The following is a 128,025-nucleotide window of genomic DNA, read 5'->3' as shown; positions in this document are numbered from 1 at the left end:
TCTGAGCATACAGTAATTGCCATGCCAGGGCAGTTTTAAAGTTCTGGCACCAGCTCACTGTTTTTATTGTCAGCCAGCTGCAAAGGAGCATATGGGGCTGTGTATCTCCAGTGCGTCTGTGCACAATTATGAAAATATGAAATTGGCAAATTTCTCAGCCTGTATTTTAGGGGTATTAATCAAATTTTGTATTATTTTGATCACACGAGTCCACAAATACACATAGACTACATGTTTAAAATTGTGCAGTTTTTCTTTGCTTGAGATGGGAGCAAGCAATCACACAAGAGCCATCACATGCTGGTGAATTTCCCTGAGGAGACACATGAGCCTTGCAAAAGGGGAATCTGTTCACGTTATGCAAAGGTCAAACAATTCTCAGTTTAAAGGTGGGTGCCATAATGTACGCTCGGCTAACATGAAGAGATGGAGGTGTCATTGAAAAAAAACAATTATGAGATATTAAAGGAAACATGTAGACCGAGAACAGATGGTTTGGGTTGTAGTTGCAGCAGGTTTAATTCAAAATGACCAAAGTTTGACGGAGGACAGAATCTATATTTAAGTGCAACATGCACGCAAGCTGGAAGTGCAAACTGTGACTTACTACTGTCTCTCTACTGGTCAAAATAAACTCTGCTTCAATGTCTGCTTCTCTCGTATCTTTTTGTCTCCATCTCCTTGTCTACCACCAGTAAACAGAAAAGGTACAGCAATTAAGTGATTCTGTGTGGTTTAACAAGACAAATCCAGAATACTGAAACAAAAGTTACAAGAAATGTTTTGTAAATGCATCCGTTGTGCTTGTATTTACCATTTGCAGCCTCTGTTTCGTTAAGAGGCATCGCATGTTTACATGCAGATGATTTGATGGTCCAGAAAGCTGCGAAAACGTCCTTTAGTTATAGGAAACTTAACAATAAGTGCTTGTAAGTCATAGTCTTCACTGTAGAAATTGATCAAAACTAAATTACGTTACTCACGAATCTAGATTGAAAATAAAATTCCAGGGGATTATGACAAAAGTTGTTGATAAAGAACAAGCTAAATCCCTCAAAATGAAAAGTTATGTACATCTTACATTCATTTTCAAATTTCAGTCTTGGAACAAAAGCTGAAACCTAAATGGCACAAAACAGGCCTTCAATAATAAAAGTAAAGAAAACATCAACTATGTAAACAGATGACACCCACACCACTCAAGTTGATAGTTGTGTAATGCAGTGAAAAATTTAAATGAAATAATATGAACGTGTACTCTGAAATCTAAAATGCTGAAAATTGTGAAGTCCGATTTATACTCAAATCTGTGACTGTCATGATCAGTATGACTTGTGTGGCAAAACACTGGGGCAAAACATCCGCTTGGTGTTATGCAAGGAGAAAGATCTGTGTATGAAAAATTGTTTCGTCTTCAATCTATTGCAATGTGACATAGTTAATATTTTTTGGCGTTAGTTTTATTAAACTGAGAAAAATAAGACGGGGTCGGTCATGAAAAGATTTAATTCATAAATCTTTTGAAGCCCTAACATTTAGAATAAGAGGGTTCCACTTTGGCAGATATTAAAATCCTGAAAGAGAGTGAAAGGTTAAATCTGTTTAATTTAAACCTTTGACGTACTGACCTATTAAATGTGTGATGGCTTCATTCCAAGGTTTTCAAGCATTAGGACTTTTTACACTGCAGGATCTCTAAATTACACATAATGAATAATCTAACTGTAATTAAAATTATGGATTGTTTTCATTGATTTCAAATGACTGCCCATTTGTCCAGAACTGACAAAGTGTATATGTAGAAAGTTTGTGCAGGCAAGTGTTTTTGGTGTGCATGTCTGTATATTGCTGAATCTCGTCGGATGTCATCAATCATTTCCTCGGCCTGTGCCGGCTGCGTGACTGAGGAAAAGCTGTCAGCTCAGTGTTGGAGGTCGTTAGCTGCTGTGAATAATAAGACAAAGTGTCATTTATGTGTTTTGAAGTGTTGTTAAACACGACTTAACAAGAAGGGACGCTTTCTACGTCGACAGTCATTTCAGTTAATACTTTTTACTTCATCATTTCTGCTGATGCGGAATATTATTCTGCTTATTTTCCGCTCTCTTCCACGAGTGACAATTACATGTTTCAAACTTTCCATTTAAAAGAAAACAAAGTGCTGCATAAAAAGCTCAAGTCGGCACCGATTTGCAGTTATATTGCAGTTTTGATAGATTTTAGATGCTATCTCTGTAATATATGCAGACACACACCTTTGTCCAGAGTTCCCAGACATTTGTTCAATTAATATTCATGCCACAGTTTGGCTCATGGCTCAAGGTCAGGGGACTGACCTTGGGATTGTACTGAGTGCCAGGATGCATTTCTGTAGTTTCCCCATTCCTCTGTTGCTTTCTCAGAGGTTTTATCTGTTACTTGCAGACACCAAATACATGACCTGTTCAAGCTTTTAAGAGTGTGTGAATAATGTGGTCACAAGGTACCTGAGATTTATGGTAGGCTTGGATTAAATGACTCTGTCAGGCTTTAAAGTTTCTCTTGAGAAATATGCAACCGTCTCTAAATACAAGCAGCCTTAGAAATACCAAATTAAATCTTAAAAATACACTATATTGCCAAAAGTGTTTGCTCATCTGCCTTCACATACATGTAATCTTAATTGACATCTCATTCCTTGATGACCTTGTTTTGTGCAATGGTGCTAATTCAAGCTGGAACAGGAAAGGTCAAACTGTCCCCACAACATTGGGAACTCCAGGAAATCTAATCTGATCTGTAATAAACAGCTGTCACTAGTGATGGGCAAATGAAGCCTCATGATGCAATGAAGCTTTCCAACCCTCTGCTTTGCAAAAAGGTTCATTACTTGATGCTTCATTCATCACTCACTAGTGACATCTGCTGGTGACACTGTAACAGCCTTGTCACTCCGTTGGATCATACTTCAAAAACTAGAAAATTCCTGAAGAAATTTAACCGGGGCCTGCCAAAGTGTGCCCGTTGGTTTGGACCCAGCGTTCTGATGCTAAAAATGAGCATCAATGCCAAGTTTAGCTAACGTAAAGTTAGCTAAACTGTGAATAATCAAAATCATGTTGGCTAACATGGACTTGCACCATTCAGAATGTTAAAATTACTGAACGGTGATGCATGTTAAAATTAGTGCATAAGCTAAAATTAGCCAAAATGCTAATGTTAGCGTGCTGCGCAAGGCAGTGCACTGACCTGAGACAAAACGACAAAGACAATAAAAAGACAAAGACAATAAAGGCTAATATTAATATTAATATTAACCCTTCTAAACCGGGACGTGTCGCTGACGACACGGCCAAATTTGCAGTACCGTACTTCAGGACACGAGCAGGTCAAATAACCGTTTAATTGACTCAAGCTTTCTACATGCAGCTGCAAGGTCTCTTTGTGCATGGGTTATTTCCAGCAAAACCAGCTTCTTCTCGCTATCCACAAGTATAAGTAACTGGTTAATTGGAGAGCTTAAATTGCCCTTGGGTATATATGTGAATGGTCATTTATCCCTTCTGTCTCTGTATTTTCTTTTAGATCATCATTCCAAAAAGAGGATGTAGTTTTGACAGTCATGCAGGATGTGAGATGCATTCAGTATTTGTAATATGAGTGATGTTGTTGTGGGCCATCTTTCGCTTTGTGCTGAATGCATCAGATTCTGATTATTGTATTTCTTAGTTTTAACAAACACTGGAAGATCACCATGATCTCTGTACACATGAACCTGTGCTGCTACTGCCTTACAATCTTCTTATCATATAAATACAACACATTCACTCCTCGGCCCAGCCTTACCCTTACAGCTCATTGATGTTGCAGGATTGTAATGTTAGAAATGCCTCTGTGATATTTCAGTTCGTTGTGAAAGCATAAAGAGAATTTGTGGATCACAGATTAAAAGGATGATATGAAAATGTGTGTTTTCTCTGAGGGAACCTTTCCAGGAATCACAAAGTTTTCTGGGGCATTTTTCTCCCCCCCATGTGTTGCCACAGCAGGAACCAATGCCAAATCAGACAAAAGCAGGTAGCAAACCTACCTTAAAAATGGCCTCAGTAGGGGGTAAGGCCTTCTGGTTGGACCCTTGCAGAATAGGACTCAATAGAGAACAGAAATTATTTATTTTGCCTTAGTACGGATATTCAGGTGTACCAGCAACAAAGTGACAAGTAAATGGAGGCATGCAGATTAACACAAAGGTAAAACAAAAATAGTAAATACGAAAAAGACACTGTATAGTAAGGGTACATTTGCAGCATGAGAACAAAACACTGTAAATGTATTAAGGATGGTGTACTCGGATGCAACATCTCAATGACTTTTAAGTTCCGCAGACATCCTGCTGCAGAAGCTACTGTGGGTATGTAAATATTCTTCCCAAGAGAGCCATCTCACAGGCTTTATCATTAATGATGTGGGATATTTACTAACTTTGTTTGAGATAGAATTTATTTAATCTCAGAGTTTATCCGCTATGGATTATCATAAATGAGGCATATGTCTTTGGGTAATTGACTGTAATCCCGATCAGAGCTCTTTTTCCTTTCCGCTGCTGTGAGGAATCAGGAGCGGTGCAGCTCATTGAGAATCTATTATAGCTACAAGAGTATTCTGATCTGTTCCTATCGGGCTATGTTCAGCGCTACCGTTTCCCACTAAATATGCAAGATGGATTATTGACAGCTCAAGTGTGGCGCACACCTGAGGCAGTCATGGATGTGCTCATGGGCCAATGCAACAACTGGTTACCGTGGAGACTGGAAGGGACTGATGTATACATATTGCTGATCAAGGAGTTGTACTTACTACTTAAATAACTTTGCTGGAGTATCAGAAGATGTGACAATGTTTGCTCCCATCCTTAACCATGTTTGATCTTCTAGCATCCAAAGGAAGACATCAGCAAATTAATCTGGAAAGGAGAAATTAAATAATTTAATTATTTAGATTTTAATGGATAACGGCAATTGCATCTACATCTTGATAACAGAATATCTGTGCAGATAGGATGTTGAAGCAGTGAAGGATGAGATAACTTAAGGACCATTCTAACAAAGAATATGAATGATGTTTGAGGAGCTGTTGGCTCCCTTAGTTTTCTGTCACCAAGACCCGGTTCGTTCAGTGCATTGAACTATTTAAATCTGCATTGCTATCTTAAAAAGCCATTTGAAATGGTTTTAAATGATCCAGTACTGTCTGAAGTCTCTGAAGAGTGAAAAACTAAAGCCTTGTACAAACTGAGATGAGCTCAGTATAGTTTCATAAATGAATAAAATAAAAAGTGCGTTCACAAGATGGGAGGAAGCACCATGTATAAAGTGGTAGGTGTTCGGTGGCAGAGAATGACTCAAAAAAACACCAAACACGCCATGTTTGTCATTTGTGAGAGTGAGGCACATGCAAGATAGAAAGAGGTGGAGCTTCAACATTACCGTTTAAAAAATGACACCACTCGCATGGCCAATATGAAGCCAGCCTTCTGAATGTCACCCATTCTGGAACCCGGTTTCAAAAATGATCGTTTCTGTTCTCCTGAGATGGTGAATCCGTGTGGATGCACAGCGTAAAAGACAGCAAACGTTTGCTGTTGCACCTAGAATTGTGTCAGTGTGGACAGGGCTAAAGAAAACAAAATATGTGGCTGTAGAACTGGTTGTGTTATGCTGAACTGCTGAGATTAAAACTTAACATTATTTTGCTGCGAAGTAAATAAAGTCCAGATTGTCTGGTTGCCTGTCAGTTGAGACTGTGGAGTCTACAGGCAGTAGGATGATCATTAATACTTAAAAAATCAATCCAGACAGTTTGTTTAGTCTTGTTCACAGCTGAAATTCGAGCAACAGAGTAGAATGACTGCAAAGACTTTTAGCAGTTTTCAGACCTCAGAGTTTGGATAACCTTGTGGTGTCCCTTTTGTTCTGCAATGTTAAATTATGAAACAAAAGTCTCATTAACAGAAAAGCAGCAGACTTCACAGGTACTATGCATCTAGATTCGTCCACCTCAAACTGCCCAGTCGCAGACTCCTCGTCAGAGACCATCTCATTCTTTTTATTTTGCTTGAGAATCACTAAATCCCCTTCAACGCGCCATAAATCGATCTCCCCGCTTCTTCTATCTTCCAGTCTGGCACGCTCCTCCTCTCCTTCATTAAGAAGCGACCTGTCCTTGTCTCCTTTCATTTAACACGCACAGCAATCCAATCGCCATCCAATTGTCTGCATTTGTGAAATATTTTGCTGGCATTAGATGAGAGAAAAAGCTGATTTCGTGGTTATTGTTTGCCGCTATGTGTTCGTATAAGGCCTGGAGCTTTGACATGAAGCTGGATAGAGGGACGTCCAACTCCTTGTGAAAATAAAGTCAAACGCTTCCTTTTTTAAAAAAAATAAAATAAAATAAAAATGGGGTTGTGCATAGAAATTTTTGTAGCAGGTAGTTTATTTTCAGCCTGGAGCTGTTAAAATAATTCCAGCTTAGAAAATCATTGAGTATTTTTTTTGCTTTTTAATATAAACTGTTGTTTATTTTTATTTAATTTGAATAATTATTTTATCTGCTCATTGTTCTTATAAGTTTATACATCAGTTTAGTGTTTTTATGCTGTGCATAACTTAAATCAAATGCTTTGTTTTAAATACACTACAAAAAAAAAGTATGAATTTCACTTCACTTTTTAGCCAACTCACCTCCTCTCTACCCGTTTAGCATTATGGAAAATACAAGTGACTCAAATGTAGATTTATTGTAATTCTTAGCAGTACATTTTGTTCATATCGGTTGATTTTCTTTTTTTTTTTTTCCCCTAATTGTTTTTCACCAAAACCAAGTGCTGTGTAACACTTTGTTCTGGTCAAGACATGTTTAGCCTGTCTGAGCAAGTATATGATCTAAATCTGATGGGCTTGAAAAGCTGTAATTTTTTGATGCTGAAGGTGTTTTAGCCATCAGACATTTTTCCTAAGTGGGTTATTTTAAGTTTGGCTGTTAGTTTGACTTCCCCTTAGAAATATGTATCATTCTCCAAATCAATATTTCTCTGACTTATGTCTGCTGCAGGTAAAGTACTCATGATTTGCAGCCACATCATCTAACAGCAGTTTTAAAAAATCCAATGAATTATTCATTATTGTTGTTTCCCCTGACATGAACCAACATATTTTACTGAATGCAAATAAACAAAATGTTTGAATGATGATTTAAATGATTTAAAGTTAAAATGGTAACCTGGAAGTCACATTTCACCAGACAAGAGAAAGAAAAATCAAATTTCTGATGTTCGAGCTGGGTTTTTGCATTCAACATATTACCAGTTTTTAAGTAATAGGATGTTCTTTCCTATGCCAGCATCGGATGCTTAAACACAAATTGACATCTTGCTAATATAATCAGTCAATAATGATATCATGTATTAGTATTCTGTTTAGTCCATTGTTAAAAACTACAGCCCTGAAAACATTTAGTTCAATTAATTATGGACAAGCCGCTTTTGTTATTCCACCTTTACTTGCTCTCTTTTTTTCTAGCTTACTGTGAAGATAAATAGCTCCCTTAGTTTAGCTGCAAATTAATACAGTGGACCGATTGCAGCGTGAAGTCATGAGAATCTCTTTTGTCTCCTTCTGGTCGAGAAGAGAGCCCCATGGTTATGATGAACTGAAGCATGAGACTCAGAAAATGTGAGCAGCAAACATAAACTGCAAAAATTTAGACAAGGTCTTTTAGAGTTCTTCAAAGATCCTGCTTCCCTGCAAGCCCAGTTGTCTGCTTCTCCCTCCAGCAGCCTTGCTATTCTTTCGGTGCTCACATTTAATTTGTCTTGCACAAATATTATCTGTAACTTATTCTGCTTCTTGCACCGTCTGCCACATTCAAGGAGCCTTTTATTGCATAATTAGCTGGAAACTTACATGAGACCAATTCAAATTGGAATGATCATTGCAAATTAGGTTTACTGGCAAAATACACAAACTAGCAGCTGTTTGGACTGAGCACATTAAATACAAACAACTTAAATACCCTAATGCTATTAACATCACAAGTGGTTTCTCCACCTTAAGCACAAATGCCATTTTTAATTACTACTGCAGTCTCAAGATTATTTAACCCCCACATGACAAGTGTTTCGGCACCTAGTAGTGCACCTTTTGCTGTTATGACCTGCTGCAAATGTGATTCACAGTCAGGCACCAGATGCTGGCAGCATTTCTGAGCAATCTGAGCCACCTCCTGTTGGGCAAAGGCATCCAGTTCATAAATATTCTTGGGTTTGTGTGCTACAACTGCCTTTTCAAAGTCCCACTAGAGATTTATCAGTGATGGTCTTCTTGGTGGGGTTCTGAAACTAGTTTTGGGGAAATTTAATGTATGGTTGGGATCAGTGTCCTGTTTGTAGCTTCACAGATACAAAAGCTTCGGCTTCCTGACATTCACTGACAGCAGTGATATGTTCGCAGGATTTCTTGACACTAAACTGAATTGATTTTGCTCTCCACAAGCTACAGATTTTCAGTGCCAAAGTTTGTAAAGCAGCCCGTTATTTTGCAGAAGTATTTCAACAAATTCCTAATTTTTTCCTCCCACTCATTCATAGATATTTTTATTTAGGTCTTGATTCATTGCTCAACTAACTGGAATCCCCAAAACTCGTTGACTTATTTATGTAATTGTGAACAAATTGGAGTTAACTTTTCTTGTGAGTTTTGGTCAGTGTACGTCTACAACTTCAGGCATGTAGCCTTTCAATGATGCATCAACTTAAACCTTGGGGAAATTGAAACCTCAATGGCCACTGCCACCAAATCTTGATGGTTTGTGGATAACTGTGGATGTTGATGATGCTTCATTATGATGTAAAAAAAAACAACAACTATGTTTTAAAAGTAAGGTTATTGGTGATAGACCTAGCAAAGTAAGAGAGGTAAAGACAGAAAAGAAGAGTTGAGAGGAAGAAGGATAGAGACAAGGCTTCTCAGAGCATGTGAGTATTTATAGATCAGAAATAGACAGAACCTCTGCCTGGCAGCAGCAGTGTGCTGCTTGTTGCTATTGCTGATGTCTCTGTAAACATACAGCATATCTCTCGACTCAATGAGAAACATACGAGTAAAGGGGATTTAGATATTGAGGTAAAGAGGTAGGGAAAACCAATATAATGAGCAAGACAGATCTGCATGGCCGAAACCAAATGTATATCTGTATATCAAAGAGAAAATGAGATTCAAAACATCGCCATTCATAATTAGGCCATTGAGATGTTCCAAGATCTAAAGTCGGATCAGCTCTATCTGCGTTCACAGCTCGCCTACTCTCTCTCTCTCTCTCTCTCTCTCTCTCTCTCTGCTTCCGTCTCTTGCCCATACGCGTGTGCGCGTGCCGATCCATGTGAGAGTGCAGACCAAAAAGCGCGCGCTTGCTTCACTCAGCTCGTGGAAGCAGAGAGCGCACGGAGCAACAGCCACAAGGAATAATAATAAAACACACAGCTTCCTGCTTTCCGCGTATGGCACTTCAAATATGACTTATTAACGGTAGTGTACTTGCAGCCGTCTTCTGACAAAAACGAGAAATTTCAAAAGTCTTTTTTTTTTTTTTCCTCCCAATAAGAAACACTAATCTGTCAACTGCTTACCACAGTTCCACATACCGGTGCAGACTGGGAATATGAAGCAGAAGAACCGTGACCAAAGCTTGTCGGAGTCCAGAGAGCTGGATGGATCCTATGACCAGCTGACGGGTGAGTGAACTTTGAAATTTTACCGTGTGGGAAAAGATTCAATGTAACCCGACAGCCTTAGTTGTTTTAACAAGAACTTTAGTCATATGTCAATTAAATGAAAAAAAGGAAAAATATATCGTGGACAATTAAAATGATGATTTTTAATATTAAGCTAATTACTACTTTTTATTAGAGTATGTGCGGCTTCCACATTGTCTTAGTCCCAAAATGTTTTTATTGTTTTACCTTTTTAGATATTTTCGAAACGAACAACAACAACAAAAAAAACAACAACCGACATCTATTTATAAGTTACTATATTGAATCTTTTTTCTCAGTGTTGCATGAGATGTGCGTATTGTTAAGTGATGCATTTCTTTTCTTTTGAGTATTTTGTGATAAAAGTGCGGATCTTGTTGGCTTGGCTCAGTTATGGGAGACCACCTTTTATTTTTGTCGGTGTGTAAAGCGCTGTGTTGAAAACACTTGTCCAACCCTGAAAAATTACGGAATTCCGACCACATCCCTCTACGTTTTTTAGGGAATTCACTTCAAAGAGAAATCTCAAATCCCAGTGAATTTTCCCCACCCTTTCTCACTGCAATGATTAAAGACAAAGATGTTTCGTGAATGAACGCTCTAGCTGCAAACATCTGGTCGATTTTGTTAATTTCAGTGGTTAACTTTGTGCGTGTGTGCTGTCTTTCTGTGGTTGAAAACCTCTTCCCAACATGTCAGATTCCTGATGTGAAACTATGTTTGTGGCGTGTGTACACCTGTGGTATAGTAGATGAGACTTAAAATAATTTAAAAGTCATGACCAGGTAATGGGCAACTTCATATTTTGCCTGCAAGGAAGCCTGTTGACTGTGTGACCTGAGCTCTCCATTCAGGAGTTGTGGAGGCAAGCAGTTTTGTCAGTGCATTATTGTGCACAAACTCTGCTAAAAGGGGTTTTCTGATCAGAGATCTACAAAGGCAAGAATTTTCTATTATTTCTGCCTTATTTTGCCACAGTGAAATGGTTATAGCATACAAAATACAAGATTTTAGGAGCATGCGTACAGGTTTGAATTTAAAATGTCTTTTCACTCTAACCGGCAGACGATCAAAATTGCAGGTGGAATTAATAACATTGATTAAATCTTCCTTAAGCTCTCCTTTTAGTGACTAGGATAAAAGAAGCATCAACTTAAGCAAGTATTTACTCAAAAGTGATACTTTGGAAACAAGAAAGACGGGCGAGTGTAGATTCAAGAGTTTGACAAGAGAGAAATTGTGATCACTGGGCAGCTGGATCAGACCATCTCCAAAACAGGACCCCTTTTTGGTGTTTATATCAATCAAATATTGACCAAGAGAGTAATCTCCCTCTATATACGCACCCCAAGGTTGCTTTAAAATTCATCCATGGATGGTGGCATCAATCTTAACTTCCACAAACATTGTGCTGTTGTGACGTCAACATTCTTCTTCTGTGCATACTGGTCACTTTGGAGTCATAATCGCTCGCACAGCACTCCGATTGCGATCGCATTTAATTGGCAGTATGAACGATCATGCAAGGAAGTCAGATTTCAGTAAAATATCTTAATTGACCTGCTGTGTGAGCACAGCCCAAGACAGACTGACTGACTGACATGAAGACAGAGAGACAGAAATTTTAGATGTCATGCAACTTCACGTTGTCCTTGAAATAATATGCAGATCCTGTTTCATACACACTAGGTTATTCCACCTTGCTTTAACAGCCGGTCTCCCGTGTGCGAGTGTCCACATGAAGTCATAATGCTTTTTTAAAAGTTGAATAATGAGTGCGAAAGAGCAGCACTAAGTCGCTCGTGGTGCTGGAGCAATTTACTACTTGCAGAGTTAATGACTTTTTCAAAGATGTGAATAGCTTGGTCAATTCATCTTTGTAAGACACTGTCAACTCTCCAGCATGCTTATCCCTGGTGGTTTGTGTGGTTATTAAGGCTTGCTCTCAACAAAAGTCGATATAGAGAAGATGAGTTGTAGATGAAGATGTGGAAAAACATGTCTTGTTTTTTTTTGTGCGTATGCCATTCTTAGGTTATAGGTACAGGTAGCGGCAAAGTCCCTCAATATTCACTGAATCTGCAATTCTGATATAACGACATGATAATTTGAGTTAATATTCTTCATTTAGCCCGGTGTTTCTCAACCCTGGTCCTCACTGCCCCCCGCCTCTGCATGTTTTAGATATGCCTCTATTCCAGAACAGCTGATTCAAATGATTGCATGACCATCAAGTACTGCAGAAGCCTGTTAATCACCCATAGATACAATTCAGGTGTGTGGCAGAAGGGAAATCCCTAAAACGCAGTACAGGGGGGCGGTGAGGACCAGGGTTGAGAAACACTGATTTAACATAATATTGAGAGTGACTACAGCCATTAAACTAAATCAAATGTTCAAAAAAACCAGGAGCTCCAATGTTTCAGAACAAGCTTGAATGAGTTACACACATGATGTGATTTGTGCTAATTTATACATTTTATTTTTTTTGTACATGAAAACAGAGTTTGTGGTCAGAGTTCAATAAGATACTTTTCCTTCTATCTTCAAACATTTTGAATATGCTCTCTGCAGATCTCAGAAATACTGACACCATTAATTTAATAAATGCCTAAAAAGGGGGAAATATTTGAGTGCTACACATGTTTTTTTTAATGCTTTATTGTTTTACACATTGCTTAATTGCATCAACTGTAAATTAACCTCTTTGAGTGGTACAACAGATTTAAAACTCACCTGCTCTCTCGATGCATACTGCACTTGATCTTGCCAACACAAATCACATAAATCATCACCTGATCTCAATATAAGATTAAAAAGATAATGATTTCTGCAGGGTTGTCTTCAGATAATTAAAAGACTAGATGGTGATGATATTGGGGAGGCATACAAAAATCAAAAGCTATAGCTGAATTTCAGGAGTTTTACTGTGTAGTTGTTACATATTGGGGCGGATGCTGCTGCTTCTTCTGCTTGTTTTTATTGTTGGTTGGCAAACAGCTGTTTTAGTTTCAGAATGTCACTTTTTCGAATAATGCTTAAAAATAATGAAAAAAATTATACATTATCAGTTTCCACAAGGAGAATTTTTTACACTTAGCTACACTTCAATTCAAATACATTACTGTCATATTATAACTTTTGTTCTCAATAAAACAAAAGCATGTGTTGTTTTGCAACTGTTTTATTTTCAGATATTTTACAGCTCAAAAATGTTAATGTGTACACTTTTAATTAATTAAATGATTAAATGATAATTAAATGAATTATTCATATATTACTTATAAAACAAATATTAAAAGTATCTTAAAGCTTTATTGAATTGAATCAGTATTGTTTCAAATTGTGGCTCAAAGTATCAAAACTGAAGTGTGAGGTTCCTAACAACACTCAACCCTGTTCAAAACCACTACTACGATCCAAGAAGACGCAACACAGTTTTTTTTTATGGTTTACTGGGAAAAAAAACTTCCAGAAATTGTTCAGACATTAATTGAGAGCAAAATCAGTATCAGCCATGAAAAGCCAGAGTGTTGCTTCTCTAAAAAATATTGATTAAAAAAAGAAAAAAAAAAACCCATACATGGCTTATAAAGGAAAACATATTCATACCCTGAAAAGGAAACTCAGACTTTGTAATGAAATTGTATAACACAGCACCTACATGTGGATTTGTGCAGAGGGAACGTTTTATAAATAATTTGTGTTACTCTGGTTTGCCACTTACTTCTGTGACTCGCTGAAATCTCAAGTCTATTCTTTGTGCACTGCTGGAAATCAGCGACACACAAAACCCTCTAACATCATTAAGGTAATTCTGGTATGGCTTAGTAAAAACAGAAAAAGACGACTAAACAACATTTCATAAGAAGATCTCAAATTGGTGCATTTGCATATGACAGTTGATTTCATGTAAGTCCCAAGTAAGATAAAAAGTGTTGCAGCATGATGTTAGCGCATTGTTTGTGAACATGGAGGTGGCTTTGTCTCTCTGCGTGTGTGTGTGTGCGTGTGTTTGTGTGTGTGTGGGAAGAACCGCTACAGGTGAGTCATCCCTCTTACTTACCAACGACTTGCGAGTATAGTGAGAGCGAGAGTGTGTGTATGCGTGCTCAAAGTAAAGCTGACCTGTGTTGCCTAAAGCCAGTGTGGGTGGTCTCCAATTCCAATTTGAGTGAAAATGTAGCCCCTCTAGAAATAACTCCCTCACAGGTTGCCGAGCTGTAATGAAATGAGCTCCGCAGTGCCTTCGCATGTGTCAGGATGTGTGTTAGCTTGGCATTCCCCGTTGTCTGTAAGAGCGCTGGTTGAGAGATGAGAAGTAATTATAGACGTGCGGTGCAGTAACCTCCTCCTTCACCCCACAAGCCACAATTAGGGCTAATATCATCTGCACACACACGTAATATCTTATGCCGTCTGCATAACCCGTATTCTGAGTCCAGAATATAATCTCAAATCTATCAGAATTGGTTGATAGCCGTTCGGTCGTAATATTTTCTTTTGTTCTAAAACTATGCATTGGATATCAAGTTAAGCATTTAAATATTGCAATCATGTGCTTATCATGACAGAAACTGTTCATGCATGTTTAAGACTTTATATTTTCTGTTATCACATCTTCTACAAGTGTCTGAGCAGCATGATTGCAGAATATCTACATAGGTTTTCAACAAAGATGCATCAGTAGCTCGAGAAGAGAGAACTGAGAATTAGCAGAAAACTGAAATCTGATAATTTAAATATAATTTTAGTCCAGTCCTTGAACGCACCATGATTATTGCTCTTAAAGTATTTTTTTTCTTTTTGAGTAGGTGAGCAGCCCTTAGCTGAATTGTAGTAGTACATCTTTTGTGTAGACAATTCTCCTCAGATAAAGTTCTGCACGATATCAAGAAAACGTGTAGTTAGATTGCTATTGCTGAATATCATTTTCTGACTGTCTTCTCTGAGCTTCATCATCTCATCTAAAAATATGGTTTGTATTAAGCCATTTGGAGTGTGAATGGATTTCACTGAAAATATGTTTCATGCTATGACTAAATATTGCATCCAAGCAGTCCGTGCTTGGATGCAATATTTTGTGGTATATTTGTGGTATATTAGTACATTTCTTTATACACACAAATCCAAATAAATGAATCAAATACAATAATAGCCTTACCTTTAGTGCAAATATAAGTAAGTTGTAGGAATGTGATAAATGTTTTATACATTTTACTGTCATATAAAGAATAAATGCAACAAAAAATCATCTTGAGATTGGAACTGGTTACATTTTATTGGCTCTGATCAATGACTTTTAGATGAAATATTGAGATCTCAAATTTTTGTTTTACAATGCATTAACTGCATCAAAACTATCACCTACTGTTTTGAATGTATAAATACATAGCATGTACTTTAAAGTACCTTTTTGAGCTTATCTGCAATTAGATAAAAGTAAGGTTCTAATTCAGAACTACTAACTCTATCAGTGAACCTGTGAGACATGTTCTGTTTTATGTGTAATAGTCTTTTTAAAAAAGAAAAACTGGAATTGGTCAAAATTGAAATTGCCATCTCTAACCCAAAAGGAATCTATTAATCGGCGTCTACCTTTGAACATCTGATCGGAGCATCTCTAATCTACAGACCAGACTGTAAAATGAAATTTTCTATAAACTATAGATAGTTAAATGAGTTGCAAACACTGAGTTTTTGAGTTCATTTATTAGTGTATTCCTTATTGCAATATGTGGAGCATGTGACAGAAATCTCATTGACAAACAGTCTTTATGTTGAGGGCAGCAAGTGTGATTGCGAACTATGAGCACATCCAGTAGGTATGCCTGAGGACCGGCCCTTCGCTGTCACTGTTTCTTTTCTTCTTAGTTTCATTTTGGCCAACAGTGTTGCACTCCCTTTTGGACTGAGTATTTCCCTTCCCACTGTCTGGCTTAGATACAAGTCTCAACAACCTGAAACGTCAGACAGAGTTCCAGCGTTGGAGAACTGAGTATGTGCAGGGTCTCGTCATTCAGAAATTTAACATATCCAAGGTTTGTAAGAACACGAAGTGGCAATATTTTTACCCTTGGTGACTGAACTGGTTTTTGCCATTTTTTTACTCCACTTGAAATGTTTGTTCTGTCTTCATAATAACTAAATGTAGGTGGAAATTTTTTAAATGTGACCTAATTTAGTTAAAGATGTCCCCAAAGGTAAAACTTGTAGTTTATTTGTAAATGTCTGAATGTTTGAATGTTAATATTTGAAGGATAATTGCACATTTAATTGTTTACACCTATGACTGTGAGACACTATGGAGCGGTCAGGGTGTAGACAGGCTAGACAATAATCTCTAGCGCACCATCATAAATCTGTCAAGGCACTCTTAATTTAGATGAAGAAAGATAATCATGAGCAAAGCTAAAATTGTCCAGGTGAATGTTTTCACTGGCCTGGAAGCTGCATGACAACCTCTGCTCTGTGACAGAGGAAGCACTGCTCCTACATTACATTTAATTTGGTTGAGTGAGCTGAATCAAGAACACACATGGCTTTAAGAGATCTTGTTTCGACACTTTTTGCCGCAACAAGAACCTTAATGACCACTGGTGCTCCTTAAAATGCTTGAAATAATGTGGCATCGCATGTGCCAGGACATCCGTGGTGCATTTGTCTCATTGAGGATCTTCTCTCTGCTGGGGTTGGAATCACTGATTTGACGTGAAACAATCTCTACATGGAGTGGTACTTAGAATAGGTCACTTGGGTTTTCCTGTCGCACTGGTTACATTACTGAGGGGGCAAAGAGAATTTGGGTGATAAAGAATGTGAAGAAGTGAACATGGCACTCTCTCAAAACCACAACCAAGAAACATGTCTTATGGACTCGCACAGAAACATCCTTGCATAATGAAATACATACATTTTCTTAGTTTTGCTAAATAATAAATTTTTTATTGGCTGTTTATAAATCTATTAAATTTGTAACCCTTGTGATTGTTACTTTTGGAAAATGAGACTGTGACATCATTCCTGGTGCTATTGCTTTCTACATTTGACATATGTGATCTGAATACAAACTAAAAAGGCAGTAATTATGCAAACACATAATTCAAAGGTAAATCAGGACTTGATGTTTCACAAAATGCACTTAAATTCTATGCGTTTGAATTTTTTTATTAGCTGGCCTAAGGGAAATCCAAAAATCATTTGGATAAAAGTCAGAATTATGACTGAAGTCATTTTTAGAGATATTTTAAAAGATTTCCTCAAAGTTTGCAGGCCCCCTTGTGCACAAGCACATTTTCTGGACACGAGTATTCAACAGGACTGAGTTTAGTGCTTTAATTTGTTCTACTTGACCAATTGAAACTAATTTACCTTTTTGCTTGCAGTCATTCAGGTCCAAACATTAACTTCCTGGCTGAGGTCTTAAAATTTAGCTTCAATATTTCCATAGATTCTTCTCTTATCTATTTTGTGAAGTCCACCACTCCTCCTGCAGCAAAACATTCCCACAGCATGATGCTGCCTTCCACGTGCTTCAAACCCAATGTTGTGTTCGTAAACATTCAACAAATTAAGATCACTGTCTCTGAACATACTTGCTGACTGTAAATTGGCTCGTCAATTTTGTGTTTGCATTTCTGTTTATTCTTCCTGAGTTACCTAATAGTCCATGTTACTGCAGGCCTTGTTTCGCTGTGAATGGCGGCACTATGGCATCAGCCTCAGTGATCATCTTCATTTGTTTTTTTTTTTCTAAGTTAATTTAGCAAAACTGACTCTGACTCAGAATTAATAAAAAAAATCTGAAACAATGGAGACTAACTACATTACTTCTCAAACCAAAAAAAAAAAGAAAAAAAAAATCAGACTCCAACTCCAGAAAATTATGATGACCTCTCGTAGATTAAGTTCCATCAATTTAATTGCTTCATCATAAAGGAAAGCTATTTAATTACGTAGAAAAGTTTTTTTGTTTTTTTTTCCGCTTGTTTAAAGTCTGTTCAACTCATTATTTAGCAGAGCCAAAGGGCAACATGGAAGAGCTGAGATGCAGACACTGGTACATTTGCATTTGTCTGCTAAGTCTTAATTACACTCCCTGACCCGGTCTTTTGTGTCTTGCTTTAAGAGCTCTTCTGACCCATCAAATTCTGGTAATGAGCAACTATTATGTTTATTGTTAAGTAGCAGTCAGATTCCTCAGAGCTAAGATTCCTCCGACTCTTGAAAAATTTGTCTTGCTTAGATAATTCTGTCTCCCTATGATCCTTATTGTTTCAGTCTCATACACCTTTTACTTCATATTTGATATTATTTGATATATATATATATAACAAACTCTCTTGCAGTTTACTTTGCCCTACGTATCTGTGTCAGTTCCTTGCTGTCTCATTGTCAGTTCTCCAACTTGCATCCTGACCCTCATCCTGCCTTTCCTCTCCAGCTGTGTGAAACCACAGTGCAACTGGAGCTTAATAGGGTGGGAAGCCAGAATCAATCCTAACGAGATTTAATCTTTGATAGAATCTACGGAAGGCCAGACGATCGTTAATTAAAATCAGACCCGCTTCCCTCTCTCGTAGTGGCACAACCTCTTGTTATTCTGGGCTCCTTCTCTGCACACACATCCATTCAGAAATGTGTGCTGGCAGCAAGGACAGGAATGTAGACAGGAGTTTTAAGATGAGGTTGAGAAACTGAATTAGTTAAGAAAGCTCTCAGAATAACATGGATAAAAGAAAACGTTTGTTTTGAGTTCTTGTTTGTTTTGTTCGATGCTGGGGCCGTGTTAGCGACATTTATCAACTTGAATGATTGACAGGAAGCGTGTCAAACTGTGACAGAGCCCCGTGCCGTTCACTGTGGGCCCTTCTCTTGCTTCGCTGCTCCGTCAGTCACAACATCTGATATGCATTAGAGGATGATTTTCTGTCCATTGGCTCAGCCACTTTCCATTAGATGGAGAGTAACTCATCAGTATGAGGAACAGTAGATGTTCAAACAGTACAATGCTGCATGTACAAGTTACACGACTGTCCTTCAATATACCCTTTCAATCCTTTTATATAAATGTCTAAAGAACAGAAAATCCCCTAAAACTCTCCTTTATGTATTTTTTTGCAAGAAAAGTGATTGCTGTATGTGTAGTCTATGTGAGGTGTCATCTACATTAGTGTGGAGGATGTCTGAAGGGTATGTATAACAAGTGTAATGTTTTTCCAAAATTATGTCTGGAGAGTGTGTATGTGTGTGTGTGGTTGAATGTGTTAAAGGATGGAGCTGTAACCAAAAACAAAAGTCTGGTTTTATAGAAAATCATCTTTTGATTTTCTGTGATGATGAACACTGATACAAAAAAAAGACAAATTAATGATTACTTCACCTAATAAAAAGCCACCTGAATGCTCTAATCAGCAGATGACCAGGAATTACTTAAAACATTTATGTTTATACAGTGAACAGTAAAAATGATGCAAAAATGTCAAGATACATTAATATATAGCTCGACTATGCACTGTCTAATTGGTCGGGGCTCCTTTTGCATTAATTACAACATCATGCAGGTGATCATCTTGTGGTTCTGCTAAGATTTTGAGAAAGTGTCTTTAACCACATCCTTCAGTTTATCTTTGTTGGTGCATCTCCCATCTTCCTCTTTTCAATACTGCATTGATTCTCAGCCTTGGGTTTTCCACCAAATCAATTTCACTTCTTAACTGGCTCTGTAAAAAACATAAAGTTTTGCTTTTCCACAGCATGAGAGCCAAGCCAGACCCCCATTATTGCATCATTATAAACATCTTATTTATGGCTGTGGTTGATCGTTCTTGTTTTATTTTACGCTTTGTACTGTATGGAGATAGTTTAACTGCACAAATTAGTAACCATGCTGACACAGGCCCTATTATCACCACCTTTATTTATTAACTCTTTTTTTTTTTAATCTACAGGTAATGCTTGTGAATGCGTCACAATCCTTAGCATCTGATTTCTGATCCCCAACAGCAGCATTGGAAACCTTTAGAGCAACGTTTATTAAAAAAAACAAACAAAAAAAAAAAACAGCTGATATTAAAAAAAACCTAAAGTGTTAAAAAGCAGAGTAGGAAATGATTTATATGGAATAATGGAAAAAAAAAAATCAAATAAGAGCAGTGCTGCTAAAACTGTTATTCTGATTGTCAAACATATTTTTTCTGACAATACAAGGCTGCAAAAACAGAAGCGCAGGTACATATATGTTTGCACCATCAAGAAAGGAAGCACAGTGGGAATAGTTGGATCAATATCTGCCAATTAGTCCATTGGTCAAGATAAACTTGTCTGCCTATGCAAACAGTGTATAACTGATAGACCAATTAAGAGAACTTTAATTGAGATTGTCTTCTGCTGGACAGTAGTGGTGAGAGGTGATGTTGTTTAAACTGCGTGAAAAAGTTTAACTTGGATTGAATTCATTAATCAATATTTACTATTTGTACTACCTGTATTAAAATGGTGTTTTATTTTATTCCATGTCATATGGCACTGAAATATCTTACCATATCCCATGTAAATGATTAATTTTGATAAGCCATCAAAATTGTCAAAATTAATCATTTACATGGGAGAAGTAAATTTCATGTGCATTTACATCTCTAATTTATGTAAACAGTTTTTATCAGGAAAAAACAAATATTTTCACACACATTTAGAAAACTCCAGTTTTAATATATTGGTAAAGATTATTTTACAATAAAATGATGTTGTGTGGAGACCAAGCTAGAAACTGCAATAACCATGTTTTCAATTTTACAGATTTTCTGTCAAGATACTTCATGACCTGAATTAGAGAAAATTATAAAAAGATGTGAAAAATGATTGACAAAACAATAGTGGGACAATTATTAACTGTACTTCCACTCATATACATGTTCATGAAATAGTTAATATATTTTAACTATTTACTTCAGGTTTCAGTTACTGAGTGTTTTTTTTAATATAAAATTTATACATTTAACTTTTAAATAAATGTGTTGTATATAACTTTTCAGGAATAATCAAGTTTTATATGTTAATTGAAAATAAAAAAAAAAACTCTTTAGGGCACTGCTTCCAGTCCAAATAATCCTCAGATTTAAATACAAATGAGGTATATTTGTGTTTTCTCAGTGTATTCACAATAAACTTTACGATATAAAACTGTTTCTTATCTTTTAATACCCAAAGAATATTAAAGTCAGAGGACAGATCTGGAAATGTTTCAATTATTGTATTATGTACTGGAATGTAAGTCTCATATGCGTTCCTCCAGCACTTGGCCTTGGTAATTTCTGCTTGACTATATGTTGACAAGTCAGATGAGTTGGAAATAAATTGTAATAGTGAGATAAAATCGATAATAAAAATCCAATTTGAATTTGCTCCCCATGTTGCGCGTTGCATGGTGAGCAGAAATTGTTAAGCCAGCATCATTAGCTCCCTGGCAGGGCTTCGCTGCCCTCGCCTTGGCCTTAAAACGACTTCCTTCATCATCGCTGTATTGTCAGCCTGAGGCCAGGTTGTCAGAGGAGACAATTCCTGACAGCCCGGTCTTTATCTTTCCCTGGAGACGCTGAAGTCAGCCAAACTCTCCAGCAGCTAAGTATGCACACCCTGACAAGGTAGAAGAAAATGAAACCAATTTCATTTCGGAGGCTATCTGGTTCAAGGTATTATTACAACTGTGTGCAAGGAGGATTTTGAGAAATGGTAAACTGCTGATGTAGGAATAATGTGCTCGGCTTCACTGAACTTTTTGAGTGTGTGTGCAGACTTAAACCGTGCTGTATTTTCAGGCTGACACACCAAACTAGTTTCTGGCATTATCTAATGATGCATACCTTTAAATTAGTTGGCCTTAAAAAATCTCCTTTGCACTCGCTTGTTCTGGTTGTTTGCTTGTTGACTTTGGGGCTTGAAAATCCTATTTCCCCGCTTGCTTTCTCCCTCCGGCGCCGGTAAACCGATTACTCACAAAGCAACTTGGCATTCCAGAAGTGCCTCTCCGTGGGCACCACGGTCTGGCACGGCGATTTCAGAAGAGTGAATGGAGTCCGCTAATCAGCACATACACTGACAGAGGCTCACAAAGTCCAACAAAGGCAACTTTGATTGATTGGTGGAGTGACAGCCTTGACAGCGATGGGATCATTATTAGCCCGGAGCAGTAACACAGTTTCGGACTGTAAATCTGGTCCTGAACCTGAGGCTGTGTATAAAAAAGAAATAAAGAGAGACACTTAAGTTTTAAAAAAGAACAGAAAGTGACATTCATGTTTTCCTGCTTTATTTATTTTTTTAGTAGTAAGATTGACAAAATAACTTGATGGATAACAGACGAGTGGAAAATTAAAAAAATATATATATTTAGGGGTTGTTAAACCTCCAAATCTAATTTAAATATTTTTTTATGGGTAAAACATAAATTACACTTGACACCATTTTTAAAGCAGATGATTTTGAAACAAACTTTTCAGAAAGAAAATCAGAAAAGCACTCTTTGGCTGCGTTCACACAGCAGGTTACGTCAGCTAGGTATTCTTCAAACTATTAGCAAAAGGTTTCTGTATTGTACTCTGTTTTACCTTGCATGTCAATACAAGACCTCTGCTGATGTCTGTGTATTGCTTTCATGAGTCCTTTACCTATGAAGACAAACTGGAGCAGTTTTTTTTATGGTGTCTGAGCCAAATAAATGACATATTCTCAATATTCCTACTACCCTGTGCGTAACATTAGGATTAGGGGAAGTTTTAGAGCCAAACTTTCATGCGAGAAAGCTGCTGTGAGTGTTGAAGGATTTAACATAGCAATGTAGGTAATAATCCGTTAAATATTATCAAGCAGTATCTTGCTCAATTGTATATTTGTTTATGACATCTTTCATCTCAAGTGGCTGTTCACTTCTTTGTTGAAATATAGGCAGACTCTGCTTGACACAATGCACTTCTTTGATAGCGTGCCAATTTGTTATGTCTCCAAGTTACTGCTCTGAGACACCATTTCTCTTCACACCTTTCTCCTCTTAAATGGCTAAGTCGCCATGTTAATCTTAATTGTCAACTATAGTAGCTGAAGAGATTGCTATTATCACTTTGGTCTTGGGTGGTCGTAACCCTCTGCACTGACGTCTGAGTTTAATATTCTCTGTGCAACATAATTTTTTAATATACTATCTGAAAGCTTTCTCTACATGTTTCAGTGCTTTGACTAATCACTATACAAAAAAGTGACACAAATTTCATGCTTTAATAAATGGGTGTATTTGCAGTATATAAAAAGAAAAACTGTTTCAAAAATAAAAATCTTTCTGTTTACCATCTAGAAACCAAATGTAATTAAAAAAAATATTAAAAACTTTTAATGAATGTCATAATTAAAACTTGAAGAGAGTCCCGAACTAACACCTGTCTGAGGGTTGCTTTCATAAGCTCAAGATGTTTGCATTTAATGAGTGTAAATTAGGCAGACGAGCACGTTCTACTGCGTTCGCAAAAAGTCATTAAGAGGGGTAACGATTATTAATGAGGGCCACACAAATTCCACGTAATGAAATATGGGCCTGTTGTTTTGTTTCCCCGCTTGTTCACAACAGAGACGGAGGCTTCCCTGGATTTCTGGCATCAAAGTACAAGCGTGGCAGCATTTTTGAGTTGGCTCATCATCTTGGAAGAAAAACGAGATGAGTTTTGGGCATAAATCCTTATTATGTAAGTTAATATGAGTGGCTGATTCTTACAACGGTTCAACCTGCCAATAAATGTGTTAAATGCAGTGTGTAGCAGTGTGTTTGGACTTGACATGAGGGAAGCGTCCCATTTTTCTCTCTTTGTCTAATTACTGCTTACCTGGCCTATTTATCTTTTTTTAATATTTTTGGCCTGGTTTTGAACGTTTCTGGTTTCCTACCAGAATATTCACACCTCAAACCATCTGTGGCTGTTAGACTTTTAGAAACACTAAATTAAACATCCAAGATTGTATCATGTATCACGAGTAAAAGCAGAATCCAATAACCATATTTGTTTTTAAATCATTCCTCTGGTGTTGATTTTCACAAAACAAGTTTTAGGTTATTTGTAAGGGAAATCATAGGATGTTTCTGCCAGGCATTTTTTTTTACAATATAAAATACATACACTGTGGGTAAAGTCTAAATTCTGATTAATCTTTTTCTATAGTTTTAAATGCAGCAGCAGCATTTATTTTTTAAATTACTTTATGATGTTGATTTTCTGAAATTCAGTACAGGTGGTAATAGGAAACGCACCTTACAAAAACTCCACTTTCATCTAATCAGTTCAGAATATTTTTCCAAAAGTCACAAGTGTCACTTTGTTCTCTTTTATTCTCCGCGATGTGTTGTTTTTACACATTTCAACTTCATGTTGTCATGTAGGTTTGAATAACTTGAATAATAACTTTGAATAACTCTTATCTGCGAAATGCGTTTGATTGATCATTTCAGTAGGACAAAAAAGCAAAAAAAAAGAAAAAAAAAAAAAGAAGAAACTTGCAGGTGTCTCATGGTGCTTTTTGACCAGAATTTGAATTGTTGCTTGTTTACTTTTCATCTTCCTGTTTGTGTCAAGCACTGCTTTAAGTGCTCGCCTTATTAAATTGCTTGTAAGACCTGTCTGCAATATTAAGACAAACACCAATGTTTGGGCTCTGTTAACAGAAAATCTGGACCAGTGTGTTATTGTGTCCTTGTAGCTGTCAGACAGTAACTTGTTCTAATTTTATTATGACATAGAAACAGCAGAACACAAGCCTGAGCTGCATCATTAGCATATATTCTGACTTTACTCGTTTTCTATTATGCTTCTGTTTGGTGTCGACCAAGAGTAAAGCAGAAAAGTACAACCTCCCTCAGCTGCATGAGTGAAGAGAAAGAAAATTTTACTTTATATTAGCGAGTCATTCACAATATGTTGTAGGATAATACATTTCTAGTTGACAAGTTCAATATGTTGTGAGAATAAATTATGTTTGTTGTAAACCTCTGAAACTTAATAATTCATTATTATGCAAGTTCCCACTGTTATACTTGTGTGTCTTGCTCGTCGTTCTGCTGGAGGACTGATTAGTTTAGAAACTCCGTGGTTTATTTTGTTATGTGTAAGGAGTGTTTCTTTAAATAAGTCGCAGTTTGTAGTATCTCAATTTTTACTGTTACTATTACAACTACTATGACAATCACACACTTTTTTAATGAACTAAATGCAACTTGTGTCTTCAGCTAGTGAGTGTCGAAGAACAGTGGACTGATTTTTTATTTACACCTCTTTGCTTTTCGATGTTTGCTGAATGTTTGTGCCTCTCGGCCGCCGTACTTGTATCAAACTCCAAAGCTGTAAGCACAAATGCTGATTATTCCTATTAATCCTGTCACATTTCTTATACTTGATTGAGTTTGTTGTTTAAAAGTACCAACAAATACAAGTTTTCTATCATCATTCAGAACTAAAAGTGTGATTCAGAGTAATTCCGTTGATCTGTAAGTATTTCATTTATGATTTAGGATGACACGCATACAAATGTACTCTTTGTGAAGTCGATCCAACAGCCTTTATCCGCTGTATTTGTGTGTGAGTGACTGAGACGGAGAACAAAAGAGGACGATTGAAGTGATCTCCGGAGGCCCTCTCAATCACTGCTGATTGTGCTCATGATATGAATGAAACTGATAAGAATTGTTTGGCCTCAAATCAGCCTTTCTCTTTCTGTCTCAATTAAATTCTTCTGCACAAAAAGAGGAGGAAAGATCTCAGGTGAAATTAAAGGTGATGCAGGCAGTGGCCCAGACAAAACCACAGACATAGAATGCCACAGGCTGCAAAGCAACACACATTCAATAAAACCAGATGTCAGCATGCAGGTCAGACAGTCAAATAACGTCAAACTAGACACAGAATCAAATCAAAATTTTATAAACTAATGCAGCGTCCATTTAGTGAAGAGTACAACTTGAGTCTAATACTGAGTCAACTGAGGCCAGGCGATTCATGTACACACACACACACACACACACATGCAGAGAAGAGGTGAGACTGATGCCTGCTGATTTGTTGATCCAGGACTATATTGCCACAGCTGCTCACTGTCATCTCTTCCAAGCAGCCAGAAAAGGACGGCTGTCATCATTCACCCATGTTGGTATAATGCTTATAGGGAATATTTTTAGTTAGTCTCACATTCTGGGCTTGAATGAAGTGTGCTACAACCAAGGTGGGCAAAGTGAGGTGAAGAGTGTACGCGCTTTTATGCCGTTATGCAAGGTGGAGTCTATTTTTATAGTTCTGTCCCTGAGGCTGTTTTGAATGATCAGCCGTCACAGGTCCCTTCAAATTGTTGCATACAAATTATTACTATTAAAATTAAAACTATTCAATTCCCTTGAAATGTTTTAAATTGCGAACACGGCCTTTAATTTATCTTAATTGGATTTTTATTTGTGAAAGTTCAAAACGTAGTATTAAATGATTATGAAACTGAAGGGGAAAAAAAAAATATACCTCCAGTTTTCAAAACTTTTTCCAAATCTAAAAGCTTTTTACTTTCCTTTGTATTCAGCCCCTCAGAGTCGATGCTAAACAGAACCAGCTACAACCACCCATACGACCAGGCGATCTTCTACACGGTTGCTTTGTGCTCTGCACGGCTTGTGACACATTTTCAGTGGAGTGCGCAGCTAAGGCCGATTTCAACAGAGCGGATTGGTCTGTTTTTATGGAAGTGTTCAAATGCCAGAGCTAGGAAATAAATCCAGGACCAATGTCTCCTTATAACAAGAAACTTTCTTTTTTTTTTTTTTTAAAGCAAGACAAAAAACTTCTTAAAAAAGGAACACTTTCTAATTTTAACTAGATGTGAAACTTGTTGTAACATACAACATATCTTCTAGTTTAAATAAGAAAGGTCATAATAGTAAAACAACATATTTTGGGAGATTCAAGTGTCGTCTTGAAGGAACACAGTGAGAGTCAGATCGAGATGCTTTTATGCCTTTTTTAAAATTCGTAATCTGTCATAGGAAGGCATATTTATATCTCGTTATAACAAGAAAGCTTCTCATTATAAGAAGATGTAAAACTTGTCTCGTTAAAATGACAAACTAACGAGAAACGTTTTGTTTTTACGAGTTTCATATCTAGTTAGAAAGGGAAAGTTTCTTGTTATAACGACATACTGCTCCTGAATTTATTTCCTACCTCTGGCAGCTAAACACTTCTGTGTGTTTTAAAGGCACTAGAGTGTTTTTCTTTCTTTCTTTTTTTTTTTTTTTCTCAGGCAGTCTACTTTGTTTTGAAAATGTGAAAGCAAAGCTGTGACTCCTGGTGTGGACCAGAGAAACAAACTTTGGTCCTCCTGGAAAAGTGTTTTTTGTTGTTGTTGTTTTATAAACAAAGAAAGTGAACCAAAGGAAGGAAGTGACATATAATTTACAGATGTGGATGTGAGCTGAAAACATCCACAAGTGCTCAGTGTTTGTGAAACCACAGCAGAAAGTCCTTGTCTTTTCCCCTCATGCATACAGAGCAACATGTCCAATAACTCGCTGCCTTGCCTGCTGCAAACAGCTTTGCCTCTCAAATGCCCTGGTGGTGTAAGTGTGTGTGACATTTTCACATTATTTCAAATTATAGTCCTCACTCATGCCGAGCACTTTCTTTAAACTAAATCTTTAGAAGCCAAGAAATATCACTGAAGTCCTGTTTACTTTCAAATACAGCAGGTCTATGTGTCACATCCATCCGTTTATTTACTCGTATGATCTTTATGCTGCGTTCTGATTCATACTTTCTGACTGCTGCCTAGTTGTTGGAATGAGATGTGATGAGCATCTCACAATCTTAACTTTAATGCTGTTCATTTGAGGTAATGGTGTCATCCTTTTATCCCAGTAGGAGTGACTTTTTTTTTATTTAATTGGTTTTAAACTTTTAAAATGAGTACTAAAACCGTTGGGGAGTAAAAAAAAGCGGCATATTGTAATCACCTCACTGGCAACTGTTAAGTCACATAAGTGTTTTGGGAAAATCTAACTTCGCTGCCGTACGTTTGTTTTCATCTTACCGTCTTAATAGTTTGCATGAAAGAAACAACGGTCTTGACTGTGTGGGAGACGGCATGGAAATAGATAAGCTGCTCTAACATTGAAGTTGTTTGTAAAAATGCAATCCATCATGGCTCAGTAGGAAATTATTCTTGCCTCTCCTTCTCCTCTAACATCCCTATTCTCTCTCTGTGTGTGTTTGCAACCTGCATTGTGGCAGTCATGACAGGAATGCTCTGACAATAATCCCCCTGCCTCGCTCCTCGTCCTCACCTCCATTATCAGCCCCCTCATCCTAAGCCAGCGCAACAACAACAACAAAAAAAAAGAACAGTTTTCTGTCACGAAAAGACAGCTGCTGTGTACAAGTATGGGTTTCCTTTCAACTCACTCAAGTTGAATTGTTTTTCACTCTCTATTATGGATGGATGTGTTGGGCTGCACACATTTCTTGAATGTGCACATGAATCAATTCACAAAGGTTTTAGCTGCACAGATTATTTTTACAAACACTAAAGAAACCTAAAGAAAACTCTCAAAGCCAGGAAGAGCCACATTCTTATCAAATAAAAAAGGGCTGTTTTAACAAATGCAGGCGTATGGGAAAAGTGTACCCAGACGGCTAATGTCTAAATATATTACAATCAATCTCTATTCTTTTTATTCAATGTGGTAACCTAATCAGCGCCATATTATTCTGCACCTTCTGTTTTGTTCAATGGTGTGGGATTTTAAAACTCTGATTAGCAAGTACAGGTTCAAGCACTCCAGGTCACAATTATTTCAGTTTCTATGATTCATCACTAGATAAACACCATTCATTCGTTTAACTAACCACACAGAGAGCTAAGCTGTCCCTACACCTGCTCTTAGTATTTTCATCTGGCTGATTCATGAGAGGCAAGACACAATCAGGACAATGCTTTGTGTTAAAGCTCCAAAGCTATAATTTGCATGAGTAGAATAACCCCAGTATTTTCCCATCTAAAGTTATGGTTTCCTAAGGCATTGCCACTGAAACCTCTATTAATTGTCACTCTTTGATAAAGCATTATGTTGTACTGAGGAGCTACAGGTTCTTCCAAAAGTATTCACACCTCTCCAAATGCAATAAACCATTAAAAAGTAGAGCAAAACTGAGAGGTGAAAGAAAAGCAAGATTTTATTTTATTTTATTTTTTACTCCAGACAACAAAGATTATTGTGTGAATCATGCTCAATGGTGTACCGGTATTGTATGCATCCACTTCCACATTTCAGGAAAAAATAGTTGACACGAATGGTCGTGGTACAATTCACACTCTGGTTGTCTCAAATGAAAATACGAGAGTTAAAATACATTTTACATCCTTTACATTTTGAACGTTCTGCATGTCCTGTCTCTCGTTATATTTTACTATAATGGTGGGGGGAGAGGGAGTCTGACTTGAGTTTTAAATTAAAGCAGGATCTTTCCTGCCTAACTTCATTTCTATGTTCACCAGTGAGCCCTTTTCTCTCTGACCCCAGAGAAGTTTTACATTTTGAACACTGTTCTTTGAATATGTTTGAGACAGATGGGACTTGCGTCTAGGTAGCGCCAGTGTCTAATGTGCTGATTTAAAACACACTCCCACACGCTCAGATATATACAGATATTCCCACATAGACATCCCTGCTTCTGTATTATGAAACTGTCATATTTCTGTGGCATACACCCCTCTCTTCCAATTCGCTCGTCTGTGCTCATCTTTTCCTCTGCGTCCTGACGGAGGACCCTGTCTGTCTTATCATCCTGTTCCAGCTTCAGCTTGGCTTGGGGTCTCCTCTTCTCTCTGCTCCCCCAGCACTAAAACACAGGGGGGCGATGATTTGGCACGCTTCACACACTCTCATGAACATTTACATCATAAAGGCTCACATGTGAGAATTAGTGGAGCTCATACTGTATAGTTTTACAACTTTAAGGTTGGCATCTGTAGCAAAAATACTCTTATCAGTTCAGTTTTTCTTGTCCTTAACCTGCCTGACGCTCCTATCCCACCTATCCTCTGGCTGTTAATGAGTATGGCTAGTCTCTCTGCTTTGCTCACTTAAGTGCAGTAATGAATCCCCTGTCTGCAAATCTTTGCCTATGCGCATTGATTATAGATGTTTCTTACATCACTACTGGACAATTACCTGCATATTGTAAACTAATTCACGTTTTCCATCTTCAACTGTAATTGAGGATGTGGACTTAGTGTTGCACGGCATTGTTAAAATGAGCATATTCATGAGCATATTCATGAGTACACTTCCTCTGAACTTACAACATGAATAGGTTGTTTTTCTTAAACAAAGGAACTTGAATTGAAAACCTTAAAATGTAAACTGAGAGGCTTTTAGGACATGATTTAACTATTATGGAGAACAAGGATTGTATATTTATCTGCTTCACACACAACTTTTGACTACATTGGACATAGATTGTAATTTCTTTGAGAAATGTTCTGATGTCTATGATGGATGTAGAGAAAAAAGGTGGAAGTTTGGAAGGTTTTGCTCAATGTTTTAAATTTTCTCAAATTCAGTGTTTTCTTTAATACTTTTCGTTTGAAACATACTTTAAGATTTTCTGGAAACTGATTATTTCTTATTATTTGACCAGTTTTGACAATTTGACAAGAGCCATATTTTTTTGTTTAATGTCATAAACGACAAATTTATTGGTGATCGTGATTAAATGAATTTAATTGGCCATTCTCCATTCACAAATTCAGACCTATGTTGCTTTTTGACAAGAGCAGCAGAAAAAAATATGCATGAATGAGAACAGCATCAAATTTGGGAATTTGACTTAATTAGGGAAACAAAATATTTTAGCACAGAGAATATGGTAGAAGCAAACGGATGTTTGATTGATGATATTATTGGTAAATGTCCTGTACTAGTATAGCGCCTTATCAAGTCCAGAGGACTCCAAAGTCCTTCACTCTATACTCATTCATCTATTCATACACGCATTTTTACACTATTGTGCTTATTTTTCATATTTCTAAAATTAACTTATCTTCAAATGGTGAAAAGTTGATGAATGAGTACAAAAGTTTTTGGAGGTAAAGTATGAAGACCAATTCAATAAGCTTTTTCTTGTTGGGATGAACTTTCACAACATTAGGTGCCGTAGGGAAGTCTGGCAATCACAAGAAACACATTTGCAGGTGTGTTTGTACAGGAGGACAGACTGTCAAGCCAATCATCGAGATAATGCTGCAAAGAAATGAAGCTGGAACCCTGGTAGTTTAATTATTTGGACTGCAGCTGCTGCTGTAGAGGAACCAATTTGGTTCTGTTATTTCAAACATGATTGCTAATTTTCTTTGCATGCCCACATTTACTCATGACTTCATGGAAAACACAGGACATTCTGATGAACCTCAGTTGTTTCTTTTTGTTTGTACACCATAATCTTTCTTACATTTAAACCATGTGTCAGGCAGTTTTTTTTACGATTGCTGGTTGCATTATTTTAACGAGAAGGAAACCAATATACTCATTCATTCTTCTTTGAATCTCAGAATCAGTACATTTCTCACTTGCATGTTTAAATCCTAAAGACTTCACAGCAAGTGGATTTCCTCTCTGAAATCAAGACAGTGCTTGGCCCTTCATCTGAAAGGCAACTTTGGAGATAAAGATGCATTATCAAAGGGAAGATGAAATGTCTTCAAAAATCAGGAAAGGACAACCATTTGTCTTTTTTTCGAGTACATAATCAATGACTCGACAAACCACTCTATTGTGGCTGAGTGGTTTTATACATGAGTTATGAAAGAGTTGTTGGTTTAGAGAAAATCGTTTAATTTGAATTTGATGGGTGACATTGTTAAATATTTGTAGTTAAAGTATATCAAGGGACGTTTTGAAAGTGTTACTGAATGTCATTAACTGCTGCTAAATCAGTCAATATTAGTTTATAAATCTTGAATACAAGTATAGAGTTTCAGTTCTGTATTGAAATTTCTTTAAAGCTCTCAGTACAGTTCTATAAATCCATCATGCATTACTGGTCCAGAAATTAATGACATATTAGAACTTGCTATTCCTTAGGGATAAGGAAGCCAAAAATCTTGCAATATGGTAACTTAAATACTTAATTCTAGGTTAAATAGATAAAATGTTCTCTTTTTGAATTCATATGGCCTGCAAGCTCTTTTTATAGCCATGCTGCCCCCCTCTGACCATACATGGTTTAACGCACCTCTGATTGTCAGGCTCAGGGTTATTCAGATGGGACTCATTGCCTTAAGATGAGCAACTTTTTACTAACTTAAATTAATATCCGGGCTGTCTTTCAGGATCCCGCTCAGATACGCTTGCCCAAGCTCATCTAATTACATGCACATAAAGCGGCGACAGTTTCTCATCACGTCCGTTGTGTTCTTGACTTTTTTTATTTTTTTATTAATAAAACCCGGTCTCAACAGGTAGTGGAGGAAGAGCCGCTGACAGTAATTCATCTGTTTATGTCACTCTCTGCTTACAGAGCAGAGGGACTGGATCAATGCTGTGGGGACTTTGCTTTAAAAACATACCCATTCCATTTTTCCCCTCAGTATTCTCAATTGCTTGTGTTAAGCTGCATTGGAATATGCATGACCAAACTCTTTGTCTCTGACTTTGTTTTGAATTCAAAAAGAAAATCAACTGTACTTGAGTGTGCATTTGCTTTGCAATGTTTTGTTATCTGCCATCTGTCAGCATTTCTGAGGAAATGCACCATTGTCGTTGCGATTCATCCAACACTCTCATGTATTTACAGACTGTAGAAGCACAGCAGCAAGCAGAAATTGATTTGATTTTAATGCTTTGACAGACTGACATCTCACAACAAGCTGCTTTAATCTCTTCGACTATTTCCTGACTTGATAACAAACTCTGAGATTAGGTTGTTGTCTACTTCCTGGATAAATATACACATAGTGTGTATTTTTCTCCTCCCCAAGCTGAGCGTGTTAGCAGACCTGCAATGTCTTTGAATTACTTGCTAAAATAAAGGTCTTCTTATCAATTAACCTTGTGTGATGAACGAGGGAGCAATATAAATGGCAGAACGCCTGCTTGTCTTGAGTGGGGACACATTTCGTTCCTAAACAAAGCGTATAAACTTAGCATGAAGTCCCCTGGGGTTTAGTTTTGTCAGGGGAATTGCTTTTAGGCGTGATCAAGTTCATCGTATCCCTAATATGTGTTCTAACAGTAAATCCAATTAAAAGAAAATCAGTAGAACAGAACTGAATAGCTGTGTAAGCGTCAAGCAAGGAACAAACAATTCAGCTGCACCTGCAGCTCAGATGTAAGTTAGTTTTGGTATTAAACACCTGCTAAGTTGTTACAGAGATCTAACTCTGACATCTCAAGGTGTCCGAAGGCCCGTACTGTGTTGTAGAAAATCTAGATTTATAAGACTTTCAAACATTTCCTCAGTGGGAAAAAAAAGTGTGCTACTGGTCTATCAAGTATTCTCTATAGGATAGAATAAATCAAAAGCAGAAGAAAATATTTTAGTATTTTATATTTTTAGCCGTTCATGTTTTCTCTGGAACTGCTTATTTCCTGGATTCGAGCATTGATTGTATCGTTTATGTAAACAATATGGGTAAGCTCAGATGTTGCCTTAGATTTAACTAACCTGTAGCTTTGCATGCTCTGTGCAGGAACCTTCCCTCCTTTTACCTTAACCTTTTTATGTATTACATTGTTGCTTTATATGTCGTGTGGTGGAAGCTGCTCCACAGCACCAAAACTGTGTCCCACACAAAGCTACAGTAGGTGGTAGGATGGCCTTTGCACCCAAATGTCACACAAGCACTCCTTCCTTTCTGCTTTTTAAGAATTATCTTTGTCACGCCTGTATAGAAAACCATACACCTACACCCTACTTATAAAGAGCTTTTATATCATCTCTGTTCAACACCACTGGCACTTTTATTAGACTGTAACATTTGTCACCCACACTCTAGTTGAACTTTACTGAAACTTACACTTCTACAACAGATGAATGTATACCTGGTTCAGAAAAGGACTCAGTTTCTTCAGAAGGACACGGTTTTCTATTTTTTCTTAATCTATGCTTTATGTGTTGTTCTGCATTTGCCAACTCAGGGAAGCTGTTGGTGTGTATGTTCAGATGCAGTGATGCAAATAGCCATTAAATTTACTAGTTCAAATCCAGGTTAGCAAGACTCTGAAGATCAATGTGAAATTTACGAACTGCGAGGCTTATCTCTGTTTTAATGGAGGGTTGTCCAGTGAGGAGAACATCTAATGCTCATTTTTAGCATTTCAAAGAGTTTGAACATCTTAACTTTAATTCTGTTTGGCTCATTGTATAAAATCACAATTTTCTCATACTGTCTTTTTTATTTGCCTGTTTGCCATGCTTGCCAATCCATCCATAGTATTTGCTTCGCCTGCATTTTATTCTTGATTTTGGTTTAGCTTTTGTGTTTCTTAGCTCTTTCTTTCTGCCATGGGCTGGTTGTGATTTTAATTTCCTATGTTTTATGAAAGTCTTTGGTTGTTTAACAGAAGAATTTATTCTTATTCAGTTATCTAATGTCACAGTTTAGGTCTACTTAGAGACAAATTGTGTAGTTAGGGACAGTTGTATTGAAAATGGAGACATTTTTTTAATGTTCAAAACAGTGAAAACTTTCCAGATATATTTAAATTGACACTTCTTTGACATGCATGGAGAAACACAGCTATAGATTGATTAGAGAGATTGTTTTTTGTTACAATGTTTCTACTGTGATTGTGAATTACTTTAGGAATTACTTTTTTAACGGCACACATAGCCTGCCTCAAAGCAATTATTATAGAAAGACTGTAAGCAAACAGACTATGGATTTGAGGATAGCTCTTAATTTCTCCTCTGATCTTTTGACAGCTCTGCAGTGCACAGTTGTTATGTTCATTCGGAAGCAATCTGTAAACCCATCAGCTTTAGACTAATTACCATAGTCCCGGGAGCAGTAGCCAACATGTCTGGGCATCTGGCACAGTTTATCCCAGTAGCAAACAATAGATATTCTTTGCATTTTCTCATTAGACCAGCCACTATTTTACATAAAATATGGTTTAAAATGTTATAAAACTGAGTTGCTTGTAGTTGTGTGTTGTCTTTTGCTGAACATCATGGCAAACACGCAACCAAAGCCAATTCTAGTTTAATTTCTCAGTATACTTCTTAGCATGATAGAAAAACTCCAGCTTTAAAATGACCAATTAATGGATAAATTGTCCTTTCCTTCCTGCAACCTCAACATTTTCAGCGTACTTTCAGAATCATTAAATGCTTAGCCACTTACTCTAAGACGTTTAGTTGTGGATTGCAACTCTGCCTCGCTAGGGTCAAGAGGCTGTAACATAATCAGCATCAAAATTTGAAGCCAGAGTTAAGCTATTAATTTAGAGGGCAAAGATTGCAAAAAATAAATAAATAAATAAAGGGAGGAAGAATAAGTGCAGAGTCTTCTACTTAAGCTAAAAGTTCACAGAAACAGACAAAGAAAATAAACACAAGTAAATTTAAACATGCCATTTGAAGTATCAGAACTTCTCATATACAACTGCAGTATGTCCTGTGCATGAAGTTAGGAGCCGTCATCCATTGTGGATTCAGTCCCCTGATTTTAAAAAGCCTGTCATGGTTTTAATAACACTCTATTTGATATTCTGCTTATTGTTTTTTCAATAATTTTAAAGTCACGTTTAAATGGACTGCACTATTATAGCACTTTTCCAGTCATATTGACAACTCAAATCACTTTACACATTCACCCATATACACTGATTGGTAGCCCTTGCCTTGCAAATGGATAAATTATGGAAGCCAGAATCAAACCTATAATCTCTGGATTGCAAAAACACTGCTCTACCCACTGAGCCACAGTCACATCCAGTCATGTACCCTTTAAACACATTTCACTGTGGATTGTTGACAGGTTTTCTTCATCGTTCAGCTCTGTTCTTCACCTCATGAATAAAAGATTAGCAAGTTAGTCCACATGTAGTCTAGCAACAGCAAGTGTCTCGGTTTTGTTGTGATCTGCCCTTGACTACCTTTTACAGTAAACATGTCACCTTAGCAAGTCAGGATTAGATGCATCTCCTGTGGTGACAGCTCTCCTTATCTATCCTTGTGTATGTAACTGTCAGAATATTTTTTTGGTCCCTCGACAGTTTTCCAGCACCGAAATAGAAAAAGAAAAACTGTCCCCTGTAAGCAGATTTGAAGGTTGCTTGAGTCAATCAGGATGTAAAATTCCTCTGAGGATGTTTTGTGTTGGTGGCAGTTTGCATGAGTGGGCAATCGTTTCTCTCAACAGCTTTTAGCCTTGACTCTTGAACTAATATGACAAATTTTCCTGACACAGGTAATTATTGATATTCAGGAAAACCTAAAAATCTAAGAATAAGTTAAAGCAGAAGAACAAAATGTTCGAATTGTGCCTCTAAATCGACACATTCATCTTTATAGTTCATTATTATTCTGTGCCTACCTCCCTGTCTTTCTCCTAGTTTTTTTTTTTTGTCCTTGTCCATCTTTCCAAACTTTGTCAACAATTAAAAGTAAAAACAAAAATGGTAGGAGATAAAAGACTGAGTCAGAGATAGTGGGTGACTGAGACAAAATTGGTTGGCTGGGATGGGTCGATAAGTGGGGATGAGTTGATGAAGATAAGAGACAAACCCCCCAGAGCATCCTTTCTGGCCTGCAGGGCTAAAGCTCGGCCTTCTCAACAGAGAAAAGAGGGTTTTATTTGCACAGGAGTGCTCCACACTCCTTAGTGAATTGGGAACAATGGCCAGTGCTGCTGCATTTAAAATCAGCTTGACTATATATAATGGATAAAGGAAAACTTGCAAAGAGAGACCCTGAAGAGTTTCTTTTTCTCCTCCACTGCCTTGCATGTCTCAGCTCATGTTGCCTCTCATCCTTTGTCACCCATGCAGAATAAAAGAAGAAGGTGAACAGCGGGATAGAAGCACAGGGGTTGTAGTTTAGAAAGAAACTTTCCAAGACCAGCACAGAGAGGGTGTAACGTACACGGGATGCAAGCTATTCAACCTGATCAACAAAAGCTCAATTAGTAGGAGTGTTTAAACTATTCGTTACAGTGACAGTTAATGTTAAAATGAACCCGGGCAGAAAGGGGAGACTGTACACCTCACGTTAGATTTTGTGGAATGTTTCCTGTACTAGTACATGCAGAGAATCTAGGTGCCACGGTTGATGAGAAATTTCCTAAAAATAACCCTGTCTTAAAGAAAAAATAAAAAAGAGACAGAATACCTGACAGAAACACAGGATGAACGAGAGCATTAGAGTGTGATAACGAATGAACTTGATCCAATTAATCCAGCCTGCTTTTTTCTCCTTCTCCTTCTGTCACCGATCTATACCTGTCCACCCACTCGTTTCCCATCAGCCTCTGGGTGTTTGTGTAAAATCAGCCAATTTGAGTTGCTTTCTACTGAGTTACTATTCATTAACACGAAACCACTTGCAGGAACAGTCTAAGAAAACCTACTGTACACGGTCGGTGAATGTTGCAAGCACACACAAGCTTGACGTTTTGTATGTAGGCCGTTAAATTGATGTTGCTTATTTATTTTTGTTTTAGTAGGTTGTCATAAGACAAAAGAAAACCAGACGAATGGAGACTTATACATAATGTCTTTAACCTTGCGGTCCAGGACCTCTGTTAAGCTCCTGCGATACATACTACCCCCTACATCACCATATGAATGGTATAAAGTAGTGACTTTTACCCTACGCATTCATGCACTCAGCTGAAAAAAAGTGGAGACTGGAACCACTTAAGAAACACTGCAAAAGCATGACAGTGAGCTCTGAAAATTGAGTAGAGTGAGGTGGAAAGTTCACCTCAGTCTGCAGAACAGACAGACACAGAGAGCTCTTTGAGAAAGTGTAGAAGGCAAGTGAGAACTTACATGAAGAGAGTCGGCGCTTACAGCAGAGGAAGAGCTGCACTTGTCCTGATCAAAGCTGCTATTAGTGCTCTTATTGTGAGGATCAAATTAGGCTCATAACACTTGTAACAAGAGCACATATGGAGAAGCTGTCAAACCGTAGAAGAAAAAGAGAAAACCAGAAGTAGGATGAAGTGTAGATCAAACATTTTTGCTCATTTTTACTTGCTTTTTTTTTATTTATTTTTTTTATACGTGGCTTGGAATATGTAGGCGTTATACAACAACATTTTTAGAAGATCCAGTACCTTACAAAAGCATTCACCCACTGAACCTTGCTGCTTGGTTGCACTGTTACCATCCAACAAGAACATTCTGCATTTGAATCCCTGCCAGGGGTCTTTTTGTGTAGCACTTCTGTGTAGATGTTTCAGGGTTTTCTGATGTGTTTGGGCTCTCTCATATCTGATTCAAATGATTGAATTACCTCTCCAGCATCCCAACAAGATCTACAGAAGCCTGCTGATCACCCATTCATTTATTAGTTTCGATTACTCTGAGTCCATGCCTCACTTCCACCTCACAATTAACGACAGAAAACTCTAATAAAACTCGAAAAACTTTAAGAACTTTTTAAGGGGCGTGAAAACTTTTGCAAGGCTTTGTAAATGGCAGCTTTTAGATCAAAATCTCTGTGCAGCCACCCTGTTCAGCATGGTTCTATGCTTGTTAGCACCAATTTTCTCTGATGAATGACCTAACCTCAGGGTGTAAAGGACAAACCCCCACCATGGCTCTGATAAAGTTCAGTACAAGTTAAGTAGAAGATAAATAGCATCCTTAACTCATGCATATACGACAGAGCCATCCACACACTCGTGTTGTCCCGTCCTGTTTGACTCATCCTGGAAAGTCTGTGCGGATTCCCAGCCAGGTGGATTATCTAAGTCCTGCTGAAGGTGACCTCTTCTCCTGTGATGGTTGACAGCAGTGAGACTGATCTGTCCCTGTTCTATTACGACTGATTATATCATTTAGATACAGATGGGCCGTTTAATCCAGCAGCTGTCCTCATCAGACACACCAGACTGAACCCCTGTTAATGGCTCTTGAGAAGCCATGAGGGGGCCGGTGGCTGGCAATGAAGGGGAAACACGCAGATTAAAAATAAATGTGATAGCACGCTGAATGGGGACGCTGACTTGGGCGCATCCTCGTTTTCAGCAAAAAAGTTTGGAGGTAAACAAACTTATCTTAAGACATTTTTTTAATGATTCTCGCAAGACCATTTAAAGATAAAATCAATATGGAAAATGTACAGATCAAGTTTTTCAAGAAAGTTACTCCCACAGAGGGACAGCCTATAACTTAAGTTATTTTTTCAACAAAAATTAAATATCTTGAAGAAATATAAGGAACTAAATCCTGAATTAATAAAATAGCAGTGAGAAACCTCTGTTTTGTGAAGCTTTAGATATAGATGGAGGTGATGTGATCTTGAACTTCATTATCTGATATATTTGATGGAGGGCAAATAAGGTAGTTTTTATCTTTTTTCCTTAACTTGAAAAATGAGGCCATCCTTATTTTGGAAAGTTCACTATCTTTTAAAGTCAAGACATATCTATTTTTCTTTTTGTTCCTTTGAAGGAATCACAATATGCTGTTCATTAAAAAACACCGTCTAGTGTTATATTTTTTCACCAACAATAGTACGTTGACAATAATACACAAAGGGGAAATTAAATACAATTACAAGATTTTGCAAAATACAAAGTCTTTGCACTGGTAATTTTGTTCCATGTCCACACAGCAAACACTTTTGAAATATAATGAAAAGTATGTGTGATTCCTGCTTATGGATGTTACTTTCAAATGGTACTTTTAACCTGCCAAGTCTGGAATATTCTGACTTGCATGTGGCTTTATAACCTTTTATCACTTTACTGCGTAAGTCTGTTTAATATGAGTCAGTCAATCACATAGCTGCAACTCAATGCATTTAGTGATCCAGCTGTGGTAATGGCTTCCTCAAATAAAAAAACAAGCATCAGAATGGGAACAAGATGGGATTTAAGTGGCTTTAAATATGGCATGATTGTTGGTGGCACTGTTGTTTTTCACCAATAGGTCCTGGTTCTCTTCTTGTACTCCAGCTTCCTCCCACAGACCACAAGCAGGATTGTTATCTGAACTGAATACTGAATAGTTTACCTTTGGTTTAAGTTTGCATGTGGATGGTCGTGTGTCCCTGTGATAGACTGGTCACCTGTCCAGTGACTGCTGGACTTAAGCACTCACCCCCAACCCTGCAAGGATGATCGGGTAAAAATGATGGATAGATGATTGTTGGTGCTCATTTCAGAAACTACTAATCTGCTGGTGTTTTTTATACACAAACATCTGTCAGGTTTGTAGCAAATGAGAAAATAGCTATTGAGCAGCAAAAGTACAGACAAAAATGCCTTGTCATGTGAAAAAATGAGAGGTGGATGGGCAGACTGGCTTTAGATGACTGGCAACAATTGCTGAAGTAACCACTAGTTATAACCAAGGGATACAGAATACCATCTCTCAAAGTAAAACACTTTTACAAGTTGAAGACGATGTGTTACTGTGACAGAAGGCCACACTGTGTGACTGAAACAGAGGCCAGATTTAACACAGACTCACCAAAATTTGGAGCTAACAGAAAAATAATTGGCTGGTGTATTGAGTTTTGGTTTCAGTTTCGACATTCAGATGGTCAGGTCAGAATTTAGTAGAAAACACGTGAAAGTGTGGATCCGTCTTTGGTATCCATGGGTCAGGCAGGTGGTGGTGTAATATTGAAGGGAATATTTTCTTGGCGGATACTTGGTATCAACAGCTTCATTTAGATTCAAGGCAGACTAAACCAAAACAGCTAAACAAAGAAGATAGATTACAGTTTAAAAAAAAAAAAAAACTTAATGTTTTTGGTATACTTTAAAACTAAATGAAAATGAAGACTTACTATGCTAATTTAACTCTAGTGCAATAAACAACATCTCATAATAAACTTACAGGCATATTCTACTGTTTTCTGCATCACTGATTTTTTTTATTGTATTTTATTTTATTTTTTTGTATCTAAAGACCAAATGGGAGTGTGATTACATTCCATTGACAAAACTCTGCCTTGTGTTGCTTGTAGCAATATTAATATAAATCAAATGTGCAAAGCGTATCCTCGCTGTGTTACTTCCAGAGACGAGAGCAGCAGTGGTGTGCCTTAGTCAGCATCACGAAAACTAGTTTTAGGTCACAGAGTGGGGAGATGTGTAACTGGGTTACATTAGAAATATTAAATAAAATCAGCCCATACTGTTTAATCTACACAGGATAGACCTGATGGATTCTCTTTCTTTTTGTCACCCTCCCTCTCTTCTCTCCTCATTTGCCATATTAGTCTGCGCATGTTTGCGCCCACACTGCGTTTCTCCCGAGTGACACCTCAACTCAGCAGCAAGTGGTTCACATATTTTCTAATAAAAGGCCCCTCCCTCTCTTGCAGGCTGGGAAAAAAACAAACAAACAAACAAAAACATGCATGGACGTTTTGCATGGGTAAAACCCACGAGCTGAAATTAAGCTTCTGTGATTGTGGTCTGGGGGTGCGATAAGCTCTCTCCTCCTCTCCTGTTGCACAGAGGAGACGGAGTCTGCAAAAAGAGAGTGGAAACTTTCTCTCCTCCTCCTACACAGCTCTGCTCAGAGGGGCTCCATCTCTCTGAGGCTCTGTGATCTTCAAGTCACAAAACACCTGCTGCCTGCCTTTAGACGAGCGTGGAGAAAAGAGGGGGTAGAACAGCAGTCAAGCAGCCAAGAGGCTGGGCGTGACAGCGAGAGCGAGGCAGATGCAGGCTTCAGAGGAAATACACACAGCCTGCATTAGAAGACGACATGTAAAACAAGAGGCGAACAAGAGGTGGCAAAGGCAGAAGGATAGTAGCAACAGACGTTTAGACTGCAGGGACGCCTTTAAGCAGGTGGGAGTAGCAGTGTGGGACTTTGAGTCCCATTTTCCCAGTGCTGTGTGTAACCAGTTGTTGCTTTGCTTAAACCCAGTGTGAAAAAATCTTGTCGGCCCAATGGCCCTGCAGTACACTCTGCTGCTTTATTTCTTTCCTTTGTTTATTATTCTTATCCCCAAGAGTCTGCCCTCTTCCCATCATCTTTGCATCCGGTCAAACATTCATCTCATGCTTTAAGCATAAGAATACCCGAGCAGCTCCCAGTAGATTTAAAGGTTAGATGTCTGAGCAACACTGCGTAGATTCTGTGTCGATTGAAGTACATTCATCATTTATTCATTTGTCTCATCCATACAAAGCTTTCTTCTGAATCACCTCCAGCTGCATATTTTCATACAGAAGTTTAATGAGTGTCTGACCACAGAGTGTAATAACAGAACCTCTCATCTTCTCTCACCGTCACGGTACTAAATTGCTCTGGTCAGTCCTGATGCTCAGAGCAGAAGGCAAATCTAGATTCAGATTTGTAAATGTGAAGCAGAAACATTACACGAGTAATTAGCTTTGTTGTATTTATTCCACCACTTTTCTCTAATGGTTCAGCGAATCTGTTTTGATATTTTCTTGGAGAAAAGAAAAAACTCTAATGGTTTCAGACAGTTGATATTAAGAATTTAAGTGCTCAATAAAGAAATAATGTGGGTTTATTTACACTGTTTGATTGCACTCAACAATTTTTTGTATAAGTTTGGAGGAAAATATGTTCAAAAACTACGGCGATTGATCATAATTTAGTATATTTCTGTTCCCTTACAGCAGCTGTGTTCACTGGCCTGTATATGCCATCTACTGGCCTATCCTGCTTATTACAGGCTACCATCAAATTTCAGTATCTTATCTTTTTCTTTATTGTAACTCATATTCAGGGGAACCAGTGGTTTTTCTTTGAGAAACTGAACAACATATGTCTAATCTTAGGATGCAGAACACATGACTACAGTGCTTCTGAAAAGTGTTTCATGCCCCTATTCAAATTTGCCTGGTGCAACATTTTAAGTTTTTCCAAATAACACATATTTTGGCATTTGTGTACAATTGAGCTGAAAGAAAAACAAATCTGTTAGAATTAGAAAAAGGTACTTAACTTAGATACTTAACTGTGAACTAATACTTTGTTGAAGTACCTTTTTAATTATTTCATTGATAGTTTTAATTTGATAGGAATCTAGTTACATCTCTCATCTTCAGCCTTCTCAACAAAACTGAAGGCTTAAAATTATTGATAATAAACTTGTATAGCATAAGATGTAACTTAAATATTGGTCTCTAAACATAATGGCTTTCATTCAGTTGACATAGAAATGAGATGCAGTCCCTGCAGGAGAAATAAAGCCAAAAAAGTAAAGTAATTTAATATAATAGTCTTATTGTTGGGCTGGATAGTGAAGCAGTTGGTAGCACTGTTGTCTTGCAACAAGAAGGTCCTGGGTTCAAATCTCAGCTTGTGGTCTCTCTGCAGGGAGTTTGCATGGTCTCTTCATGCATGCATGAATAGATGGATTCAAATTATTTTGGCAGGGGTTTTTTTCACACCAACAATTAGTAGTAGAAAAAAAACAGAGAGGAAAAACATTAATAAATCTAAAATACAACAAAAAATGTATCAGCAGATTGGTCATCAGGTGCTCTTACACATCGATGGAGATATGTACTAAAACACTCACATTAACTGTGATTAATCAATATTCTCTTAACTTGTAAACAGCTTTTAATGAATATTCATTAGTATTCAATCTGAAGTTTTCTGCTGTGGTGTTTCTCTCCCAGCTGGAACAGCCATGGATCATTAGTTACTCACAGTGCTTCATCCTCATTAATAGCCCTTCTTCCTCTTTGGTATTCATTAAAGTTAGATCCTAATACATGTTTGTTTGTGTGTGTGTGTGTGTGTGTGTGTGTGTGTGTGTGTGTGTGTTTGTGAAGTTTGCACATTTGTTGTTTCTCTGAGTCCATCTGTTAGGCTCCTGGGCAGATGACTACTTCTCAGGTTGTGTGTGTGCCGGTCTCTACCTGCAGGTGGCAGCAAAGTCATTGGTTAGTTTCTGTAGTCGATCACATTAGTTTACACAGACTACATTAAAGCAGCATTTACTTTAAAATGTAGAGCAATATTAGGTACACCTTGACAATCGCTGAAAACTAGAAGAAAAGTGAGGTGACTTCTCTTTTAAGGGATGCTGTTTGTAAAGTTACACAGTAAAAAATTGCTAAAAATATTTTTGTTTTTTTTTAGTCCATCATAGAGAAAAAAATATGGGCGTTTTTCAAAGTGACATTGTCACCATGTTAGTCATACATTTATAAATGTAAGCGTTCTAAACTAAATATTTAATTCACAAGCTAAGTATTTAACTAACAAATTACATATCAAGCTTTCCAATTAAATATTTAGTTAGAAAGCTAAATATTTTTGCTTGAAAACTGAATATTTAGTTACAAACTAAAGGCCTGAGGTAAAAATTTACCTTTCAAACTAAATATTAAGTAACAAATTAAATATTTATTTTGGCAACTAAATGTTTAGCCCTAAATTAACTAATTAACTATTTATTTTCCTAACTATATATTTAGTTCCAGGTAAATATTTATTTTCCAGTTTAAGCATTTAAAGCGAAACTCAACCCCTTAATTTTATTGGAAAACCTTTTTGACCTGCATTAACCCAGGACATGGGGTTTAGTGAAAATATAAACAAAAGTAGCTGCTGTAAAAGGTCAGACTCATCATTTCTTTTTCTGCACAATGTAAACATCTTGAGTATGTTGCACATCCATGTGGACAAGTGTTTCCACCTGCGCTCCTCCCTCTTACCACACTCTCCTCCCTTTCTCCTCGCCCTTTTCTCCACAGTCACGTGTTCTCAGTGAATAGAGACTTGAGTGGGTTTCACCAGCTGGTGCCTTTTCCTGGTTCATAAATGGTGTTAAAAACAAATGCATGTAAATGGGCATGTGTGCCTTTGCCAGACACTTGAGCGCTTGTGTGGCATCTCCAGCATTCCTGTGTGCTTTTTGTGTGGAGATTCATACAGACTGCTGCAGCATTTGCAGATCTGTGGAAAATTCTAGATGTTGTCACTGGAGACAAATGTAACCTTTTATGACCTTATCCGCCCTATTTGTGTGCAATTTAGTATGAATTTTAATGTACTTTGTACAATTTGAATAAAACTCAGACATAGAAATAAAAAGTTGAAAAACAGTAGGAAGTCAGAAAAGGTCATTTTGGAGAATTTATTTCACTGATGACTCAGAAAAATAGGTTTGCAGGTAAAGACGTATTTGACAGCCAGTAGATGGTTTGGCCAAATCACTGGGTCACCATCCTAATAATGAAAATTATTTTTCCAGACAGCTTCCAGATCTGGACATCCACCTTCAGTGCAATTAGCAACAAAGTCTGTCAAAAACAAAGTCTGTAACTCTCTACCATATTATCCATATTATTCTCTCGGTTTCTTTTTTCTTTTTTTTTTATGTTGTTGCACCTCATCCATTACAATTCAGAAATTACAAATCTCATTTAACATCCACAAACAGTTTAAACAGCTTCCTAAATTGATAATCGATGTCAACAGCGTCACTTGCTGCTTGTTTATGGCGTGGTATCTGATAATAGTTGTTAATGTGCTGCTACCCTGGATTCAGCTCTGCCTCTTTCACACCATTGATATGTTGGTGGTGGTGACTCAGACTCCTGGATGGAAATACTTGGAAAACCCTCATGCCCATGGAGCCTCACAGTTGCAGACAAGTTCCATCCTCCATAAACCCGTCAGGTATCAGCAGACTGATGTGTGGCATCTCATCCACAGCTCTGAAACTGTGTATAAGAGTTTCCTAAATGCCAAAGGTTTTTATGTTGATTGCTTTTTAGAGAAAGAAGAAGAACCACTTTAGGAGCATATTCAAAATTCACTGAATATAAAAAAATATATATAACTTCTAGATATGCTTAGAAGTTATAATGCTGTCTTCATTTGTGCATACTGGTTGTTTTGATAATTTAAAAAATGAAAAATATCACAAATGCAAAGAAAGCAGAAAACTCTTGTCTCCTGGAGGTGGATCAAGTCTGGGAAAATGTACATGTGCCTGGCTGAATGGTTTTCCCTCTTGTGGGATTTTTTTTGACCCACTTATAAAACGCTTCATCATGTTCCAGCGCCGACAGGTGGTGGAATGTGCCAAGAAAAAGAGAAATGTACAAGCAAAGATGGAGAGAAAAAGATTTGTTTGGTTACTAACATGGGAGTCAATAATTCAGATTTAGTTTTGTAATTTTACAGAATAGAAAAGAGGAACAGTGGGTATAAATGCAGCATTTTGTATGCAACAAAGAGTCACTTCAAAATATATTGCCCTTGTTTATCTTTGTTACTCTTGGTAAAATTTATTTATTGTGTTATTTTGTAATTTTGCCTGCTGTTCATCTTACTTGCTGTCTTTATGCTTTCTGTAAGGCATTTAGAATTACCCGTTTTGTTCTGCAAGCGCTTTAAATCATGAACTCTCTTTTTTCTTGTTCTTCAATCCTTTGAGGATAAACTTTCTCTTCTCCACACTAGATGGTACACCTTGATCCTAGAGAATGTGAGCATAGAGGTGTGTTATTACAGTTGCTATTTCATGTATGTAATCAATATTAGTCATCCAAACTGTACTTTCAAATCTTCTGATTTTACCCTTCAGAATTTAAATGAGATTATCTGAAAAAGTGCCTATGTACAATCTTTCTTGGCTCAATTATTTATAGGTTCACAGACATAAGAGACCGTGAATGTGTGAGTTTATGTGTGCAATATATTAGCTGTAACCTATATTCAAATTACAAAAGGAAAGACATGATTTTTAAAGACATGCACATACTGTAGGCCGGTTTACTACAATCTCCAGGATTTTATGCATTCAAGGGAATACCTTCTATGTTTATAGCTTAATTAAAAAAAAAACAAAAAAACATAAAAGATATCTTTCCCCTTGCATTTGCAAGATTTGATGTTTTGTGGGTCTGTCTAGGGTTGCTAATTTTGCTGTTGGAGTTGAGCATTGCAGTATGGACCCCTTAATATTTCATAACATGTTGTCAGAATCAGACATACCCCTCAAGATGATGGAGGCAGGGTCTGCAAGAAGAAGACAGGTTCAGCTGATGTCTGCCCACTCCTCTTGCCCACACAACACAAATATATCGAAAGTTTTTGTGCTGCAGTTTTACCCAGGACTGCTTTACCTCATTCACCACTATGTGGCAATAGGGGTTTGCAATAAAATGTTGTCTGTTTATGCCATTAAAACCTAATTAACTAGTTTATTTGGGTCTTTCATGTCTCACAAAAGCTTATAGTAAGTTTTTAGTGTTCACTCTGATACTGTGGGCTAAAAAGAAAGGCATCACTAAAGTAAAAGTGAAACATTTGATGCACAAATTTGACCAAATAATTTCACACACAGATATTTATCAGTCAAATAAATCTCAAAGTAGGTCCTGTTTCACTTTCAGTGATTTAAGACTAGTCATCCACAATAATCAAGAAATAAATAATTTCTGCTCTCAGCTTCAAGAACTCAAAATTCCAAATTAGCACACAACATATTTTTGATGGAAACGTTCACATTCAATCAGCATTTAAAAACTCACAGAAGGTGCAGGGTTTCTCAAAAAACATTAAATACTGTCACAGTCAACTAAAACGTTATTTTTTTAACGTTTGAATTGTGCTGCTTTCAAATTAACTCTGTATTTTCCCTTGTGTCTTAAAAAGGCACAGGGGAGGTTTACTTGGGAAATTTGCCAGATTTCAAAAGTTAACCTGCAGACATTTTGTATACATTATTTTCTAGGTCAAAATGTTCTCTAATAAATTATCTCACTGTATTTATTTAAATTTAGCAAATCAAAATAATTTTGTCATCATTTCTTAGGAAAAGCTAAGTCTAATTTCAGGCAATGGGAAAATGAGTTGTGTCTGGTTTGAATTATGTGTCCTACCTATTAGTAGACGTGGTGCAAAGAGAATCAGTGGTATTCACTTCTCCTCTCAGTGGTCATAAATTTATGCCTGATCAGTGAAACTTTGGACTGATTAAAAAGCTTTTAGCTCCACACAACCAATTAGCATAAATAACACCAAAAAAAAATCCCAGAGTGCCATTTACTGCCCTGCACTTCTTATAGCTTTTCTCAATTGCTCTGTCTCACACTGTGCTGTTCACAACAAAGTAAATGTGCTTTCAGTAAAAGAATGGCTCACCATGCATTCATTTGAACAGTTTTTTTTAATGAAATTGCATGGCTAGCGTATCTTCAGGCCAACTATTAGATACCTGCTCTCAGTCCATCTGCAGCTCACAAATTAAACAAAACCTCATTGCCCATTTGCACTTTGAAAAATACACTGGTAAAAACAATATTTTATTTGCTGTTGCTGTAGGAAATGACTTAAATTGACCCAAAAGCCTGGCACTGATGAGTACATGAAGAAATAGCTGATTATTTTAATGAGCCAATTAATCAAAACAGTATATTTGAAATGTTACTTGCAGCCACTTGTTGCTTCCTACTAGATTAAAATGGGAGTTTTAGGATTTTCAACTATTTAATATTTTTTTGTTGTCAGATTTATTTTTGGTCCTCCCTTTAGCTTTTGTGTTCACAATTTACAAGTAGATTACAATCAGGTTTTTTTCAGTCTCACATTTAAAGATCTTTGCCTGATCTTGAAACAAATCAGTAAAAGATCTGTTACGTGAAACTGTCTAAAAGTGTTTTTAAATAAACCTTTTTAGATAAGAGTTTATCTAAAAACTCTTCAAAAAAGTAGGTCTATGTCTTTATTCTTTCTCTAAAACCAGAAATAGGCTTGAAGCAGATTGTTTTGTTTTTTTTATTATTTTCTTCAAAAAATCTTTAAAAATGTATTAATTTGTATGTGTATGACACTTGGTGTGCTCTTCACACTTATGACATCTCAGTGAAATACTTGCAAGCCTTAAATTAAATTGATCTTTTATGACTCAGTCTTACACGGGAAAACTGAGCGAATCTGACCTTTACTCAGGGTACATTTGAGGATTATATTATTCCATGTTAATTTTGTTTATGGAGGTCCCACTAGTATTAGCACCTGTACAGTTAACACAACATTATAACACTTGTTTTCTTTTTTAGCATTTCACGTATTGCATGCAGACAGATTGATCTTTGACCATTGCTATTGGCATAATATTGACATAAAAAAAAACATGTAGATTGTTAGCTAAAAGGATCAAATAGTGAAGGGAACATTATTATTTCTCATTGTCTGTGATTTAAGAGTCACTGTAGGGGACCTGAATAGGAGGCAGGTTACAGACCTCTGCACTAGATATAGAGCCAGGGTCTCTTTAAGAAAAAAAGTAAAAAAATATATATATCTCAAATTCTTCAGGCATTCGATTTCCCAATCTCAGGCATTTTAAAAGTCATGTCAGGTTCATTGAAATTTGCTTTTTCCTTCATTTTGTGAGAGATCTAAGGCACCAGTTGTTTTGAAAAATATGTACAGTTTTAAGGAACCTCTCTGCCAGTCTTACCCAGGGTGTTGTGATAAAGCAGTCTCATCTCTTTCTTGCCATCTAACCCACCTTATGTTGCCGACTTCAAGTTCATGGACAGATCTGTGGTACATTACTTGACCTTTACACCCTCTCCTTTCTGCAATGTCCTATTGGCGCTTCTAATAATAACGCAACGAGAGCTGAACAACAGTGTCAGTTGGCTGTAGGGATTCTGACACTGAACACAAAACATGTTAAGATGGACATTTTGCACTGCAGATTGTTTTAGCTTAAATAATTTGCAAGAAAACGTTTACCATCCGCTCTCCAACATGTTCTTTAGTCTCTGTGCTCAAATCACGACTACCACCTTATTCTGTGTCTCCTTCGGTCATGTCAGTTCTTTATTTGGTGTGTTTGGTAACCTCTCTGTTGGGGAATTGCCTGAAGTTTGACCTCTGTGACTCCTAAACGACAACATGACTGCTTGTGGAGAGGACAAGAAGAAACAGGTGTGCATGTACATTATTTGTAAGGCTTCTTTGTGTGTTTTTGTGTGTGTTTACATCTGCCGGTCTGAGTACCAGAAAAATCCATTGGGTCTGGGGTTGCTGTGGCAACAGTAATCACTTCTAATTCGGCATCAGGGAGAAGGAGAGAGGATAAAGGTGGAGTGGCAGCAGTTGAGAGGGGAGTTGTTGAGCGAAAAACAATAAAAATGTGACAGCAGGGAAAACAAGGTAAACGTGTTTGTGTGTTTTAGTGACTCTGAAAGTGTTCAAAGACTGAAAGCAGAATGATAAGGTGGAGAGGTTTTACATAAATGCCTCTCTTTCTCACTCCCATAAGATTTTAAAGCTCCCATTTTCTCTCAGTTGCCTCATAACCTGTCATCTGACACTGAGAGCTGGTATTTGTACAACAATTTCCTTTTTGTCAGTCGCTTTTCATTTTCAAATCTACCACACGTCATAGTGAAGTAAATATATTCATTATATTCAGCAGGGAAAATAATTATAGGGCTTTTCAATGTTTTGTATTACTAAAGTTCCAACCATATCTGTAATCTGGTCGATTCTTTTTCCCGGAATGTTGAGAGTGTTTCCTGAGTTTACCTATAATATGGTAAAATGTTGTTCTTTCTACTTCCAAATTATGACTGCAGTGGTTCTTCTTGAAATATTCATAAATGTAGACAGACAGCTAAATAGCCAGTGGCACCATTGCAACAATAAGGTTTAGAAGTTCCTGATGGGAAGCTTTTTGAATGGCAACCAATTAGGACTAAAGCATCTGATAATCCACACTGACTGGATGCAAGATTGCTTTCTAAACGCTAACATGTTTCAGCTGTTAGCTTTCTGTGTCTATTTGCACATAATTTTCTTCATCGAGTTTATACTTTTTCCTGTCATTCCACTTTATTATACACAATTTATGGACTTAGTTGTTTTCTCTCTCTGTCTGTATTGCTTGAGTTACTGCTGAGCTCTTGTGTAAACTTCATGTAAATAAATATTAAAAATAGATATTCATAATGAAAAACAATTATTTATTCAAGTCTTATTTCTCCACTGTTTCCCTCTTTGCCTCACTTCCACCAAGATACCTGCATCTTCCTATATTTTCACTTTCATCTTTTGCTCATCCTTACAACTGGATTTTCCTCCATGTGTTATGAACATGGGTAACGAGTAAGGAGGCAGTGTGATGCAAATTAATAGGTTTGCTTTTTATTTCTTTTTAGTCTGTCACTTTACTCAGCCTCCCACCGGCTCAAATATACACACGCTGTCTCACATGCTGTCGTCTTTATGAGGCACGAGTGGAAGGAAAAATAGAAAAGAACAGCATGAAAAAGATGTGTGAAGCATGCACCAGGAAAAAAATCACCACCTGCCACTCAAGCCGGCCTCTTCGTAGTATTTGTCTCACTCACGCATACACGCAGACACACACACGCACACACACGCATACACACACCGTCTCTGTTGTGTGTGCCGGTCCGTAATTTTCCGCCACGCTCAGTTGCCATCCAATGAGAGGCCAGGAGAGGGCTTTTCAGACCGTGAGGGGGAGGAGACAGAGCGTTGCCTGCTGATTGACAGTGAGCGCCCTACAGGTGGAGAGAAGAACCGAGAGAAGGAAAGGGGGGGTGGGAGAAGACAACACTGAGAAGAAGGAGAAGGGGTGAGTGAGGAGAAGGGAGAGAAGCAGCAGCAATCAGACTTCCATACACTCACATTAACCGGTCCTTCGTTCCTCCTCTCCTACCCTGGGAGCTTGCTTCCCTGGGCAGATCGGCCGACTAACACCACCAGTGATTACCACTGTCATCACACACATCCACTGCTGCACCAAGATGAGCCAGTGCAGGAAAAGGTGCAAGAGGCAGCTCACCAAGGTGGCTCGGTATTTCTACCGCTTTCTTATGGGAACGCTCACTCAAGGTAGGCACCTAGAAAAACTTGGACTTTCCACACTGAGAGGTTTGCCAGTTTGTCCACTTCTTGATTTCAGGTGGACCACTAAAGTTAGCAGAGGTGTTTGGATCAGTTTGCTCCTGTAGCTGAGATCGTCTGCAGCCTTTTTAATAGAGGCAAACACTCTAAGCCTGTCTACATTTATCTCAAAGAGTGCGAGTGTGTGCATCTGTCTGTATGCAGTCCATCTGAGTGCTTTGTTTCATCTCCAGGCTGTGAGACTAACAAAGCTTTGACATCAAACAGCTTAAAGATGCTAGTCATTATTAGCTGCACTGTGTGTGTGTGTGTGTGCGTGTGTGTGCGTGTGTGTGTGTGTGTGTGTGTACTGGATCCTCTTTTTGTGAGCTTACAGTAGATTTTCACACTTGCTTTCCTATTATGCATATTAATTGAATCAGCTCTCTGTATGCAAAGTCAGGATCAGAAAGCTGCTGGGCTTCAATGGACTCACTCTTTCCTTCTTTCAATCTCTCTTTCAACTCCCGTCCTCCTTCACTGCTCTGTCCTTCTCTCCCCCTGCCTTCTTTTTGAAAGTATGTGGCATCCCACCTCCACTGAGGAAGTCTCAGAGGGGTAAAAAAAAAAAACAACAACAAAAAAACTGTCTTTTATCCAGCTCTCAGTGTGACTACAACTCTCACATCCTCATCCTCCTCTGCTTTTGAGCTCTAACAAGAAAACTTTATGATGCAAATCTGCAAACTGAGATTACCACAGTTAAGAAGTTGAAAGTAGATTAGAAATTTCTTTATTTTTTTTTCCAGCATCTTATTTCTTTCAATCCCAGTATGTCCACCTGAGGCTGAGTTAAGTGTCCTTGGCTNCCCTTGCATTTGCAAGATTTGATGTTTTGTGGGTCTGTCTAGGGTTGCTAATTTTGCTGTTGGAGTTGAGCATTGCAGTATGGACCCCTTAATATTTCATAACATGTTGTCAGAATCAGACATACCCCTCAAGATGATGGAGGCAGGGTCTGCAAGAAGAAGACAGGTTCAGCTGATGTCTGCCCACTCCTCTTGCCCACACAACACAAATATATCGAAAGTTTTTGTGCTGCAGTTTTACCCAGGACTGCTTTACCTCATTCACCACTATGTGGCAATAGGGGTTTGCAATAAAATTTTGTCTGTTTATGCCATTAAAACCTAATTAACTAGTTTATTTGGGTCTTTCATGTCTCACAAAAGCTTATAGTAAGTTTTTAGTGTTCACTCTGATACTGTTGGCTAAAAACACCAAGATTAATTTAAAAAAAGGCATCACTAAAGTAAAAGTGAAACATTTGATGCACAAATTTGACCAAATAATTTCACACACAGATATTTATCAGTCAAATAAATCTCAAAGTAGGTCCTGTTTCACTTTCAGTGATTTAAGACTAGTCATCCACAATAATCAAGAAATAAATAATTTCTGCTCCCAGTTTCAAGAACTCAAAATTCCAAATTAGCACACAACATATTTTTTGATGGAAACGTTCACATTCAATCAGCATTTAAAAACTCACAGAAGGTGCAGGGTTTCTCAAAAAACATTAAATACTGTCACAGTCAACTAAAACGTTATTTTTTTAACGTTTGAATTGTGCTGCTTTCAAATTAACTCTGTATTTTCCCTTGTGTCTTAAAAAGGCACAGGGGAGGTTTACTTGGGAAATTTGCCAGATTTCAAAAGTTAACCTGCAGACATTTTGTATACATTATTTTCTAGGTCAAAATGTTCTCTAATAAATTATCTCACTGTATTTATTTAAATTTAGCAAATCAAAATAATTTTGTCATCATTACTTAGGAAAAGCTAAGTCTAATTTCAGGCAATGGGAAAATGAGTTGTGTCTGGTTTGAATTATGTGTCCTACCTATTAGTAGACGTGGTGCAAAGAGAATCAGTGGTATTCACTTCTCCTCTCAGTGGTCATAAATTTATGCCTGATCAGTGAAACTTTGGACTGATTAAAAAGCTTTTAGCTCCACACAACCAATTAGCATAAATAACACCAAAAAAAAATCCCAGAGTGCCATTTACTGCCCTGCACTTCTTATAGCTTTTCTCAATTGCTCTGTCTCACACTGTGCTGTTCACAACAAAGTAAATGTGCTTTCAGTAAAAGAATGGCTCACCATGCATTCATTTGAACAGTTTTTTTTAATGAAATTGCATGGCTAGCGTATCTTCAGACCAACTATTAGATACCTGCTCTCAGTCCATCTGCAGCTCACAAATTAAACAAAACCTCATTGCCCATTTGCACTTTGAAAAATACACTGGTAAAAACAATATTTTATTTGCTGTTGCTGTAGGAAATGACTTAAATTGACCCAAAAGCCTGGCACTGATGAGTACATGAAGAAATAGCTGATTGTTTTAATGAGCCAATTAATCAAAACAGTATATTTGAAATGTTACTTGCAGCCACTTGTTGCTTCCTACTAGATTAAAATGGGAGTTTTAGGATTTTCAACTATTTAATATTTTTTTTGTTGTCAGATTTATTTTTGGTCCTCCCTTTAGCTTTTGTGTTCACAATTTACAAGTAGGTTACAATCAGGTTTTTTTCAGTCTCACATTTAAAGATCTTTGCCTGATCTTGAAACAAATCAGTAAAAGATCTGTTACGTGAAACTGTCTAAAAGTGTTTTTAAATAAACCTTTTTAGATAAGAGTTTATCTAAAAACTCTTCAAAAAAGTAGGTCTATGTCTTTATTCTTTCTCTAAAACCAGAAATAGGCTTGAAGCAGATTGTTTTGTTTTTTTTATTATTTTCTTCAAAAAATCTTTAAAAATGTATTAATTTGTATGTGTATGACACTTGGTGTGCTCTTCACACTTATGACATCTCAGTGAAATACTTGCAAGCCTTAAATTAAATTGATCTTTTATGACTCAGTCTTACACGGGAAAACTGAGCGAATCTGACCTTTACTCAGGGTACATTTGAGGATTATATTATTCCATGTTAATTTTGTTTATGGAGGTCCCACTAGTATTAGCACCTGTACAGTTAACACAACATTATAACACTTGTTTTCTTTTTTAGCATTTCACGTATTGCATGCAGACAGATTGATCTTTGACCATTGCTATTGGCATAATATTGACATAAAAAAAAACATGTAGATTGTTAGCTAAAAGGATCAAATAGTGAAGGGAACATTATTATTTCTCATTGTCTGTGATTTAAGAGTCACTGTAGGGGACCTGAATAGGAGGCAGGTTACAGACCTCTGCACTAGATATAGAGCCAGGGTCTCTTTAAGAAAAAAAGTAAAAAAATATATATATCTCAAATTCTTCAGGCATTCGATTTCCCAATCTCAGGCATTTTAAAAGTCATGTCAGGTTCATTGAAATTTGCTTTTTCCTTCATTTTGTGAGAGATCTAAGGCACCAGTTGTTTTGAAAAATATGTACAGTTTTAAGGAACCTCTCTGCCAGTCTTACCCAGGGTGTTGTGATAAAGCAGTCTCATCTCTTTCTTGCCATCTAACCCACCTTATGTTGCCGACTTCAAGTTCATGGACAGATCTGTGGTACATTACTTGACCTTTACACCCTCTCCTTTCTGCAATGTCCTATTGGCGCTTCTAATAATAACGCAACGAGAGCTGAACAACAGTGTCAGTTGGCTGTAGGGATTCTGACACTGAACACAAAACATGTTAAGATGGACATTTTGCACTGCAGATTGTTTTAGCTTAAATAATTTGCAAGAAAACGTTTACCATCCGCTCTCCAACATGTTCTTTAGTCTCTGTGCTCAAATCACGACTACCACCTTATTCTGTGTCTCCTTCGGTCATGTCAGTTCTTTATTTGGTGTGTTTGGTAACCTCTCTGTTGGGGAATTGCCTGAAGTTTGACCTCTGTGACTCCTAAACGACAACATGACTGCTTGTGGAGAGGACAAGAAGAAACAGGTGTGCATGTACATTATTTGTAAGGCTTCTTTGTGTGTTTTTGTGTGTGTTTACATCTGCCGGTCTGAGTACCAGAAAAATCCATTGGGTCTGGGGTTGCTGTGGCAACAGTAATCACTTCTAATTCGGCATCAGGGAGAAGGAGAGAGGATAAAGGTGGAGTGGCAGCAGTTGAGAGGGGAGTTGTTGAGCGAAAAACAATAAAAATGTGACAGCAGGGAAAACAAGGTAAACGTGTTTGTGTGTTTTAGTGACTCTGAAAGTGTTCAAAGACTGAAAGCAGAATGATAAGGTGGAGAGGTTTTACATAAATGCCTCTCTTTCTCACTCCCATAAGATTTTAAAGCTCCCATTTTCTCTCAGTTGCCTCATAACCTGTCATCTGACACTGAGAGCTGGTATTTGTACAACAATTTCCTTTTTGTCAGTCGCTTTTCATTTTCAAATCTACCACACGTCATAGTGAAGTAAATATATTCATTATATTCAGCAGGGAAAATAATTATAGGGCTTTTCAATGTTTTGTATTACTAAAGTTCCAACCATATCTGTAATCTGGTCGATTCTTTTTCCCGGAATGTTGAGAGTGTTTCCTGAGTTTACCTATAATATGGTAAAATGTTGTTCTTTCTACTTCCAAATTATGACTGCAGTGGTTCTTCTTGAAATATTCATAAATGTAGACAGACAGCTAAATAGCCAGTGGCACCATTGCAACAATAAGGTTTAGAAGTTCCTGATGGGAAGCTTTTTGAATGGCAACCAATTAGGACTAAAGCATCTGATAATCCACACTGACTGGATGCAAGATTGCTTTCTAAACGCTAACATGTTTCAGCTGTTAGCTTTCTGTGTCTATTTGCACATAATTTTCTTCATCGAGTTTATACTTTTTCCTGTCATTCCACTTTATTATACACAATTTATGGACTTAGTTGTTTTCTCTCTCTGTCTGTATTGCTTGAGTTACTGCTGAGCTCTTGTGTAAACTTCATGTAAATAAATATTAAAAATAGATATTCATAATGAAAAACAATTATTTATTCAAGTCTTATTTCTCCACTGTTTCCCTCTTTGCCTCACTTCCACCAAGATACCTGCATCTTCCTATATTTTCACTTTCATCTTTTGCTCATCCTTACAACTGGATTTTCCTCCATGTGTTATGAACATGGGTAACGAGTAAGGAGGCAGTGTGATGCAAATTAATAGGTTTGCTTTTTATTTCTTTTTAGTCTGTCACTTTACTCAGCCTCCCACCGGCTCAAATATACACACGCTGTCTCACATGCTGTCGTCTTTATGAGGCACGAGTGGAAGGAAAAATAGAAAAGAACAGCATGAAAAAGATGTGTGAAGCATGCACCAGGAAAAAAATCACCACCTGCCACTCAAGCCGGCCTCTTCGTAGTATTTGTCTCACTCACGCATACACGCAGACACACACACGCACACACACGCATACACACACCGTCTCTGTTGTGTGTGCCGGTCCGTAATTTTCCGCCACGCTCAGTTGCCATCCAATGAGAGGCCAGGAGAGGGCTTTTCAGACCGTGAGGGGGAGGAGACAGAGCGTTGCCTGCTGATTGACAGTGAGCGCCCTACAGGTGGAGAGAAGAACCGAGAGAAGGAAAGGGGGGGTGGGAGAAGACAACACTGAGAAGAAGGAGAAGGGGTGAGTGAGGAGAAGGGAGAGAAGCAGCAGCAATCAGACTTCCATACACTCACATTAACCGGTCCTTCGTTCCTCCTCTCCTACCCTGGGAGCTTGCTTCCCTGGGCAGATCGGCCGACTAACACCACCAGTGATTACCACTGTCATCACACACATCCACTGCTGCACCAAGATGAGCCAGTGCAGGAAAAGGTGCAAGAGGCAGCTCACCAAGGTGGCTCGGTATTTCTACCGCTTTCTTATGGGAACGCTCACTCAAGGTAGGCACCTAGAAAAACTTGGACTTTCCACACTGAGAGGTTTGCCAGTTTGTCCACTTCTTGATTTCAGGTGGACCACTAAAGTTAGCAGAGGTGTTTGGATCAGTTTGCTCCTGTAGCTGAGATTGTCTGCAGCCTTGTTAATAGAGACAAACACTCTAAGCCTGTCTACATTTATCTCAAAGAGTGCGAGTGTGTGCATCTGTCTGTATGCAGTCCATCCGAGTGCTTTGTTTCATCTCCAGGCTGTGAGACTAACAAAGCTTTGACATCAAACAGCTTAAAGATGCTAGTCATTATTAGCTGCACTGTGTGTGTGTGTGTGTGCGTGTGTGTGCGTGTGTGTGTGTGTGTGTGTGTACTGGATCCTCTTTTTGTGAGCTTACAGTAGATTTTCACACTTGCTTTCCTATTATGCATATTAATTGAATCAGCTCTCTGTATGCAAAGTCAGGATCAGAAAGCTGCTGGGCTTCAATGGACTCACTCTTTCCTTCTTTCAATCTCTCTTTCAACTCCCGTCCTCCTTCACTGCTCTGTCCTTCTCTCCCCCTGCCTTCTTTTTGAAAGTATGTGGCATCCCACCTCCACTGAGGAAGTCTCAGAGGGGTAAAAAAAAAAAACAACAACAAAAAAACTGTCTTTTATCCAGCTCTCAGTGTGACTACAACTCTCACATCCTCATCCTCCTCTGCTTTCGAGCTCTAACAAGAAAACTTTATGATGCAAATCTGCAAACTGAGATTACCACAGTTAAGAAGTTGAAAGTAGATTAGAAATTTCTTTATTTTTTTTTCCAGCATCTTATTTCTTTCAATCCCAGTATGTCCACCTGAGGCTGAGTTAAGTGTCCTTGGCTGGTAAACAACTTCTGTAACATTGTACGCTGACATCTTACTGCGCAATTTTAGGCCCTTTTCTTCTTTCTTTTTTTTTTTTGTTACCTTTTCTGAGTAATATTAAGCTGCAGCCCACGTCGTCTTTAGAAAATCATAATAGCAAAAGGAGGTTCTACCGAATCCCAGCAGCTAATCTTGAGGATAGAGATGAATCTGTATTTTGATGACCTTGTCAACAGATCAGTGTGCGAATGGGAACTCAACGAATATGCTGATCACCTCGACATCGGCTTTTCATCTTTTCTGCTCAAAGCTTTGGCATTTACATTTCCTCATGTTTGTGCTGTGAAAGCAGCACCTAGGCATATGTGCACAAGTGTGACAAATTCTTGATGAAAACAGTGATAATATAAAACTAAATGGAAATAAAATCACAGTTGAGGAGGCGTTTGGATCAGCTGGTTAGGTTTGGCACACCATGTGCTCGGGCACCAAAGGTCCTGGATTCAGTTGTCCTGGGCTTGGGATTCTGTCTGGGTCCTTTGTTTCTTGCGTTTCTTCTTCTCTTCCTGCTGCCTACTGTCCACCTTCTTACAGACGGCTACTAGAGCCACACACCCGAAAATATAAAGAGGGGACATGTATGCAGTCTGCAATTGTTTTATGTTAGAGGTGTAAAAAGCTCTCAAGTCACAAGATTTTGTTGAATTAAAATGAGACCCTCTTTCTTGTCAAAGTTTGTCTGTCACAAAGCACGAGTCTTTATCAGATGAAGAAAGTGAAAGCTATTACTATGAAGGAGAATGTTTTAGCTTCAGGCTTGAAATGCATTTTGAAATATAAATGAAATAGTTTCTTAGTTGCCCTCAACTAGAACTAGACTCAACTAGAACTGCTCCCCAGGCTGTCTGACAACATCTGGTTAATAAAGTATGAAATAAGTTGGTGTGATTGCCTTTTGTATGTTCAGAGGAGAACAGAAACAACAGATTGACCTACAATATGTAAAAGATTTAAGAACATAGCCATGTATTTTCCTGCGCAAACCTGTAACTCCGACAGAACTGAGCAGAGCTGCTCCGTCTCTTGCTTCTTCATTGTGTGTGTCCTTCAGAGACACGTGGTGCTTGCAGGGCTGTGAAATCACGGTCATTCTGCTCCAAAACTTAATACATGTGTTCCTGGTGCTGCTCATTGTTACCTTCTCCGCCCTGAGCAGCTTTGTTATTGCATCTCCACCGATCCGCTGTTGTGGATTTTCGGAGTTTGCAAGGTCTAGAGTTTGTCTATGGGATAACCTGCTCACTCAGTTTTTAGGTAGTGGCTGACCTCATAATGTTGCTGGACCTGACCAACTACAGCAACCCCAGATTACAGCATTGCACCCACAGTCTTAGACACTAGGCATGATGGGAGCATCACTACAGCTGCCGTTCTTCCCACCCCGCTGTGCCCATCACTAGAAGAGGGTAAATCTTGACTCATCAGATCACAGGACCTTCTTATATCGCTCTATAGTCCAAACTTTACTCTCCCTTGCAATTTGTAATTTTTTTCTCCAGTTAGTCTCTCTGATTAGTGGATTTCTCGTGGCTACACGAGAATCCCTTGAGTTCCCTTTACATTGTTTGTGTGGAAATGTTCTGACTTTTACTACTAAATAAAGTCCTGAGTTTCACTGACTTTCGTCCCAAACATAGAAGTGCTCACCGATCATATTCACTCAGGGTTTTTTCCAACCACATTTCCTTCCCAAAGGCCATGGTGGCCCACTCTCCTTCCAGTTTTTAATAATTCATTGGAGAGTTCTCAAAGCAATTTTAGTAGTTTCTACAAACGCCTTAGATGTCTTCTTTGCTTGATGCCAATGATTTGATGGTGCTCAGGCTCGATAGAGCTTACTACTAATAAAGGACATGTATTTTCTAAACTCAAACAGTCCATGCACATTAATGTGCTAAATTCTAGATAGTAACTCTCAGCTTTCTCATAGTGGCAGGGTGTATACATGTCGGACTTAAATTTACTCCAGTGTAGGTTACAGGGGAGGTTTTTAAATAAAAAAAAAGTGTGTTATTGATAATTAAAAAAGGACAATTGTTACAGTGCCAGTAATAACAGTTGTGGATTACTTTGAGTAGGTCACTAACTCTTTTTTTTAAACTGGTCTCTATAGTAAATGTTTTTAATATTTGGTTTTTCTGATGTTACTTCATGTGTCGCCATGATGGCCAGACGGCTTTTTGGTACTTTTTGTGATCATATTGCATAAAAGTTTTTTTCATTATTTTTTATATTTTTATCAAGAACATTTTCAAGACTTTCATTTTTTTTTTTTTTTTTTACATTAATACCTCCTTAGATTAAGACAAATAAAAAGATTTCAGTTTATTTCAAATATTCGCCTGGATTATTTTACACAGATTGCAGATTTTCAAAGATGCTTGTGATTTGTAAAATCTTGTTTATATGAAGAGAAAAAAAAAAGTTCAAAATATCCTTAAAATCTTGCCTAGTCTCATCTGTGTGAACATTATTGTGATTATTTCATGTCATGAGTTTTATATATGGTCACTTTCTCAATGAGTATACATTCAACATACATTCATTTTATGCAGATAAGGTCTTGATGCCAAAAATTGAAAATATTTACATACAACCTCCTTCCAATTCACTTAATAAGCTTCCATTTGTCATCCGATAATTCTGAAAGAAATTGTCAGAATTTTAAGATAACCTGTCATCTAAAAACGTATCTCTTCAAAATATTTTGCACACATTGCTGCTGCATCATTATGCAGATGTATTCACTCAAAGCTAGATTTTTAAAATAAAAACTCAGGGGACAGAAAAGTTACAATTCTGGGCTGAAACCACTCGAGAGAGTATAGTCGCATTCAGATGAGTCTCTGTTAAACTCTTAGACATGTGCATAAGAAAGTTGGAGAAAATAACTTCTCTAACTTTCTTCTATAAGTAGAGTTTTCTTATAGAAGGTTTGGATAGGGACTATAATAAAGGTCTATCACAAATGCAGCAATATCAGGCCTTTAGTTTAGCAGCTAACTGTTTAACCATCTATTAGGGCCATAACAGCACACAGTCACGGTTCAGTAAGGTTAAGGTATCTTGCCTTCATACGAAAAAGTACCACTCAAACCAGAGACAAACACCTTCTTCGCCATTAGAAGGATCACACAGAGTGCACTATGTACAATAAATATAATTTATGCACATTAAGCTTCACTTTAAGATGAAAAATCCGGTTTGAACTAAACATGGCACTGCAGACATTACTTTTATTGAAACTGTAAGACAACAAATAATTGCTCCCTTAGTAGATAAAAGATTCAACCCTTACCTGGCTCTCCTTGTAATATTTATATAGTGTGTAGTAGGATTGTTAAATCCCTGGTGGCCTACATAACAGCATTATTAGACTATTGTGTCACAAAGCGCAAGAATATATGATGCAATGGATTGCCATACCTGTCACTCACTCGGCACTTGTACCACCGGAAGTTGGAAACCTTTGCAGTCTGCTGATTAAAAATGAGCTTAATTCCTGCAATGATTACAAACCATTCCTGTATTGGTATTATCATGGGGAGTTTTGGATAAAGAACTAAATCTACTCATTATCTGCTGTTTCTCTTCATTCAGAAATAAAAACACATGAAAAAACACATTGCATATGTTTGGATGTTGCCGTGGCACATTATTGGATCTTTAATAGTTCCAACAATTGAACTATTAAAGATCCTGTGGGGGTCTTTACTATTAAAGTGTGGGGAGATAAGATTAAAAAGAGTACTGCCTCTTTATTTTCAATTCACCAATTTACTGTGATTGTTTGTAACTTTGACAAACAAACTTTTCAAACCTAAGTCTTCGTCTTCCTATCTGTCTAATGACAACTGTTGCTAAAACCTGCCTAACATAAACAATCCTAAAATTAAAAATGTAAATGTCTAAATCTTAAAAGTATATTTTATTTTCGACAAATTGATTTAAAAAAACACTTCTTTAGGACGCATTCCTAAATGTTGCTGTCTATGCTGCCCTTCCAACCATTTTCTGAGTGAGTTGCAAGATACACCCTGAACAAAACCATTAGAGAAACCCAGGAGATAAATCCTCCAGTTTGTGTGCAGTAATATCTAAAGTAAATTCCAAGCACCGGTTAACTTGGCAATTGCTTCAGTGCAAAAGCATTTATTTTACACACAGACTTCAAAAGCATTTATGATCTTGCAACTGAAGGAGGAACAAGAGACGCAAGAGAAAACTATTTCTCTTGCCGCTCTATATTCTTTATAGAGGGGCCCCCTGTTGAGAGTCAAACTCATGACCTTCTTGCTTTAATGCACCAAGTCTAACCCACCAGAGGCGCAGCGCAGCTTACAATATTTCCTAATGAAACTGTTTTTCAAAAATATATAAAAAGGACAAATGTTTGTTTTCTTGTAATGAGAAGAAATCAACTGAACCATTCTTAGCTTAGGGTAATTTGCCATTTGTTGCTCGTTAAGATGTATAGCGTGGTGGAAAAAGTGCTATAATAAAATCTGACATCTGGTGGGTGTTTTACACATAGACTCAGACAGTCTGACACACACACACACACAGACACACACACTTTATCACAAATGCAACTGGAGTTAGTCATTACGCTTGCTAAACAAACTACTCGCTCTTTAAACAGCTAACCAGCTACCGCTGTCACAAAACCCATTTAATCCCATCCATGAAGTATTTATTAAAAAACACAGTGTGTATGCACATACGCATCCTTAAGTTTACCCAGAATGGAGTTACCATGACTACTGGCTCCTGCGTGTCTGTTCCAATGGGAGACGGAGAGAAGAGGAGAAAGAGAGAGATGTCTGCTTCAGTACAGCAGGAGCCAGGGAGGGCTGAACTGTATAATGGCTCTGCTACATAGGGATTTCATCAAGGCCATTCAGAGTTTGGTATTTGAGAATTGTGGCATTTTTGGCCGTACAGAAGTGCTGAAGGACGTGCCATTTAAGTCCAGCCCGGAGAGACAGAATACACATTGTAGTCAAAAGGTGTGTGATTGTAACAGAAGTTTAAACTGTGCAAAAAAAAAAGAAAACATGACATTATGAAACTCCCCTGTCAGTTAATAGGTTTTGTCACATTTCCTCACTATATAAAGTTAGTCCAACGTGTCTGAAAAACTCCCTGGTTTTCCAATTATCAATTTTTCTCTTGGCTGATGGAGCACATGATATTTACACCTGTCTTTAATTAGTACTTGCAAATATTTGTCTTCCCCGCAAAAATACCTAAGGTCAGGAATCTAATCTTGTGTAGCTAATGTCGTGTATGTTTGCATTATTGATCACCATCAAATATAATTACCTGGCTTTGTTTCATCCCACTTTGCCTACTAATTAGTTTGATTCATTAGTCTCCATCAGGGTAATACAGCCCAGCCAATCTGTGCATGTGTGTATGTGTGTTTTTCTTCTCCTCATCTGCCCTAAAGCACTGTTTATGTTGCACACTAGAGGGACAAGCTCTGTTTAGTGTAATTAGGGATGTTCTGAATCCTACTTAACTCCTTTCTCCTTCCCCACACACAACTATAGAACGTGCAACATCTTACACAAATATGCTGTACAAACATACCACCTCTTAGGGTATCATCACAGTGTGAGCGTTTTAGCTGAGTTCTTACCTAAGATAAACAGTCTGAACATCCAGAGCAAGTGCCTCTTTTTTCCCCCGCAGGATCTTTGGTCTTTGTCACAACTCCCCACTGATTATTATTACAGTTTCTCATGCAATGTAATGATTAGGAAGCAGTTTCAGGTTAAAAGATGTAATGAATAAAATCTGAAAAATGTATACCAACAAAAAAATAAGTGAGTAAATACGCAGTCCAAAGTGAACACACCCTTATAACAAAGCCAAGTTTTTGCACCACATAAAATGTAATAATGTTTATTTTTTTCCACCTTTATTGTGACATATGGCTTGTAAAATATGTATAATATATATAATCTAAAATATATAAATAATTGTAAAAGAGACTCTATGACGTGTTGTGAAAATTAACACTGTCTTCATGAATTTAACCATTCATCCCAGCTGTCAGTTTTAGGAGTAGTGCACAGCTAATCAGAACCAACAAACACAATAGGACTGCATTGTATTTGATATTGTATTTTTATTTTATTTTATTACCTAATCTAGTGTTTCTAACATGAGTGTTTCACAAGGACTTCAGAGAAGACGTATAAGGTGAAGAATTAATGACATTCTTCTTTAGAGAAGGAATCATTTGTTGGAAGAGCTCAGATTTCTGTTATGAAACTGGATTTCAGTGTTCACGTAAATCAGTTTTTTAGATTTTAATTAGCAAATACCTGATTACTGTGTTATTGTGTAGCTTCACCTCTCGGTTGCGGTTGTAGTTCAACACCTTTGAACTACAAAGGTGTAGTTTGAACTTAAATGTGTGTAAATTTAAGTGTAAATTTACAGATCGACTCAGGTAGACAGAAACACACACACATTTCTTCAGATCCTATTTTTTTTTATTATTTTTTAGCTTCATACTTTGAAGTTGATTTTCTTTGCAGCTCACTTGTGACTCTGACCAAAGAGATTTTGTTATCAGGCCTTTCATTTATGAATAAAATATAGTCTGAGCCACAGTCTTTCCATAGATATGTGGAGCTTTATGTGCTTCGTGTATGCGTGCGTGCGTGTGCGTCTGTGTGCGTGTGTGAGTGTGTGCATAGAAAAAGATAATATTTGTGTATGTGTGTATCTGACGTGCCGCCTTTTTTGCCCATTTGACAGGAAAACTCTCCAGGACTGTCACCATTAGTCAGAGAGGAATCCATTTGCTTGCATTTGTGCCTAGTTGGTGTCACAAGGGCACTTTGCATGCAGGGCGATGCTAAAAGATGAGGAAAAATTATGCAATTTCTGTGGTTCTGTACAAGATTTCAAATCCTTTCTTTATGTCTTCATATCAAAGGATATTTGCAGATACAAAGTATCTGTAAAACATAAAAAGGTAAATTACTTCACTTGCATGAGCTTGATTGACAGCTCCAAGACCTTCTTGGCTCTTATTGGTTATTTCTGACCAAGTGGTGCATTTCTACAGATGGTTGTGAGATCGCAGGAAGAAGGGTGAGGAGCTTAATTTTTTTTCACAGATTGCATCTCATGTTATACTGTCATGATATGGCAACAGTTTTAACAAATATAAAAAACATATTTTTATGAAAGTTACATACTGCAGTTGTAAGGCAACCTGGGCTTCCTGAACACCTCATTTGAGCCACAGGCTGATCCCATGTCACACTGAATTTCTGCAGTAAGTCATGCAAATAGAGTTCTGACCTCGGCACACAAATATATTATTTAGTAGTTCAAAATGTATTTCTTGATTTTTTTTGTATATAATGCTACTTTTTTCTGAGAAGCTCTTAAAACTATTTTGTCTCCCAGCTATAATCATGAAAGTAATAGAAATAAGCACCTGAAATATCACTCTGTGTAATCCTTTTGAAATGAATTTACTGAAATAAATTTACTTCTATATGACATCATAATTTATTAAGCTGCACCTCTTTATATCCCCTGAATGCATCTCTACTAGACTTTATTCGATTTTGTCTTGATGCTACTTTAGAGAAAATGTTTTTGTTTTTTGTTTTTTTAAATAAAATTCAGCTTTAAGCAAAACACCTAAAACATAGACTCCCAGTGGTTGTTCTGGAAGAGCTTGTAGGGAGTTTGGTTTGGATCCACATCCGTTGCTGTATTTGCATGCAAACGCAGTTGTAAGTCATAACACAGTGTGTGGTAATGGCACTCACAGTGTGAAGGAATTGTTCATTACCATAAGGATAACTTATTCCAGCTTATATGCTTTACAGTGGGGGAGAGGAGGAGACACTGTGCCCGGCTGGGCTGGATGTTCTCTCATATCAGTGCATAATGGGCAATATGAAAACTCGGCAGGAAGCAGCGCTTAAGCTCCGTGTTTTGGTAACTTTCTCAGCAAAGTAGAAGACATATTCTTATCCATTTAACAGATTTCGTTCTGCTTCATTAAAGATTATTGTTCGACTATGTGCAAACAAAGTTGTGGCAGCTCTTTTTCCTTTCAATTTTGTGATAAAAAAAGAAGGATCGACAAAACAAGGAACAGCCAGACGAGGGACAAGCCGAGCGTGCACAGGGATGTGGTTTTATCACATCTGAGCGCACGCTTGTTTTTGTCGCCAGACACGTGAAGATTCTCACCTGAATTATCTGTTTCTGTCTGCTACTGACACCTCCTGCGTTGCACGTTCACAATAAGGATTAAAAGAAGGTGGCCTAAAAATAAACGCCTTCCAGAAGGTCAAAGCATGTAGAAAAAAAAAATTCCTCTTTGAAGCTTTGCATTTAAAAATAACACCTCTGTTTTGAAATGTGCTGCCAATTTTACACGCAAGCAGCGGCATTTCAGATCAGGTTATTAAAGGAAAAGCGACAGTTGGTTAGTAGATATTTGTGCTCTCTGTGTATGCTGGATAATCCCTGTGTGTATCTGTTGCTTGCTTTCTTATCCTTTGTTTTCCCTGGCACCATTTGCATCGTTTTACCCTAATCTGTTCCATGCTGTTCACATTTCACTTTGTCCCAGGCTGATTAAGTCATTGCTTTCACTTGCGCTGCCTGTCAGGTCTTTAACCCCCCCTTACATCATTGTGCTGTCTGCAGGTTCTCGTCCTCGTAATCAAAATGATTTATAGGTGGCTACAGGCTTCTCTCCCTTGAGAACATCCCCCGATCCTCTTTCGAGTAAAGTCGAGGGAAATACAAGAAACGAGAAAATTTATGCTAATAAATTAGGCTTTTTATTGGGTTGGGTTGCATTGTGGCAGAAAAATCTGACTGTCAAGCTCTTGATAGAAGAATAGTCATCTGTTGATCTTCAGCTGCTAGAGGGCGACTTCGCTGAGCCAGCCTAGATTCCAGGTGGAAGTCATGACCTTCCCCTCTGTCCTACTAGCTTTTCGCGCCGCACCTCCGTAACAGCGCTGCGAAAACTCTCTCAGCGTGTGTCATCTCTTACAGGCCGACTCCTTGAACTGCTTTCAACCTTCTCCCCCTTTGTCTACCTCCCACCTCTGTTCCCTCGACGAGAAATGCGTTAAACATTACCATCATCCATCGTGTGTATACACACCCCTCACTAGTGCTAAAAATAAACCCCTATTAGTAGCAGTTGGCGTGTCCACGCGTGCGTCTGTGTGTGTAAGTAGAGAGGACAGAGAAAAATAATAAAATACAATCTGCATAAAAGTAGAGAAAAATCTGCAACATAAAGCATGGCTCTATGGCAACTGATAAGATTTGAATGAGACCTTGACTCTTGCTATACATTATTTGGCTTGATGGTCTGCTGAAGACCTAAATCAGAGCTTTAAGGAGGATGTTTTAAAGCCATCTTGACTTTTAGTGGAAGTCTGAACGTTCAGAGGGCAGCAGTAAAAGCGAAGGATTGAAACCATTCAGGATGGTAGCATAATTATTGCTGGTTGTGCTGCATTAACCGATATGTCCTTCAGACATGTTCTAACCACTGTCTCTCACATAGTGATATTACTTTAACTTGCATTCAAAGCTAAGCTATATTTAAATGGGGAGGGCATTAGAGGTTTTTTTTTACACCTTTATTTCATTTTCTAATGTTTTTCACTCATCAAAAACACACCTGGATCGTTGCTTTGATTCTTTCATGCATGTTTGGGAAATCCTCAAATCTCCCGTAGCAACCATTCAGGGGTGCCTAATTTCTTGGTGGAACTGCTCGCTGCCTTTTCGACGCAGCTCCTCCTCAGAGCTGCAGCTTCCAGCTGAGCTTCCACCTCACAGAGAACTCCTCCACCCCGGTGCTCATTCAGCTCCATCAGACTAGTGGCAGCAGTAATTGGCCAACACCTGGTGGAACTTTGCACCTGCTGAGCTTGTCATGCAAAGTGAATCTCAGTTCAAGGTACAACTTACTGGAGGAGCAATGTTGTAATGACATACTGAAGGCGGAGTGTGGGCAAAAGCAAAAGCGATTAAAGAGACAGAAGCCCAATTTCAAGGCTTTAAATTGCAAAGTAATATTTCTTTTGAGCTACGTTTGATATATACAGAGCTGTTATAGCAACTGATGGTAACATAGTTACTTTATTGTGCTGTAAAATGGGACCGTGTGCCTGGGAAATGCATAGTCCCGCCACTTTAAAACATGGGGTTGTTGAGCAGAACATATCTCAACCTGACTGATGAATGAGGAACATTTGTAAAAACTCACAATGGGTCTTTGTCACCGAAAGCAGCAAGGACCTAATGTGCTAGCTGTGAATCTTGCTGCGAGCTGTGAAGCAGAAGAGTGTGATCACGGTTCAGTTTTGGTTTAGCTGGTCATGTGAAAGTTTTCTCTGTGAAACAACAGGAAAATGTGTAATTGAGCCTTTTCAGGCTCAGGAGGTTTGCATTGAGATTTTGTTGTGTACATTGAAGAGATATAGTTTCAAACATTGATTGTAAATACAGTGTCTGTGTCTCTGTCCATGGTGCTGAAATACAACATCACTTATAAATCATTTATGCCAGATAGTATTTACTGATATTGTTCACATCAGTTGTGTTAATGATATACATTTCAGTATGAAAACTATTATTATTGTTTTGTTGGGAATAAACAAAATGTCTACACTCTCCACTGTGCAGTGAAACAAATAATTGTTTAAGTGTAAAGTCTAATTCAAAACAAAAATGTATTTTTATCCAGTAAAAATCAAACTGAAACCAAAATTAATTTTCTCACAGGTTTACTTGGTTTCAGTTTACTTGTACAGGTTATTAATGTCACATTGAAGGTGTTTTTTTTTTTTTTTTTACTGATTTGTTCTATTGTTCCTTTTTATGTGACAAGAACCTTTGTAGGACATTTTAATATGATAGTTTAAAATACTAATAAAATGCATTACATTTTGATGCTGAAACATAATGCAATGTATTATTAAAGGAGTATTATTATTTTTGTGAGTTACCATGTACCTCCTGTATGATCTGCATCCACACTGTTAATTTTGTTGTTTTTTTTTAAGATCTTGTAGCATCTTCTTGCATTACTCACTTCCTGCCATCTTCTCCTTTTGTTTGTGACAACACATTAATCACAAACAGTTTCAAAGGTTTTAAAACAAACAGCTTATAATGTGACTTTGGTTTTAAGATTTTTGATAAGAGATCAGTATAATCAAGCTTTGACAACATGTGTTGTCAAATGTCAGTTTAGCTTTTACAGGAACTTTTAAGACACTTCTAAGAGAACTGTGACGAAGAAAAACTCAACAAACACCATGAAGATATCAGGTCATCTCTTTTTAAAACCATACAATACAACAAAGACAGCAAAGATTACAGTGTGATGAATCATCAGTTGATTATTGTGATTTCTGCAGCATTGCTCTACGTATATTTTGACTGATCAGCAACCCTGGTGTGAAAATGTTCAAACATTGTAGCGTATTGTGTGCATCAGACCGAACATGCTCGTTTCCACACAAGCCTGTCTTCATAAAAAGCTCGGGATTCAAAGTTCAGAATATTCAATTTAAACCTTAATGACTCCTTTCCAATTTTTCAGTTTTCAGGGTGGAAATTTTTAGTAGCATTTTGATAAATAATTAATTTTCTAATCATCTTTCTCCAGCCAGCCCCTTCGTCGTTGAAGGCTAACTTACTCAAGGGAAGTGTATCTTCCACCCTTTCGTTGACAATCCTCCCTGGCAGGTGGATAAATCTGCAGCTAACTATAGTTTTCCAGAGCAATGGATAAATCTAAGCTAACTGAAGCTATTGAACACCACAGGAATTTTTCAGCTACTCTCTCGCTGTTGTTTGAACAATGTGTGTATGCCTGTTTCTTGCAGCTTAAGGTCTGATTGCATGCTGATTTGCAGATGGCAGGAGGAGCACCTGAAAGTAGAGCTGTCAAAGCCTTTTAATGATCTGTTTTGTTAAAAAAAATTATATAAATGTATTTTTAACATTTGCAATATTACAGCTTTAAGGCATTGTTTTATGTGCAGAATCCACCCTGTGGGTTATTAAAAGAGAACGATGGATAGGAGGACCGATAAATGCCTACATAAATATGCCAATGCTTGTACAATATTACATAGTTGCATAAAAAATGCAAAGCATTATTATTATTTTTTTTTTTTTTTGTCATTTGTCACAAATAATGACTTCTAATTTTGTGTCTGAGGTTTCCTTTCTGATGGTGAAATTAAATTTCTTTGGCTATTTCTTCAGTGAGACCTGGAGAGGATGTGAGAGATTCTGTAGGAATTATTATTGCGTGATTGTGAGTTTTTTTCTTTCCTAGCAAAACATGGCATGGCTGTTTGCATTCAAAACCAAACTGACTGAAGGCCTTGACAAACAGGAAACGTTTTTATCTTTCTGTAAAGGTGTGTTATGTGTAAATTGGAATTAATTAGGTCTAAATTCAAATTAAACTTTAACACCCCTGACTGGCGTGCAATTCTTCAAGGCAAGTTGAGAAATTGTCATCAAGGATGATAAAAATCTTGATTTACACTATTCCATGGGAGAATTCAACTGCGTAGGCAACGTTTGACCGAATGAGGTCAACAGCAAGACAGTTTTAGGTGAAATAATACAATGACTTTGGGGTTGGTCACACTTGAAGCAGCCTTCAAGTGTGACCATTTTTTAAAAATATTTTAAACTCTGCAGAATGAACATTGCAACTTGTAAAACATACAACAAATATGCTACAAAAGCATTGTTACAAAGTTCTCCAACGACCATAAATGTTGTAGCGATGACCACAGAATTTCCTAATCTCATGCAATGCTATGCATGAGATTCTCTATACTAATGAAGATTCCTTAAACTCGGCATGTTAAATACCTGGAGAAGCTCCAACAGCAGGATGATCTATTTCCTGATCCATTCAGTTGTTTATTTGTTTCTTGCAACACTTTTGATTTGTCTTTCTTTCACTCCATTTATGGCTTAGTTTATGTGCTAGTGTCAGCACAGGCATACTTATACATTAAAAACATTGTGATATCTCTTAGTTTTATGGCACATTTTTTATGTCAGAAAAATCAATTGAAAAGCTCTTTAAAGCTGGACTTTCAACTTCAAAACCTTTTATCTTTAGGACATCATTAAAGCAAGAATAAAAACCATGAAATCCAAAAACTTGTTTCAGTGCTTTTTCTGTCTGTCAATCCGTGTCTTTGACCGCAGTGGACAAATACAAAGGGTGCCCATCAGTTCGATCCACCTGGGATGTCAGTGATTAGAGGCATTAAAAGTCTGTCGGGTTCCCGCTGGGACTGAGCTGTCACATCCTGTTGGCCACCCTGGTGTGAGGAGGGCAGATCCTGGGCAGGAACAACCTTGAGAAACAGTTCGCTGACCTCTAGTCAGCATCAGAGAGACAGCGAGAGAGAGAGAGTCAGGAGAAGTGGAAATAAAGGAAGACAGAATAGGGTAGATCATGACAATATGAGTGTGAGTAATGTGTGAAGTTGAGCAGAATGAAGTGAAACCAGGGAGAAGCCGAGCGAAGCAACAGAACTAAGTAACAAGAGCATGCTGTGGTTGTGCAACATGCAAAACACAGGAAAACCCAATAATTTTTATCAAGAAAAACTGAATATTTATTTGCAATGTTAAAAAAGTAAATGGATAAATATCTGTCTTAAAGAAAGACTCCATTACCACCGCAACTCTCGCAGCTGTTTCGCAGACTGATGTCACTTTTCTCTTCCTGTGAATGTCTCACTTGCTCGTCATTTTCCCGAGCAGCAGCAGCTGTCTGTCACTTATTCCACTCTGCATCAGTTTGATGTCAGTCAGCCGTGTTCAGCTCAAACACTTATATACTTATGATTGCAGGCTGGATTTTTCTTTTTCTGTCTGATCATGTGTAAAACTCATGCCTGTATGTCACAGCTTTGAATGAGTCCTGTAGTCAGTGAAACGGGATAGAAAAAGGCAAACATACCCGATCAGATAAAACTGTATTTCAAGAAATTTGATTTAACCATTTCCGCATAGACAAAATAACAGATGAAAGGAACAGGGAACTTTAATTTGTAAAGGTACAAAGAATAATCTTCATATCTGCTGCTTTGAGGTAGATGATGGGTGTTGGTCGAAGAGTTTCTATAGTTTGTCAGTCATGTTACCATGATGTTGCAAGTTTAACTTTTGTTCATGTTTGAGTTTGGATCATTTTCAAATACTTTTCTACAAATAATATCCAATTGTCCTAATAGCTGTCTTTAAGGGCTGAGACCAGCCAATTAAACTTGACTCCCACTCTCAGATTTTACCCAACCTGCTTTGAAACACATTTAATGGTGGTGACGTTCTGCTGCTTTTCTGATCGCTGCTTCCTCTGCCTGGCCTGTCAATTTAGGGTGCAGTTGTAACATCCTCGTTCCATTTTCAGATGTTAAATTTAACATTTAATAGGGCTATAAAACGAAATTACTACTTTTGAGTGTCTCACAGAGCACTAACTCTGCATTAAACTTCTCCCAGAAGTTGAAAAGTTTATTTTCTTTTTGCAGGGTGTGTTACTTTCCTATCTATTTAAACCTTCAAGAAGTTCAAATCTGTTTTGTCCGTAGAACAGCATCTGAGTATTCATCTATAAAGACTTACCATGAGTTATCCAACTGAAAAACCTCTGCTTTAAGAGAAATCCTTTAGGCATGAATAGATAATACAAAAGCTGTCTAATTATGCAGCATGTTTAACTAATAATAAACTGAAAGACAGTAGAAATGTACATATACATTCAATAATCTAGAATATTAATGAAGGGTTCATATATTTCAGTACCTCAGCTCATAAGTAAAAGACATATAGATGAATTCCACACAGGCTGATGTTTTAAAGCTGATGATAATGGTGATTTCTTTCTTACAGTTAATGAAAACGTTGCATTTAAGATTAAAATATCCTATCAGACCATTAAAACATATTGCTAATGCAGATGGTCTAATGAAAAAATATGTTTAATACCTACTTAGAGGTTGTTAATTTTAAAAGCAAGTTTTAATCTGACAAATAAGCCTCTTTGGAGCTTATATTCTAATTCATTAAATGTGATTGTAAATGTTTTGGCACAAAGACGACAGAAAATAATAGTGACGCTGTTTTACAAGTTCAACATGAGTCATTTCTTTCTCGCAGCTTATTTGTCCTTTGTGATTTTAATGTCCTTGTTCACAAACAAACACATTTAAATCATACCATAAACTATATCCGCATGAATAATCTGTTAATCTCACATTTTTGTTCCGAAGGCTACAATCCCCTGGAAAGCCTGCCTGGGCAAACAAATATTTGATGTGCATCAAAACTTTACATTTTTATTTCTGACAACAACAACAAAAAAGTAAATCATTGCATCTTTGCTTTATTTTATTCTCATTTCATTCTCATTTATTTAAACACCACGCTTGTTACTGTCCTCCTTCTCCCCGTCTCACCGTCTGCTCCTCCCCGCTTCCTTTTCCAGGCAGGCACCTCGGTGTTGCTTCACACCCTCCTCTCAGTCGTGCTGCTGCGCTCAGCCTGTTCCTGCTCTCTTTTCTCCTGCTGTCCCACTGTTTTGTCTGCTTGTCTGTCTGCCAGTCTGCATGATGTCAGTTTGATTCCATCTCCATTTCCACAGATCCAAGCCTTTTGTGTGCCTTCATGTGCCAGTACACACACACACACACATACCCACACTCTCGTATGGGTATGTGTGATCTCATCAGTTCCCACCTCCGGTTCTCCAAATCTGATTCCTCTCAGGGTTATTTATAGCTGTAAGGCCCTCTACGCTCCGTGTAACGCGTCATGACCTGTGTTCCTGCCTGGCTTTTGTGAGGGGGTGAAAAAAAAAAAAGAGAGTGTACATGACACTTAAAAGCAGTTTTTTTCAGGTGTGAGCATCCGTCTGTGTCCTGTCAGCAGTAGATTTTCAGGAATCACAGGAAACATTTGCTCTCCTGCCATTTTTTTGAGGCTCTTTAGTGGAGGTCTGCTTTTAAAAGCTTTTTTAAAAATTATTTTTCTGGAGGATCTCATACTGTAGCACTTTATGTGTAGATGGTGTTTCAATCTAATAAGATCTAATAAGAAGCCCACTCACATAAATAAATTAATATCCACAAAAGTCTGGATGCCACAGTTGTAGAAGTGACTAACCTGTAAAATGAATCATAGTCAAAGTCCTGTGATGTTTCCCTTTCTTCTTCTCATTCCCTTTTTACTATTAAATGTGATCTGCATCAGAAAATTGAGTCCACGCCTTCATGAGCTTTTAGAGTACTCAGCTTTATTTTGCGTATTGAAATTGTCTCAAATGTTCACATTGATTTTTCAACTGAATACTAAAGACGAATCAATCAACCAGAGTTTTGCATAGAGCACGTTTTGTACACTCAAATGTAACACAACTGCCTTTACAGAAATAAAGATGAGAAAAAAAAAAACCTCCAAAATGATTCAAAACCCAAAAGGATAAAGGGGAGAAACTTTGTAGTCTGATATTCAGCCTTATTGCTAGGTGTTGATGTCATCTTGGGGTCAAGTTTTTTTCTTTCGCCAGTTTATTAAACAAACCAAAGGTGAGATATGAACAAAAACCAAAAGTTTAAAAGTACAAAATAGTGACAGAGGGAAACAAGCAGCTCTCACTGGTCTAATTCTCTGTTGCAGCACCCTGAATGAGCAGCCAAAATACATCTGCAGTTTGCACCCAGAATAGGTTTTCTACAGTTTTTCTGTTTTGTTTTTTTTTTTTTTAAGTTGGCATCAGTTGAGCATCTTCTAATTCCATTAAGTAATAATACACTGCACATTTACTCTCTTTATCTGATTCCTTTAAGGGCATGAAGAAAGAGCCACTGCACCTACAAATTAGGTTAAAAATTAGGTATTTTTAACTTGCTGATAGCAAGCAACATAAAGCTATCCATACAATAAGAAAACTAGAAAAGTGACAATGAGAATTCATATTTGTTCAGATAAGGTTGAGAAAAGTAAAATATTCAAAATAATAAAAAAAAAATCTTTATTATCTTTATTTTACAACAGGGGGCTAGCTCTGAAGAGGATTTTAATATTTATTATTTGGGCGAGAACTCCTTTAAAAGATAACCCCACAGTGTGTGCATGGTTTGTTTGTATCTCTGCAGAATACTAATGAGCAGCAAAGCCTGCACAGCCATGATAATGGAGTTTGTCATGTCCTCAGTGCATGGCAGTGCTGAAACTTGACTACATACATGGATCAATACATTAACCATGAGATTCAGTAGAAGTTCATGTTGTCTCTATAGCATGAAAACATGTTAGGAGTTTGTCGTCATGTGCCTCCATGGCTTGAGGATTGATTCTGTATGTTGTGTCCATGCCGATGCAATCAGCCTGCCTCTGCTGATTTCAGGTTTTCTTGCTCTCTTTGGTGACAACTGACAGATTTAATCACAATACACTAATTGACCAAATCTTGTCCTCTTGTTTGCTTTCCTCGTCCACTCCCTCCGCTGTTATCGATGAAATCTTTCTTTCTGATGTGCACAACTTCTTCAGCGTGAGAAATGAGTTCTGCGAATGGTTGAAATTCTTTTTCCTTCTAATGCATATTTATCAGAGCTGTGCTTCCCTCTGTGTCTTTGCAGCATGTGTAGCATAGGTTGATTTGTCCTCTGCTACAGGTTGGATCACTTTATGCTTTTTGATTTGCTGCTGATTCAGCACCACGTCATGTCCAACGTCCATGTTGTCATTGCCCTGTTCTTCACTGGGCCATTCAATTGGATGCTGCTGCATGGAGTGTGGCATTGATTGGTGTGAGGAGGCTGAAGGGGTTCTTCATGGAGTAATTGGGAGCCTGTATTTTGTCTTCATTATAAATTAGGATAAGCATTCTGCTTTAACTCTTAAACACTAATTATTTAAAATCAATAAACTCATAGAGCCCCGACTATTGTCTCTTCAACACACTGCTTTTCTACATTTTCTGGTGAAGTGACAGAGCTACAGATCTTTTTCAAAACTGCTGCATACTTTTATCACCTTAGTTAATGTGTAAATCATATTTGAAGGAATTCTCAAATAAACCTCGACTGTGCCTCTCTGCATGTCTGTGTGTCTGCGAGTACGATAACAGTAAGTGTGTGTGTATACATGCTTTAACCTACACTGACCTCTACTGGAGGTTGATTAAAGCTGCATGAGGGTCATTTGACTACTGTGTGTATTTTTTATTTAGAGTTCTGTTATGACATTCTTCCCACAACCCAAGGCAGTCTCACCTTTTTTTTTATCTGTCCAAGTCACTTCTTTATTATTTTGTAATTCTCTTTTCTCTCCTACCACCTCCTACTCTGTCTTAGTCCCCCCACCCCTTATCACCTTCTTTCCCATTCTCTTTCTTCTCACCCAGTAGGCGCCTATCCATCCAGCACCTGCTCTCTGGCACTGTAAGATTCAAAGTTCACTCATTCTGCATTTGATTCATAAAATAAATAAAACATTGTTCATTTCCAACCCTGAGTACACGCCCGGGTGAGTTTTTCTAGCTTCCTCCCAACATTTTTAGTAGCTATGTTTCCAGTTCCTGTTGCAGTGCTCAGTGTTTACATGTTGTGCTGCTTGCACCAGCCCGCGGTGTATCCTGATGCTTTGTGTGCTGCCATGAGCCATAACTAACACAACAACGTGCCAGACACGCTGCTGTTGGATACACAAGACATGAATGAAAGGCTGCATATTGGCCGGCTGATTGGTTGCTTTTTCACCTACTTCTTCTGTAACGTTGCGAATGAAAAACAAAGTGCGCCTCGTCAGAGGAGTCCATGCATGAATGCATTGTGTTTGTTTGGGTGTAGCATAATACATGGAAAGAAAAAAATCCATATGCAGAGTACGTCATGATGCCAACAGGAGGCGAAAGACGACAGCACTGCTGATTACCTGAACCAACATGTCAAACAACTCAAAGTCACGTTGATGCCCAGCGATCATTTTTAGATGAGAGCTTTTCCGCCGCTGTCTTTTCTTTGCAGCCCTGAGGAGGGCAGTGGAGGCTTTTACGCCCTTATTGTTATGCCGATTTTTCCACTGTCTTTCTGGCTGTTCATGGAGAAAGGTGAGAAGAATCTTTTATCGTAAATTGAAGGGTTAAATGGAACAAATTAGATGTCCACAGGTGCAACCTGCAGATTTTAAAAATTCCCACGTTGTGAAATATGTTGTAGTAATTTTTAAAAATCTTTATGGAACTTGTATTTCAGATCTCTGGAGTAACCTATTTACAGTCCTTTCAAAAACACTTAAATGCCTCAATTATTAACATTTTCATACATTACAATGACAGGCTGCAATGTGTCTTATTGTGATCTTATGTAAAAGACCCACAATTAGTAAATTATAAATAAATTGGATAAATCTCATCTGCATCTATTTATCGGCCTACTTGAGTCAATACTTTAGAAGTAGAAACAATTATAGTTGTCACACTGGATGGACAGTGTTTGTGAGCATTAATGTTCAAGTTTGTGCTTAGGGTTGTTTAAGCTGCTGGAAGTTGAACTTTTGCCCTCATCCTAAATCTTTTGCCGCCTCCAACAGGTTTCTGTCCTTGATTGTCCTGTAGTTGACCCTCTATATTATCTCTCCAGGACTGAAAAGTTCCCTTGTCCCTGCTAAAAGAATAACACTTCCATAGTACAATGCTGCTGACACCATGCTTTGTTGCCGGGTTGGTGTGATTTCTGAGTTAATTTTCTGCCGCATATAGTATTTTGCACAATAGCTAAACCGTTTAACTTTGACCCCCATCTAACCAGAGGCATGTCTTTCATTTGTTTGCTGTGCCTCCTGCTAAGCTTGTGACAAACAAGACTTTTTTTTTTTATCTTTCTGTTAGCAATACCTTTCCTCTTCCAACTCTTTCATGAAGGACAGATTCACGGAGTGCACAAATTGTCCTGTTGACAATTTCTTTGACCTGTGATCTCTGCACCTTCTCCAGATTCATCCTGGGCCTCCAGGTGACTTCTCCAGTTGATGCTCTTGTTGCTATGAGATGAACGCCTGGCGATGTATCGGTAATTTAGCAGTTGTGCCACACTCTTTCTGTTTTCTGATGATAGAAAACAGATGTGCAAAAGTTGAGACATTGTTAATAATCGACCCGTTTTAAATCTCTCCACAATGTTCTCACTGATCTGTCTTCATAGTGCTTATTTATTAATGTTCTCTCGTAAGTCTTTGAAAACGGCTGCATTTATATTGAGACTGGATTCTGTAGGCAAATTGTTGTACTGTATTTTGTTTCGGCGTATAATACTGGAAGCATTTCAGTTTTTCATTTGGGAATGATTTTTGAAGTTGTGTGACTTTTTTCTTCAGTATTCCTCTGCTTTGTGTGGGTCTAATCCGTCACATATAATTCAGATGAAGTACTTCGATGTTTGTGGTTGTGATGCGACAAAACAGGAAAAAAGTCAGAGGGTGTAAATACTTTTGCACAGCTCTGTGTTTCACACAAGACACTAAGCAGGGCGGAAAGAAAATTGTAACTGTTAAAAGCTTTTTTTTAATCGGTTGATGCCAAGACTGAAGAATATTGATAAATATAAATATATCGGTAAATCTTAAGCATTACTTCTTCTCAGTTATAACCCTGCTCCTCACTGTGGTATCTTGATCTGCTTCACAGTGTCTGATCTTTGCTCTACATGCCCACTAGATGTCCTTGTCCACCTCAGTAACCTTTAGTTTCATTTGAATCACCTCTTCAGTCGCGTCGTAATATGTTTTATTGATGTTGTGTGAGAGTGATCACAGCAAGACGTCGCCTTTGGCAAAGGAGAATATTATTACTGTAGATTGATGGGGAACTTTTTATTAAGCTGTGTGAAGGCAGAAAAAAATTAAAATGTACCTTTTTGATCACAGCAGTTCTTTGTTTTTCAGACTCCATTCTTGTTTTCAGTGATGGCCAGCCAAAAATGAACACTGATGGCATTAAGTTAGAATAATCTGGGGGAACGAGGGTTTACATTTAAGGCTCTAATGGAGCAAGACTCAACATTAACACATCATCTGTTTAATTTTAACCTTTAGTGGTGAGGATATCGATTTATTTTACATGGCGTGCTTGTTTTTCACACTTCTGTATTAAATTCTTAATTACTGTTTCAAGTTAAAATCCACCAACCTAACATAATCTTCCCATTTGCCAACCTACTGATTCAAAACATTCCCCCGAGGCCTTAAGCTTGACACGCACTAACAGTACATGTAAGCACTGACACATACATCAATACAGCCATTTGCCGTAGCACCACAAAACCATTAAACCCACCAGCACAAATGTGAACAACAACCTCCGCAGTTCAGCTCTTATCAGTTGATCTGTTTACCCTGAGAGATCACATCTCAGAGCATCTCGAAGTATATTTAGCAGCAGAATAAATTTGGAAAAATCAATAAGGAGCCTGGAAAGGAAAGGAAGTGTACAGATTTCGTTCTTAAAACTGAACACTCCACGTTTTAAAGGGTATCTTCGAAAAGTAACAGATGTGGTGCTTTTAAAGAGTTTTAGACCGTTTTCTGCATTTTGAATGCTAGAAGAGCATTTTGGTGACAAGAAAATCATGCCAATGACCTTATTCTTGAGCTCAGTTTTTGTAAATGCTCCTTCCTCAGCAACTTCACGTATATGTGTGAATGCAATTTGCCTGTGTATGTTGCAGATATGGTAAGGCTCTGATGGGAAAGTTTCATCGTGTAGTAAATTATTTATTATCAACATTTTCTGATTTACTTAATTTCATGCTAGCTATGCTTTTAACAATAAAAATCGATGACAGAAAAACTCTTTTAACCCGAGATGAACTCATGTAGGTCTGACTTTCACTGTATAGCCCTGAGTTTTATTGCTATTTTTCTTTAGATTTCACCAAACATTTAAGTAGTCACCGATCAAGAGTCTTAAAGGATTTTTTTCTGACCACATTTCTTCCTCAAAGACGATGGCTCCCCACTATCCTTCTAGTTTTTTAATGATGCACTGCACAGTTCTCATCCCAATTTCAGTAGTTTCTGCAATCTCCTTAGAAGTTTTTCTTTCTGCTTGATTCCAGTGATTTGAGCTTTCTTAAACAGACCACCATCTTTCCCACAACCACAGAAAGTCTTTTTCTCTTTTCTTGTTTAGGAAATGAGAAGCTCATTGCATCAGCCGCGGTTAAAAAAAAAAAAAAAAAAAACTTGTGCCAGCTAGAAGACAACTGTCCATGCAATAACTATCCAACAGGAAGCTCATACCTGCATGCATGTGGCAATTTATTTTTGTTATTTTTGTTTTGGCCAGGCAGTGTACACATATATGTGTGCATGTGTATATATGGAGTTTGAGAAAATACCTCCAAACTCTATGTAACAGTGTTTGTTTAGATTGAATGATGGAATATCCTTCTGTAGTTTCAATATCCAAATGTGGTATTTGTGTATTTTTGGACCCGTTTTAACTTCAGGTGACATTCTGTGATCAGCAACAGGTGCGTGAGGGACTGCGTTAAATAACTTAATTCTTCACTCAACTAGTGAACTAGTGAAAACTAGAATCCTTCCAGGACTTTCACTTGCATCTCTTTAAAGAAACTTTAAAGCATTGCAGGAATGTGATGCACACAGAAATTTTAGCTGTTTTCAAATAGCTTTTTTGTCTTTTTGTCTTTATAGTGGATAAACTTGTAATTAGACATGTTTGTCTATTGAAAGAGCCAAGAGTGTATATGTTTTTAGACTCCTTTTTGTTAAATTTTCTTCCAAATCTTTTTATGCTGCCTGTATAACAAAGGGCTGCTTTAGTTTCTTTGCACACCACTGATGTTTCTGTAAAGGATGGAGGTAGATTGGTAAATCAAAGCTGATGCACCTCTTAACAAGAACTGCAAGTAGTTGCAGAGCTGCATCAGTGTTCTACATATGTAAACACAGCGACAGCTTCCACTCCTCCAATCAGGCAACACAAAGCAGCACCTCCTCCTTGTAATCACTTGTCAGACTTCTGAAAATATATCTCCTTCTTGCAGTTTTGCTGAAAGGTGGAGGAGAAAGTGTGATGTGTGTAGCAGTAGAGGACACATCTGCAGATCCAATTTTCCGTGGTGACAGCCTGAATGAGGTGAAAAAGCCTCCAGGAGGGGACAGATGCTGGTGGCTAATAAAGAATAGATGTCTTTTTCCCCTGAAAACAGAGGAATCTGACCTTAGCAATTCTTGGAACATGTCCTTCCTTTGTTCTTTCATGTTCTCTCTGACTTTTTTTCATTTCTTTGGCAACAGTGTGCCCTTTTCCTCGTTTTCATTCCACCTTTGCATCTCTCCAATCGGATGAAAAATCTTCAGTACCTAAATAGGCAGGAAAATCATTTCTAACCAACAGGTTAGGCTCAGATTTCACATTCTGCTGTCTCCGTCTCTGTTGTGAGTGTGTGCTTCGGTATCACTGCGTGTACATTTATTGTTTCTGCGTTAGCACAGCCTTTATACATTACTGTCGTAGAGCGAAGAGATAAACTTCTTGGTGCCTTGTTGCCTTTGCGCTGTATATGAGGATATTGATTTCACACAGAAGTAGTTTTTCTGTCACCTTGTCTGACTTGTGTTTACATTTGTGCAACTTTCGGTAGACATTAGGGTGACCCACACGGTCCTCTTCTGTTTATTAGACATTGCGATGCTATAATGAGGCACAGTCTTGAATCACCATGTCTTAAATAAGCGATAGAAATGTCAAGAAAGAAAATCCTCTATGGATCTGAATTGATACGCAGCCTGTTAGCAAAGTTACTACTTTCTTCCACAATTTCTGTCAAAAAACATTGAAAGCGAAACACATTGAGACAGTGGGACTCAAAGGGAACACATATTTGTCTGTTATTTGTGCTGCACATGATGATACCCTCACTTGAAGCCATGTTAGCAGAAAACATCAGATGGTGGTTGATGGCTACAGCCTGCATGGATTCCTATTCATATTTATTTGTCCAAGTTACAAGCTGACTGACTGACTGATAGTGGTACTTTAAATAATCGCATAACTTATTTCTCTAAACCTGAATGAGTTGTGCATGCTGTTTGTCCATTGTGTCTCACATTTCCATTCCACCCCCTTTTTACTACAACGATACCCCTAAAAAAATCCCGTCCATGCAGCAGTTACCTTATTGCAAATAGTCCATTAGTTTCGTTTAACTCTGGAGGAGCTGCAAAATCATTCAGGTCATACAAATGATCTCTAAAAGGTGATGTGTTAAAAATTCTAAAGTCAAGCTTCCAGCAACAAGTAGATTATATTTATTTCTTTTATTAATATGATCTTAATTTAAAGTTGGTAATCCTTAGCTAAGAGGTGATGGAAACGCAAATTTCCTTTCGAAAACCTTTGCTTCCCCTAAACGGTCTGACTGCCATCGCCACCAGCAGGAATTGTCTTTGTCTTAGCATGAACTGCGTTGTGTCCCTTTGACCTGGGTTGTTTTTAACCTGGAAAGCAATATTTTGGTTAAGACTAAGGTGTTTTGCAGAAATAAGGATAGCATAATCTTTGGCAAAAAGCTTGGCTTTATGGCTCTGTTTGTCCATAAAACATTTTAAATTATGAAAACAAGAAACGGTTTGTTTCAGGCTTTCTTTTGAGGTTGTCTATCTCCAAAATTTGCCTTTTCAGATGCACTTACGCTGTCATTTCAGTAATGATTAGAACAAAATTAGAACTTGCTGCTCAGCGTCTTAAAGTTTCATCTTACAGTGCTGCTTTAACCCATTGCTGCTCTCTGCATCTTCCCCACTATCTTAGACAGATGTTGAAGAAACTGGAGTAGGATCCCCACTGGGGTGCATTCCAGCTGGAGTTGGGCTTAATTCCACATAAGTTTTCTGGTTTCAGATCAACGAATGAGTCTTCAGTTTGTATAGAGGTTCCTGTAATTGATCAGTATTCATATCCCACAGAGAGAATTGCATCCTAACAGAGAACGTCATGTGGAAATAATGGATTTTTTTCTCCCATAAACGAGTCAAAGTTTTTCCTAAAGACTCTGTTTGCAGCAGCTGTTTTCCCCAAAGAAAAAAAAAAACAATACTTTATCTCTTTAGAATGAGCAGTGCTCAATTTAAGTTCCTTGGTTAAAGAAACAGTTTCATTACATTTAGAGTTGTCAAGCAGAGTTCACTGAACTTGTAAACATGCTGCTTTGAACAGATAATTTACTATATAAGCTAATACACTCTTACATTTTTAGTGCTTTAGTAGAAGTTACAGCAGCTAAATAGAACCCCTAAATTATATATATATTGCCAATAAACTGCCTAAATAGATTATTTAGGGTTTGTTTTTATGCTTCTGTGGAATTGTTTTGTGTCTGGAATGTCACCTAATATAGCAAGAAAGTTTATAAGTATGCAACAGTGCTTCCTGACCACAACCCCACTTTTCCCCTCCAGTCCACACTTGGCCACACCCCTCCGTGTCTCCACCCACCTTGCTGAGATTTCTCAAAATGTGTAAGGCCTATGCTTTCACACGGGGGTTTGTTACACATTAAGTTTCTTTCTAGTGTTTCTTCCTCGTTTTGCGTTAAATGTTCTCTTGAGCACCACCAGCTGAATGCGTCTTCACAGGTCAACGTAAGTTAATTACACATTTACAAACAGATTTCACAGTCTGGGAGTGACGCATAAAGATTTATGCTCTGTTTGCTTTAATCTTTGGTGTTGGTTTCTTAAATTGAACAGTGCCTGTAATGTTCAATTTAAGAACATTACAAGCACTGTAATGTTCTTAAATTGAACATTACATTGTAAAAAAAAAACAAAAAACTTACAATTTGTTTCATACAGAACTTTCACAGGAAGACGTTTAAAAGTTAATGGAACATGATATCAACCTGTAGGCATTTGCCCGCTGCAGAACGGATGCCACAGTCGCGACGCAGTCAAAAGATGCTTGTTAGGTGATATTTGAATTTGGATGAACATTATTGCATATTGTCTTGCCAATATATTCCACACTCACTTTCCGTTTCCAAGGTAACCTCACTGTGCAAATCAATCAAATGTTACTGGAAAGAGAAGACATTTCTTAGCATCCCCCCCCCACCAACAATCTCTGTGTCACTGTTTGTGCGTGTGCATGATTCTTGCCCACTCTCTGCCGCAGATAGTTTTTCCTCCCTCCCTCTCATTTTCTATGCCATCTCCAACTCATCCTCTCTCCCCTCTTTTTATCTGCCGGCTCTCTCTCACTCACTCTCTTTTCCCCTCACAACATTCACTTCCTGACAACCACTGCCAAAAGGACTAACAAGCAGGCAGCATAGCCCCAGATTCCATCACTCGAGGAGGGCCTAGAAGAAAATAAAAAAAAACACAGACAAGACAGAAGAGAAAAAAAAGTAAAAACTGGAGCCCAGGTGTTTTGACACTTTGGATGTCTGTGTTGCTTGCTTGTAGCTTCAGCATTAATGGCAACCAATGGCGAATAAAGGAGGTTGACTGAGGACAGATTTTGTGAGATAGCAGGGGAATATCAACCGGTTCAAGCCAAGTCGTCTGGAGTATTAATTTGAAGTTTTCACAACTTATTCACCCCTTTTGCATCTGAAAACTTGCAACTGGATTGAAGTTGATACAAAAGCTACGGAGGAGAGTCGAGGACAACTTTCCTAAACTTGGACAAAGTGTTCAGATTGGGCGTGGCTGCGTTGCTGGCAAGGATCAGGGCAGCCCGACTTGGCTTAGTGGTACGGTTCTGGGCGATGACATACGGCGGTCCCCCAGGATGCTGAGCTTGGATGGCTTGGAGATGATCGCTGTGCTGGTGGTAATGGGTCTCTTCATCAAAGTCCTGGAACAATTTGGGATGTTCGAGCCTGTTGGTGGGGAAGGTAAAAATCTTTTTTTTTTTTTTTTAATAATTATGTCAAATATTATTAAAGTTACATCAACGCACAACTGAATGCGTGAAAGGTTAATTTTATGTGTGCTGCCCTTTTCCTCCGGTCCTCAGTTGGCAGCAGTGCCGCCTAAGGGTTCCTGTTACCGGTGGGCTGTGCAACACTCTATCCCTCCCTCTCCTTCCCAAACACACACACAACCGTGTAACTTTAGCTGTGTGTGTGGACTTTCTCTGCCCCTTGGGTGTGTGCTTTTACCTTTCAATCGATAACACAATGGAAGGAGTGGGTCTGAGTGCTCTGAAGAGACACTAGTTTCACTGAGGGAGTGCCAGCGTTACTTTTAGAGCTCACATTAGCTCACAAGGCTTATATGGGGATGCAGAAAGAAAGGAAATATGGCTCTGCTGCAGATTATAGATCAACATGTTTTGTGGTTTAGATTGACATAATGCATGTTAAGTAACCTCATTTTGTTCATTAGGTTTTCTATGAAAAACCTTTCTTGACATCATAAATTGGCATGTTTTACCTTCAATCCAATGTTTGTGAAAACTGAGTAGATGTATTCTATTCTATTGCAACAGTGCTTCCCTCTGAATATATTATTATATGTATGCTACATAGAATAATTTTATGTAGAATATAGAATTAGTCTATATTCTAGAAAATAGAATAATATTCTATTCTAATAGAATAGCATATTATGTTCTCATCATCCATCAGTGGGCTAATTCAGTACCAGATGCAAAGTGATAGACATTGACAGTAAATTGGAAAATAATTTCCATCTAACAGATTACAACTCTATTTACTTGGTGTCAATTTACATGTTTCCAATTTCTGCAGATATAAAACAAAGAAAACTTGCGAGAAAAACAAAACAAAATACTGCTTATAAAAAGGTGAAAACGTTTTCTTAGTCAACCGGGCAGTAAGTCCTGATCACCTCTGTGGGTTTTGTTCTTTTCAGCAGAATTGTTTTAATTCAACACTGAATGGTTTTTATCCTTTTTCATGACAAAATTACAATCAAACTTTGGATATTTCTAAAGTCGTTTTTCAAGCCATTCAGAAGTGGACTTGCTGGTATGTTTTGAATCATTTCTGTGCTGCTTAACCCAATTGAGGCTGGTGGGGTTTAGATCATATGTATAGGTCTATATTTTGAGAGCCATGTATTTTTTTTTAATCCAGGCTCATTACTGCATGCAAATAGATTTTACAGAAGGAAACGGTAACAGTAACAAGTTTACTGAAGTTTTGAGTCTAAAAGGGACTTCAATCTAAAAGGGACTTCTTTATGCTGTTGAGAGACTTTTATTTTATATATTCATTTATTTTTTCTGTCTTATTTTTCATGTCCACATTAACAGCATGTTGATTAAAGTTGTTCCATAAAACTTTGAATTTGGCTCATGTAGATTTGATTTAAATCTGGTTTTGTTCTTTTGCTCTTTGTAATTTCTGTACCATAAAACTAATCAGCTGTAGATTGATATACACATTTCTGATTTTCTTTTCTTTGCTACGCCTGTCTTATCAAAAATGACCCAAGTTTTGCCCTCCTTGCCTTCAATCTGCTCAACATTGTTCACATCTTCTTATCACTGTTTTCACTGTGACAATAGGGCAGATGGGCAATCTTGATCCTGTCTGTTCTCCTACCCTGTCAGCAATATGCTGTCTGGATCCTAAGATTTCTCTTTTAATGACCATTAGCACTAATGCGCTGTACTCCAACTATGGATAATAATTTGAGAGACAGGCTTGCAGTATACTAAGATAAAAACAGCAAAGATTGACTTTTTTCCTAGCAGATCATCCTGAAGCCACTTTTCATCCCTGATGCACCCTTTGGACTGACTCCAGCAGTCAAGGTGTGCCAGCAGCTCTGTCATCTTAAAAAAAACAAAAAAAAAAAACAAACTTGGATACCTAATATCCATGCCTCTGCACTCTATGAGTACTTGTATGCAGAGGTAATCAAACACAGATATACGCAAACACATGGAGCTCAATTTACATTATACTTCCATTCTTGAGAGCATTTCAGTGTTTAACATATTTTGATAATATTTTATGAAAATTGCTGCCTTAATGAGAGTATATCTGTGTGTGCCAACTCCTGGGTGAGTACTTAGGCTAATGAAATTTTTTAATGGAGGATCTTAGTCCAGATGGCAGAATGACTGTAGCGTTCAGACTCCTCAGAATCACTAAAGGATTTGGAGACAACCTTTCAGTGTGTGCTATCCACTTTAAGCATGGCTCCGTAATCATTTCTTTGTTCAGACTGAAAGCAACTTATGTTGAGTTTTTGCTGTAATGTTTTCATTTATTGACTAGTAAATTAATCTGTTACTTCCACATATTTGCATTAGTCAATATAGTGGCTGCTTCTTTATTTAGGTAATGCATGTTGGTTTTAATTAATATGTTTATGTAATTTTTTTTGTGAACTAAACAATGAAAAGTTGAAAGAAGCAAAAAGAAATTGCATGTTTTTGCCATATTTTTTTTTCTTTTTAAGACCCATTCTGTGTCATTTTCCGGTGAGTCAGAGCAAGGAAAGTGAGGGAAAAAAACAAACAAAAAAAAACATTTCAGGCTCATTAATTTAACGAGCTGTGTTGCTGACCCTGCAATAAATAAACAGCATCTAATTTTGCGTAAAAAAGAAAGTAAAGTGAACATCTCCTTTCGAGTGTTTATGAAAAGCACTTTAGTCTCAAAGTTTTACGAGTTACAGACAGATTTTAAAGAAATGGGTATTGACAGGGATGTGCTATTTAGTTTATGAGGTGGATATTGAATGGGTTGGTCTGTGCAGTACTGAGTGGCATAATGTCTGATGAAACTACTTCCTTCCTTTCTTCGCTTCTTTTTCCATACCTTTACGGAACTTTAATGTACCTTGCAGTACAAAAACAATGATTACGTATAACTCTTTCGGAGTCTGGTAGGCATAGATACCTTTATCTATCTCCCAGTGGTTACTAAGAACAAATCACCTCAAATCTACTGTTTGTGTATTGTTTCTTTTCGTCTATTTTGTCAAATCTTGAGTGAAAGGTTTGGCATGTTTCCATGTCCACAACAGCATTTTTTCTTGTCTTTCATCTTGAAGGAAATGAACTTGGCACTGGGCTTTGTGAAGTAGTTAATGCCTGCGACAAGACTGAGGACTTGAGGTCTCCTTCATCACTTTTGATACTCTTATGTGTCATATCCGTTTTAATGACTTAGCAGCTGGACAAGAGCCACAGCTACAATAACAGTCATCGGTCCATTGTCTTTTCTTATTTGAAATCAGGTTGTCGAGGTAAAAGGCCGAGGTTAGAAACTCACACATCCTTCTCCACCAGCTGCTGCTCTCGATTCCAAAGCATTTCTAAGCTGAAATGAATATTTAGCCCCTCCAAAAACATTCTGTCTTTTCCTAGGTCTCCTCCCAGTGGAAAAGACCAGGAAAACCTTCCGAAGAAGACATATTAATTAAGTACTGCCTTGTTTATGTGCAAAGCAGCAGCAGCTCCCTCCAGATTGCTGTGGATGTCAGGGTGATCTAAAGTTAAGCTCAGTCACCCTATGGAGAAAATATTTGACCCTTGTTATGATTCATATCTCATAACCATAGACAGAGGTTGGAATCTAAAAAGACTAATAAATTGAGAGCTTCACTCTTTGGCTCAGCTATTTCTTTTTTTTCCACACAACTGCAGCAAAAGTTGGTCCTAAATAGTTTTGACATGCCAAACTGCATCATATTTGTGCACTACATTTGGGTTGATAACAATAAATTCCAATAACATAAATGGGAGTTATTATTTACAATGTAAAAAAATAATAATAATAAAGTTCAAAGAGATGGGAATATATATTTTCAAGGCGCTCCAGCGCTATGCCTCAAAGAATCAGATGACAAAATGGAGCAGGCTGAAAGGATCTTTACTCGATGTCTGGAAGACAAAGCTTAATGTTAGGGTTAGAAAGATGTAGGTATCGTTAAGTGCAGAAGCTACATGGTTTATGTCCAAACGTGAAAGCAGCTATTGAAGATGTTAGGCAGTGATAGAGTGGTATTGGTATAATGCAGAAGAATAAGTGCTGTTAAAATGTTTTGCTGGTCACCAGAGGACCCATTTTTGTCTGATTTCATGCACACACCTTTATGTCCATCTGCCCTCCCTGTAATTGCCCTTCAGTTGATAGGCGAGCTAATGGAGAATGGAGTGTGTTTGTGCTCGCAGCAAATTGAGATGGAGCTGCGGTGCTGCACACACTCTAAGGGTTCTCAGAATCATATAGCCTTCACTTTAGAGTCTCAACAGGAAAAGAAATGTCAGGGACAGGCTATTAATTCACAGTAATGAATTGTTTAATAAGTCTTATTTCTGTTGTGTTGCTAAAACAAGGGTGAACAGTATTATCCCTCTTTCAGTGGTTTGGAGCTGAAGTATATCAATAATTTAGTAAACTTTATTAAATCAGCAATGGATGTGAAGGAGTCTGTCCTTGTTGTCCTTGTCTGGGTCTTTTCCATCCCTGCACCGTTGTTAGTTAGCCAGCTATAGATGAGAGCCTGGGAGACAAGGAGGATCACACAGGGGATATCCAATACCAAACTCACCCCTCTCTACCTTATTCTCTCCTTCTTTTGTGTTCCTCTTTTTTGTTCCAGCTGGCCCTGCACCTTTGAATTTGATAGCAGCTGTGCGCATGTCTTCAAGTTAAAAAGACAGTTTGTATGTCAGCTACTATGTGGATGAAAGAGAGGAAGACCAAAAGTTGGTGGTTCAGATCATGTGAGTGAAAAGATAACACTGTGAATGGAGTAATTCACTCTGTCTTTCTCTCCCTGCCATTCACACCAACAGAGCTTTGGTCTTGAACATGTTCGTTTGTGTTTTATTAGAATTTGCAGGAATTTGCATAAATTTATTTTAGAATGAATACCTTATACACTGAGTGAACATTTAGTTTCATATTTGATGTATTAGAAGCAAGAAAAATGGACAAAGTGACATTTTTCCTAAGTTTGTATGATTGTCTTAACCCAAGGAAATGTGTCTGCAGAAATCAGTCTGTGTTACAAAGTGGAACTGATGTGGCGTCTGTTTTGAATGTGTGAGACGAGAGCTTTTATTCCTCCTAATCTAAATTTTAAAATGTGTTTGACGAATTAAAATACGTAAATTGTCTAAAACTTGTTTTGCTGATGTAGTGGTGTTGCAACGACAGCTGCTTTTCAAGACACTGGGTGAAAGTTAAATTTATTTGGCTCTCACTCTGAACCTCCAGCTCATACACTTTTTTTCTCTCCGTCTCTTATTGACTTTTTTTTTTCATCTGGCTCTTGACTCGAGTCTTGTACCTACATAAAGTATTAACAAGGGCACAGAAGCCTAGGAGCAGGATTTACCAGAATTAATCATTTACGTCAAACAGCGAGGGGATGGATTTATCCTGTTTTACATTTCCAAAGAAAAGCTACAAGTTGCTGCCGTTCTGCTGCCAATTTGATCCTCGTTCATGGCTGCATCACAGCAACATTTGGAATAACTTTCCCATTGGCTCGTCTGTTGCTCAGACAAAGTAAACTGTTGTTTGGCTAGAAATGTTGTTGATTTCCTCTGTAAATTAGCTGCTGTGGCAGGAACCTCCCATGCAGATCTCTAGTGGATTAATATCTCTGAACAGATGCAGAAATCCCTGAAGAGGGCTGAGCCTCTCTGTCAGCTGCAAAAAATATTTGTTTTCATTTTTCCCTTTTTGTGGTATCGATCCATTCAGGATGTTTTCTTGATTTGGCGTCTTGCAGCAAACAGTAGAGAGAGGCATGTTTATGCTTTGATGGGAAATAGGCTTAGAGGCTTGTTGTGAACAATGCAAATGCAATTTAGACCGAGTACTTCACTGCTCAGAAACACATGACACAACAGTAAAAGGACAGGAACTGTTGAATCGAGTACAAAAGTGACCCAAAACACAACTTTTATTATTTGGTCTGATTTATTTTTTTATTTTTCATCTCATGCTGTAAAACTACAACACAGAAGTAAGCATGTGTCTATTCTTTCTGAAGAGCTCTGTGTGTGCAAAGGTGCTGAAAATTGTTAATGGCTCAGGTTCTTTTACTGTCATCGCACGGCTAGTCTGGTTCCGACTGGTGCTGAATGTAAATGAAACATAACAGGACGGAGAGGAGAGGTTGTGGGGTGGAGCCAAAAGTCCTCTTGAACACAGAATTGCACATTAAATAGTTGTCTTAACACTGACCTCTACAGGTATGAAAGGGTAATTACAAAGAATGAATTGAGGAAACGTCAGATTATCAGTGCCAACAAGTCTATTACAGATCAAGTTCAGGTTGGCTGCTTTATTTGCTCTGAAATTAGTATGAATTTTGTTTATTTTTCTTTTTTAAATTGGATTTAAATTACATTTCTTTTGATTTGAGTATACTATTTTGAATAGCTATACAGTTTTGTTTATCTTATGTTGTAAATTTACCTTGTACATTCTCTTATTCCTATACTTTTTTTTATTTTAAATGTTTTACTTTAGTGTGAATCTGCATGCTTCCACTTAGCTTTAATATTGTTGCTGGAAAACCTGAATGAATTTATTTATTTATTTGGTTAGTGAGCTTGTGCTTAAGGGGACACTCTGCATGTTTTCACTTAATTCACTTGTCTAACTCGAGGCCCAACGGCCAAATCTGGACTGCTATAAGTCTTTACATGGACGTAGACTTCAGTGGGACACATAAATGGGACCTTCAAGATAACAGTTGTGTACTTAAATATACACTGCTCAAAAAAATAAAGGGAACACTCAAATAACACATCCTAGATCTGAATGAATGAAATATTCTCATTGAATACTTTGTTCTGTACAAAGTTGAATGTGCTGACAACAAAATCACACAAAAATCATCAATGGAAATCAAATTTATTAACCAATGGAGGCCTGGATTTGGAGCCACACACACAATTAAAGTGAAATGTTCCCTTTATTTTTTTGAGCAGTATACTTTTATAAATTAAATAAAAACAGTTTTTATCTGTATACTGCCAAGTTAGGTAAAAATGAAAAGTTGTTAAATATTAATTAACTACTCATTTTCTAATAAATCATATTTTAATAGTTTGTCAATGGGTAGGTTTATCGATACGTTCTGCCACAGCCGGACCTTTGAGGACATTTATGATCTTGATGCAGTTCCAAATTAAAGTGAGTTTGACATCCTCACCGTATTGAACAATATCATGTTTTTCAAATTCATTTAGTATTTTCTCTGGTTATCTTTGCCAGATATTAAGGTTAGTTTGATGACCTGAAGCATTTAAGTGTGACTAAAAAAAAGAAAAAGCAAAAACAGAAGAAATCTGTCGGAAACCAAACACTTGCATTGTTAACCCAAAACTAAAAGATGTTTAAGATAAACAAGGGAAATTTAAACATTTTAATAAAAAAAAATGAAAGGTTTACCATTTTTAAAATTTTAAGTCTCTAGCAATTCTTTGAGAATGACTTCTGATTTATTATCAACAGTCAGATTTTTATCAGGTCACATCGTAGTTGATTTAAGACGTTGCCCCACAAAAAAGAATGTTAATATAAACTTCACTTTCGATTACGTTCGTGCATGCAGGATGATCTGAGATCCTCCAAAGAGAAAAACTTTTTTTTTCCTTTTTACTTTACCCTCTGTTCATTTGCATTCATCTCTAATTCATGCTGCAAGGACTTGGCCTTGTTACGATCTGTCTGTTTTTTTTTCTGTCTCACATCACCATATTAAAAATATCTTCAAATGCTAATGGTCCATGCAAATGGATCCCTTATTTCATTTGTCTAATTGAAAACACACTAGCCAATTTTGAGCACCATTTGTCAATGACCTCTTGTGTCTCATTTGCTTGATGCTTTCCCACACATGCACGTTTTCCCCCAGTCTCTTAGACGTTTTAATCAGTTTTGAGAGAAATAATTGCCCAGGTAGACGACTAAATATGGAGGCATTTCAATTAGGAGATGTGCCTGGCTTCGGGCAAACTACTCCTCGCGGAGACTAATCAACTAAGACTGATTAACCTAACATTTTATTACCGCCTCAGAGAGAGCTTGAGTGTGTGTGTGTGCGTGCGTGTGTGTGTGTGTGTGTGGGGTGTGTGTGTGTATGTGTTCATGTGTCAACATCTACTGTCGATTAAAATTCAGGCAAGTGAATGTCCAACATTATTTTTGGTACAGAGCTTCTCTTGGGGATTCTTTAAGCCATCACTTTCTCAAGCAGATGAGCCGTAAACAGTTTGGGCTAAAATAAGCTCAGTGACTTTTGCATTTGGAATCGAGCTGCCCTAACAGAACCGTTGGAGGTGGTGAGAGCATCGTGGGTGAGTCGGGGTTGGTGAGGATGGACATCTGAGAAGGTTTTCTGGTAAGCTCACCACTGGCCTGCTAATTATATCACACAGTCTCTCAGTTTCCAAGTAAATTGGAGCAGTGCTTTCAGTCAACTGGCAACAGACTGCACAGACCTTATGCTGGATTAGCAGTGAAAGTGACAGCTGTCATATGGGGAGCTGGATGGAGATTCGCTTATTTACCCAACTTTCCCAACCATCTGTATTTCCAATCGCAGATATTTTGTTAGTTCTGTGTGTCTCCATTTTATTTAAAGCAGATTAATGAGGTTGGCTTGAAATTCAGTTGAAATCAGGTATTTACACAAATGTTTTAACTCAAACATTTGAGTTAATTGGAGACAAACATGTGAATGTATTTCTCAAAATAGATGGTAACATGAAGAAAGAACATTGCGTGGAAGTATTGAACCGACGTCTCAAGACATCAGCCAGGAAGTTAAAGCTCAGGCACAAGTTGATCTTTGAAATGGAGGATGACTTTAAGCATGCTATTAAATTACCTCCAAAGAATCTTAAAGAGGACAAACTCAGAGTTTGGTGGTGGCCGTCACAAAGCAAAGGATCTCAATCGAAGAAAACGTTTGTTTAGCTTCTCTTAGATTTTTTTTTGTAACAAAGGTTTGCTAGTTGAAGTTTAAAGGTTAGTTAGTACCTTACAGCATTCCTGGTATCAAAAAGTCAAATATTTAGTACTGAATGGAAAGTTTAGTACTTTCAAACTGTTATTCAAATTTGTTGACTCTGTGCGATCTGCAGCTCCTGTCCAGATCAACTAAGGACAGGAGCCACTCATAGATTGTAATCTCTGGCTACAATGTGCTGTAGCCAGAGATTGTGTTCTACACAACTTCCTTGTAATTAGAGGTAATTTGATCCACCAAGTCACCCATCTGTCATATCTAACCAACCAGGTCATTCTCGCTTGACATCAGACATCAACAAAGCATTTTCGCCCACACAACCGCATAATCTTTCTTTTATGGTAAATAAAATCCGGGCCATTGTTTCTCTATTCAAATCAGACATATCATTATAGTTTTGCTTGTCTAAAACCAGTTTATAGTTTTTCTTTTCAATTTTTTTGAAGACTGATAATGTCAGCGACCCAGATGTGAAAGCAGCATCTTCTTTCCTGTCTGAAAGGTTCAGCTCTGTGCAGCATTGCGTATGCACTACATGTTGCCCAGCTTTCACCTCCAGGCTGTGTGTCTGTGTGTGTGCACATGTGTCGATTTTACACTCAGGGGATATTGTCACATCTGCGAGTTTGCCCACAGTAGCTACTGCGTCAGATGCTTTGGATTTCTGTCGTCACTGTTTTACTCTCGTCCTCTTTGATAATCTTTGTCTTTTTCTTATTCAAAAATCACCATTATCTTTTTTTTTCTGCTTTTCTCATGACTGCTGTTGTGTTCAGCTCTGACTGTTGCATCTCGTCTCTCCTGTCCAAATGTTTCTTCTTGTCTCTTTCCTTAATTCGCTGCCTCGTTATTCTTTTGTTTTCTCCCGTGTTTCCAGCCTCACACCACCTTGTTTCACCTCTTCAACTGCAAGTAGTACTCACCTCCCGTTTCCTCTTCTTAAATTTATCATCCTTTTCCTCCTTCCTCTTTCACTCATCCCCATCACTGACCCAATTAAGCTCGGGAGGGACACAGAGAGTAGCGGAGTGACGGAGCCAAGGCACAGAGTAGAGAGAGTTTCAGAGTCAGAATCTGGAAAATCAGAGAATCTGAAAACAATTGCCACCAACCTGTCAGGACCCACACAGTGAATGGTCCAAACTTCACCTGGAAGCTAAACAACCTCTGACAGGCTGCTGGAGGCGGAGGAGGGAGTCCGCATCCCCACCGGCTTTTTCTTTCCGCTCTGGAAGAAGAAACAAGGAGAATAATAATCTATTTTCAGTGAAAAATAAAGAGGGTGGGGATCCGTGCGGAGTTAGGATGGCTGGACACGGCACGTAGAGGAGGACTGAGAAACAAGGACAGCACATTCCTTTTTGGAAACTATTTGTTGAGGGGGGGAGGAGGTGTCCGAAGGTGGTCTTCTCCCCCCGCAAGGCAAGAGTAAGATTTGTGTGAACAGGAACATAGGGAGAGCAAAGGAGGAAAGGATGCATCTGTTCTTCCGAGACAAGTGGGAGGTGGAGGGGCTGCAGACTGTGGGCATCCTCCTCGTGGTCTGCAGCTCCCTCAAACTGATGCACTTTCTGGGGCTTATCGACATCTCTGTGGCAGGTAAGGGAAGTGTTTGGGAAGGAGCAGAAACCCTGGAGTTAGTCAAAATATTTAATGAGGTGATGGGACAGTGGGGAAACACTCAGCTGGCAGGAGGCAGGAATGCTGTCTGTGTGTGTGTGTGTGGGCGTGTGTGTGTGTCTGTGTCTATTTCTTTAGAGTTAAACATGACATCTTGTCATACCAATTTCCCACACTCATTCTGTGCTGCTAATGTGTGGCTGGATGGTTTTGGAACATCTTCTGCGAGAAGAATTTTTCTAGGAAACAACAAACTCTGGGCATTACTTTGTACCTTTAATAGAACTGAATTTATACCTATGATGGAGTTATTCTCTAGTTCACTATGATACAATTGTGCATCTGAAGTCCTCTGATTTGTTTACACAATAGAAAACTACAATTTACTCTGGATTTCTGAATGAATTTTTATCAAAGGCTATTAAGAAAAGTTGTGTGTTTTTATTCATAAAGTTATGATAATATAGCAGTTATTATTAGTAGTAGTAGTAGTAGTGGCAACAGTCATAGCAGCAGTATAATAATTTTAGTATAACCTTTAATTATTTGTAGTTATAGGTTATTAGTAAAAATTATTTTCAAATTATTTGTTATTTCAATTTTGTTTGAGTTCTAGGGATAATTTCTTTACCCCATCAAGCATTTATTTATTTATTTATTTATTTATTTATTTATTTATTTATTTATTTATTTATTATTACTACATATACTTATTATCTAAACATACATATCCTTTTAGGGTTGCAGGTATTATTACTGCTATATTTTAATAAAGTAAAGGACAATTCCAGTAGCCAAATGAGTTCACAATTGTTTTTTTTTTTTTCTAGGAACTAGTAATAATAATGATACTTGGAGGAAAATAAATAAATAAATAAATGCCACAATGTGTTTAACAGAGATGCAAAGAGGTCTTGATTAGAAGTCCCTCCTTTATAAATATCTGGGAAGATCATGCTGAACTGATAACGTGAATTCAGGCAATGTGTCTTAGCCAGAGTGCCACCAGGACACAAGACACAGCTTGCACGGCAGACTAAGGGCTTTCTGGTTGGAAGACTTGAGCATTTATCCAAAAATATCTTTTAAAAAAATCTACAACTCAAAATTCCTTTGCTTTCCTGATTCTCTTTGTTGTTTTATGTTTTATGTCTGGTTTTCTTCTAAATTTAAAGTAAAAAAATGTAAATAAATAACTAAATAAGAAGTCTTCATAGACTTCACACTTGAATCTTTTCTGGTTTTGTTTAATTATCCTGATATATCTTGAGTCTAGAAACACAATATTTGTGTAAAATCTAGTATTGCTGCACCCAAGAATCTGTGAAAAGGTGTCAAAATTACCCGTACTACTGAACCCAGTAGCACTGCAACCAAAAAGCATAAGAAGGAAAACTTCTTTCATTTTATTTTGACTTGGAGCAGAATAAAATAATTTCAGGTGTCATCGTCAGAAAATAAAATGATATCAAAGGTAACTCAGCACACATTCATCACGGTACTTTGGCAGCAAAAGAGATCAGACAGACTGACAGACAGAAAGAAAGACAGACAGAGGAGGTTGAGAGTTAGCTACGATGCATTGACAGAGGCTTTGATGGTTCTTGCAAGTATTTTAGGCTCAATGCACCATGCAGAGTCAGCAGAGGCACGAAAATTCATGAAACAAAAGTGTTTTTTATTTGTCTATTTCAAAGCTTCAGAACGATCACTGTTGCATTAACCAATGCATAAAAAATCTTCATTGTGATATTCTTTCATCTTTTCCTTGTTCCAGCCTACCGGCTATAAGATTACATATTAGTTTTCTATATTTATAATCATTTGCATGCATAAACTCCTTAAACTTACCTCTGATTAATTTTTAAAGTCTCTGCTATTGATTTCTGTGATATGGTCTGCTTTTGGGTCCATGTAGAGAAAGATAAATTGCTCACCTGTACGAGCACCTTAAGGCACCGGGGTAGAGCCTGTGTTTAGGTAGTTGGATGGATGAGTCTGCCAGATATTGGACAATGTGCTCTGCCTGCTTTGTTTGCAAATAATGCCACAACCACAGGCGAAGAAAGTGACAGTCCCTGAGGCTGCATGCTACAGAAAGACAATGGGATGACACATCATAGATGCCGTGGTTCGGTTTATTTTCACACCAATTGTCCTGCATTGTTCAAACCATTGGCTGGCCTTGGAAAAATACCAAAGTCATTTTTGGTAACTAAGGAAATAAGATGCAGTAGTCAGTAGCTGGGCTTTGTGTGTAAAATTAGGTCTGTGTTTTGCCATTTGTTTGAGATGATTGTTAGGAAGTTATACTGGAAGTTTTATTTCAGTATAACTGAAATAATATGTTTTTGGAAAAGTTTTGCCATCCAAAAAAGGTCACACACCCCAACATGTTATTGGATCGCCTATGGCTCTGTTCACGGAATTCGCTATTCGCTATTGTGCTATTTTAATAAATTTCTCATATTTATGGTTTTCTCAGAACTGCCTTAATTTTTCTCCAAGCTCTTATAGAGATTATGGAAGAGTCAAACTGTTTTTCTCCAACATGTGTCAAAGATTGTAGATGGGGTTAAATTCTGGACTCTGCTGACCAATCCATTTGTGAACATTATTGTCTTGCACTATGCATGATGGGTGCATCCCTCCTCTTCTTACACTCTAGATCAGGGGAAGTTCTGGACTCATCAGACCACATGATGATCAGCTCCTCCTGAGTGCAATTTTTATTCTCCTTGACAAACTTAAGGCTTTCTTCGTTTAGTCTCACTGATCAATGATTTTATTCAGGCTACTTAACTTTTTGTCCCAATCTCTTGAGCTTGTTTGCAGGATGAATGTGTAAATGCTCTTATGTTCCTTAGTGAACATACCTGGGATTTCTGCTGGTGTTTTTGATTTTACCAAACATGTAGGTGATCACCTATCACAGTCATTTGAGGTTTTGGTTTAAGCACACTTCTTCCACAAACATGATTGTTCCCCAGCATCTTTCTAGTTTTTAATAATGTGTTGGACAGTTCTCCACATAATTTTAATAGCTTCAGCATTCTATTTAGATGTTTTTTTTTGTTAGAGTGTAAAACAGATTCATATATTTCCCCCAACCACAGGATGTGTCTTCAAAGAAGGTTGAGAAGCCATTTCCTGCATCGACTAGGGTTTAAATAATGCTAGCTGAAGCATGATTATCCATAATTACTCAACGGGAGCCTCTTACCTATTTACTTTGTTAAATCCAGGTGATAATATTTTTGACAGCCTTAAATATTGGGATGCAAATAAAAATGGTCTCCCTTTGTTGAGCCAAGCCAGAAGGCAATTACCTGCCTGATCAGCATGAACTAGTTTGTTGCATTTTTTTTTTGTTTGTTTTGTTGTGTGTTATGTGTGTTTTGGTTCTACAGGCATGTTGCTAGAGACGTAAAAAGACTCATGTCAGTGTACATATCTAACCTGTGTGCTATGGTTGGTGATTGCAGGTAACCCCTCCACCAGTCAAAGCAAAAAAACCATAAAGCAGCGATTCCTCAAGCTGCTGCCGTGCTGCACGCCCTCGACCACTCCCTCAATCAGTCAAAGCAAGTGCTCCTTCACTCTTCATACATCTCTTTGCTTTTCTTCCAGTAGCCTCTCTAGAGAGTTCACATTAACATTTGTGTGGATGCTGTCATTACCACATTCAGCTAACGTAGCACATAGAAATGGAGAGCCTCACAGTTTGAATTAAGCATAAACCCAGCAGGTTTGGTGTTACAATTTGTACAGTGTGACATCTAAAAGTAGAAGGTGTGTTTGTACTTAATAAACACAGTTAATATAAAGTATGTCTGTTTGTTTTACCTCTTTCAGTCTTTCACTTAAGCTTGAGATTTTATGCTTTCTAAGTGAATTTGTGTGAAAGACCCTTCATGAAAACCAGGACTATTGACATTGCCAGACATTGGAAAGAATGCTTTGATGACCTTCTTAACCCAGTCACCAGGTCCTCCACAGAGGAGGCGGAAAATAAGACCTGGGTAGGTAAGGTACTATGACAGAGGTCACTGATTTAAAAAAGCTCTCTAGTGCCCCTGTACCCTGAAAGGTTGTGAAAATGTTGTGATTTACAAGCGTCTTTGGTGTTGCAGCGGAGGCTTGGACAACACCGACAGAGTGACTGACCAGGGTGGTGTTTCCAATTGTGCCAGAGAGCATGTTCCAGCAATTGTATCACAATACTTAACTCTCTAAAGTAAGCTTAGTGTGGGGAGTTTGAAAGAAGGCAGTAACTGATTCTTGAGTCTTGGACTCCAGAAGAAGAGTGTTTTTGTCCTGGCTGTTGAACATTGATGTAGTCATTACCCTTAAGGAAATGCTATTGGGGTCTTAGGACATTTTGGTTGGTCAGTTCATGTGTGTTTTGTGGGAGTTGGTACTGTAAGATCACAGAGTGTCTTGCAGTATGTCTATAACTAAGGTAAGTGGTGTGTCCTCACGTTTTTTTCCAAATCAATTTTTTTTCCCAGTGTGGATTGGACTCCACCAGTGCTTCTCTTGCCCTCCCTTCTGTTTGTGTCATTTATTGATGGGATCTCTGCAGCTGCTATGGTTCCTTATGCATCTTCAAACCATGATTTTTACCATGTCCTGGAGCAGTTTGCAGCTCAGACTGATGCAGCTGGGACGAGAGCCTGCTCTTCTAAATCTGAGGTCGTCATTCTAGATCTAGAAGTAGATTACACCTGGAATTCAGTTTCTGTCTGAAGGGGTACCGTGATGTCTTTTTCAGAAGTGATGGTACGGTGAAGCAGTAAATGAATAGACAGATCTGGATCTCATCTTTCGTAATACAGACATTACTCTGGTCTGTCTGTCTATGTGCTAACTCTTACATATAGTCGCGAGACATTGATGATGACCAAAAGCAGGAGATCACAGCTAAAAATTAGCCTCCTCCATATGGTGGTCAGTCTCAGTGTCTGGGGTCATAAAGAGTGATGGAGAAGAAATTTGGGATAAGAAGGGGTTGTTAAACTAGATGAGAAGATAAAGTAGAATGAAAAGGGATCTCAGGAGAGTGGAGGAGAAAAAGGGGAATGAAAAAGGTGTCTTAAAGAAAGACTAGGAGAAAATGGATCAAGGGTCATAAAGGAGGAATAAGGAGGATGAGTGAAATAAAACGGAGTTGTAAAAAATTTCAGGACGATGGGTGGGGAGAGAAGACAAGTAGAGAGAATGTGAGAATGAATAGACAAGTTGCAAGCAGAGAGGGTTCAAGAGCACAAGACAGAGTACTGCTTGAGTGTATCAGCTATGATGTGGCTCTTATTCTTAACTTATCTACATTCGTACTGTAAACATTTGGGATTTTATAAAAAAGGTAAAATAACTGTTAAGTTTGTTTTATCCATATTAATGATCCATGTCCTTCACTTCACAAGCGCGTTTATCACAGTTCTATAGGTTCAAACGCATGAAATAGTCTTCCAGTGTCCAGCAGTATGTTTTACTGAACTTTCTGTTTTGTTCTCATTCATTAATAAAACGTTTTGTATGAGTCTTCTAGATTGTCCACAGGATGTACAGATTGACATTAGTGTACTTCTTGAAACATAGTCGTGGTGTGCTTTTGAATGGTATTGCCAATGTTCGGGGAGGCAGCTAAAAATTATGGCAATGACTCTAACTTTGACATCTTTAGAATACGTTTTAGAAATGTTTCGTGGTTCATGTTTTAAATGCAACAAGGAGTGTAAGCGAACCTAATCCCAATGGAGTTGCTCATCTGAACTCAAAATTAGATTATTTTCCCAGTACATGAATTTATATGACACATTTTCTTTGTTTCATTGAGTTTTCTCTCCTTTCTTTAGTTGTGAAAATATAATCTTTTTGGTTTTGTGTAATGTTTAATTTACGTAGAACGAAAAGTGTGGCTGGATGTGATTTTCTTTACATGACTTTGATATTACTAGTAAGATGACTTTCCCTTCTTGAGGTTTGGATCTTGCCCTGATGGCTATTTTTACAGCGACTAACCCTTTTATGTCTCTTACAGACAGTGTTGAAGATGACTTTGAGTTGTCCACTGTGTGCCATCGCCCAGAGAGCATGGACAAGCTGGAAGAGCAGACAAAGTTCACCAAGAAGGAGTTGCAGGTCCTCTACAGGGGTTTCAAAAATGTAGGTTTCCATTGTTCACTTTTATTCTCAGCTGCATTTAAATATGTTAGTATTTTCATTTTCCTTTTGTTTTTCACTAGGAGTGTCCGAGTGGAGTGGTGAATGAGGAGAACTTTAAAAACATTTACTCACAGTTCTTTCCTCAGGGCGGTGAGTTTCATTTTTGACAGTGTAATTTAAATGTTGATATTTCTATTAAAATAAATGTTCAACAAATAGATGTACACCACTGTAAAATAATCTGACATTTATATTTTTCTGTTGTTGCTTTTTGTGTCATGCCTGAATGTTTCAGGTGATCAAAAATAATATTAAGATCCGACAAAGATGACCTGAGTAAATACTGTTATGGCTCAACTCAGAGGCCACAAGTACAGATGTACACAGTATAAACTAAAGGTTCTAAGTAATTAATTTATTTAAATCAAATGTAGTTAAAATAGAAGTTTCTAATATAATATATGAAAGTCAGTCAAATATGTTGTGTGACATTAATGACTGTAAACCATGTTTAAAAGTTGCGTTGTGCAAGCAAACTGAAATAAGAACCAAAAGGTGGCAGTATACCATGTTGAGAAGTCAGTTTGTAATCAGGGTTTAAATAACTGAGACTCTTTAGGTCACTGGATGTTCCAAATACATTTACAGTGTTAGAGACAAAAGGTAAATAGCCCAACCTAAAGAAAATAACACCTGCAAAAGTTGCAACAACATTAAGATATGTTTTTTTTTTTTATTAGTGGGAAAAGCTAAAAACCAACATGGTTGGCACCACAAAACCTTAGAATTTGTTGTGCCACCAGTATTGGCAACTCATGTCATCATGAATTTGAGAAAAATAATAATCAGTTTATGTATCGAAATTTTGACCCATTTTTCTTTACAGAATGTTTTTAAATTTGTAACACTGGATGGCTTTTTGGGCTTGAACAGGCTATTAAAGGTCATGTCACCATTTATCAGTTTTTGATTAGGCCACTCTGACATCTTCATTTTCTGGAACTTGTTAGACATGGACTTGCTGGTGTGCTTCTGATCTTGGTTCTGTCCCGTGAGCTGATGGCCCAACATGCTGATTCTAGATGTTTTGGCGAAGAGTTAAATAAAGGGTTCCATCAGCAAAGCATTCCCAGAATATCACATTATCACTACTATGTTTGACTGATTTTCTTTTTCTGAAATGCTGCATTGGTTTTATGCTAGATGTATTAGTGATGTGTATCTTCCTAAAATGTTCAATGCAGATCATTTTAGAGGCAAAATTGGTTTGTGTTACTGTTTTTCCTTGAAAAAAATCGAATAATTATTTGGAAACTGTATTATGTTTCTACTCAGCTCATCTTTGTACATAATGACATTTACCTGGTGGTCTTTAATGTTCAGACTTTAAAAAAATGAAAACAGAAATCTGTAAGGGAAGCACTGAATGGAAGCGTATCTTTCTTTTATCACAATAAAATAACTACTCTATTTTTAACTCATAATAATCAGTTCTTCCTAACCGTAGTAGATGTTCTGCAGTGAGGCAAAGTGATCTATCATTTCATGATATTTAGTTTTATGAAATGTTAACCACTTGCCTCCAGTTGTATCTGAAATTATTTTTATATCTAGTCTATATTTGGCTCACTGCTAATCAGAGCCGTTCAAAGACTTCACGTTTCCGCTGCTCTCGGGTTACTCTTAGTCTCTCCCTTTGCAGATTCGAGTATGTATGCACATTTCCTGTTTGAAGCCTTCGACACCAACAAGAATGGCTCCGTTAGTTTCGAGGTGAGCTCTGTTCTTTGAACGGATCAAAGCAAATCTGGGCTCATCTGAAATTTGACACAGCAGTGGCAGTCAAACAAAGATGTATTATCCACCTCAACACCAGCCCACAGGGCAGAGAAAGTCATAAATAGTTTACCTCATCAATATGTCAGACCTTTAGCAGTTCCTAATTGATTAATTTTCCCTATCAGGACTTTGTTTTTGGTCTGTCCATCATCTTGAGAGGGACGATTAATGACCGGCTAAACTGGGCTTTTAACCTATATGACCTGAACAAGGATGGCTGCATTACCAAAGAGGTAACACACTCACGTTAATTTGCAAACCGACAAGTTTTATTTTAATAGATTTGAATTTCAATATCCTTTCAGAATTTTGAACTTATCCCTTGTGTTAAGCATTTATTGCCTTCCAGCGTTTGAGATTTCTTTCGTCTGTCACTTATCCAAAAACTGGTCACAGAGGTAACATGTAAAACAAAAAACAAAAAAAAACAAAAAACGGAAACCTAGAAATCTCTCACCCAACTGGGACTCTCCAGCATATCCTGGGGGATCTCAATGTGTTTATTTCCAGGCCAGAAGCAATGAATGTTGAATCCGGTGATTGGGGGTTTCCCTATAGGATCTCCCCTTTAGCGGGTGTCAGGTGTCTGAACCACCTTAGCTGACTCGTCTTGATGTGGAGGAGAAGTGAATCTAATTTGAGCTTCCCTTAGTGAGTGCAGCCACTCTATAGATGAAGATAATTCAGGACATTTGTATTTTAGATTTTGTTCTTTCAGTCATAATCCAGGTCTCATCACTTATAGATGAAGGTCAGAGCAAAGACAGGTAAATTGAGAGCTTTTGGTTCTGCTGTTCTCCAGCATGACACAGGACAGCAGCATCTGCGTTACTGCAGACAAGGCCTCAGCCTGTCTATTGATTTCCTTCTTCATTTTAGAAGATTGTCCACAGGATGAACAAGACACTCTAACTTCTCTTCTTGAGGCAGACCAGGAGGGAGTAGTCCACCTTTTCCTGTTTGAAAGCTATCACTTTGAGGTGAACTGCCCTCCCCCAGAATGAACTTTCCCAGGAAGGCTTAGAAGTGTAATCCCTCAGCAGCTGGAACATTCCCTTCGGTCCTCTTGTCTAAAAATCAGAACCCACACTTTGATTTTTACCTCTTCAACCGTCATAAAAGAATATTGTTTTCTTCTACATCTCTAACACCTGTGTGTTTTTTGACATTAACTTTGTAGGAAATGCTGGACATCATGAAGTCCATCTATGACATGATGGGAAAATACACGTACCCCACTATGATGGACGATGCTCCAAGGGAACACGTGGAGAGCTTCTTTCAGGTTTAATTTCTCAGTGTTTGCTTTGATGTTATCTCCCAGACTGCATATGGTCACAGACATTCTTTTGAAAATTAATATGTTTTCTTTCAGAAAATGGACCAGAATAGAGATGGGGTGGTCACCATAGATGAATTTATTGATTCATGTAAAAAGGTACAGAGAAAACTTTTGTCTGTAGTTGCCCTCGGTTTTAACCACATGAGCGTAAACAAAGTGGTGTTTGTCTCTGTCTCCGTTCAGGATGAGAACATCATGCAGTCCATGCAGCTGTTTGACAATGTCATCTAAGGATCTGGACCAGTGAGGATACTGGCACCAGGGAGGGGAGTGGTGTTGGCGGAAAAGGCATCAGGACTGAAGAGATAGAACGAGTTTGTGAATGTTTGTGTGTCTGTGTGTGTGGCTGAGTGGGATACAGGCCTGAGCTTGTGTCATCGCTGAGAACTGTGAATCCTTTGGGCGCAGAGAGACCATCACCCTCCTCCTGGACCTCTAGTGGCATTTCTTCCAGCAACGGTGGAGTTTCCATGACTCCCAGGCTAATCGTAAAGAACCTTAATTAGTTTTATCCTTGAGCACAGACAAAGAATGCTTGCAGTGGGCTTACGGCAACTAGCACACCCCCAGCAGTTTTATTTGAACTTTTATTTATTACTGTGTCTAGCGGGTCAGCTGTCACAGCTTGCAAAGGCTGGACTCAGCCGGATCAAGTTTCCTTTAAAACCTTGATCCGAAATAACTTTCTCCCTTTGCCCTATTATGCTCGATATTTGGATTTGTGATTCTGATCTCGCCTCTGTTGCGCGCCGTGCGGGAACGCCTCCCTGGAGCCGAGAGGAACCATAGAAATGAGTCTGTGGCCACCTGGTGGACGTGACGGAGAAAGACACTTCCTGATGGAGCGACCAACAAATTGAAGATCCCAGAGAGTCGAGTTGAAAGCTAAACAAAAGTGTTTTCCAAGAGAAACTGACTTCAGTATCGCATGATGATGTCACTAATATCTAATTACATATTTAAAGAGATACTCCAAAGTCTGCTCGTCTGTCTGCTGTTCCTAGTCATTCACAGGTGCCTCACCCTCTGTGTGTGTGCGTGCGTGTGTGTGTGTGCATGTGTATCAGGAAGACATGCTGTCTGTCTTACAGATGAGTCCCCGCGGTGGGTCGGCACCCCTGTTTATTCATGGGTTAGACTAATTCCTGGCCTTCCAAACTATCCAGTCCTAGCAGTAGTTGTCTGATGACTGTTGTAATGTTTTTAGCATTCCCAGTGGAATGACAATTAGCCAGTGCGATGTTGGAATAGCACTATAGTTGATCAGCTTTTGACCAGTCAAACCATGTCAGTATACGACTGTAAACCGCAGTCATACTGGGCTTTCAAATTTCATTAAAGGGAAAATCAGTGTATCCAAGACCGTATGTGTGAAATTCTTATTACCTGAAATGTCATGTGGTTGTAGCAGGTTCTACCACTTCAAAATCATGTTTATTTTGAATAAAAGGCTATTTAGCTTTTGCAGAGTTACAATATGATGAATATGGATGTTTTGATTTTTTTTCCCCATGTCCGCCACATTTCCCTTTTCTTATTATCCATATTTCTGCCACCAAAGAGGAAATATTAGACAAATGTGAGTCTAATGGATATGAGATACTGTAATCAGTGAGGCAAAAAGCACTTAGAGGTAAAGGTATGCAGTTTTGCCTGCTCACTGTCAATGTCACTCAAGGTTGTGAACCTGCATGATAAGCTGTTATGAATATTTCTTTAAAAATGTTTACAGCTACCATATAATTTGCCTCTTTTTATACCAGAACATCACTGAGCTCCAACACCTTGTTACCAGAGGCACTGAAACATTAATTCAGAGAACCTAACATGGAATAGCAATAATGTTCTCCATCACAGTACCTTTCCATTTCCACCCAATCTCTCACTTCCTTCAAAGGAACTGCATTTTTTTTAATTATTTTCTTTCAAACATTCCTAACTCTGTGGTATAGTTTACACATGCAGTACTTTTTATTTTACTAGAAAAGTGTTTCAGCTCAGTTCTTAGGTTCCTGACTACAGTAAAACCTGTCTATACCCGCATGTACTGTGTCTAGAGCAATGAAAAGTTACATGTTGTAATGATTGTCCGGTTAGCTAGCTGCTGGTTGCATTACATATTCAAAATGTGTATATTTTGTACAGAGATAATAAAAATCAGTTACTATGCAACATGGGATGAAATTTGAATTTCAAAGACTCCACATTCTTGTCTCTTTAGAATTTCATTACTGATTCATTCCTATACTCGTGAAACTATATAGTAAATAAAGGAAAAATAAAATGTTCGAAATGCCCCATTTTCAGCAACAACAGATTTTATTACTGTAGAAAAACTCTTAGGCTAGTTCTTTTTTTATACAAAATCATCAGGAAATGGATCAGACTAGCCACACAACACTGCCAACACTGTAACCTAGATGATCAATCAATGTATTGCTTTCTCAGTCATTTGTTGGGATTTTTTTTTTTTTTTTAGAGATTTAACCACTTATGAAAACAGCAATTTCATTGTATTTGCAAGAAATTCAGAGCAAATGCTTATTTTGGTGATCAATGTCTTTTCCGTTCATGTACCCATATAGACCTGTCAGTCTTTTCCACCAGGGAATATTAACCCATTGATAAAAATCTGGTGGTTGTTCTAAAGAGCTTTCTTTTATAGACTTATGTAGCATTTCAAGTCATTTTTTTCTCATTACAGATGTATATTAGCACAATCATTTGCCCCATCTTAGTGCAATTGCATTACATTCTTACAGAAAAAAAAAAAAAAAACATAAAAAAGCAATAATTTTATTGTATATATCCACTGAATTAGAATGCTTCGGGTCTCCTAAAATTGTGGAGACCCGCAAATTATAGTTATATTTACCTTGTTTTTTATCTAATGTGGTGAAATTCTAAATTTAATTTCTGGAGAGAAATTTAGTGTCACAAGAAAATGAATGTCACAATTACATATGTTCCAATTAGTTACAGTAGGAATTTGATCAACCTTCCCAAGAATCTCAGAAGTAGGCGAGTCAAACAGAAACAAATAACAGAACAAGAGGATCCTTGTTTTGTTTTTTTTGCGTTCTCTTTTATACAAACTCAACAAGCTTTCTTTACAAACATTGATTACACTTTTCTGAATACATTTTACTCAATTACATTCATTTTCAGAAAAATATGGACAAAACTTTATTATATCTAATTATGTTATCTGAAGCAATAAGATTTCAATTAGCAACCAGTGTAAAAACTGAGAAGCCAACCAGGCTGTAAACAATAGTGAGTATTTACATGGTAAAAAAAAAGAATAAATAAAAAGTTCAAGAATTTATTTTTTGTGTTTTAATTTGCTATTGGGTATGATTAGACAGGAAATGGGCCGAGGAGGAGTCGAGGTCTCTATTGTCACTGTGTCAGTTATGTTTGGGTTTTTTCTGTGTTTTTATTGAGTTCTCTTGCTACGTTTAGGGTTTATTTTGTGTTCCATGTTGTTTCCCTGGTCCTTAGTTTCTCTTACCCTCATGTGTCTCCCATTGATTAGTAACTTCCTTCACCTGTTCCCTTTGTTTTTTAAGTCCGCGCGCACCTTGTGGTGGCGCGGGATCCTCGTCGGATCATTCTTGTGTTCGTGTGAGTAGGAGAGGAGTAGCTCCGAATCTAGTTTAGTTCTAAAGAAGCGAGTCCTGTTCCTTTGATGGTTTTTTGAGTTGGGACAAAGCTGAACTTCCGAGTCAAACTGTTGATCTCTGGGTGTTAAGATGAGAAATAAAAACAAAACACCACGCCACCGTCTGCCTGAACCTCTGTCCCAAGCCGCAACATACTGCATCATGACATCTATATGGGGCCCCGACTCTGTGGCCCCCCATTTAGTTTTAGAGTCTGTTCATGAGCAAGAGCCTCAAAAAACCTATAAATAACACCCTATTGTCAAATGAGGTTCATCTCTTCTTCCATTGTTGCTTCTTTTTATTGCCAGTTAAGACTTGTCATGTGATTAAACAGGCTTGTCCACAAAGGAGAAGGCTTTACTTTGGCATTTTACGAAGTTCAGCCAGAACCCAAATGGCAAAAGTCAGAAGAGCGACGGATCCAGACTGGTGAGTTGCTGCCAATGGAGTAGGAACATACAGTAGAAGTGTGCTGATACCGAGTGCTACCTAATGAGCAGAAAAATCACGTTTAGTTATAGTGACATATAATTGCACCATTGTGTTGTAGAAATTTCTGCCTGAAAGCATACCTGTGTATAAGCCATTGCTGCAAGCAGGCCGATGGCGATCTTAGCCCTTCTGGGTAGCATCATCCTCCTTGAGAACAGATAAAGGCCGGTGATTGCTGTCAGAGAGCCAATCCCCTGAAATATGAAGAAAAAGATTGAAAAGAAGGTTAGCACATCACTGCATTAATTCACCGGCATTCAGATTGTACTGAATTTGAAATACACCAAAGACAACATACCAAAATCCTGTGGTCAAACTGCACTGTGGTGGGATTTTCAAAGATGTTCTTAAGTGCCGGAGAGAAGGCCAGTATATCATCAGGAATCCATTTATCTGCCATCTTAGGGAATGAGTTATACACCAGGCCAGCATCCAAACCAGCAACAAAGGCACCTTCAAAACACAAACATCAGCAAAACTATTACATATCTAACATGTTTGATGTTCAGTCAAACTAGAGTTACAACAAAAACACATTTAGCTCCCAATTTGCTGATATTCAAATTGCATTCACTGAAATCTCTTTTGCCAAACAGTACACAGAATAAAGCAACCTAATGAATAGTCAATAACATTTTGAAGCAGATTTATTCTGCGTCTGGTATGAAAGGGAAAAAAAACAACAAAAAACCTTAACCTTTCCTTGCCAGTTATCTCCTTTAGGAGTATTCACTACACCTTCTTAAAATGTATTCACTGAACAGGCTCTGTTTTTTTTAACCTTAGCACTGCTTTTAAGTAACACAAGCACTTGAAAGTACTTCTATTGTTTTCCTCAATGGACATTTTTATTTTAAGCATCACCTGAGAGAGCAGTTAGGAAGATCAGTCCACCCGTTCCCTTTGCAAACTTTCTGAGCTGCATGAGACGTTTAGAGTCTGCCATCTAGGAAGTAGATGAAATAAGAGGGACAAAAAAACAATATTATCCAACTAGAAATTGTTTATTTACATCAAATAGATCAAGACAAAGTTAAGACAAAAAACGAGACCAAAACTCTACCTTATGTGCAGGCAGCATCAGAGTAAGCCCGGTCCAGAGACTAGCACAGTAGAGCACTAGGGCAGAACCCAGATGAGCACACAGACGGTACTGGCTGACCCGCGGGACATCGTGGGATTCAGGGTTTTCCTCCAGCCCACTTTTTACCATGTACCAGCCCAGAAGACCCTGACGAGATTAATACACTTCAATTCGGAGACAATTTGCAAACCTTTGTGGAAAACTTTACTAACTGAATAAAAAAGACAATTTTATCTTGATGTTAAGATAAATAAGTGATGTCTGACCTGGAAGAACACAAATCCACACAGCCCCAGCACTTTTCCCTTCATGGAACGTGTGAAGTATCCTTTTTTCCAGAAGTACGCGGCAGGCAGGATGTATGCTAGTCCAACAAGCCTGCCCCACATGCGATGACCCCACTCCATGTAGAAGATGAACTTAAACTCAGGCAGAGTCATCTCATGGTTAAGGCTGCAAAATAAAACCTTCATTTAGTTACATAGTTATAAAAAAAACTAGATTACATATTAAATCAAGAATAAGAGAAAAAAAAACAGAATACATTTCTACTCTGCTAATATATATATATATATATATACACATATATATACACACATGTAAAAAAGATTTCAGTGCGTCTTTAAACTGTCCTTGTAATGTTAAAACAAGAAAAAGAAATAAGCCGTACATTTTGAACTCTGGAAACTGTTTGTACTTGGAAAACTCGGCCTCCCACTCGGCCTCAGACTGAGGTGGTTTCATCTCTCTCACCAGATGCCAGTCAACCATTGAGAGTCCAGACTCTGTTAGCCTGAACAACAATAAAAAAAACAACACAGACGCACATCAGCACTTATTGCATTTCAAACAATTACAAAACCAGTGACGATAGTTAAGTTACTTTTACCTTGTGACACCACCCAAGACCACCGCCCCAACCACAAGCCCACTGCAGCCGAGCAACCAGCGACCCACTATGCGGTTTGTTGCTGCGTTGGGTACAGCTACTGCTGGGGTGGAGGGCGGCCCTGCTTCTACAGTGATGGAGCTCTGGTTTCTCCTCACAAGCCATTGTCGCAGCTGTGGACGCTGATGCTGGAAATAAAGAAGAGAAAGCAAACATAGGCATAGCTTCTATATTATGATTTAATTTAATTTGAGGTGTCGTTCAAGTTGTAAAGAAACAACACAACGCAGACTAGTTTCAAAGAATATTTCATGAATGAAATCTTTATTTCCCTCATATAAAAAGACTCTGACTTACTACCAGGTTTTGTGAAGTTCACAGTGGTTTTATGGAAGCACTGGTGTAAAAAAAAAAAAGTTTGTTTTGTTTAGTTTTTCTTTCTTTTTGTTTTTGCCTATTGGAGGTTTTATATTGACGTGTATTTTCAAATGCCTTCCTTTCAGAATACCCAGGGCTATTCAGAAAACACATCCAAGCAGGTGTAACGTCGCCAGAGATATATATATGATGCTTACTTTCCACCTTGACAGTAACAACAATGCGGCTGAAGGTCAGTGATGCAATATCATAATGATACGTGACTTCACAGCGTTACTGGTCAATATTAAGTTAATGTAAAATGTGTCCAAGATGCATTTCAGTAAAAAACAACCTGACTTCATAGATGCTCATCGCAAATCTGTTGTTATTGCGACCTTTTCCTTTAGCTTGTTAGGTTAGCCACAAATAGCAACTGAACGTAGCTCAACTTACGCTGTTCTGTTGAAAACCCTTCCCAGCATATCTGCAACCACAAAATATCGTAGTCCGTAACTTCGAGAGTAGCATTTTAGATTCTTTGTGTTCCCCTGAGCTCCTATGGTATTACAGTTCTGTCCTAAAGGTGAACTGCGGCTGCAACAAGACTGGTTTGGTAATGCTGGTGATGCGCACACCGGCTCAACTTTAACCCGCTGACGTCGACAGACGTCACGTTGAAGTAATCAGGAAGTCAGTTAATTAAAAATAAAAAAAATAAAAACAACAAGCAGAAACCAATGATATCTAATTAATAAATTGTTCTCTCTCTCTCTCTCTCTCTCTCTCTCTCTCTCTCTCTCTCTGTTTCTTTATGTCTGGTTAATAAAATTAACAAATTTCTTAATATTGGCTGCATGTTTCTTAATTATGGTAAAACCGTACCATATTAGAACTGTTTTGTGATGGAATTTTGTGGATGTATTTTTAAAATTATAATTACAAAGTTTAACTCTTTGAAAACTTTCATTCTTCTATAAGCAGCTCATCTTAACGTGGACCGTCATATAAAAACAACTTTATCTCACCACACAAATACTTCATCTGTTGCAGATATTTTATTTAAAAAGACATCTATTTCTTGAGACTTGTGTTCTGAGTGGGATTCTGGTGGCTCAGCTGTTAAAAGAGACATAAAAATTAATAGCAGTTTCTGTGGGGATCATCCAGAAACTGTGACAGATCTTTTTTGTAACTTTACACATAGGAGTTGAACAAGTTACCTCCTGAGGGAAAATGTTCTGTTCTGTTTTTTAGAATCCATAAAAACTATGATAAATGTGTTGGTTTTTTTTCATTAATTCTAATGCTAACTCTTCTACCTAAATTGTATATTCATGAATGTATATGTGCTAATAAAACGGATCTATATAAAATCAGTATCAGATTTTACCAACAAAAATATTTCAAAGCAATTCACATGTGTGAATTTACGCACGTATTCGTTTAATTGGCAGCCCTGGTTATTTGCTCATATTAGTGTTGTATTCTATATTCTTCATACATTCATTTGTTGTACTTGTCATTTGTATAATAAAGTTTCTTTAATTTTTTTTGTCTGGTCCTTACTTCCTGAGCATGCGCAGAACAAGATTACAGTACCTCCTACCTCGACGACTATTTATCGAACTGTCCTTACTGCACAGAGGTATAAAGTATTTATTGCTCAACTTATCTCATATTTATGTCTTGTAATGTATTCCTATAAATTTCTATTTGTCATTTATCAAGATGAATTGTTTTAATTTTTGTCCCTGAAAGTGTATTTGATGATTTTAACTGATATGTCGAGCTGAGTTCTCCCGTCGAGATAGGTTTCGCCGTGTTTTTTTTAAAGCTGGTGAATCACTCCAAACCATGCTCGAAACGCTTCTTTGGCCGTGTTTAGCTACAGTTTCCATTCAGTAAAAGTCTTTATTAGGCATCTCTAGATGTCGACAGTTAGCCGGTGAGTGATTTGGCACAAATTTCTGTTTGTGTGAGAGGTATTCAAACGGCAATCTGCTGTCAATAAGAGGTTAACAGGGGTATGGCAAGCCGTTTTAACATAAAATTTACTTCACAGCACTACGTTCAACATCTTAATTGTTGAACTCGACTCATACCTGTAAAATGTACAGATGCACTCACACACATTTTATATTTCTACATATCTAACTGATGGTGCCATTACGCTTTATCTGAGTGTATTTTATTGCAAAACACAGTTGACATCCTGCATTCACAGTTGAACCCACACATGTATAAAACAAAAATATGCTGTTTATGTAGAGTGACTGTTGAGTGAATCAACATTTTTCACCTATTGCTTTTTTACTGAAACTATTGAAAATAACTAGCTATTGTTGCATTTCTTCAAGAGATGGAAAGAAAGTGGGAAGAGATTTTCTTCTATCTTTCCCAACGATCCTTCCCAGAGGAGTTTCGGAAATCTCAGAGGCAAAACCTCAGGAGATATGCCACCAAATTCACATTGAAGGGTTAGTATCTAAAACACTAGTGTGCATATATCTAATGTCTTATTAATGTTCCTCTTTCATTAAAGCCATATTTATTTTGTTTAGAAGGAGAACTTTACTTTGGAAACAGAAAGGTCGTTAAAACCAAGGAGGAGGCAAAGGAACTTTTTAAAGAGTTTCACATTTCTCCTACTGGTTTACACATGGGAATTGTGAAAACAAGGTCGGCTATGTGCACCAAGTTTTACTGGCATGGCATATCTGTGGATGTGGATAAATGGGTATGCCTCTTATAATAGCAACATCAAGTATTGTTTGTTCATTTTGTTATACCTATTCTTTCTTTATCCAAAAGGTTGCAGAGTGTGATAACTGCCAAAGGGTTGGCAGACCTTTGGCTAATGGTCAGAAACGCAAATATGTTAAGGTAAATGTACTCTCGCAGAAAAGCTAATGTTGAAAATAAAGTTTGAAGGAAAGTTTTTTTTAATTTTTTTATTTGACATCTGACAACAGGTGTGCCAATTATTTGACAATGGAGATTGTGTAATATAAACAAAGTAGATTTTTTCCCTGTTTAATTTGCAAGAAGGAAGCTATAATCACTGTAAAAGACAAATGCATTTGTCTTTAGCAAGAAAACACTTCACTTAAACAATGCCATCTGGACTTTACAATGTCCTGATAAATAATTTGAACAAATGCAGTTGCACAATATTGAAACTCCACTGTAATTGCATTATATTTGGGTGCAATGTTTCAATCACCACATACTTCTAGAATGCAATCTTTGGAAGGACGTAGCACTGCAAGTCTCTGGCATTCATTCTCTGCATATATGTAATCTATTTAGCCAACCGAATGAGCTTTTATTTCCCTTAATGTATGGAACCAGAGAATTTGACAAAGATTATGAAGAAGAGAGAGGACATAGTGTTGTGGGGAAGAAAAAAGTAGAAAATGAGGATTATTGTTGATATCATCATTGCAGTTTTTATTAATAGTAATGAAACATGTTTCTGAAATTGTGCAGCCCCACAAAAAGCATGGTCATTCCTTATTCTTAATAAACAGGGCTGATTCAAGAAAAAATGAAAACATAATTTTAACATTTTTACTATAACATGTAATAAATCTACTGTTTTTCTTTTTTCTATTTTCTTTTTTTAATTAACTTGCACCTGGGCAATAAGTTCAACATGTTTCACATCTACCTCCAAATAATGGCTTAGGCAAACAAAACAGTTAAACTAAATATTTCTCTGGTTTGAAGAACTAAAACGAAATCAATGTTATATTTGTGCTTTTTCTTTCAGGAAAAAATTTAGGCAATTTTGGGTAAATTTCAAAAACATTTTGTTTTGTATTCATTGGTATGTCCTATTTTAATTGGCAGATTTGTTAATTTTATATAAGTGACTGAAGTAATTGGTACTAAAATATATGTGTATTGTTGTTTACGATAAAACATACTCGTTAGTATTTTGGTCAAGGCAAACCTGCCTTTACCAATATGGCGGAAGCGAGTACGTGTTGTTTCTACAGGGCAACAAAAGCGATGTTTTCACTCTTTTATGTATGGTTGTATCAAGCTAACGTCCATGGCTAAATGTAATTAATGTTTGGCCAAACTATTACGCTCATCCGAAATTATAACTAGTTAATAAACACGTCTTATCTATTATTTTAAAAATCCGTAACGGCGATCCCGAGTGTTGTAAGTATTATCATATAAGCGTATCTCGCATGGGCGGTCTCACGCCATCTAGAGATGTTGGTAGCACACTGTAAACATAGGCCCGCCCGCACAAATAAAGCGACTGTTAAATTCAACAAACCGGAAACTGGTCATCCATTGTAGCGCTTGGCTCCCACAAAAATATGTCCTGACTCTGAATCGCACTCAAAACATTCTTTCGGGTTCCTTCTGTTGATAGGAAAAGGAAAAGGTACATGTGGTAGTTATAACTAGTAAAAGTTTACATGCTTGTAAACTTGTTTACTAAAAAAAAAATAAAAATTGAATGCTATGTCTATATCCCTTTTCAGCGTTCCCTTGGCCTGAAATTCATGATGGCACAGAGCATTTTATTGGAGGTATGCGTGGATTCCGTGGAATCTGCTGTCAATGCTGAGCGAGGAGGTCAGTGAAGAATAGCGCAATTTGCTCTGCTTTATATTTTTAAACCCATATTATCTCCCTGTCTTAAAATCTAGCCCTGCTTAAAAGCAAGGTCAAAGGTTGCAAATTGCTGACTCCATTTTAGTGGTGTTTCAAACATGTCTATATTATTTCTGGCAGGTATTGTGCTTTAGTCATGTCAGAAGTCATTGTTAAGTTAATGTGCAGAGTTGCTTTAATTCGCAAAGGTTAAAGGCTTTGAAGTTTTTCCTGACAGTTGTTTTTGTTTTGTTTTTTTTCTGTCCTTTTAGGTGCTGGTCGACTGGAGTTGTGTTCAAGTCTTATGGAGGGAGGTCTCACTCCCAGCCTTGGTGAGCTGCACATTGTAGATTCGTCCTAGAAACTCTGTAGCTTACATAGCCGCATAATCACAATTCTTTTGCTTCTTATTTTTTTTTGCTGCAGGTCTTCTACAGGTGGTAAAGCAATATATTAAAATTCCAGTCTATGTAATGATACGGCCTCGAGGTGGGGACTTCCTTTATTCTGACCAAGAAGTGGAGGTGATGAAGAAGGACATTGAGCTGATGAAGACGCAGGGAGCAGATGGTGTAGTGGTAGGCGCCCTGACAGAGACTGGAGGGGTGGATGCAGGTCTCTGCATGGAGCTGATAGGTACAGTTGATGTAAATAGTTTATACACCGCTGCTAAAATAACTAGTTGGTGGACTGTAGAAAAATAAGACCAAGATAAATAACTTCAGAACTTTTTCCACCTTTCATTTGACCTTAAATAAAACAGAATGAAACTAAAATCTTTTTTGGTGCACACCACCTATAAATAGGAAATCATAATTACATAGAACATATTGAACATAGTCAGCTTCGAGTGGATCAAAAAAGTAGTGCAACTGTTAAATTTCTGGCTATTTTATTTGGTTTTGCAGAAGAAGTGAGAATAATCCTCCATCTTTGACATATGTATGGCGTATGTCTGTTTTTACTAAGAAGATTGTCCATGCTTGGCTAAATCTCTCAAATGGATGTGGCAAAATGTGCTATGGTCTGCTGGAACCATGGTGGAACTTCTTGAAAAAGTTTCCAATAAGTTCACTTAGTGAAGTTGAAATCAATTATCTAAATACAGTCAGCATTGGCATAAAATCTTCAGGCTTCTGCTAGAAAGCATCTTTCAGCACAACAGCAACAAAAAGCACACAATTGATCAACATAAATGGTCTCACTATACCAAGCTTATATTTTGAAGTAACCCAACCAAACCTGAATGGACCTTTTTTTTTTTACATCATAATAGATTGTCATTTTAGACCTTTAAAACATAACATTATATCTTTAGAGCAGAGAATACATCAGTTTACATAGGTAAAACTGCTCTCGTATGACTTAGCACAAAACAAATGCTGAAGCATACATCATGCAGTGAAAATGATGCACTTCTTGTGAAATGTTTTTGAAACAGGCCCTCAGTAGGGGCCTGGATTTTCCCAGAGTTTTTAACAAATGCTATAATTTCTCCCAACTACAGGATGTATTATAAGTAAGGAAAAAAAATGTTTTAACAGTTTGAATATAACCATGTAATTGTCCTATAGGAGTATTGTATAAGGCATATTATTATGGCTCGGTGTTCTCAGCAAAGGAGATTGAAGTACGTAGAAACTTTTTTTCAAATTTTACAGCGTGTATGTTTGCAACAGGCATTTACAATGTGTGTTAAAACTGACTGCCAGAAGGGGGAGACAAAATATGAGCATAAACGGCCCAAAAGCTGGTGTCAGAATTGCAGTCTTACTGATATAAATAGATTTGGACCATGACGTTCCTCTTGGGCAGCTTTTAGGTTTTTCATCATCAATGCGTGGAAAGCACAGAGTCTGCTATCAGCTGATTGAGAGTTTTATTCTAGATCAAACCGCTGTTGTCTGTTTGTGGAAGCTATGGCTAATATAATACAAATAACATTGTAGAAATTAAGAAATATAATTAAGAGGCAAATCTTAAAGGCTGTAACTTTGTTGAAATCTTCAAGAATGGCCATTTTCATTAACTTACATGACGAGTCAGCAGTTTTTTTTAGGATGTAGGTGGAAGTGCTTTTCACTTTGTCAACAGTCAAGGGAGGACTTTATATCCATCTGAATTGCTTTATTGAGGTATAAAATGTCCTCATAAATCTTTACAAACAGGCTTGCTGTAGCACAAGTAATGAAAACAAAATCAGGCATAGCTTTTTTTAAATTTTATTTTAATTTTTAACATTACATGTCCAAATGCTGTATTTTTCCCACTTTTGTGTTGGAGTTTCCATTAAGATGCCAATTATTGATGAGACTAGCTGTCAAAGACCCACCATGATGAAAGTAGGAAGGGAGCAGATCAATAGCCTGCTCTTGATCCAACTGAGAGCCATGACTCTAGTTTATTTTAGGCCATCACTATGGGAAAAAAAAGGAATGCTCTTCTCTACAGCCTGTTTTATATTTGATGTGTTTCGACATGACACTGTAGGATGGATTTGACATTTTTTCTGAGTTATTTTCTCTATCACAGAGTTGATGCTTTACAGGCTTCGTCCGTTCTGCATATTTGTGCGGCACCAGTTTTTAATCTGCAAAGCTATGTGACAAACCAATTTTCTCGGCATGCAGGTTATTAAAATGAAAAAAAAAAAGTCAACAATAGCTCAAATTAAATTTGGAAACTTGCCAATTTTCCTGCTGCTAATAAGATGCTCTGTGCCTTCCTGCTCCCCAGCTGCTGCTCGTCCTCTGCCTTTGACCTTCCATCGAGGTAACCGTACTTGCTAAACAACTCCCAGCATTCGCACCTAAAGAAATATCACAGATCCTCAGCAGAATAGAGAACTCTTTATTAGAATCTCGAGGAATACAGATTTCAGAGTGAGTCTAACTTCTCCGCCTGGATGTCGTGTTGATCTTCCTGCAGCTTTTGACATGGCCTACGACCCAGCAGTTGCTCTGGAGACTCTGATATCGTTAGGATTCGAGCGGGTGCTGACGAGTGGCTGCGACAGCTCGGCTTTGGAGGGGCTGCCCGTTATTAAACGGCTCATCGATCAAGTATGTGTTACAGAAGCTCTAGAAACCTTGCTGGCAGTTGATCAGATGTTGATCAGTACTTCAAAACGTTTTTCTTAATATTCACTTGATAAGTTTTTTTTTATTATTCTCTTGGAGTAAGAGCTGTGGAGCCTCAGTTAAATAATTAGAATTGGCATTCGTATACAGAGTAGTAACTTCTTTTGTTGATTTAATTTCGGGTGAAAAGAGCCCACTGCAGAATGATGGGCTTCAAATAGTTTGGAAATGACCTAAAATTTCTCCCCAACAAGAATCGCGTTCCTTAGATCAGTGCTAGTGTCTTTTTCCTCCTTGATATTCCCTTAATATCCACAGGCAGCTCTGCTTTATTAGAAGTGCTTCCACTTCCTGATGACCAGTTAATCAGTGATGATCAACAGAACCTGATTGCTGCAATACCTTTATAATAATTATAAGGTAATTAAATCTGCGTCATAATGTACAGAAAAAAAGGCTTTAAAATTTTCATCTGTGTGTAATTATTGGGCTTTTTTATTCCCTAGTACACTTGAGTCCATAATTATTCATACATTGTCAGATTTAGATTTTACCAACATGTTTCTTCTGACTCCTAGTAATAACATTTTGGAGTTACCCAGCCATAGCCCCACCTTGAATCTGATATTTCAATATTATGGTGATGATAGTCAGGAGGCCTTTCAACCTCAAAGTTTTGGAGCTTATCACCAAAGATAGCAGGCCAAAGGAATGTGCAAAAAGCTGAACAGCAATTATAAAATGGGTGTGATTGCTGTTAATTACAGTAACGCTGTTTCCATTGGCTATGGAAAAGACTATAAATATTTTTTGATGTGTCTTGTTTGAATAAAATATAAACAAAAGTGAAATCTGATACTTCTTTGAATCATATTTTTATAGGAATCTGCCATGTTTCCTATCTTAAATTCCTAAACCCTTTTTTTGAACAAAAATATTTTGTGACTTAAAAATTGCCTGTGGCATGAATGATTTTGGGCTTAACTGTGTGTTTAGTCAATGTTCAAAAATGGCTGTGTTGTTAGAATCATTCTGACTTTGCGATCTGCTCTTAACAGGCCAAAGGGAGGATAATCGTAATGCCAGGTCAGTACCCCCATTTTTCTCGCTTTGCTTTCTGCATATATCATTTATTAATTTCTCATTTTCTTCTTTTATGTCTTCAAATGACAGGTGGTGGCATTACAGAGAGGAACCTGCAGAGAATACTGGAGGGCTCTGGAGCTGAGGAGTTTCACTGCTCAGCTCGCTCCAGCAGAGACTCTGCAATGAAATTCAGGTCTGTTTTAAAGCCAGCCCTAAATAATGCTTACTTGAGCATGTTTCTACTACACTTAACAAAATAATTGCCAACAAACTCAAAACGCAAAAGCTTAGTGAAATGCTTCTAAACATTTTACGTGCAGGAACTCCTGCGTAACGATGGGAGCTACGATAGCAGCGCCTGAGTACGGCCTGAAGGTGGCAGATGCCAGCAAAGTCCGGAGTCTGAATGCAATCGCCAAAAATACCTTGTGATACCTCAAAAAGATGAACAGTTGGTTTTTTTTTCATACATTCATTTTCAAATGGCCTCAGTGTTAGTTTTCTTTAATCAGAGCATTAACATTTAAACAGTGTGTGTACTTTTGCAGCTCAGGGAAAGCACTGCTGTCTTACATGCTGTTAATGAAGGTTTGTTCCCGAACAGAAAGCTGTGGATCATTCACAGGTGTGTTTGTACGTGCAGAACACAAAAAGAACAGCATTTCGCACAACATTATGGGAAAACTGGAAAAAAGTATTTAAAAAACAAAGAGTCATAAAACTACAAAAGAACATAAAACAGTTGAACAATTGAAAGAAAGTACATTCAGTGCAATGTTGGAACTGTTTTGTTTCCTTAGCTGTGTTCTTTTCCTTTCTGGTTTTGATTTTTCATTTAGCTGTTTCGTTCTGATACCATTGTGTTTTGCATATTTTAATCGAACCAATTTTGAGCTAAGATGTGTGGAGAGTTTTAAAACTCTGGGTTTGATTTGTAAAGTAATAAACATGATCAGATCTCTGGATCTGAGAAAAAAAAAAAGATATCCTTTCAATCTGGTTTATTTATATAGCGCCAATTCACAACATGCCAATTTTACAAAAAAAGCCAATTCAGTCTAATTATACATATTTAAATTCAAGTACATACATTCAAGTTGTTCACAATTGTCAAAAAACCCAATCAAGCTTTTGAATTTGTTCACAACGTAGAGGGAGAAGATGAACTAAGATGCTGATTTGTTAAAAGAAAATTGTTTGCTTTTTTTTTTTTTCTTTTCAAGTGTGCACTGACTTTCACAAAGTTGCAACTCACATTTACACACCTTTGTAGGCATTCATTAAACAGTTTATATTGTGTGACTTTAGGGATGCACAAGAGGTCAAGATGGTAATGATGCTGTTGCTAAATATAAAAAACATATATGTTATTCCCATGTTATTACAAAGTTTAAAGTCTCTATATGTAGCAAAAAGTTGCCTAAAACGTTAATCTCAACCCTCTCATATTTAACAAAACTATTAGTCATTTGTGACCTAAAATACCCCAAAACAAAACTATACTTTAACTTGTTAATGATGATATGCCTCTTTTGGTTGGCTATGCAGGCTAATATTGAAGTGTGGCATTTAATTACTGTCCAGTTTCTAAGTTAAGTTTCTTTTTCAAGATTGATTAAAACAAGACACATTACACTAAAATGACCTCTAAACACATTCCTACCAGCAGCAGCAGCGTAGTTGTATTTAGAACAGTGAATATAGTATTTTTTTATCATGTATTGGTGTCACGTTGCTGTCCTGCAAGAATATTGAGTCAGCATGACTATGCCCATGTGAAATTAGTAAATGTTTAATGATTACCTACAACACAGTAGGAGTCATCTCTTTCATGGCCATTGAAGATAGTCAGAACCCCCACCCACACACACACACACGCACACGCACACACACACACACGCATATGATCTAATTGCATTTGAGACTATATTTACAGAGATGGACTTTAAGAACCTTTCCGTCACACAGATATAGCTCATTGGTAATAAAAAGTATTCATCTATTTTGAATAAGATCAGTTGGGGTTGTTTTTGTGCACTGAGTTGTTTATCAGCTCTGATAACACCAGTGCCAGTCAGACACTGATAATAAGCTAATGGTAGCAGCCTGCATGATTGTGAACTTTTTAATTGCCCATATTTCCGGAAAGAAAAATCACCTAAATCACGAGTGCTTGTCTTCGTGAACTTTTGCAGTACAAACAACAAAAGAGTTGAAATCTAGCAAATTACTAAAAAAACATTTTTTCTTAAGTAGGACAGTGTTGTTGTTTTTTTAAGGATGTTTGTATGCACGTTTGTCAGTGCGACTGAGTAAATAGTGTTAAGTGCTTTAAGTAGTCAGTATGACTTAGGAAAGAACTATTTAAATTCAATCTATTGTCCATTTTACAGTTTCATTTATCTTTCAGTTACACTTGATTATTATCAGGCTGGTATCTAATGTCTATAGTTGGAACTTCTTCTTTTTAAAATGAATCAAGTGCAACTAATTTGTCCACTTTTAAGCATTTGATGAAGCTTTAAAGCAATCTAATAAAAACGTGAGTTGATTCAACTCAAAGTTAAATTTAGGAAAACCGTTTTTTGAATTATTTTCCTCTCTTTACCCATACAGACACACTCCTATTTGCACATCTGTGTCATTTCTCTTGGGTTGAACTTATATATATATATTTTCACCATAAAATCCATCCCCTATGCATGCAGGCTGCTTGTTGGTGGTATTCTACAGTGATTCCGTGAAGGTAGTGTTACAAGGTGGACATGAATTGGAATGACGGCAATTTAGCCACAAAGTGGAAGGCCTCAGTAAGTCACAGCAGAGTCAGCGGATGCTGAGGTACATGGTGTGCAAAGGTCACAGCTTTTTGCAGAACTTCCAACTTTATATGGCATTGAGTTTATCTCAGAGAGCATCATGAAATGGGCTTCATGGTTGAAATCTTGCAACCACCAAGTCCATGGTAAAGGATGCTGTTTGCTTTACCTTGGAAACAACATCCAAGGAGAAGGATGCTGTTTCCACATTAGAGCAGTGGAAACGTGTTTTCTGGAGAGACAAATCATTTCTCTGTCTGGCATTCCAGTGAATAAACTTTGTTTGGTGTTTTCAAGTGGAACAGTACTTCCCTGATTCCACTGTGTCAAATGTCAAGTTCAGTGTAGAGATAATTATGGTGTGGAGCCTTCATGCAAGAGTTGGGCTCATTAGTTTCAGTGAAATGTTTTAGTGCTACAGCATAGCAAGACTTTTTCCTTCAGTTTAGTCACTGAAAAAAGAAAACAGGTGACCCGACTTGAAAATGTTTTAATTTGTTACAAGTTTAAAATTAATTTAAAAAAGTTAAAAATACTAAGTTTTCTTGTAATACAAACATAAATAAATTAAGTTTGACAAATGTAATTTGATTACATGTAACAAAGTAACTCTTTTTTTTAACTTGGAGCTCCATTTTTTTTTTTACTAGAGATGCACTCTTTACTCTAGTAACATGATTGGCAAATCAATAAGTGATTTTTGGCGTGCAGAAAGTCTGTACAGAGTCCTGACATCAGCCTGACAAAGCATCCTTGGGATCAATTAGAAACTTCGAGCCAGGCCTCCTCATCCATCATTAGGCCCTGACTTTACAAACGCGCTTCTACAAAAATGGTGAAAAATTCTCAATGGTCTCCTGACAACCAATATTTTGGCAAAATAATAATAGCCTATTAGGAATAAATCAGAGCAGCTCTTAATTTCCATCATGTGCAGTGTGGAAGAAACTTGTGGCCCCCTTCAGTTACCTTTTCTCTACATTGTAAACACAATGGAGGGATGTTAATCTAGTCCTAATCTCACATATCTCACTTTAAGTACAGTGTGAATGTTCAGTGTGCCCTCGGGGTCTGAAGTCCGCTCCTCTCCCTGACAAAAACAGAATGAGGTAAAAGGGTTCTGCGATGACCACACCCCCAAGTCTGTGACTAATCAGTGTCTGACTGAAACACAACGGTTTCTCATCAGGCTCATTACTATTCAAGTCATGTTAGTTGAGAATTTAATTAAATCTGATGTTAGTGCTGAAAATAATTGGTCTCATTCCAGACTCTTTCTCATGGAGAGAAGTGGAAACACAACAGGAAAGTGGCCATAATGAACCCCTCCCTCCTTTTCCTAAACACACTTCCTTTTTTAGAGAGCGGTTCCCCCAACACATGGAAAACTGCACTGTCAGACTTACGCAAGGTTTTTCTCTCTCTCTCTCTCTCTCTCACCTTCTCCCTCTTTGTCATTACTTATGGACCCTTCTCTGCTTGCAAAGTTAAACTTCAGACAAAAATGAGCGTAGAGGAGTTTACATGGGCTGGAGAAAAATTAGACTTGGTCGTCTGTATGGTTTTCCATCTCAAAAAGGATTGGATCATAGTACTCTGAGGACAAAACAAGTCACTAGAAGATTAAACCTCCAGATTTGAATTTATTTTTATCATTTTGCTGCAGCATCTCAACACTTTTGTTGATGCTGTGAAGTACCTTCACAAAGCGGGTTGGTTTAGATTGCTTGTAGCTGTTTTTTTTTTTTTTTTTTTTTTTTTGGAGGGGGGTTGGTTTTGCTTCAAAGGTTCCTGGATCAAAGTCCTTCGTAGCTACATCCTGAAATTGTCTCTGTTCTGCGGGTGGACAGAGGAGAGAGCAGCAGTGTTTGAGTGGAGCTCAGCTGCAGTGGAGCAGAGGGCACGAGGAGTCTGGTCGTCAAATCGTCGCCAGGCGAGTGAAGCTAACACAACGGATCATGTGTGCTGCGGCTCTGGAGGAGTACTGCGGGTCAGTCTTCTGGGTGAGTTTAACAGACTACAGATGTTCAAAAGTGAAGTCGTGTTTTTTATCTCGGGATGAATGCAAGCATTGCTTCTTGTACAGACATCTGCTCTCTAACTTTTATTGAATAAAACGTTTGTTATAAAACTTGTTATATTTCCTTGTGTGGTTTACGGTTTTTGTCTTTAAAAAGTTCTGGGTTTAATACAACATTTAAAACAATTCAAGCACAGTAAGGTTTGAATTCATTCTGCCTCACAGTTGACAAAGTTTTTGTGTCATTTCTTTCAAACTGTAAGTGGAAACCAAAAGACATGTTTTGCCTTTGTGAACATATTATGTGACTGCAATGAGGCTCTTCCTGGGCATGATTCAACAAGTCCAAGAACCATAGAGAGAGGTTAATACTGCAGCTCATTCTCCTGAAAAGTAGAGCGCCAGTATTACAGCAGCTGTTTTTCTTTTACTCATAGTACAGTGTTTTTTTTGTTTAGAAGTTAATGAAGATATTTAAAGGCAAGAAAAGTTATAAATGAAAGAATGTTAAAGAGTTGGTTTATTTACATAAAAACAGAATTTGTAGTTGGTAATCAATAAACTACAATCAACTTCCAAACATACAGTATGTACCTGATAAACTACGTTAAGCTGCAGTTGACAGAACGAACTCATAAACTCTCCAACCTCTCGTTGTAAAACTCTGACAGTGATTTTGAGCTTCTCCTTGTTACGGATCTGTATGATTGGATTTTCAAGTGTGTGAATCATGTTCTTTTCAAATTATAAAAATGTTTTGCAACTTTTTCAATTTTTTTTGAAAAGCTTCAAGAGCCACAGTTTTTAACGCATTACCAAGATGACTCAACTCAAAGATATGATTTCATTTACAATTAAAGTTGTTTGTTTGTCTTCGCACTTTAACATCAGTTCTCCTTAGAAATTACAGTGAGAGTGACAATTTAAAGAAAGTGTTTAAACAAAGCATTCAAGCATATGTTATCCAGAAACTCTATCCTGAAAATCAATTGAAATTGATTTGTGATTGAATTGAAATGACTTGTTTGTAAAGTGTTTCAAGACGACTTTTGTTGTGAGTTGGTGCTCCGTAAACAAACAAAATTGAATTAAGTTTGAAATTCAGGAATTACTCAAGAAAATAACTTGTCAACATAATTCAGAAATTCACACAACCAAAAATTCAACCTAATGGTATCATTATCACTTTATTAAAACAAACAACAACAAAAAAACAGTACAGAGGGCTGTATAAGGAAATACATCAAAATATGAATAAATAAAATCAAACTAGAGGGATACAAAATTTCTGACTTCTTTGCTTTTGTAAACAGAGCTTCAAATTGTGAGTCATTATTCTCTGGGAGTTTTGGCAACTACTATGGCGCCTTGGTTTTTGCCTTAGTGCTTCATTCTCCTGTACAACTTCCCAAAGGAGTTGCTGGTCATCTTGCACATAATTATTCATTCTGTTCTGTGCACATCCCTCACTGTGTGGATTAACTTAGCCACCGTAGCAAACATTTAGGTGTGCAGAGTGGATCATCAGGGCTGACCTTCCTTCCCATCAGTACTTGTACAGGTCTAGGGTCTGAGACTAACAGCCAACGTTCCTACAGACCTCACACATTCTGGACATAAACTACTTGGAGTTTTACCTTTGGATATTTGTAAAAGCCAGCCACCATGGACAAAGTTTCTTCCCCCAGGTTTTGATTCTGATGAGAAGAGTGTCGGAGAGCCCAGATCAATAGCATGCATATTTGCACTCATTCAAACATGAGTGCAAATATCATATTGCACTCGTATAGTGTTCAAAAAGAACACTATACAATGTTCATTTTGTTTTTAGAACACTATAAAGTGTTCTTTTAAAAACACTATACAGCTGCACATATTTTCAAATGAAAAAAAAGAAAACAACAAAAACTCCCCACACCACTCACCAGTTTTATATATTTCTATTTTAAATTATCTGACACTGAGAACAAGTGACCAAAGTCTAAGTTTGTTTGTGTGCACGTGCTTGGCCAGTAAAGCCGAGTCTGATTATTACAATTATTCTGATACCTGTTTATGATGCGTGTGTGTACATATTTGTGTTTGTCCCTCAGAATGCGTCCTATTTGGAGAGAGAGGACCCTGACCTCCCAGTATGTCTGGAACAGACAGTTCTGGTCTGGATCCCTCTGGGCTTCCTCTGGCT

At 37.7% G+C, this 128,025-nt stretch overlaps 4 protein-coding genes across 10 annotated transcripts in view; 3 read left to right on the top strand and 1 right to left on the bottom strand.

Annotated features, from left to right (window-relative positions):
• Window positions 1-9,432: 9,432 nt before the first annotated feature.
• LOC103152228 (Kv channel-interacting protein 2) lies at window positions 9,433-107,915 on the top strand. Of its 5 annotated transcripts, XM_007572613.2 has the most exons (10): window positions 9,433-9,563; window positions 9,670-9,769; window positions 99,862-99,960; window positions 102,420-102,544; window positions 102,625-102,694; window positions 104,247-104,317; window positions 104,509-104,616; window positions 105,564-105,668; window positions 105,759-105,821; window positions 105,909-107,915. In XM_007572613.2, exons 2-10 carry the CDS (start codon window positions 9,697-9,699, stop codon window positions 105,954-105,956), a joined length of 762 nt encoding a protein of 253 aa, XP_007572675.1. In that variant the 5' UTR covers window positions 9,433-9,563; window positions 9,670-9,696; the 3' UTR covers window positions 105,957-107,915. The 5 variants fall into 5 exon arrangements, with proteins under 5 accessions (XP_007572675.1, XP_016516450.1, XP_007572678.1 ...); XM_016660964.1 differs by lacking the exon at window positions 99,862-99,960 and having other exon boundaries at window positions 9,434-9,563; XM_007572616.2 differs by lacking the exons at window positions 9,433-9,563; window positions 9,670-9,769; window positions 99,862-99,960 and adding an exon at window positions 57,457-57,767.
• A 1,138-nt stretch (window positions 107,916-109,053) lies between these two features.
• cox15 (cytochrome c oxidase assembly homolog 15 (yeast)) lies at window positions 109,054-112,876 on the bottom strand. Of its 2 annotated transcripts, XR_001658716.1 has the most exons (10): window positions 112,672-112,876; window positions 111,859-112,046; window positions 111,640-111,762; window positions 111,236-111,422; window positions 110,949-111,116; window positions 110,750-110,831; window positions 110,184-110,338; window positions 109,966-110,079; window positions 109,558-109,882; window positions 109,061-109,119 (listed from the first exon to the last, which is right to left on the bottom strand). XR_001658716.1 is itself a non-coding variant. In XM_007572609.2 (9 exons), exons 1-9 carry the CDS (start codon window positions 112,744-112,746, stop codon window positions 109,751-109,753), a joined length of 1,224 nt encoding a protein of 407 aa, XP_007572671.1. In that variant the 5' UTR covers window positions 112,747-112,876; the 3' UTR covers window positions 109,054-109,750. The 2 variants fall into 2 exon arrangements, 1 of the variants encoding a protein (XP_007572671.1); XM_007572609.2 differs by having other exon boundaries at window positions 109,054-109,882.
• A 922-nt stretch (window positions 112,877-113,798) lies between these two features.
• cutc (cutC copper transporter homolog (E. coli)) lies at window positions 113,799-121,701 on the top strand. Of its 2 annotated transcripts, XM_007572607.2 has the most exons (12): window positions 113,799-113,863; window positions 114,576-114,695; window positions 114,780-114,955; window positions 115,030-115,101; window positions 116,724-116,817; window positions 117,108-117,167; window positions 117,262-117,471; window positions 119,572-119,607; window positions 119,764-119,897; window positions 120,974-121,001; window positions 121,089-121,194; window positions 121,322-121,701. In XM_007572607.2, the coding sequence occupies exons 2-12, from the start codon at window positions 114,578-114,580 to the stop codon at window positions 121,431-121,433; spliced, it is 1,146 nt and encodes a 381-aa protein (XP_007572669.1). In that variant the 5' UTR covers window positions 113,799-113,863; window positions 114,576-114,577; the 3' UTR covers window positions 121,434-121,701. The 2 variants fall into 2 exon arrangements, with proteins under 2 accessions (XP_007572669.1, XP_007572670.1); XM_007572608.2 differs by lacking the exons at window positions 113,799-113,863; window positions 114,576-114,695; window positions 114,780-114,955; window positions 115,030-115,101 and adding an exon at window positions 116,407-116,623.
• A 3,591-nt stretch (window positions 121,702-125,292) lies between these two features.
• Window positions 125,293-128,025, top strand: part of LOC103152250 (canalicular multispecific organic anion transporter 1-like) — a 23,387-nt gene continuing 20,654 nt past the window's right edge. The window contains exons 1-2 of the mRNA XM_016660957.1: window positions 125,293-125,823; window positions 127,934-128,023. Coding sequence (XP_016516443.1) covers window positions 125,779-125,823; window positions 127,934-128,023 — 135 coding nt within the window. The 5' untranslated portion in view covers window positions 125,293-125,778. The remainder of the gene's footprint in view (window positions 125,824-127,933; window positions 128,024-128,025) is intronic.

Source organism: Poecilia formosa, unplaced genomic scaffold, assembly GCF_000485575.1.
Source record: "Poecilia formosa unplaced genomic scaffold, Poecilia_formosa-5.1.2 Scaffold305, whole genome shotgun sequence".
NCBI lineage: Eukaryota > Metazoa > Chordata > Actinopteri > Cyprinodontiformes > Poeciliidae > Poecilia > Poecilia formosa.
Note: the sequence above shows the minus strand (reverse complement) of the source record. Positions and strands in the feature narration are given on the sequence as shown.

Bases quoted from the DNA above. Each gene is read 5' to 3' on its own strand.
- LOC103152228 (XM_007572613.2), top strand. From the start codon at position 9,697: ATGAAGCAGAAGAACCGTGACCAAAGCTTGTCGGAGTCCAGAGAGCTG. The intron at 102,545-102,624 runs GTAGGTTTCCAT...GTTTTTCACTAG, and splicing joins TCTACAGGGGTTTCAAAAAT to GAGTGTCCGAGTGGAGTGGT. The intron at 102,695-104,246 runs GTGAGTTTCATT...CTCCCTTTGCAG, and splicing joins ACAGTTCTTTCCTCAGGGCG to ATTCGAGTATGTATGCACAT.
- cox15 (XM_007572609.2), bottom strand. From the start codon at position 112,746: ATGCTACTCTCGAAGTTACGGACTACGATATTTTGTGGTTGCAGATAT. The intron at 111,423-111,639 runs GTACGGCTTATT...TTTATTTTGCAG, and splicing joins CAGTTTCCAGAGTTCAAAAT to CCTTAACCATGAGATGACTC. The intron at 110,080-110,183 runs GTATGTTGTCTT...TTCATATTTCAG, and splicing joins AGTTTGACCACAGGATTTTG to GGGATTGGCTCTCTGACAGC.
- cutc (XM_007572607.2), top strand. From the start codon at position 114,578: ATGGAAAGAAAGTGGGAAGAGATTTTCTTCTATCTTTCCCAACGATCC. The intron at 114,696-114,779 runs GTTAGTATCTAA...TATTTTGTTTAG, and splicing joins CACCAAATTCACATTGAAGG to AAGGAGAACTTTACTTTGGA. The intron at 119,898-120,973 runs GTATGTGTTACA...TGCTCTTAACAG, and splicing joins TTAAACGGCTCATCGATCAA to GCCAAAGGGAGGATAATCGT.